The sequence below is a fragment of the Lutra lutra genome, chromosome 5 (genome assembly GCF_902655055.1).
Source record: "Lutra lutra chromosome 5, mLutLut1.2, whole genome shotgun sequence".
Lineage (NCBI taxonomy): Eukaryota > Metazoa > Chordata > Mammalia > Carnivora > Mustelidae > Lutra > Lutra lutra.
The window spans coordinates 29,246,158-29,390,336 of NC_062282.1; the positions used below are offsets into that span (position 1 = coordinate 29,246,158).

A 144,179-nucleotide genomic window follows, 5' to 3' on the forward strand; every position below is an offset into this window, starting at 1 on the left:
CACATGGATCTTTCTCTTCATTCACTTGTTCAACAAATTTTCACGGACCACACCAAACACTACTTTTTCCTAAGCATTGATAATAGAGTGGTTTAAAAACCGGCAGGGTCCGGGCCCTGTCCTCACAGACTGTGGGAGCTTAAAACGTATCCCCAAATTGTTCACATTTCTCCCATCCAGCCCTAGAATATGAGTGGCCTTAGTAAGTCACTTCTAATGAATGGAATGCTGTCCAAATGCCCCCCGAAGAAAGCAGTGATAAACAGCCATACAGCTCCTCCATGGCAGCTCTGGGACTCAGTTCTCAGAGCCCAGTCCCCGTGCTGTGAGGAAACCCAGGCCACAGTCTCATATAGATGTTCTGGTCGACAGCCCCAGCTGAGGTCTCAGCTGATAGCCGCTATCAACCCCCCAGACACCGGGGTTTTTAAGATGATTCCAACTCCCGTCCTTGTCTGCCTACAACAGAATGAGAGACTCAGTGATAATCACCCAGCTGAGTCTAGTCAACCCCCAGAACCATGAAAGATAATAAAAACAAAAGACCTTTCTTGTTTGTCTCATGCCACAGAGGTTGAGATGGTTTGTTTTCCAGCTATAGATGAGTTTACAGACTAGTGAAGGAATGAGCAGATATTAAACAACTATCAAAAATAAATAAAATTTAATTATAAGGTTACCTTGAAACTCTTTCACTTGCTCACGAAAACCTTATCTTACCCTAGCTCTTTTCTCCACTCTTCCTGGCTTCCCTGCCCTTCTGAATGGCATCACTGTCCCGACGAATACCAAGGCTGAAAATCTGGGGGGCAGTCCTGACCCATTTTCTTCACACCCGTACTCAGTCAGGTCTCCTATCCTGTTGATTCTATTTCCAAAAATGCCTCCTAGCTGGCTCTGTCTTTGCAATCTCACCACCACCAGGGCCCAGGGCAGGCCCTCGAAATCTTATCCCTGGTTTACTAACATGACTTCTCCAGTTCCTCATTTGCCTCCTACCTAGTCACTGCTGTCCCATCGGTTCTTAAAGTGCATCCCCTGTTTTTCTCCATAGAGAAATCTCTACTATCTCTTCACTGCTGGAAAAATACAGTACAAATGTCTCAGGCCCTTTGTGAGCTGCTGCGATCTATCCTATGCTCTGGCGTGGCTCCCCACACAGTTCTGTTACTGCACACTACACTCCAGATAATCTAGACTTCTCAATATACTCCCACCAAATCCCCTCTTTGATGTCACTGAGCTCTCTATCCCTCCACTGGATTTGGTTTTTTTGTTTGTTTTTTGTTTTTTTTTCCTAACCCGTATGTCCAGAGTCTACCTCCTATGATCTTCCCAGGCTCCTACAGCAAGGATTGTCACTAGTCCTATGGCCATCTAACCATGACAGCGGTGTCTAGGATGGTTTTCAGCCCACCGTCTCACACAACCACAGTGAGGAGTTGTAACTGAACACAAGGCTAGCTAAACACTACGGTTCCCAGCCTTCTAATGCAGCTTGACCCAATCCCATGACTAAGTGCTGGCAAATGGAATGTAACAAGAAACAGCATGTGCCAAATCTGGGTCCTACCTTCAAAAGGAATATGCATGCACTCCACAGGCCCCCTCTTCCTCTTGCTGGCAGGGATGTGGTGAGAGCAAGATCCATGTCTTGGCCTTAGAGATGAAGCCACATGTTGAAAATGACAGAGATACCCCTGCAGCCCCAGACCTCCAGGCTCTATACAGAGAAATAAACCTTTATTTTGCTATGCTGTTGAATATTTGCGTTGGGTTGTGTTTGTTGTTGTTGTTGTTGTTGTTCTAACATCAGCTTAATCTACACCCTATCTATAGGATAGCTAATCTTTAGATTGAAGGTTTATTGTGGGGTAGGCACAGTGCATTACATCATTTCATCCTCACAATGATTATATGTGGGAAATAATATTAGAGATAAGGAAATTAAAGCTCAGAAAGGGTTTACCAGTTGCCCAAGGCCACGTGGTAAGTAGGTGATGGAGTTAGAACTCAAGCCTCAGTCAGTTGACTTCAGAAATGACACTTTTAATCACTACTTATCCCTTGGCTCTGATCCACAGGCTTAAGGGCACAGACAGACCCCACTGAGGTTTGCCAAGTGTCCCCATAAGCACTTAGCAACATGCTTTGCTTGTAATAGATACTCAACAAATGTTTGCTGGATGGATGATGGATTGGTTTTAGGAAAACGGGCTTTTTGAAAAGTTCCTAACTACAATAATAGGATTCAGTTAACTGTTTCTGGTTACCCGGCAGCCCAGCATATCCCTTTTTTATACAGAACACTCTCCCAGATGCTTAACTCCAGAGAATTTCCTCCCTGAAGAATACCGTATATCGAGGCATTTTGGGTCCATGTCTTTACCCATCCTACACAGTCAGGGGAGAGCCTGTAAGAGTATAACAGGCAGCTGGGGCAGCGTTCAGCTTGTGGCAGTCCTCTGTATTTATTTTATTTACACAGCTGTTCTCCCCCTCGTTCGAGCTGAAGACTCTGGCCCAGAAATCAGAGATGGAAATAAAATTAGGGGGCTTTTTGAAGACTGCTGTGCAGTATCCTGCATCCTAGGCTCTCAGCAGGGATCTGGGGTCCAGGGACTTTCAAAGTCTTCCTTTGTGCTGGGTTAAGGGTACTAGTACAAAGTGAATAGTGCTGGGAGCTTCAGGCTGTGGGAGAGGTTATTAGAAAGTACTGACATCCTGCTGTGAGGCCTGAATGTGTCCCCTTCCTCGGGGCTGTTATCTGGAGCTCTTCGGTAGAAAAGGAATAGAACAGAATGCCCGAACTGTCCTGGAGTTGCCTCCAGCCCTCCCCTGGGAAGACTTTGAGCGATGAACACAAATCAAGAGGAAACTGAAGAATAATTTTTTAAAGGATCTTCAAACAGCCAGTCTTTATTTTTTCAAGTGGGGGCTACTAAAAGACGAAATTAGAGCCAACTTTCTTTCTAATTAAGTTCCATGGACCTCCCAAAAGACAACACAGATGCTCTGATGAACATTAACAAGCTCTTAAGTGGAGTGTGTTTGAACTTGGTAGCACAAAGATAGAGAATGATTTTTAAAACTAAAAAGAAGGAAAGAAAGACATGGACAGAAAATCACAAACACACACACACAAAGACCATAAAAGCCTGTTGTAATCATGACTTGCATTAGTTCTTTAGGAGGTTATGCAATAAAGCTGAATTCCTTTTCATCAACACATTCAAAAATAAATTCACTCTTCTCTTCTGATTCCAGTAATGACCTACACTTAACGATTATTCTTTCTCTTCCTGGGGGTACCTGCCATATTAAGATAGCAATACAAAAGTAAGTATTCTTTTGTTTCAGAGCATATGTTTGGGAATAAATCCCCTGACCTGGAATTCCAGAGAGTCATGTGTCCCAGATGGAGCGCACGAACCGGAGGGCTAAAGGGAATCTACCATAGAGGAACGTGTGGATTAGGAGGAGCTCCGTGTCCTTGAAGAGATAGGTTCCTCCAAAAGATGGGTCCATTTTAGCACAGCCAGATCTCATGGGGTAGTAGAACAGTTATAGGGTAAATAATTAGGCCTGAGTCATTCTTGCTTTAAGCTTAGCAAATCAGAAAAGTTGCTGGGTCTTCCTTTCCTGGTTTTAGGATCTATACCAATAATCCCATAGACACTGTCAAGGTCTGGAAAACACCCCATGTAAAGGGAACTAGGTGCACAGGTTGGCATCACTTTGGGGTTACTTAATTAGAGGTAAAAGAGTCAGACAGCCAAACTGGGTGCCAAGGAAGGTAGATGATGCTGTCCTAGAACAAGTCCCACTGGAGAAAATTGAGCTCGGTGTGAAATGGCAGCAGGAAGCCATTGAAGTTTGAATTGAGGATTATTTGTCTGTGAGATGATATTAAAGATCATTTCTAAATCATTTCAATGAAGGAAAAAAATAAATCAATGGAGAAATTTATCTTTATCATTTCTCTCATGTTTATGTAGGAGTGAGAGAATATTCCAAAATAAATAATGTAGGGGATCTGTCAAAGGCAAGAGAGGCTTTGCCTATGTCATCAGCCAAGCTAGAAGATGAAGGTGTCTATATCACTTCTTAACATCTCTGTTTATTATGTCTCTCATCTTAAAAAGGGGGATAATAATTTACTCCTACCAGCATCAAATTATTGGAAGGGAAAGCTTCAGTTTCCTTTCCTATGGGGGTGGGGGTAACTTTTAAGGCCTCTTTCCAACCCCTTAATCACTCCTTCTTGTCCTCTGACAAATTTGGGAGAATAAAATTAACCTTTTTGATTCATTCCTTCCTTTTTTTCCCTTTTTTTTTTTTTGGAAGTGAGCAGACTATAACGGGGCATTGGTTCCAAAAGCTTGCCTGGACGACTCCCACCTCAAAAGGTTACCTCTGACGCAAGCTATCTGCCTAGCTCTGAAGTTCAGCTCACAAGCGTATTTGGAAGTATACTTAGCTATCCCACTCAGCCTTGGTCTCTTTATTTCTCATCTGCCTAACTCTTTATCTCTTTTCTTAATTTGTTCAAAATGTGGACAGTGAAAAGTAATGCTATATAATGAGCTCCTGGGAAATCCCAACAAAATAATTAGATATTGGAATATTTAAGTTAATTTTAAAGTGTACGTGGAAAGAAGCAAAAATAACTGAGACAATTATGAAAAACAAGCATAGTAAAAATGAAAAGGGTTTTATATTATAAAGTTACCATAATTAAAACTGTGGTGTTGGCACATTGACTATGCAGACAGATCAATGGATCAGACCAGAAAGGCAAGAAATATGTGTGGAAATTTAGTAGTTATAAAGATGGCATTTTATTTTATTTTTTTTTAAGATTTTATTTATTTATTTGAAAGACAGAGATCACAAGCAGGCAGAGAGGCAGGCAGAGAGAGAGGAGGAAGCAGGCTCCTTGCTGAGCAGAGAGCCCGATGCGGGGCTCGATCCCAGGACCCTGAGATCATGACCTGAGCCCAAGGCAGCAGCTTAACCCACTGAGCCACCCAGGCGCCCCTAAAGATGGCATTTTAAATCAATGAAGAAAAAGATCATTTAATAAGTTGTGTTGGGGTAGCCATGTGGAAAAAAAAATTAAGCTGGATCCTTTATGGAAGATAATTTCAGGTAGATTAAATATTTAAATTCAAAGAATGAAATAATAAAAATACAAGAAGAAATCATTACAGTCTTTTATAATCCTGCAGTGGGGAAAAATTTTCTAAGTACCATAAAAACCTCCTGTAAGCCACAAAAAGAAAGACTGATCATTACAATTTTATAAAAATCAGAATTTATGTATAACGAAATCCATAATAACCATAATCAAGAGATAAGTGACAAACTAGTCAAAATATTAGAAATTTAAGTCACAGAAGAAAAGCCAAAATTTCCTAACACATGCCTTTTATAAATCAACAAGAAAAGACTAACAAATCTAATGATTCTTAAATATATGAAAAAATGCCCAGTATCATTAATTAAAAGAAAAATATAATAATTCTACAATGACTTATCATTGTTTTACCCATTAACTTGGCAAAATTAAAAATCTGCATAGAACAATGCATGGAGAACAAGCACTATCAATACAATATTTGTAGGAGTTAAAAACTGGCAATCCTCTACCAAGAATAATTTGATCATATCAGTTACAAATGTATATACACTTTTACCCAGAAATTCCTCTTCTAGAATTGTATTCTTTCAATATATTGTATATGTGTAAAATGACATATGCAAGGTATATTCACTGCAACACTGTTTATGGGAGCAAAAGATTGAAAACCATCTAATTATCCACTATTAGGGAACTGATTATATAAATTATGATAGATCTCATTAGAATATAACCTCTGTGAGGGAAAGAATTTGTTTTGTTCATTAATATATCAGAGTTTAGAAAAGTGCTTCACATATATTTTCAATAAATATTTGTTGAGTATATACATACAATAGAATTCTAAGAAGTAAAGGAGAATGAAGAATTTTTTTAAATGTAGGTATGGAATGATGCCCAAAATATATAGTAAGAGAAAAATAGGAAGGGGAGAAGCAATGTGTATTATATACTATTTTGTGTGTGTATAGTACATGCATTTGTTTGTATGTGCACAAATATTTCTATTTTGGGGTAGTCGATCTTTTCCTCATTTACCATGGTTTCAGCAACTTTACTGAGATATAATTGCTATATAATAATAAATATGTGGGGCTGTTGGGGTGGCTTCGTCAGCAGAACATGCCAGTCTTGATCTTAGGGTGGTGAGTTCAAGCCCCATGTTGTGGGTAGGGTTTACTCAAAAAATAAATTAAATTTAAAAAATAAATATGTGTACAAAGAAACATCTCTATAAGGATACAAAGGAAACTAATGACATTGAATGCCTCTAGAGAGGGAAATGAACAATCAAGATTGGGTATGAGTAATGAAACTTTTTAAAAATAAAAAGTTTTATGTCTTTACATTTTCAACCATATGAATGTGTTGACTATTCAAAAGATTAAGTAAAATTGAAGATATGAAGACATAAGGGGTAGTTCACTATCTTAGTTGTGGTAATGGTTTTATGGGTGAATACATATGTCAAAATGTATCCAACTGTACATTCTTAATATGTAGAGTTTATTTTGTATCAATTGCTAACTCAGAAAACCTTCTAAAAATGGTACATGAAGAAAAGATTGACTCTTCAGTAAATGGTTTTGGAATATTTGGCTACCATTTTAGGAAAACAGATTAAAAAGTTAGGTCCTTATACCTATTGACCTTAAAGGTAAAATAGCCAATTATTTTACCAGCAATATGGATTTATTTGGGAAGAGCAGAGGAATTACAATCCAAGACCTATAAGCAATGGCAAACCACAGGCAAGTCCAGAAGAAAGTTACTTTACAGAGAAAAGGCAAAGACAGGGAGGGGATGTGTTGAATGGAAGCCCATTAGAAAAAAGCCAAATCTAGGGTGGTGACAGTTTCTCATTGGCTGAACTCTGGTATTTTCTTATTGGCTGAGCTTGTTGCTGGGGAACTTTTTTTTTTTTTTTTTTTTTTTTTTTGTGACTCCTGCTGGAGTAGGAAGGAAAGTAAGCCTCTTCTTGTTGGGGTCTGCAACTGACAGCAAGTGATAGAGTATGAGAGCTCCCTTTCTGGGCCTCCCAACTTTAAATGAGATCTCCTTTATTCCATTTCACACATCATACCAGACATAAAAACAAATTCTAATTGATTAAAGTGCTAGATAAAAAAGCAAAACAAAAACTGTATAAAAATGTTAGAAGAAAACATTGGAGATTGAAGTACAGTACTTTTATAAAACTTTGGAGTGGGGGAGGTCTTTCCAAGAAATACTCAGGACCTGGAAGCCATGGCAAAAAAAAAAGTAACAATAGCAGACTGTACTATCTAAAATTTAAAACCTCAGAGGAGACAAGATGTTGTGAACAAAGATAATGTCATTGACAAAATCCCTAAGGTATCCAGTAGAAGATGATTACTCTTTCTCTTAAGTCATGTGGTGCTAAGAAGTGAGAAGTGTATGGAAAGAATGCTAAGACACAGATTCAGAGACATCAGAGGTCCTCCACCTTTCTGTGCCATTGTCCCCTTTGAAGTCTAATAATGTCCCTCCTCAAAATAAAGAGTATAAGTACCTAAATAAAATGCAAAAGATTACAAAGGGAACCAATTACATTGAAATACAATTATATGTATTTGTGCTTCTTTACCAACAATAAAAAAGACAGGTCTAATAACTATACAATTTTGAAATCGTGAGAAGCATAGATAACATTTTAAGATTTCTGAAATCATCGTAGGGCAATGTGATAATATCTGTGATTACTATTGGTATCAAATAGGGTACAGAGTACAATTGATAAGAATGTGATTTTTTTTGCCCACATTCATAATTAAAGAAACTGCTGAATTTCAATTCAAAGTTAATGAAAATAAAGATGTAATTTTTTTTCCCATCCAAGTCCTCAGATCCCTGGGTTCTATCCTCAGAAGACCCTTTAGAAGTCTCTTCAAACCCTAGGTTCAGAATTCCAGCGAAAGACCTTGACATAACTGCAAAAGATAAAGAAATGCAAAGTCTCTGTCAAGTGGTCTAGCTCCCCTGTGGTCACTGAAAGACTCCAGCTTGACTTGAATAGTAGATAAAGAAACTCAGCCTCTGGGAATTGAGTTATGTGACCACCCTACACTCTACCCTATAAATTCATGAGGGAGAGACTCTAAAGAGTACCTTGGAAGGGCAGTCAAGGGTTGAGAAGCCACGCTGTGATGTCTGCCGTTTCAATATCATACCTGGCCAAAATTTCTGGTCAACGTGCAACAGTGATTAGCTGGAAATGCATAGCGGCAAACATAATTCCAAAATATTCCTTTGGGAAAGCAACCTTGAAATTATTTGGAGGACAAATTATTTGGATTCTATACTTGTGTTAAGTTGGTTTGTTGTTGTTGTTGTTGTTGTTGTTGTTGTTGTTGTTTTGGGGGCAGAGGCAGGGGGGAGAAGAAGACAGAATCTCCAGCAGACTCCATGCCCAGCACAGAGGCTGGACACAGGGCTCTATCTCGCCACCCTGAGATCATGACCTGGACGCTGCAATCAAGAGACACACTTACAGACTGAGCCATTTAAGTGCCCTGATACACCCGTGTTAAGTTTTTTGTTTTGTTTTGTTTTTGTTTTTTTAAGATTTTATCTATTTGTCAGAGAGAGAGCACAACCCAGGGGGGAGCGGCAGGCAGAGCAGGCAGAGAGAGAAGCAGGCTCCCTGCTGAGCGGGGAGCCCCAGTCGGGACTCAATTCCAGGATGCTGGGATCATGACCTGAACCAAAGGCTGATGCTAACGACTGAGCCACCTAGACATCCCTACTTGTGTTAAGTTTTAAAAGAATTTGTGATTATGTGATACTGTAAGTATATGTAATGTTTAGTATATTTAGTATATATATGTAATATTTAGTATATTTGACAACACTTCTGTTTTTTCCTCTCTTACCTTGCTGTCTCTCTTCCAATTCCTCCATATATTTTCTATCTCTAGACATTGGAGAGCCCTCAGGGCCAGTCCTTGATTATTTTTTCTCTAGTTAGAGTCATACCCTTGGAGCTGACATCCATTCCGTTACTGTTGAAACGTACAATAGCTTTATACTATAGCTAGAGGTTGATAATACCAAAGTTAATCTCAAACCAGATCTTTTCCCTGAATTCCTTCTTTTATATCTAACAGCCTATTCAACATCTCCATTTGATTATCTCAAGTTTTGATTACTTGCCCTGACCACACCCCTCACAAATCTATTCCGGATCTTCCCCAAATCAGTAAATTACAACTACAGTCTTCCAGCTTCTCAGGACAAAAACCTTGGTGTCATCCTTTTTGAAGCAATAAATGCTTATAAAATTTTGGCTAACAATATGAGGCAGAATAATAGAGATTCCATTAGATATAATTCTAGCCTTTGCGATAGTGTTTGGTGTACTAGCACATAAAATGCTAAACAAAATAACCTCAACTATTCAATTTTCAGTTATTCCATTCCATTTCAGTTATGAAACTTCTCTGTCTTCATATGCTCTCACGCACTCCCTTGGCATGTTTATACAGAGCTGAAGCTAAAACTCTTAATTCCAGAGCTGAAGCTCTTATGTGTGACAAGTTCAAAATGTGGAGTTCCAACTTTCTCTCTCTCTTAGATGCCACTGCCAACCTGGACAGCTCCTCTTGGAGATCTGAGAGGATCCAAAACAGGACTCTTCATTCATTTACACCTGCCCTGATCTTGGGCTCTCCACCCCATTTTAGTTAAACTCTAATTACTTGCTTCCTCAAGCCTAAAACCTTAGTTCCATCCTTCACTACTCTCTTTCTTTCATACCCTTTGTCCAATTTGTCATTAAATCCCGACAGTTTTTCTGTCAAAAATACAGCTTTGAACGTGAATGGCCTGGGGTGGAATCCCAGTCCAACCACTTAACTAGCTTGTGACCTTGGCTGGTTGCTAATTCTCTCTGAACCTCAATTCCTTCATTGGTAAAGTGGGAATAATAAAACTTAGCAACACTAGGGTTGTTGTGACAAGTAAATAAGGCAAATGTAAAGCATTTGGCACAGTGCCTGGCACATAGAAAAGACTCAACTAATGGTAGCTATTTTTATTAGTAGTAGTATTACCACTAGCAGAGACCAAATATTCTCACCTTACACTATCTATTTAAATAAACTGGGAGAGAATGGGCTAGTGAAGAGATTCTGCCAGCTCTGCCAATTCCAAGGACTCCTCTACAAAGAACAAGAACTCCTCTATAAAGAATAACCATTTTAGGGGCACCTGGGCGACTCAGTGGGTTAAAGCCTCTGCCTTCGGCTCAGGTTATGATCCCAGGGTCCTGGGATCAAGCCCCGCATCGGGCTCTCTGCTCGGCAGGGATCCTGCTTCCCTCTCTCTCACTCTGCCTGCCTCTCTGCCTACCTGTGATCTATGTCTGTCAAATAAATAAATAAAATCTTAAAAAAAAAGAATAACCATATTACAACAATGCTGCCTAATAGACATAGAATGTGAGTCACATATGTAACTTAAAATTTTGTATTAGTCACATTAAGAGAAACAAAAAAAAAACAGATAAATTGATTTTAATGCTTAATATAATTTACTTAGCTGAATACCTAAAGTATTATCATTACAGTGTGTAATCAATATAATTATTAATGAGATACTTTACTATTTTTTGGATCAAGTTTTCAAAACTCAGTGTATCGTTTATCCTTATAGCACATCTCAATTTGCTCTAGCTGCATTCAAGTCCTCAATAGCTATATGTCACTGGTGGCTACCATATTGGAAAACACAGACTTATAATATTAGATTTTAAAACATTGGCCTCATGAATGAATCAAATCACACAAAGCTTTCACTGAATGTAATTGGGATTATAGGACAACATGTTTGTCTGAAAATAATTAGAACTTAAAGTGAACACTGGGTTCTGGTCTTGGCTCTGATATTCACTTGGTTGGTATGAGGCAAACCATTAGTTTTGCTGTGCTTCATTTCTCACATCTGTCCCAGGGCTTAGCCAGGTCACAAGGCCATAAAAAATATGACCAGTCCCTCAGTCCAGTCTGTCTCATCACCACCCAACTCCCTAGACCTAAGCCTGAGACCTGAAACACGTATGCCCACACATCTTACCTATCATGGAATTTACTAGAATGAGTTGGCCTCTGTAAGATTTATTAATTGAGGCATCACTAAAACTTGGGTTCTTAGAGTTTACTTTCTGCATTTTATCTTTTCCTCAGAGGTTATGCCAGCTTATGAGAGTGTTATTCTTAGAATTGGAGTACTTTGAGTTACCTGATTCGGTCATTTTCCTATCTCACCCTGAGAACCCACTCGGGGTCCAGATGCTGGCCGTGGAGACAATGAAAGGGAAAGGCAAAGGGGAAGCCAGAGGAAGGGCAAACCTAGTGGCTTATCCTTGATGTGCCCCACTGCTGTTGGTTTCGTCACTGAGATTTTATTCAAACAAAGGGTTAAAAAAATTTTGAAACCCAGCCCTTATCTGACCTTTCATTTGGAGGGGAGGGCCACAATATTTGCCAAGGTTCACACACTCCCACCCCAGTTTTAGTGTACTTTTCTCCAATGCCATATTATCTCCCTTCATTTCACCTATTGATATTAAGGGTTTTTTGTTTTTTGGGTTTTTTTTTTTTTTAAGAATTGACTGGACTTAATGCAGTTCTAATAGAAACACCTTTCCACAACTGAGACCTGATGACAAGAACAAACTGGTCACCCTCAGTTCATTTCACTTCAGCATGTGTGATCTTGTGAGGGGAAGCAGCTGGGGGGAAAAGGAGACTTGCCTTTGCCTCTTCTGCGACCCATAGGTGAACGCCTCACCAGGCGACAGCAGTTCCCCTGCCCAGCCGAGGAAGATGGGATCCATGAGCATTCTGGTGGCTTTCTTCCCTGGTCTTTCTACTCAGAATCAATTCATTGACACGGCCTTAGCAGAAGATAGACTTTGACCCAGGCAACACAGCACTAATCTTGAATGTATGTTTTAAAGCATAAAACAACTTTACTCTGACCTTACCCCAGATTGCTATAACAGCATCCAATGACCAAAAATGATTTCAGCAGCTAAGGTTGATTTGTGTTCAAGGCCCAGACAGTTTCCACCATTCACCCTGTTTTCTCAACTCAAAGCTGCATTTTCTCTTGCTTAAAAAATTTGCATATTTTCTCAGTGCCTGTTTCTGACTCACAATAAACAATGCCCAGACCTCCTGCCAAAAAAATGTCCAAATGCGAAATAGTTGCTATAATAGTCGTTTTTGTGATGGCAACTTTAAGCTGTGTGCTTTTAAATTATAATTACTTTTTTTTCCTTACAAAAGATGTGTATCTCTCTTGATTGCTGTAATTATGATTCTATACCAGCAAACAGTTATAAAAGATTCATGTCATCGCTGCGCTTCATAAAACCCATGCCCTTCAATGAGTTTCCTTGGGGGACTGTTTATGTGTTTGTGTTTAATTTGTGGCAGAGAAATCTAATGAGAAGCCATTAATCATTGAGAGCATATAAAAATTTGTGTCTTTAACTGAATAGGCAGAAGTGGATAAGCCAAGCCCATTATTGGCATGACACGATCTAGAATCATAGAATGTTAATAGGGGAAGCAACTTGAGATAAATAATGTAGGCCAACCTCATCCTGCAGATGACATTCAAAATTGGGAAGGGAAAAACATGTGGTTTAGTGACTGAAAACACATGGGAGCAAGACGGGGGACCCAAGTTCTAAACCTGGACCTAGCCCTAAGGAGCAACAGCAGAGGCCAACCCGACTTCATCATTCATCCTTGTTTTCAAGGACGATGGATGGAATCCTTGGATCGATGAGGTGCCTCAGGGCCTACCTGAGAAAGAGAAAGGGAAACACTGAAATAGACCATGACATGCACCTCCCACCCATCTAGTCAGAGCAGCCCCACTTGGATCTATTTCATATTGTCAGAACTGAAAAAGAAATTGATTGGCTCCCCCCCGCCCATTTTTAAAGTTTGATGTTTATTAATGTCCTTTCTCCAAGTCTTAGGATTAGAGAAGGATCAATGTAATCTCTTAAATGTGTGGCCATGTTGTCCATTTCTTCATGCAGCAACTCTTCACTGAAGACCTTCTGTGCTGGTTACTGAGTATGCGGTATACATAGGCTCTGCTCTCAAAGAGCCCACAGTCTAGAAAGGGAAAGTTGCAGAACAGAATGGTAATCACTCTAGAGAGGTAAGCACAGAGAGCCCTGAGAGCAGATCGGAGGTGCAATCAATCCCTGTCAGGGATTGGAGGATGAGAAGGAAAGTGAAGAGGATGTTGAGGAGGAGGAGGAGGTTTTTAGGATTAACTTTCCAGAAGAAATAACAGGTGGTAGGCCTTCCTTTTAATGTTCTTTACTTTCTTTTCTATCTATCTCTCATACAAGCTACAAGGAACTTCTTTTGGGGAAAAAAAAATGAGAAACTAAAGTTCTTTTTCTTTTTTTCTTTTTAAAAATATTTTATTTATTTTTTTAAAGTAGGCTTCACACCCAACATGGGCTCAAACTCACAACCGCAAGGTCAAGAGTTGCATGCTCTACCAACTAAGCCAGCTGGGCACCCCAAGAGACTGAAGTTCTCGGAATTGTTGTGAACTCTTGTCACTCACTGACTGTAATCCTGGGCATACTGCTTAATCCCTAGGAAACTCCATATCAACATCTGGATATATAGGACTAGTAATAATAGAATGTACCTTAAAGCATTGTCACAAAGATTAAATTAGATAACACACATAAAAGTCCTTATATACAACTAAGAAGCACTATATAAACGTTCGCTATTATTGCTAGCACTCAGCCGAAGGCTTTAATTCCAATTAACTTACATGATTTTTCTCAACTAAACCAAGATTCTGGTCCTTCAGAGGTTTGGCAACTGGGAGCAACTGGGAAAAAAGCCATTTCACAATATGTCACCATTAATAGCAGCAGCAATTGTGAAATCATCATTAAAAAGTGGATCATCTTTAGTTTTAGTATGAAGAAGATGTGTTCAATTTCTTTAAACCACCATTATATCCAATTCTTAGCTAACCTATGATCAAATGGTTGGTATGATTTCTCATGATGAGTGAGTCTCTTAGAGGACTCCCCTTTTTCTTCTTCCCCCTTACGTTGGGATTCTCTAGCCTTCTGCCATTGCTCAAACCACTTCCAAAGGTCAAAACATGAGAGTATATAAAAGGAAACTAAAACTAAAGTGGGCAGGCCAGGAGCGTGGGGAGTACACACCTCATCTGATGCAGGAGGTCTCACTCAATGCCAGTCTATCCCTTGAAGAGCCTCAATATTGTGAGATGGTCTGTATTTTTAAAGTGGGTGTGAACTCTCCCAACTTGGTAAATGCTTCTCTTCCCCTCTACTTCCTAATTCAAGTCTTCTTCACTTGAAGGATTTGCATCAAGCCCAAATTTAAAATCAATCCTGCGCTTAAATCCTGTGCCTCTGTCTTACCTGGGAGTAGAGTTCAAGTTCTTTAATTTGGTGTTTCGGATCCTCCGTCAATGTGAAGCCAGGCACAGCTCCATCAGGGAGCTCCCCTTCTCGTAGAGAATCCTGGTAAACAGGCCCTAACACAGAGTTCCCATAACTCCCTTGGGGTTCTCCCCTTGCCCACTGCATAATAATTACAGTTGTGTGTTTGTGGGCTCCTTGAGGAAAGGGACTGGCATTTGCAGCACAACGATTTCTCAAGGTTTGTTGAATGAATGAATGCATGAATGAATGATTATGGAAAAGGTTAATTATAATCCAGTCCTAGAGCTGGGTTTTTCAGGCTTCATCTAGGTTTAAAATAAGTCCAATCAGGTTAAAAATTCCCACTAACCAGAATTCACCACAGATTTTTCTTTTTGTTTTGCTTTTTACCTTCAAGTCTTAGAAAAAATTCAAGACAAAATGAAAGACCAACTACCACAAGTTCTACTTCTACTCTAACTACAACTCTAGCATTTCTGCCCAGGTTAAATCAGTTCCGGCTCATGTCTTCACATTCTATAATTCCCAATTATAGGAGATCCTAAAACGTAAGCTATTTGAATCAAGAATGACAAACTCTCTCATGAAACATGAAATTAAAAATAAAAGTAGAAAACATTTGGTAAAGGTTAAAATATTTTCTAATCCATTTTCTTCTTCTCATTCCAGAATGCCCTTATCTTAGTGCTAAAATTTGATTGTTCTGTACTATGTTAACTTACTTACTCGTTAATCATGAACCTTCATACTTCAAACCAATGAATGGAAACAGTTCATTTAAAAATACGTTAGACTTGGTGGTTGTTACAGTGACATTTTTTTCCCTCAAAAAATAAAAAAGAATGTACGTATGGCATAGAATGTTCACAGAAGATTCTTGGAAGACTTTTCAAAAGAAGCAGTGTTTGTCCCATGAGATTTTTTTTTTTTTTTCCACTCTGGAATACCAAAATTAATAGGATTCCCTGGCTCGGTGTCTCCTACCCAGAGTAGCTTTAAAAGAAATCTGGCCTATAGAGGCTTGTTCATAATTTCTTGATCTTTCACTTATTTCATATTTCTATGAAGGAAAAAATGTTTTGACACTTAAGGGTCTTATTTATGAAGTAAGGGAAAAGGTAAGTAGAAATGTGTGTTGAGTAAACCTAGGCTGCCCCAAGGGCATTACGGTTAACAGCTTTCCTAAAGAGAAAATGGTGCTTAAAAGAAGTAATTCCCAATATTTCCCCCCACACTAAAACCTTATAATTCAGACGAACTCTTTGCATCTCATTTTGTCAGTAGGTTTTTATTACAGCCAACAAAACTTTCAGTGGTGAATTACTTCCCTTCTCAAGGGGACACCAGACTCCAATAATGTCTGCGCAAACTAAAATAATGAAATGGTTTTTAACCAAGCCTTAGGGATTAGAAAAAAGGAAAAAAGAAAGAGCAGTAGGGCCTTCCATCTCTATGCGAACCAAAGTGTGTTTTTTCTAGTCCTTTTTCTTGTCTATGAAAAAAAAAAAACAGAATTTAAAAACGGAAATGGCACTTGGCTTGGAGCTCCATTTAAAATCATTTAAAGATTTCTCTCTTAAGCTCTCTTAAAATACGTGTCACTTCCACAAGAAATATGGACAAATTAGTCTTAAACCCATGGCTCAGATAGGACTTAGGGCAGTAAATAAGTGCTTTCGAATGTATTCATGGTGTTAAGAAACGACATCTGCTCCATGCACCTAGGCCAGAAGCACACCATAAAAACCAATAATTTTGTTTTAACACAGAAGGTTGAAAAGCATTTTGTTTCATACTGCTACATTATGCCATCCATTTATAAGAGCTATTTAATGTTTCCTACATATCAGGCATAGGACTGGTTCTTGCCCTCAAAGAACTTATAATTCAGTTGAGAAGCCAAAGCTTAACATGGTTTTAAAAAGACAGGATTAGCAGAAGACAGGGTGTAATTAAGTGTTAAACAATGTGGCCCAGATGCTAAGTGACCTAGGAGATCACAGGAAGCGGAAGATCCCTGAGGGCTGGGACTGTCCAGACTATATATTTTCAATAAACTCTTAAAATTATGCCAAGTTTAAAAGTCGTTATTATTTGTTAAACAAATGATGCTCATTTGTAATTTTAAATCATTTACGCGATTGGCCAGTACTTTCCAGTTCAGAAGGGCATACACGAAATGGTTGAAGCTGACAGGAGACATTATCATTAGACTCTCCCTGGGATTGCTAATGAGGGGAAAAACACACCTTCCTGTCGGATGACAGACAAAAGAACTAAGCAGATTTTGCATGGAGAATACGAGATTTAACGATGAGGAATACAGAACTCTGGCTGTAATTTTTGGTATGGGTTTTTGTTTCAAACTTTGTTCTTCATGCTAAACAAGTTCTAAGTTTTAGAGCTGAGTCAGGGTTTAAAAAAACTTTTTTTTTTTTTCATTTTTAAAAATCTATTTCCACTACCTATTTTCCTTTCTAAGAAAAGTGGGCTAAAAGTCCAATAAGAATTTTCTAATTCCTAGAACCAATGGGGAGGGGTGCTTTGTGGGGAGGAGACACTGAGCATCCTTTAATACTGAAGCATCTATCTGTACAGCAACTTATCTCTTGAAATCACAAACCTTCCAGTGTGCATTTACGCTCCTGGTCTTAAAATGCTTTTTACTTTATAGCTCAGCAAAGATCCTGGTCTCTGTGCTTTTCTTACCTTTCTAGACTTTGTAATGCAGGCAGCTGGAGCTAAATTAGATTTGTTATAAGAAGAGTTTAAATTGCTAACATAGGGACATGCCTCATCTTGTGTTTTGAGTAACTTTAGGCAAGTTTGCAGAGTTGTAGTAAGCATTTCTCTCCATGCTTGTCAAGCTCTGGGTCTTCCCAAGAAACGTCATTTATTTCTCCCAATTCTAAAAAGAAGGGCTCTTTATAATAGCTGTACAACCAGGCAAAAGAGCACACACTCTCGTGCTTCCTTCAGGGGAGGAAACCTGCACTAATGTGAGATAATTACATTTGGTCTTAGCAAAGTCTCCTTTGGAACGTTCTAATCAAGACTTCCAGCTTTCTGAGCGTGTGTGAGCTTTATTTTGCAATTCTTCCCGGTTTTGCATTCCTAATGAAAGTGAACTGACAAAGCGTGAAGTGGTCTAAGAAGCAAAACAAAGCCAGCAAGCATGCCTCTGGTGAGCCAAAATTAATCAATATTCCAGAAACCTCGGGTTTGCTCCCCTCCTTCGCGGCGGTGTTTTCATTTTCCCCCACTCCCCCTCTCCCGGGCGCAGACTCCTCCCCTTTTCTTAAGTTGCGCTGGTAGTAACTCACAGTCCCAGAGCGCGTGTCTGCCCTGCTCCCGGCGCTCGCTGCTCCGCGGGACCCGCTGCGGAATCCACCGTGTCACTGCCGCCCGCGGTCCCTTCCGCGTTACAAAACCAGGAAAGGTAAGTCTGACGTCCCGTGTTCCTGCAGGGCTTCACTCCTCGCTGCCCTTCCCCGCCAGTGCATTTCCTTTCGCAGGCGGAGTAGCGAGAGTCAGCAACTAGCCATTTTGGTAGATAAAGTCCACGTTGGTCCTTTAATGTAAGGAGCGCGTGGTGTCTGTGCCGTGTCCGCTCCGAATTTGAGGTTGAGTCATTCGGGCCGGATTGGGGGTAGATTGTGGTTCCAAAGCTAGGGGGGGGAAAAAAAAATCAAGGCTGAGCTGGTCTGCTTCAAAAATGACTGGAAAGGGAACCAGAGATGAGTGAAAAGAGAAAAAAAAAAAAATCTGGCCACCCCTCCTTCCCTTCTCCCTAAACTTCTAATCTGCTGTGAAATCTCAAGCAAGCTGCGGGTCGTATGATCACTGACCCCAACCTGCAATTTTATTAAAATGTCAGAACTGTTCAGGCGAGTCTTTTTTTCCACACTTGGATTTGCCAAAGGCTGCGGAGGAGTCTGCTAGAGCTTCCCAGTGACCTCCCCCACAGCCCCACACGCTGGCTGCTGGCGTTGCCTTAGACACACGTCCACAGGCACCACTGATTTTTACTCGGATTGATCATGGGAAATATTATGGATCACAAATCTTAGGAAACAGGAGGAATCCTTTGATTTCTTCAAAACAACTGATTTCCACCCAAGAGAGATGGACTTAGATATATTTGAATAACCGAGGAGCACTTTAAAGAAACTGGAAACCACATGCTGTAATGTTTGGAATGAAAATTGGATTCATCTCCTCTGTTGTAGAAATCCTAAATTTTGAAATACCCAGAAGTCGCTGATGGTTTCCTCAAGAGACTCCAGATATGATTGCCACAAAGACAGATACTACTTTCTGTTTGTAATAAAAATGAAAATGAATGACGATTTCAGATCATGCATAGACGGGCTCCGTGATCTTTGCTCATTTCAGGGAAAAAAATTTTAAAATGACTTGTAAAATTGTCAAATATATTTCTGAAGACCTGTGCATATATTCTGTTTTTTCCTTAATGAGGAAAATTGTTACTTTATTATATATAGCAGAAAGCTCTGACGGTGAAATATCAATATCTTAATTCATTTTATTGACCTGGTTGTGCCTTCACCATGTACAGGACACAAACCATTAAGTAATTATTGAGTGCTTCCTGTGCGTTCAATTCAATTAAACATTTATTGAGGGTGAACATTGTGCAAAAAGCACTTGACTAGTTTGGGGGGAGATGAGGGGATGGGGACCGCTCAGTCACACTCAGGGCTCTGATGAACCCTTTTATAGCTTCCTTGGAATGGGAAGAGGCAGATTTTTTTTTTTTAATAGAACACACAATTCTCCTATCTTCTTTTTTTTGTTGTTTAATTGCTTGTATATTCTGAACTTACACACATTTCTCACACGTGGTCCAGTAAAATATGCATATCCCAGGCCTGCAACCTGGCATTGTGGCTCTCTCTAGCCTTTGATTCCTCTTAGATGATGCAGTGTACCAACAGCTTGCCCTGTGTGGGGCCGCACTGATTTCTCACCCGGCAGGCTGTAACTCTTGTCTCTTCTCTCCCGGTTCTAGTTGTGTTCTTAACACCAAAGAGGTCTGGCTTTCCGGGTGTGATTCCGAGACACTGAAGTGCAAAGAAGATACTCTCCTAGAGAAGTAAAATATGACTAAAAGCAATGGAGAAGAACCCAGGCTGGGAGGCAGAATGGAGAGCTTCCAGCGAGGGGTTCGTAAGCGCACACTCTTGGCCAAAAGGAAAGTGCAGAACATCACAAAGGAAGATGTTAAAAGTTACCTATTTCGGAATGCTTTTGTGCTGCTCACTGTCACTGCAGTCATTGTGGGTAAGTTATTTGATAACAACCAAGAAAAAAAAAGAAAAGGATCTCGTTTCTCTGGGGCATCAGGCTACCTGAGCATATTATCAGATGGACTGATTGTAGCTATTCAAAATAATAGTCCAGGCTTGCGTCTGAACTGGAAGACTTTTTTTTCTCCCATTAAATGACAGTCTGTTGGCATGTTTGGAGCAATGTATGGTAAACACATGGGAATCTGAAAGAAGCATCATTAGGCATTATGCAAATCAATTGATTGTGTGGAGAAGAGAAACAAATGTTTTCCCATCTCGTGTAAGGATAAAAGAGTGATAATTTAATCATTAGGCCTGAGCAGTTAAATAACAAAACAAGCAGGCATGCGAGATTTGGCCACAATATAATCATTCTACAACGTCACTTTCACATTAGTTTAGTTTAATTTCACATTAGTTTCATTAGTTTAAAATTAGTTTTAAACTAATTTATACAATTAGTACACCCAAAATGAGGTACGGGTTCCTAACAGTAATTCTCTTCTAACTGGTGCTGACTTGAAGCTGAGTATTGTGCCTAGAGGTAGAGGCTGAGTCTATTCCGTATTTGCACTCCCCCATCCAGTGACTGGAAAAAGTAAATTGAGAAAAATGTTGACACAGATCGTTTTCATTCATATCTTGCCATAAATAGCCATCCCTTTTCTGAAACTTTTCAGCCTCTTACAAATGTAGCATTGTTGACAGCAGTCTGTACTAATAAAACATTGTTCTGTTTGACTTACTGATATCTGAAATTAATGCTTATTGCTTATGGGTAGCATTGATCCTAAGATAGAGCTGAAGAAACAACTTACTTGGACTCTTTGACTGAACCAATATAGAAATCCCTAGGCTGGTAAATACATAAGCCAATGCCATTGTTGTAAAACCTATCTAACATAAATTTCTACTATGTGGCCCAAAAGGGGAAAGGGGTATTGTGTACAGTTTTAATCTCTACCTTGGAGTTTGCCAAGATCTCCATCAAATATAAAGAGGTAATGACAATAAAAACTAAGAAAGTTTCGTAGCATGTAAAAATAAGTAGAACTTTATCCCAAAAATTAGGATTCCTAAATTGTAGACAAACAGGAAGAGAACAGAAGAATAGTTTGTCACAAGACTTTAGATATATTCCATTTCAGCTTCTTCGGCTCCTTTTAGTAATTGTTGGTGATTAATGACCATTGAACTAATTTTGGAGATGTTCAAAGAGAAAAGGTCCTGATTGACTCAGGGAAGCAATGGCTTGCTTTAAGTAGGTTCCCAGGTTTGTTGTGGGTTTTGTTTTGTATTATTTTATTTTAAGATTTTGTGTATTTATTTAAGAGAGAGAGAGAGAGCACAAGCGGGGAGAGGAGCAGAGGGAGAAGCAGGCTCCCCACTGAGCAGAAAGCCCAGACTCAAGGCCCTATCCCAGGACCCTGGGATCATGACCTAAGCCAAAGGCAGATGCTTAACCGACTGAGCCATCCAGGCGCCCCAGATTCCCAGATTTAAGCACATTCCTGGGGAAAGTATTTCAGCCCGTGTCATTGTCTTGGAAGTTAAATGGTTAATGGTTGAAGGATAAATGTTAAATGGTTGAATGATAGTCATCAAGCCAAACAGTAGCTGCCACATAATAATAGCAAATGTTTATACAGTATTATTCCAACCACTTTCTAGGTGTTTTACCTGTATTAGCTTACTCAATCCTCAAACAAGTCTGTGAGTGAGCAGGGGGGTATGATTAGTATGGTCTTTATTTTATAGATGAGAATAGTGAGCCTGGAGAGATCAAGCAACTTGCCCATAGTCATGCAGATAGTAAATGCTAGAGCTGAAAGTCAGGCTCAGGCTATCCAGGCCAGAGCCCATTCTCTGAACCACTTTGCCATCCTGCCTTCCTGCTCTGTGAACTAGTTGGTGTTTTGTGAGAGATGCCGGAAGAGAAACGTTGCGAAGTCTTCGTAGAGGCCAGTTAGCAAACAATGCTAGATGCATTCCCATACCATTGTCATTTACTATATGATTTACCCAGTTAAATCCGCAGAAAACTTAAAATTCTCCTCTACATGATTAAGCCACATCCCTCTCGTTCATTGAACAAATACTCATTTATCCTGCAATCCTACACCCTTAATAACAGAGCTCAGCCATATTGAAGTATGTTCGGAAAAGATGCAGAAACACTTGTTCAAAACGGTGTTCTAAACACAAGAGTTCGATTTCTAGAACAGCAATGTTTCAGGTAAAGAATAGAGGAAGGGAAAGTAATAAAACCTGCAAATGGGAGGCAGATGGGTGGAGAAGCAATTTCCTAAGTGATTACAAAGACAAATCTCTAATAGCAGGAAGATAATGCCAGGATTTAATAGTCCATTTTCTCTACGACTTCTGGGATCCTTTCCTAGCCCAGTGAGGACTTTCCTAACATTTGTGAGAACCGCAATGAGTTGGCTGGGCCGGGGTAGATAACTTGGCAGGATGTCCTCATGGTTGGCTTTACTAATGGAAACTGAAGAGGTAGAAGTAACAAGAAGGCACAAACAAAGAAACACATAAAAAGAGCTCATTGACAGTCAGAGAGACCACTGAATCTACACCAAAGACTTGGAAAGGCAAATAGACAACTTAGTAGCAAACAGACTAAGGAAAGAAGGAAGACTCCTTCAGTTATCTCTTGGTGTGTCTTCCATTGAGGGCCCAGTGGAAACAAAGGCACCATTTAGCTTGTCACTGGGTACCATGTCTACATCAGCCCTAAAAGAATAAAAAGAATATGTCTGGACTTCAACTCTGTAATCCGTTTGCTGCAGCAATAGGAAAAAACTGGGTAGATGCTAGCAAGGAAGAAGAAAAGTTATTTTCCCCAAAGAGGAGATGAGAAGAACCAAATTCTTAGGTTTCAATCACTTTTAATTAAAAAAAAAAAAAGACCTAATGTCTAAGATCATTTCTAAGTGATGTCAAAGTCTGAATGTGCCATGCTCTTACAAAGCAACGTAACAGGGCGCAAATTAGCAACCTAAGAGAAGGCATTGCCAAGTGTTAAGTCCCTTTAAGAGGGTTCATTATTAAAGCATTAGATAAAGTGTCTCCCAGGGCTGTTGCAGACATCTGTCTGACAAAAACCACACTGAGGAGAGTGGTTACTATCTTTCTCCCTCCAGGAAGCACTTTCTCATTTCATACTGTGGTAAGTGGGATGAGAGTGGCTTCAGACACCTCGCTAAAAGAAAGGGAAAGTCCTTTGTTGTGCTCAAGTCACACAGAATGCCCATCTTTCCATGTCCAGGGAACGAATAGCACAGTAAAAAATGAAATCTCAGGCTAAAAATTTTTTCAGAAATGGGTCATAAGACCAGCTGCAAGGGGAAGGAAATTAAACAGCATCGCATAGACTCGGAGGGTGGTTTTACTTGAGGGAATTCCCGAACACAGAAACTAGCACCTTTCTCTGTGGTTTGTCTCTCACACACACACACCTTTTTCATTTGGGTTGTCCTTTATATGGGTTGGAGAAAAATTGGTGATTTTTTCAGAAAAGAAAACATACTGACTAAATGTGTATAAAGCATTCCCACCATCCCCTAATACTCTTCAGCAATGAATGTCAGTTGCACTATAATTCAGTGATGTCAGTGATATCTCTGAAGGATATACAAGAAACCGGCCATGTGGCTGCCTCTGGGATGTGGGAGCTGGGTGTTTGGTAATGGAATAGAAGGAATATTACTTTCCTCTAAATAAGTGCTTGTATGATTTGAATGCTTTTACCACACTCGCGTATTGTATACTCTTATCTTTTGTCTGCTAAATAAATGTGTGGTTTTGCTTAAAGATTCAAGGCTATTCAGCAGTTTAACAAATACTGAATATTGGGTATCTGGCCTATGCTATGCCTTGGGGAGTCTCTGCCCTTAGGTCTTTTAGTAGGAAAGATGGATAAAATGAAATGACAAAGGAATGGCAAGGTTCAGAGGTAGTAACAGGGAGTTTTTAAATTTAAATTTAAAATTTTAATTTAAAAATTTAAATTTAAAATTTTAATTTAAAAATTTAAATTTAAAATTTTAATTTAAAAATTTAAATTTTTAAATCCCTAAACATTTTTTAAGTGAGATCATATTATCCATATTGTTCCATATAATATATGGTTTTTGTGTTGATGCTTTAGAGGTTGTGCTTTCTTATTAACACCCATGTCGGGGGTGGGCACCTGGGTGGCTCAACCAGTTAGGCGTATGCCTTCGGCTCGGGTCCTGGTCCCAAGGTCCTGAGATCGAGCCCCACGTCATCAGGCTCCTTGCTCAGCAGGGAGCCTGCTTCTTTTCTCTCCTCTCCGTCTGCCCCCCAACTCATGCACTCTCTCTCCCTATTTCAAATAAATGAATAAAATCTTAAAAAAAAAAACAAAAACAAAGAAACACGTGGGTCCTAGATGTATCCTGTGGTGGGAAAGAGTGTAGGTGTGGCTTTTGATGAAAGGTATGCCAGCTGTACGATTTAATAGCTGTATGATCCTAGAGCAGGCGTTGAGCTGCTCTGAGCCTCGGTCTCCTCATCTACCATTACACCTATTATTTGCATCGCAGACCCTTACACCGTGTGCCAAGCACTGTTGTAAGTATTGTTCACACAGGAGCTCGGTTTAATTCTCAGAACAAGCCAGGGAGGGAGGTATTCTTATTCTCCTGTCCCAGATAAGGAAGCCGCTCAGAAACTTCTCCTGCAGCTGATGCCTATTGACTGGGACTCAAATCGACCAATCGTGGTCCTCCTTTTAGACTCTTATCCACTCTTCCGAGAGCTGGTCCCTGCCCTTGGGACATGTCCCTTCCTATTTTATGACATCAGTTAGCTAAGGGTGTGTTCTGACCCAAGGACAAGAGTGAGGGGACGGAGGGGTGACATTGGGACCGCAGTGCCCGGGGCAGCCCTGCGTTCGGTCAGCGGCTTGCTCCCGAGCATTAGCGGAAGAGCGGGACGGCAGGCCGCTGCTCCGATTTCTGACTTGGTGACTGCGGGTGCCAGTGCTACCAGTGCGGGTAGAATACAGGAAGAAGACTGTGGCAAGAATGGGAAGGGTGAAGTGTTGATTTTAAGATGCGAATGCCACAACAGACATAGAGTTCAATAGGCTCGCTCTGCAGGGAAATTTTGAAGGTATTTTGATGTGGAGACTGAACCAGGGTCTGTCTTCTAGTAGGTTCTGTCTTTGAGTTTTAAACGAATGATGATCGTGAAGCAGGTTGTCCTCCTGCTTAAGCTACTCTGTAAGTGAGACTCTTCTCAGAACACTGTTAACTCCAGGGCCCTTCTCTGTGAATCTCCCAGAAATGCCATAATGGTACTGTGTGCCTTGCACACATACATACTATCTAGCCAAGTCAGTTAGTTCAGTCAGACAGCTTTAGTGATGTGGTTAGCCATCAGCTGCCGCCCTGAAATGATGCGAAATGGGACCAAAGGGGCCCATGGCCCGAGTTAGGGGTGCGGGCCCCATGTGGCCCCCGTGTGGGCAGCCTCTCTGCTTACCAAGAGACAGGCATCTCCACACAGTTGAACAACAGGAATCCAAAGAAAGGTGAAAGATTTCCAGGCTGGGATTTATGGTTTCTTCAACACTCCCCAGAAATGAGAAGAGAGAGAGAGGGAGCTTCTGGGGTAGGCCGTCCCCTGGTGCTGTAGAGCTCAGCTCCTGGGGCCAGAGGGCTGGGAGGGAAGGGGTTAGGCTTCATGAACTCAGAAGCCATGGATCCACCCTGCCCTGCTCTGGAGAAGGGACACCAAGGTAGAGTGTAGGGACTAGTGATTTTCTTCTGTGTTGTTTTCTCCTCTGGGGAGCAGAAATACAGAAAAAAAATGGTCAGGGACAGCAATAATAACTCCCTGACATGTGCTCATGGCCCACTTGGATCCTGGCCCTCAATTTCATTCTCGAATAGCATTTCAGGGAGCTGCCTCCTGTCGTGGGGGTGTCGTCCAGGACAGTGTTGGAGAGTGGATCAGAGCTATGGGATCTGGAGTCTGAAAGGTTAGGTTTATGTCCTCAGTTGTGGAACTGAGCCTCGTTCCATGTAAAATAGAATAATTGTAACACCTCTCTGCCAAGATTTATATTCCAGTCCCGCCACTTACAACCATGTAACCTTTAATAATTTCCTTGAGGGCTTGGCAGGTAGAATATCCATAGAAACTATAGACCCCTCAACTTTTGCTTGTGTCTTTGCTGGGACACCAGGTGAAAATATACACTGATTTGATGATGCAGTCTGCTAGAGACCTGAGAGCCAGCAGGGTGGGGAAGACAGGCCAGCAAGGGGAGAAGATGGCCCCCTGGTTGAGGTCTAGGAGAAGTGGCTTCTATTTCCTTGGCTAGAGAAGAGGGCCAAGAAGACTTGTAGGAAGAGATTTAGTGGTTGTAAAGGGCTTTGAAAGGCTGAGATGAAAGGCTGTAGTAAGTGATACTGTCATTATCTGTCCCTCACCCACCTGGCCTCCTGAGCCCAGCAGAAAGTAATCCCCCAGGGACAGTACTTATCACAATACTGGCTGCTCAATGGAGGGCGTGTGGGACAGTAAACCCTTCCCTCTGGCTAGGAGAGCTGCTGAGAAAATGTTTTCAATATTTTTTTTTAAAGTACACAATTTTGGTCCCTACCACTTGAGACCAATCTGATAGTTCCCCACCTCCCTGGTTTCTCCCTTTTCTCCAGTGTGTTGGGGTCTACTGCCCATTACCTGCCACCCCTATCAGAGTCGGGACGGGCTAGTCGAGAGGTTCTGGAAATCTGGGAGGAGTGGTGCTCGTTCCTAAGAGAATTGGTGCAGGGGTAGAGGACTTGATGTCACTCAAAGATCATCTCTGGATTTTACTTTGCTGTTTTCTTCCTGTTCGTTCAGATAATGAGCAAACCAAATAGGGAACTTCAAGATTGTTTCTCTTTTAAGTAGATTATCCAATAAGCAGGTGTGTTTGGAACACTTACCTGCAGTAATAAAACCTTGCATCGTTGAGGTGCTCCAGTTTACAAAGAGTTTGCCCCGTGCACTGTCTAGCAGAGCAAGTCCAGGGCCAGTCAGTCCTCCCGAGCAGTGGTCGCTGTTGTCCGGAATGCCTGTGAGAAAGCACCGAGAGTCTGAAGGTTCTGATTATCGACCCATCTCTGCCATCAACTCACTCGCTTTATGATTCCGGACACACCTCCGGGCCACAGACTTCCTCGTCAGCAACTCACGTTTGGACTAAGGTCTGCTTCCAACCCCAAAATTCTATCATTTAAAGTCTGATTTGCCTTCCTCTAAAGCAGAACGTTTGGAGTCAAACACACCCGTGTTTTCTTTCTACTCCTTGACGCTGTATGATTGCAGGGAACTTTATCCCAAACCTTGATCTCCCGACTCGTCTAGTCAGTCTGTCCCATGCACAAGCAGCCACCTTCTCTCCCGTTAAATTCTTGAGGACTGTCACGTTCCTGCACTCTGGGTGGGGTAACCCGTGTGGGAGCCCACGGATGAGGCATGCCTCTGCCGAAGGCACTTCTCCCGGGCAGTCTTCTGCCCATCCCTCATAAATCAGAGGAGAAAAGCTGCGAGCCTCTGTTTTTGCTATAGAGCCAACAAGGCAGGAAAGAGCCTACGCTTCCTGGAAAAGGCAACTGGAATTGAAGCACCATCCTCTCCTAGCCGTGCATTCCAGGTGTTGGAACACTTGCTATTTATGGAACACTGGGTGCTACCATTCTTCAGCTGTTTGGTCTGGCAGGTGAGAGATGGCTCATTGCTGTGAGATGAGGAAATACAACTCCAAGAGCACAAAAGTTTAGCCATTGTGTTCGCCCCATATAAAAATGAAGAATTTTGGGTCAAGCTTCCGTGCTAACAAAGTTGCCCAGTGCTTGCTTACTCCCTAACCCAAAAATATGCCCATCAATCACTATGCCCAGTCGAGAGAGGTCCTCAAGTGGTTTTGAAGCCAAAAAGAGGAGAATAAAATCCCCAAAACCAGATAAAGAAAGATATTCCCTGGATGAATTAGGACAAGAGGGGGCAAAGTACTCCTTTTTCACTCCGTGTATCCTATCAAAGATTCAAAAGTAAGTGGAGGAGCAGCAAGTTAAAAGGCACCCTTAAGTTTTGAATTTCAAGACTGAATCCCCGTCTCCAGAAAGGGCACCTCCATTCTTCTTGTACCCCAAAGAGACTTCTCCAGTTCTCCAACAATGATTGCCGGCCACAGCCCGCTTCTGCTTCCCAGAGAGAAAACAATGGGCTATTAGTGAGAGACTTTCCATTCAGAATCTTGTAAGATGAAGCTCATTTGTCCCTAATGAGAGACGGACAATTGCTGTCCTTCTCGTCCTTTTAGACAAATGCATCCCTGGAAATTTCATCTTTAAAGCAAGTAAGGCCAAACCCCAGGGTCCATGTGCTTGCCGCTGCCTTCAGCTTGTTGTTGAATGTGAATGGTGAAAGATGGATCAAGAAGGAACTTGTGAGTCTTTTAACAGACTGCCTATAACCACAGCTGTCTTCTTTCTTCCTTTCTTTCTTTTTGTTCTCTTGGATTTGCTTTTTTAAGGACAATGAAATAGCCATATAAAAAAGCTGAGATTCCAGGGACACCTGGGTGGCTCAGTCAGTTAAGGATCTGCCTTCAACTCGGGTCATGATCCCAGGGTCCTGGGATCGAGTCCCACATCCGGCTTCCTGCTCTGCGGGGGTCTGCTTCTGCCTCTGCCTGCCACTCCCCCTGCTTGTACAGTCTCTCTCTTTAACTTTCTCTCTTTCTGACAAATAAGTAAATAAAATCTTAAAAAAAAAAAAAAAAAGCTGAGATTCCATAGACTTCCCAGGGCTTCTGTTAGTTTTGCCATTGCAATGCTTTGCACAGTAGGATGGAGGATGAAAGAGCATGTTACCTTTGCCTAGTGGTTTACAAGGTGAATTTGCAGCTTTGGTGCACTCGTTACTGCAAGGGCTAATGCATGGAAGCCGAAGTAATCCTATGATGACTGAGTGCAAAGTTTTTTCAGATTCGCTTCCTTGTCTCCAGAAAAAAGAGAACTGTTTGGTCAGAAAGTGAAAATGAGCACAGCTAGTGACTTTCCTCTCCATGGCCCAAATTAAGTAAACTTATTGTTAAAGCAAATCAAAGCAAGGTTGAGGAGAAACTAACCCAGACCCAAAGGGACTTTTTTAGAAAGATCCAACCATCTAACAGAAATAATGTAGATTGGAATTCAGTCAGATTTTTTTTGGTCAAGTTTCATTTTCATTTATTTAACTAATCTCTACACCCAACGTGGGGCTCAAACTCATGACCCGGAGATCAAGAGTCACATGGTCCTCAGATGGAGCCAGGCAAATAGCCTGAATTCAGTCAGATTTTTTTTCTTAAGCGAGCCAATTTTTTTGCTTATTTATTTTGTCATTTTATTTATGAAATACATTTACATTGCCCAAAATAAAAAGTTCAAAAGGATATAAATTCCTTGTTATCAGTTTCTTGTGTGCCTTTAGAATTATTTTATGAGTATAAAAATAAGTACGTATCTGTCCCTTTTTTGCCTTTTGTATACAAATGCTGGCATAATGTATATAGCCTGCTTTACACCTTGCTTTTTTAAAGATCTTTTTTTTTTTTTTTTTGGACAGAGTTCACAAGCAGGCAGAGAGCCAAGCAGAGAGAGAGGGGGAAGCAGGCTCCCTGCCGAGCAGAGAGCCCAGATGCAGGGTTCAGTCTCAGGACCCTGAGATCATGACCTGAGCCGAAGGCAGAGGCTTAACCCACTGAGCCACCCAGGTGCCCCTACACCTTCCTTTTTTAACTATACAATATACCTTGGACATGGTGCCTTATTTGCACATAAAGAGCCTCATCTCTCTCTCCTGGGGGTGTGTTAGATGGGTGTACCATCATCCCTTTAAGCAATTCCCAATCGACGGGACTTTAGATTGTTTCCAACCTTAGATATATTTGTTAAATGGTACAATGAGTAATCCTGTACAAAAGTTATTTTCCCCAGGTAAAGTATATCTGTGGGATACGTCCCCAGAATTGTAACCGCATTTACAGTTTCTACTCACTCATAACACTATTTTATTTTTTACCAGAAAGGAATGCAACAGATGCTAATGATCTTAATAGAATAATTTTTATTTTATTTTTTATATGATAACTTGTTTATTTTTTTTTAATTTTTTATTTTTTCAGCGTAACAGTATTCATTATTTTTGCAACACACTCAGTGCTCCATGCAATCCATGCCCTCTACAATAGCCACCAACCTCCTACCCCTGCCCCTTCAAAACCCTCAGATTGTTTTTCAGAGTCCATAGTGTCTCATGGTTCACCTCCCCTTCCAATTTCCCTCACTCCCTTCTCCTCTCCATCTCCCCTTGTCCTCCATGCTATTTGTTATGCTCCACAAATAAGTGAAACCATATGATAATTGACTTTCTCTGCTTGACTTATTTCGCTCAGCATAATCTCTTCTAGTCCCGTCCATGTTGATACAAAAGTTGGGTATTCATCCTTTCTGATGGAGGCATAATACTCCATAGTGTATATGGACCACATCTTCCTTATCCATTCGTCTGTTGAAGGGTATCTTGGTTCTTTCCACAGTTTGGCGACCGTGGCCATTGCTGCTATAAACATTGGGGTACAGATGGCCCTTCTTTTCACTACATAGAATAATTTTTAAATGACAATGGATTGGACATTTGAAAGACCTGCAAGATTATCTGCAAATTTAAGTGCCATTTCACATAGCTGTGCTAGTGCCATTTTAGGGAGAAAACCACAGGCTTTCAGAACTCCTGGGGTTCTTCTGACAGAGTTGTCTTCTCCGAGTTGCTTGCCATGTGGACATGTCTGCATCAGTGACCCAGGGCTGGTTCCTCTGGGCACCACTGGTAGAACAAGGCTGGAGCAGGTATTTCCCACCTCCAGCAACAGGAAATACCAAAGCACAAAAGAATGAGCCAAGCCCGGGCCCAAATCGCTGAAGGATGTGGGAACAGAGGAGTGGGGGAGGGTTGAAAGGTTGCCTCCCACAGAGTAGCTTCTCTCCAGGAAATGCCTGGAAGTTTGGGGTGAAACCAAAGACCAGGAGCAGCAGACCCCTTGGGCAGGTAAATTCATCATTACACCCTTGCCATTCTTGTAAAAATAAAGTAAAGGAACTTTATGCCACCGGCTTCAAGAGGCTTGCATGAGACGGATTCATGACTGCTCCAGCTTGGGCTAAAAAGCTAGCCAAGATCTAAAATAGAAACTTCTATTTGATCCCTCAAATAATTATTGCCTACCTGCCATGCTAACGGTGACGGCCAAGTTGACAAAGCACTTTTTGATGTATTAAACAATGCCTTTCTATGCCTTATCAAGGACCTTAGAATTCATGAGAAGAAACAAGATTCATAATAAAACGGCTAAGATTTATTTTATATATGTATATATATAGAGATAGATGTATATATATGGTTCTTTTAAACTCAAAATCTTTCACCAAGAATATTAAAGTTCAAGAGGATTTTAGATACTGCCTATTCTGATCTATGCTTCCCATTTTGTGGACCAAAAAAAAAAAGAGCTCCAAGGAGATGACGTGATTTGAAGAGGTGGGCTGTGGAAATGGACAGACCTCGGTTTGCAACCCCGTTCTGCCAACATCAGGCACTGGCCGTGTCGTCTAGACCAAGCGGCTTCCTCTTTCAAGAGTTCAGTCTCCTCCTCTGTGAGAGGGTGGTATTAAATCCTGCAGGTTTGATAAGACGATTCAGTCCTTTAAGGCAGGTACGTACCAGCATCATTTGCTGGCAGCGTCAGACCCAGAGCCTCATCTCTGAAATCTCAGTCCATGATCTTTCTGTAGCCTCACACCTGCTCTCCTTCATATTAAAAAAAAAAGAAAAGAAAAGAAAAAGAAACAAGACTTGTGGGAGAAGCAGGAATCAGGAGCTTTCAGTCCTCCTTTGTGAATCTACAAACCTATGCAATATGAGAAACCGCGGTTCGGTTGAGACCCAGTTTCACAAATCATGAGAGAGAAATCATGGATTGGAGGAAGCGGGGTTCCTGGGCTCACAGAACACGGTGGGGGACGGGATTTACTGTGAAGCACGAGCTACAGGATTCCTCCAAACTCCTCCATTCGGTAAATGCGTGCAGCTATGAGGCAGGGGCGGGGTGGGGGGGCTGGTGTTGGGGGCGCTGTGTTGGATGGGGCCAGCACTGTGGGCTCCGTCATCTGAAAGAGAACTGAGCCACGCTGTCTGTTCATCCGCAGTATACTGAGCACCTACTATGTGTCAGGCACTTTTTCAGGGGCTTAAAATATGTCGGTGAACAAAAACAAATACCTCAGGAAAGAAACACCTGGATTTCTTGGAGCTTACATTTGAGGAGGCTGAGACAAGAGAAAGCAAGCACACAAAATTAGAAAATTATATCGTGTTTTGGAAGGTGATAAGACCTCCTCAAACAAAGTCACCAGAGGGAGAAGAAAGTTCAGGGTGAGTGGCATTAAGAGGACACTGGAACGACGTCTGGAAGTAAACCTGGGAACTTCTGCAAAGAGTGTCCCCGGCAGGAAGCAGAGCCAGTACCAGGCTCATAAAGCAGGATCATGTCTGATGGGGGAGCAACCATGAGGAGGCAAAGGTTGAAACAGGGCGGGGAGGGAGTGAGTTCTGAATATGGTAAAGCTGGGGAAGCAGGCCAGGTGCAGCCATCACATGGCTTTGGGCTTTTACCCAAGTGATGTGGGGAGCCATGAGCGGACAGAGAGAAACAATGCTCTGACTTGGGTTTTGAAATACCTCTGGGTTGTATGGGGGTGGGGGTGGGGGTATTTGCTCTAGGACGGCAGTGGAAGCAGGGAGACGAGCTGAGAGGCTATGTAATAGGCCGGGACAAGAAGGAGTGTGATGTTTGAATCTTGGAGCATTCTTCCTTTATAAATTGCGGGGGGAGGAAGGTCAGAAATGAAGCCTAGGAAAGATCACATGAAAAGTTAAAGGCAGCGTTAGGACTACAATCCCAGCATCATTCTTCGCCAGACAACCATAGAGCATCTTCTCTATGCATGTGTCTACACCACACTAGAAGCAGCTTGACAAAGAGGCTGAAAGACCTCTGCATGTTGGACAGCCCACCTGTGGCACGTGGGTGGGACCCGTGACTTGCTTCTAACCAATAGAACCTGGCGAAGGTGGTGGATTCAGTCCTGTGCTTTTGTTGCCTCCTACGTTGATCATTGTAGCCTTGAGACAAAGTAGTGCTGGTCTTTTGTTGTTGTTATTGTTGCTACATAAATGAAAAGATCCTACCCGGGAAATAGTAGTATTTGGTCGCATGAAACCAGTGTGCACTATCAACAGAAACGTTGAAATCATTGTTTTCCTCGAGCCATCTTGCATACAAGTGGACAGCATGGTACCCTTTGTGGCTAAAGATAGGCAGGCCGAGCTTATTCTGGGTAGGAGCTTGAATGTCCGCTGACTGGTTTGCAGTGTCAATGTTAGAAGCGCGAGTTGGCTCACCCTGGGTGGACATTTGGTAGTTTTCATAGGGTGGCCCCAAAATGCGAAGTCTTCCTCTCAAGATCAGTGCCACTGTTACTTTTAGATTCCCTTTGGATCTGAGTTGTTTGGGGGCAACTTGTCTTTTTCTGGAGAATTTTGTACGGTGAGCAGTAATTCTAGAAGGAATTGTTTCGATTTCTTGCCAATCTGTTCGTGATAGTTTGGAAATATGGTAGGGGAACTTGAGTAAAATTTTACTATTTCAAACTCCAACATTTATCAAAAGTTAAAAGTTGAATTGGTCCAAATTTTATTTCAAATTGTGCCTCATTTTTCTGCTCTTACGTATTTTCTGGCTTCTTCATATTTCCATTCATTTTATCAGATTAAATATGGGCCAAATTCTTTAAAGACGTCTTTAGCTTTTAACTTGCTGTTGTGTGTCTGGCTTTCAAAAGGAAGCCTGTGGTGGTGTGTTCTTTCTGAGGCTCTAGTGTGTACTTGGTGTCTTAGTTTAGAAAAGCGAAGTGATATTTAATCTTCCAAAGAAGTGTTTGTTGTGTAGACTCTCTAGGGAAAACATCGGATCCCTGAAGGACTCCCTTCTTGAGCTTTTTTTGTATTAGGAGAACATCTTTAAACAAAAATGCATCTTTGTTTATCGCAGTCAACCAGCACGGTTCATTTTGATCACCTTCAATGTTCCAGTTATGATATTTCCTAGATTCCAAAAATCTGATAAAATACCAAAACAGGAATGATAGAAGACTATTGACTGAGAATGAGCAGTCCGTGTGGAATCGTGACATCTGTGTGTTATATAATGCCACAAGATGCAAACTGAGAAGTTGACTTCAGCTCTAACTAAGCCCATGGGGAGGCTATTCTGATTTTTCTGGTCACTTTTGCAGAGTAATCAATACTAAAGGATCTGTTCTTTTGCATTAAAGATCGGACCATCAAGGTTTTTATTAGCTCTGGGAACCTCAATCAATGCACTTCAAGGACGTGCGGAGTCCTCTGCTCAGCAGAGGCTGTGAGAGCAGCTTCACCACAATGAGGAAGGCCACCCCCGCCCTGGGACCTCTAGTTGGTGGGAAGGGCAGAAAGTAGAGGGCTTTGAGAAGTCTGAAGACCAGGATGTGAGGATGTTTCCGGAAGACTTGTTTCATCGCTGGGCTGTGTCATCAGGAGCCTGAACTGCTTACCCCCAAAAACCAGTCTTCGCCTTCAAAGCGGTTGCTCCTCGGCCGGCTGACCTTACCACCAGGGCTTCACCTCTCATGCCTGGTAGAGCAAAAGCCAGAAAACAAAAATGTCTTTTGTTTATTCGTTCAACAAATGAAGTGAAAAAAGCTGGATGTTGACTTCATTAAGTAACACCAACAAAACCTTTGCTCACCTCAGGCCCTGTTATTAGTTAAACTAATTCGAAATGGAACGAAAAGGGAGGCAAGATAGTGTGTCCTAAACTTGGGCGCTTTAAGTTAGTACCATGGCTGTTGAGAGGCGAGGAGTACAGCATCGCGGGTGAGAGTCTGGGCTCTGGAGCTGGACAGCCTGGGCGCAAAGCCCACCTCAGCCGTTCACCTGGCATTGGGGAGGCAGCTGGACCGCTCTCCGCATTGATTGTGGCCCCATCCTGTACCAGCAGTGAGGTTTGGCAGTTGACCCTCTCAGTGATTCCAGTTCTTCGTCTGTGAGGCGTGGGTAATACTCGTCCTGGCCTCAATGGTTCTGTGAGGCAGTGTTCTCGTGAGGGCTGGGTATCCTGCGTGTAGTCGATGACGGCTAGTGATTGTCCTTAAACATGGGAACCTGAAGCATGTTTTCACCTAATGTCCTTTCTGGCTTTGTTACTGATGGTTTCCAAGGATTACAATGTGCGAAGTGGGCTGAAGCAGCAAGCTATTTTAATTAATAAACTTTATGCAAATTGAGTTCAATCATTCCATCAAAAGGGATTCTGTGGAACCATTTTCAACAGTGACTTAGTGCTATGATAACCTTATTGTGAGATCCTCAACAAGTAAAGGGACCTGTGATGGGTTTCAGCATGTGCTGGGTGTCTCTGGGACATCTCTAGCAGATCCAAAATCATTACTCAAGGGCTTCCAGAGTTCAGGGGTTAGAAATGCTAAAGACCCAGGAGCAGACTGTCCTCAGGCCCAGGCTCCAAGGATATGTCTGTGTTCAAGAGGCATTAGAGTATAGTAGAAAGTGCTCTGGCTTTTCTTTAAAATTCCCAAGTCAAGCCCTTACTAATTCTGTTAGCCTTGAGCAGGTTAGCAAGCTTCTGAGCATCAATCGGTATATTCATTTTTTTAAAAATAGACGTCATAATAGCTACCTCATAAAGTCGTGATGAGAATCAGGCCACCATGGATCCCATTAAGGGCTCAATAAGTATTCCCCTTCCCAATATAATCTCCTCTTTTTTAGGAGTAGAAATGGCTCACTTGGTAAACCCAGAGATAGTAAACAGAGCAAAGCTTAGTCAGGGGCAAAACTGATTCAAGGAGTGTTTGCAATGTGTTGTCACTCTAAATAACTCTTCTCTTCAAAGCTTTTGACCTGAAACTATCCCTTATGAAGAAATAAATGGGGACTCCTATCTGCTGTCCCTACTATAAAGAAGAGCTTTAAGAAAACGGGGGTTCCATATTGGAGAATGTAAAGAAACTGAGACATTCTAGAGTAGCTGATGCCAGGACTACGCTTCCAAACAAGAATATTGTTGACTGGAGAAACAGAAGAAAAATATCATCACCTCTTGAGACTTTGCCCCTCTCCCTGGCTGTTTTCCTGCTGCTCGGTTAGACATCTACCTGGTGGACTGGAGTTGAAAGACATCATTCACCACTGCCCAGGACTCATTCACTGAGTGGGCCTACTTTCCCTCCTAGCACCTAGATGAAAATTGGCGGCACTGGATGAATGTGGGATTGGACAGGGGGAGAGGAGAGAACGTACACAGAGCTCCCAGGGAAAGAGAGTCTGGATGGGTGTAGAGAGAAGAATACAAGGTTAGACTTTGGGAAATGGGATCTAATGCACCTAGTATTTAGAAATTTAATCCCCTTCCTTCATCAACATTGGCTTGTCTCTTGCTCCTAAATCCTGTATCATTGGGTGAGCAGCTATTCTACCATTTTCTTTTTCTAAATGATAACTTAAATAATTTAATTAATAAATAACTTCTGGACTAGTCAGGATCCTACCCATCCTTGGAAACAGTGTTGTATTTGAGTAAGTACATTTCTAATAACAAATAGCCAACTTAGAAATGAACTTGTAAAACCAAACCTGGTCTTAAATTGTTATTTGGAAGATATCTAAAATTCCTAGTATCTTGATATGGTCAAATTCCAGATGACCAAAATGAGTTTCTTGTATTTATTGTGCACATTTTACATCATTATAATTGAATGACAAGTGTTTAAGTGCATTTAAATAAAGATCAGAAAACAGTCAATTCCAGGGGCGCCTGGGTGGCTCAGTGGGTTAAGCCGCTGCCTTCGGCTCAGGTCATGATCCCAGGTCCTGGGTTCGAGCCCCGCATCGGGCTTTCTGCTCAGCAGGAAGCCTGCTTCCTCCTCTCTCTCTGCCTGCCTCTCTGCCTACTTGTGATTTCTCTCTGTCAAATAAATAAATAAAAATCTTTAAAAAGAAAAGAAAACAGTCAATTCCAGTGAAATTACATTTAATTGGAAGTAAAGTAAGGTTCATAAATATTTGTTTAACTACTTATTATAAGATGAAGCAGCTTTTTCAGTGTGACTTGGTCTTTGTTTGAACATGCGGGAAAGAACTAGATACTACCAGCACCTTTTGTAATGCCTATGTGCTGTTGATGATACTGTGTGGAATAATGCACACTGAAAATTAGAATTAAATGTCTTACCCCAAACCAAGTTCAAAGAAGATTAAAGTTTCAATATTTTAAAACAAAGCTAGCAAACAATCAAAGAAGGAAAAATGAATTAAAAGATTCATCTAAATTGGGAGGAGGAGGGAAATTAAAGTTTATAACTCTTGAAGAAATCACCTAATATAAAAGGTGTGCAAACCTTATTTAATAAAAATGCAAAACACCTGTATATTTTAGAGTAATATATGGCCAGCAAATTAGAAAAGTAGAGCAAATATCTTACATATAGACAAAGAGTAATTATCTTTATTATGCAAAGAATTTATAACCAAATACGCACGCGCGCACACGCACACACACACACACACAACACACACACACGTAAAGTCTTCAACTATTAAGATTTAGTAAATGCTGGGCGCCTGGGTGGCTTAGTGGGTTAAGCCGCTGCCTTTGGCTCAGGTCATGATCTCGGAGTCCTGGGATCGAGTCCCGCATCGGGCTCTCTGCTCAACAGGGAGCCTGCTTCCTCCTGTCTCTCTGCCTGCCTCTCTGCCTGCTTGTGATCTCTCTCTGTCAAATAAATAAATAAAATCTTTAAAAAAAAAAAAAGATTTAGTAAATGCTTGGAGAATATATAATTATGAGAAATTGTTAACCTCATTAGATGTTAAGTAAATTGAAAAGAAATAAAAAATACATACTATTTACTCATCAAATTCTCAAATTTTATCTAACAGTTTTTTTTTTCAGAGCCAGACAAATGATTTATTGTCTAACAGTTTTTTATCATAAATCTCTAAGCTCCTAGAGGTAGATAATACTAAAGCCTTTTTATTCACTAACAAAGCATTAAACTGAGGGGCCAACCCACTGGGAAAACAATTTGATAACATTGATCAAGGTCATCATAGTCTTTTTTTTTTTTAAGATTTTATTTATTTGTCAGAGAGAGAGGGAGAGAGAGCGAGCACAGGCAGACAGAAAGGCAGGCAGAGGGAGAAGCAGGCTCCCCGCCGAGCAAGGAGCCCGATGTGGGACTCGATCCCAGGACGCTAGGATCATAACCTGAGCCGAAGGCAGCTGCTTAACCAACTGAGCCACCGAGGCGTCCCGGTCATCATAGTCTTTAATGCGCTGGTTTCCTTTCTCTAAACTGCACTAAAGAAATATTCCTAGTTATAAAACAACCTTCATTCATTCATCATGGTGTTCTTCATGAAAGTGAAAAAATGCTAACCAACCTAACTATTCAACAACAAAGGAAGTATTGAGTAAATTTGGTACAATCATTGGATCTGATACCAGTCGGCTAAAAGCAATGCTTATGGTGACTGTATATGGAAAAGTATATTCTGTGTGATTTCCATACATTTAGCTCTGTATGAGAACATTCTAGGAAGAAACTCACAGAAGCACTAACAGCGGTTGTTTGGCTCTACTGGAGAGGTTGGAAGTCTGTGAGGTGGTCAAGAATGTGAGCTTTGAGTCCAAATGCCTGGGTTTAAATCCAAGCTCTGTCACTTGAGTCACTTTTTGACTTTGGTATCGAATAGCTATTGGAATCTGGCAAGTTCGAAGTTCACAGTGATTCAGTTTCTCCATCAGTGCAACGGTGGTAAGATAGTTCCAACCCCTGGGGAGTTTTGTGATGGTTAATTATACCAACACAAGTAGCGCATTGACAATACTTGGCGTATGGCAAGAGCTCAGTGAGCATTAACTATTTGCCGTTTAAGTGGTAGAACCAATAGGGGCAGGCTTTTGCCTCTCTTTTCTGTGTATTCCAGATCACCTTTTCTCTCTTGAACATATTATTGTTGCATTGGGAAAACACGATAAATATTTTCCTAAAGACCCTGAAAACCGGATCAGCCAGATTTCCTAGTCACATAGATTCAGACTCTTACTTGGAATATCATCACAGCACATAATCAAAGAATGGATAGATACTTCATGGTTGCTGACACCCAAGAAATGAAATTGGAATTGCTGTAACAACTGAAATGAACTTTGTGCATTTCCTTAAAGAAGAAGCCCATTTCATAAGTCAGGGTGATTCAGTTTCCTTTAAAGAACTGCTTGCTTCCCTTGGAAAAAATGTCTGCTCAGTATTCTCTCCCCCTTCCCCAGCCTCTAACTTCTAGATAACTCAGTGTTTCTCTATAACTCACATGTTTTAGTAATGGCAAGACAGAAGTTTTGAAAATATTTACAATATTGGGATAAGTACATTTTCTTGGGCAAGGAAAGTAAATTAGGGAAAGGTGGGGAAGAGAGTAAATTTCCTCAGTGTATTTGTTGGTTTCCGAACAGTTCAAAAGCTATGGTGCATCATTTAATTTACAGATAAAGTTATTTTTTAAATATATTTTTAAAGTTCCAGGAGCAGAAGGAAAATTAAGGGGAAAGTTGCATTCTCCTTCTCTTACTCCCCCTAAAGTTTTCAGGGAAGATTTTTGGAAAAAAATGCCTCTGCTCATTTTGGAGTCTTCTTTTACCAGCAACTAACGAGTCTATACAATACAGTTGCCAAGGTAATACCGAGACCATGTAGACAGAAAGCATGGTGTGCAGACAGGGAGATGATGAAAATGGATTAACAATGTGAACAAGAGGAATTTCTTTACTTGGGAAAAAAATTAAATTACACCACCCTTTATAAGTGATTATGCTAGCAGTCCTAACATCTGTTGTTACAAAGGAAATGCATTATGAGGGGGTTTTTTTCTATATTGCTTAGTTCATGGATACATGATTTGTCTCCTAGTTATGCCCCTATCTTTGTAACTCTGTACTGAGCCATGTCAAAATGGATTTCGCTGCATTCAAGTTAGACAAAGAAATTTTTCATTTGCTGAAGCCAGTAACATTTTTTCTCCAAGGCCTGCTGACAGCCCTGGTTTCAGCCAGACCCTTCTAGACTACAACCCAAGAGATAGGCATACCCCTTGCTCTTAAAGCAGCACAAATATTTGCTGCTTAAATACATGTACTCCCATCGGACAGGAGTGACCACCAGCCAAATCATCCCTCATTTCCCCAGATCGTTCCTCATTTCCCTAGGACTATGACTAAACTTCAGTTTTTAAAAATCTCAATTTTCTCCGTTTTCCCCCTACTTCAGGTACCATCCTTGGATTTACCCTCCGACCCTACAAAATGAGCTACCGGGAAGTCAAGTACTTCTCTTTTCCTGGGGAACTTCTGATGCGAATGTTACAGATGCTGGTGTTACCACTTATCATCTCCAGTCTCGTCACAGGTACCATGTGCAGTGTGGTTCTTTTTTAAGTCTGCTTATTGCAAAAGATCGCTTAGAAAAGCAAACGCTTTAGGTTTCTGCTGGATGCATGCTCTGTTCTAGAAAAAAAAAAAGTCCCTTCAGAATGATGGAAAGGAGGCTTTAGTAATGCATGAATGATTATAACTCTCGTATTTTACCAATCACAAGAGGAAACAGATTTAAACAACCACGTAATCTGGTCTGCCTCACTACAAAAGAGGCACCCTGCAAAACACGACACAGCCAGCCTTCTCTGACCACAGCGATCTAGTTGACAACAGCGTACAACAGGTCTGTTTTCTCACCCTCTTATCCCACCCAGATAACATCTGGTTGGACAGCCTATTAGCTATTGATGCAAGAATGCTTGTTCTCAGAGCCACCAGGACTTGAGCGGGAGCCTTCTTGGAAGCCTCATCAAGAGGTAATGCCCACACCACACTCACCAACTCTGCTGCCACCAACACTTTTATCTTTTCCTGGTGAACCCGCATGATGTCATTTCCTTCTCTGGTTGTCCCCCACCCCCGTTACCTTTTACGCTGGTGGGAGAACAGGGAGGGGGTGGGAGAGTTCCCCATCTAGATATTTTGTCCATTGACACTTGGATTTTCAACGAGTGGAAGATCTGCGGGGTAGGAGCTATTTTCTGTGGCAGTAAGCTAGCAATTGACTCCTGCATGGGAAGTGCTTCAAGAGTCATTTGTGTCTTGTGACTGGTGAATGCCAACGGAGTCAAGAAGTTGCAAAAAAAAGTTACTAGACATTCCTTCCTGCCCACTCTTCTCTTTCCCCACAGCACATCTCTGACATGAAGAAAGAATGTCTATAGACACTGTCCCAGCAGGATGGTTTCTGGGTTTGTAGCTAAAGCCCAAAACTCAGGTACTACTGACCCTGGTCTATTTTCCACCCTTGGCTTACTGTCCCTCCTTGGCCATGTCACTCCCCCTCTATGTGAGCTGGCTCTGAGCATCTTTTCCCTTCCCCTCCCAGGGAGTTCTCAAGGATATTTATAATCTCTTTTTAAGATCTCTGTGTAGTAAGAACTTCATAGCACAACTAAAAAGTCATGGGGCAAGATTCTGACTACTACATGCCTGGGAGGGCTAGCCTTCCTTGGACAGGAGCTATGTCAACTTTTCCCCCATTGCCTCGTGGATCTCTACTGGCTTCCACTTGTTCAGGTCTTTAAACAAGTGATTGCCTGTCCACGAGTCTCCCAGTGGAGGAGGAAGTGCCCATAAAACAATCATGGAGGCAAGATGATGGGGGGTGCTGTTACCAAAGTGCCCTGGCCCATTGCTGACCAGGGATAACCATAGCAGCCCCAGCTTTTATCATAGAAGCTAGATTGATGTTGATGTGAGCTCACATTCTCATTTTATTATCCACATAGTGATATTTTTCTGGGAAGCAAGTTCTTGCAACAGCACTGAGAGGACAGAATGTACTCACATGCACCATTTTATTTAGTGGATCAGGCTGTCCCTCTTCCCCATCCCTCCTGGCTGGCATCTGACTTGAGTCACTGTGATCTTCCTGGACACAAACTTGAGGGGTTCTGAATTCCTTTCTACTGTCTCTTCGAGGGTGGGACCAGGTTCAGAGGTTTCTGCTTTCTGGTAATTGTGCTAAAAACCCACTGTGTCACTCTAAGAGGAAAGCCCTCATTTGGTACAGTTAGAGAAAATACTACTTCCCCTTAGTAGCAATCTTACTTGACAGTTACCTCAAAGTGGATTTTCCTGATGTTTCCTAATACTTAGTATACCAACTTTATTGAAGAAATACAAGCTTTCATTGAATAATTTTGCAGGAAAAAAACCCACTATGATGCAATCCCTTTGCATGGTGAAAAAGAAATTTCTGGGTAAACCGTGGAAAAACTAACAACATTTATAATACTGAAAGGAATTATAAACTGCAAGCAACCAATATTAAGTGAACTTTTAAAATGTGACCTAATTGCAAGTTGGGGAAGCTGCCACTTGGGACCATGAAAAGAGTCTCAGCCCTTTTCTGGGACTGTGTTAAGACAAGGGACATAATTTAGTTTGCCAAAGATCTTTTTAACATGTTAACCTCAAAGCAGTAATTTCCAAGCTACATAGTATTTTGGATACTTATGATCAATTACAATGAACAATTGATTCAATAAGAATCATTTAACTTCAGGGTTTTAAATACAGTGATTCCAAACCAAAAAGAGGTTGAGGGATATGACCCAATGGGAACGAGGCAGGGGGAACTTCTGAAAATTGCATGCACCCCTGGAGGACCCCCATGTATGCTGGGAAATGCTAGAGAAAGTGTCGGAGAATGTGTTGCCTAGGGAGGGAACCAAGTCAGAACTGTTATTTTATTTTATTTAAAGATTTTATTTATTTATTTGACAGACAGAGATCACAAGTAGGCAGAGAGGCAGGCAGAGAGAGAGAGGAGGAAGCAGGGTCCCTGCTGAGCAGAGAGCCCAATGCGGGGCTCGATCCCAGGACCCTGAGATCATGACCTGAGCTGAAGGCAGAGGCTTTAACCCACTGAGCCACCCAGGCGCCCCAGAACTGTTATTTTAGAATGGAAAAGGACACTCAAATGCTGCCCATGGCCAAGCAGGGGATGAATAACTATGAAGCTGCCCTTTAAGGCTACTTTTTGTGTTCTTACTGTGATAGAGGCATGGACACAGAGAAATAGTTTGCTTTGACAGGAGAAGTAACAGGCACAAGCGTGATGATAAGTGGAAGGGGATCCAGCCACAGAATAGTGTAGACGAGAGACCACATTTTTGCCATGTGTCAATGCGGCCCAAATCTGCTGACTTTTCAAGAGAGTGCAGAAGCCTAAAAATTGTTAAGAACCTCCAGATTTTCCAACCTTGATACAATTAACAGAACAAAACACTGCAAGCCAAACAAAGCTCATCAACAAAGAGTTGGCCCAAACCAACTCTTGGGCTACCAATATAGGCACTCGGGTTTGAACGTTGGTGCTATTCATTGTAAGGGGTGCCTGCTAACTGGATGCACCCATAGATCACTGGGTTTCCCTTATGGCCCTCTTCAACTGTTGGCGGTTCCATGCCAAACCTCCACTTGACATATTACTAAACACCACATTTATTGCCACCTAAGCAAATAGTGATTGGAAAATGTCTCCTCTCCATCTTCTGGGTATAACCATATTGTGTCAGAGTTGTGCTGATCTTTCCCACACTTGGCAGGAACACCAGAATCAGAACTCAGGGCTCATGCTCCCCTAGAAATATTTCCCAGGAGGAAAATATTTTACAGACTCAATGCTTTCAAGTCAAAAGTCCCAGAGTTTCTGCAGACGGAAGTGAAATGCACAAAGCCCTTAATGCATTTGTTGGATTAGGTATTTTGTTTTGAAAGATTCTGCACATTTAATAGTATTAAAGTCCTATTTAAACTCAGAAATCTAAGTTAGATTTTCGTACTTGAAACATCCACATTTGTGAATTGGAGCTCTAAAGCTCTAATAAGCCATGTTCTCCTCTTCCCAAATTTGAAATTCCAGTCTTTCCAAATATCCTCAGTGTGTATTAACATTCCAGAGCTGCCAGAGAAGCTGGGAGCAAGCCGATGGCTGGATTTGTACTCAAGTACCTGTGTTTTTAAACAAGAAGAGTAAGTTGGTGCCAACACACCACTCAATAAAATAGAGGTTTGGCGCCGATCTCTATTGATTTGGTCAGCCCAGGCAGCCAAACTAGGTATTTCATGCCAGAAATATGAGTTGGTTTGGCTGGCTTAGCCTGATTGAATTTACTAGATAATAATTAAACTCCATTTCAAGTTGTGCCGTGTAGACATAACTATCACCTCCTCCTTCATCTTTTTAGAAAACCTAGTACTGTCTTCTTTCCTCATCTAAATGTGCATTCCTCCTCAATTACTTACCTCAGCCTGTGTCTCTGGCCTTCAGGAAGTGGGGAGCATCACCTGGCCAGCGATCTCTGTGGAGTTGGGTATAATGAAAGTAAAAGGGGACAGGTGGGGGAAGGCCAACAGCAGTAGAGTGGGACCAGTGTCTGTGGCCCATGGCAGGGCACTCTGGACTTGAGGTTATAAGATGGACAGAGGTTATCTTTCAACATTCATTCATTCATTCATTCGTTAACAGCTATTTTCTGAGCTCTTACTATGTCAGACACTAAGCTAGGCACAAGAGAGACATGAACACAAAGATACAATCCCCAAGAGGAAGTGTGTTGGTTAGACAGGGAGAGCTGCCCAGAAATCACACGATATTTTAAGCAAATCCCAATTCCAGCCATGAGGGAGTAAGGCTGGCCTTCTGTTAGGTGACCTCTGTTAGGTGACTCACAAGTGAGTTAGGTGACTCACACTCTGTTAGGTGAACTCCTCTGAGCTACTGGTTTGTTGCAGTTGATACAGCAGTTGGCTCAAACCCAGCCAGTGTGAGTGGAGTGTTGGGTCCAGGTCGGTGTCCCAACCCCATCATGTGACATCTGGAGTACCTGGTTCAATTCTGGAAGTGGGGTACAAGGGAGGGCAACCAGGGCAACAAGAAAGACATTTGATTTTAGGAACATGATCCCAGATCTGACCTTCTGTGTCACGGCATCTCCATCCCAAAGTTATATGGCTAATGCCCCTATTCTCATTTCCTTAAAATGTTCTTGAAATCAACATACTTTTCTTCCAGTGCTTTAAATCATTACAGAAATTTCCTGTTACTTGTCTTGTGAGGGAGATAATAAATTACAATGTAATAAAATTCTGGATTGCTACTATTGCCTGCCAAAGGTTTTGAGAACCTGACACCTGTGCTCTCATTGTTTAAAAAGGTGCCTGATGGGGAGAGGGGGTGGTGTTGATGAAGTGTTAAATGCATTTAGTACCACAATAAGACTAGTCACTCCTGTAACACAGGAACTGAAAGAGAATTGAAAAGAATGACTTTCTTACTATGTGATTTACTGTTCGCTAAAGAGGGATTTCTGTCCCACCAGAATAAATGAATACCACTGTATTTACTCCACTTTGGAAACACTATGCGATCCAACCAGCCTTGCAGTATCTCCTCCAAGTCATTGTCCAGCTTCTGCCTAAACATTCCCAAGGGCAAAAGAACTTTGGAGCCCTTTTGTCCTTGGAAAACTAATAACTCTATTTATATCCAAAATCAAACAAGTATTTTTAAGTCCAGAAAAACAGAACATTACCTGCCAGCCTGTACTTCCTCCTCTGTGTGACAGGCTCTGTGGCGTGTTACATACTCCTTAGGCAGCGTCCTCCCCAACCTATTGACCAATGTAGTTGGTGGAACATAGAACTTAACCATCATTAAGGCCAACAAGCTGCCATCACCGACAAGGGCCCTTTTGCCTTTAAAATAAAAGAACAGGGCGCCTGGGTGGCTCAGTGGGTTAAGCCGCTGCCTTCGGCTCAGGTCATGATCTCAGAGTCCTGGGATCGAGCCCCGCATCGGGCTCTCTGCTCGGCAGGGAGCCTGCTTCCTCTTCTCTCTCTGCCTGCCTCTCTGCCTACTTGTGATCTCTCTGTCAAATAAATTAAAAAAAAAAAATCTTTAAAATAAAAGAACAGTAAGTGTTGTACCTCAAAGTATATCCCTCTGGCTTCGGAAAAATAGCGGTTACAATAAGAATAATCTAAAGATTTGTCATTTCTTTGAACATGAGAGGGCAAAAAATGAGCTAGACAATTCCTAATCGATTACTTGGACATGTAAAGAGCTTATGAAGGGCTTCGAAAATGAAAGCCAAAATCACATAAGAAAAACGTAATATTTTAAACTATTGATTGTCATGGCCCTGGGGTATAGCTAAGGCCTATTTGAAATACTCCAGGCGTTTACGTATGAGAAAAGAGACTGTAGATTTCTCCCCTTCTCCCCATGCATACATTTTATAGAAGGAAAGAAAGTGTCTGTCTTAGGTGGGGAGGAGATGCTTTGGGCCTCCCTTTCATTCTCTGTAAAATGGAGGGGATAACAGCACCTTTGTCATGGGTACATCCTACGGTGTGAGGATTTATGACTGGCACATATCATGTGCTGGGGAGCTTTTGTCCATCACAGTAACATCAGTAAGAGCCATCCTGGTGGTCCACTTTGTATAAATACAAGTTCTAGAGCAAGAGGACACAGTTTTCATTCAGAAGCACAGCACAAAGCCTCCAGACTGTACATGTCTCCTGTGTGTGATCCTTGCCACGATCACTTTCCCATTAAAGGTAAATTTAAGAAACCGTGAAGTTAATCAAGTAATAACACGGGAGCCAGAGAGAATTCCTTCTTCACCACTGGAGGGGATTGGTTTCTGCCCTCCAGCGTGAGATGTATTTGCCTTATCCCAGCTGCAAAATTCTAAATATTTTCATTGGTTATACAACTCTGCAGTCTTTCCTGAGAAACTCGGGCCCAGTGTGTGTCACCCCGGAATCCGTAGGACCCCGGGTTCCACACACTGTGAGGAGAGCCTTCCCCGCAAACCAAAACTCGAGACAAACTGAGTCTCTGTTTCAACACGCATCCGATCTTCATGGTGGCCTGGAAACAGGCCCTGCTTTATTTTCTCTCTAGAGCTGCTCAAAAACCTGGGAAGAGAGGCAAGGAATGTCCATCTGGAGAAGGAGGGGGTGGGATAAAATGGGAAGGCTATCTGTGGGGTAGAGATCGCCTGGCTTTTTTTTTTTTCTTTTTTTGCATCACGTTGAAAGGAATCTGGGTAATTATTTTTTAAGTTTTATTTTAAAAAATTTTAGTGGATTTGGGGTTTTGTTGAGATGTAGACAGAATCATATAAGTCTAGCTATTGCAGAAAAAGTCTACCTTTCTATCACAGACAACTTCATTCGGTAAACATTTGTAGAGACTTTTCACGTACCAGCCACTTTTCTAGGACCTGAGGATACCACAGTGAGGAAGACAAGGCCCCACCTCAAGGAGTTCCAAGTCTGGTTGGGAGATAGGCCTAGGACTGCACTATGACAGGGTAGTGGTGACCCAGGTAGGGTGAGCCCAGTGGGAAACAAAGGACACAAGGAGCAATGTGACCATCCTCTTCTGGATTCTCCAACGTTCAGGAAACTCCTGCTCCCTAGCAGGAAACAGCTCTGTTAGTGGGAGATGGAGCATGTGCCGTGGTGTTCCTCCTCGTTTTCCTCACACCTGACTCTCCCCATTCAATGCAGTAAGAGCCAGGGGTGGGCCCTGAGAGTTTCCCAGCAAAAATCACCTCCCCTCCCCCACCCTGGAAATGTGGCCTCTTGGATGTGAATTCTGAGAGAAGAGCCTCCTGACAGGGTTTCAACCACAGAAACTGTCGCTTTCAGAAGGAGGAGCCAGGAGGAGACTTGAGGCTCTCCTAGCTGGAAGTCACACAGAGGTGATAGGGTGCAGCCTGGCACCCACAGCGGGAACCACCACACACACACCCCTGGAAGGTGGCTGTCAGCTGCCCCCTAAACATTCCACTCTCAGACGGTCGGAACTGTTGAGAAGTCTGTCTCCTATAAGTTCCTCCCAGTGTTCCTATTTGTGCCATATGGAGCAGTGGAGAATGACAGTTTTTCCAATGATCCAAAGGACACCTAAACATAAGCTAAGTGTCCCCGGTCTTCTGGGCTCTTCACGACCCTGATTGCCATCCCTTGTACCCCATTCCCAAAACTGAACCCAGGGCTCCAGATGTCACATGATGGGGTAGGACACCTTCCTGGACCCAATCCTCTGATCACACTGGCTGGGTTTGGACAAGCTGTTGTAGCAGCAGCAATAAACCACTGGCCCAAAGGAGTTCAGCCTGTGGTCACCTGACCTCTCAGAACTGAATGTTTCTGGAAACATGTTTGTGGTGAAAATGGAACAGTTCTTGAGTTGAAAGATCAGAGGCCATACGTTCAAGACTCTCTGTCAGATGCAACTTTCCAGAAGGCTTGGGCATGAGTCGGGAACTCTTATCTGTAAATTGCAGAAGCTTCAAATTAGCCTGTGCTTTCCATCAGTTCTGCTTTGTAGGAAATTTTTTGAAAGCTTCCTCAAAAAAATTAAAAAGAAATTTTAAAAGCTTCCTGTAAAATTAAATCACTCTTTAAGAAAAATAAATGGTTCCCCCTTATATTACCAATTTGGTAATTTCCTTCAAAGCACTGTGGCACTGTAGGTCTGTGGAGGGTGCTGGGAATAGATGGTTTTGTTCTGTTGGTGCCATCATGGCTTCTGGGAGAGTAAGTTACCTGATGAATTCTGACTGGAAATTATGTTCAAGGACTGGAAGTGGTGGGTGGGGCCTGGGGGCAGGGCTGCTTCTACAGTGAGCTTCTACAACCTTATGCACCACTCACTTCTGGAGTCCATGTTCTGAGAGTCTGTACTGTCCCATTCAGGATAATTACACTATATGGTGCCCAGACATCACCTCCCCTCCCCCAACCCCCAACCCTCCAAATTCTTCAGTTAATTGATCTGAAATAGGGCATGGGGGTTGATGTGTCTCTATAGCTCTCCAGGTGATTTTATGGTGTACCAGGGTTAAGAACCACCACTTCACAGTTTTTCTAGAATCATTCTTTGGGGCTATGATCACTTAGGTCAGGTTCTTATGAGTTCAGATACTCCCTCTTCCAGGAAGCATTCTCTGGCTTTTCCCTTGCCCCTACTAGTGCATGCTTCCAAAGACAGCATTATTTTCCCCATATGATTTTAGTTAAAAATCATTTACGTAAAATGAATGTTTATCATTTGCATGAGCAAAACAATATAGAAATACATAGAGCAAAACATGAAAGTACTCCCAAACACACAGAGACACCCAGTCTATTGATTCTGATTTGAATGAACTTCTCCTAGGAGAACCAGTTATCCTGAAAATGTTTGGGAACCTGTGTCTGTTAAAAAAACACTTGTCTGGAGGTGCCTGAGTGACTCCGCTGGTTAAGTGTCAGACTCTTGATTTGGGCTCAGGTCATGATTTCAGGGTTGGGAAATCAAGCCCTGTGTGGGGCTCTGCACTGGGCATGGAGTCTGCTTATCCCTCTCCCTCTGCTCCCCCCCGCCAATAAAGAAATAAAATTTTAAAACAAACAAACAAACAAACAAATAAAAGTCTTGTCTGTGTCCCAGAAAGCCAAGAAAAATGATGCCAGAGTGTCTACCAACAGAAAGACATATACGTGCATATACACACACATATACACAAAGATAGGAAGAGAGAGTTTCTATAGCCAGACAAGGCTTTCTGTGACAGTGTCATGGATTGTATGACTGCAGGCATGCTAAGTACCCCCATCATCCCTCTGTTCCGTGTTTAGAGAGCATCTCATGATAAGCAGAAAGAAAGTTTTGGGGTGGTGTTACATTCTGCTAGAGGATTGATCTGCTGGAATAATCCAGCCAGTTTTGAATCTGGGTAGAATCTAGGTTTTTAGGCTTTAAACTTCTTTTTAGTGTCCTCATGAAGACAATGTTTGCCTCATAATGTCAGATCCCCAGGCTGCAAGCCAGTGCATGACCCATGATCACTTGATTTAGGAACCCATCAATTTCTACAATTTCAAATGTCTGCTTCCTGAACTTCCTCATGTGGGGAAAGATGTTTTGCCATTTGTGTATTTATTTATTTTCAACAATTGCTTGGGTTTCTACCCGAGTTTTCTTCAGAGGAAAGAAAATTCCCCTGAATTACTAAGGGGGTTTCCTTTCACAGGGTGTTGGAGGAAAGGTGGCCGGTGTCTGAGTTCTTTGATTCTGGAGACAAGCAACAAGTCAGAAGGAGCTGTTGGCTAATGTTTTAGAAAGTATTCCATAAGATCAAGATGACTATAAGTCTCCTAGATCCAGCTTGCTAAAACAACATCCACATTACCAGAACTTATCAGTACTTTCCAGCAAAAATATCTGTACGTATACACACACAGTCTTGTTTCATCTGTAGTATCCCTGGGCCGCCTCCCTGACCTATACTCGGTCCCACTACTGGATTATTTTGAAGCAAATCCCAGGTATTTCATTACACTTCTAAAAACAGAGGACACATAAGATGGTTATAACATTTTAAGGTGATTTTAACATATTTTATGTTTCTTTAATGGCCTATGCCACCTGCCAACACATACACGCATACCCTAAGAGCTGTCAATGAAGAAGGTTTTGCCAAGCAAGCATTGCCAAGTTGCGTGCTTTACTGACTGACATTACTTTCTTTCCATTTGGGTACAATCTTTCTACCAGTGCTTTACATTAACTACCAAAACTCTTCTGCAAACAGAGCATGAATGTCTTTAGTAGGGGATGATCTCGTAGATGTTTACGATATGAAACATCGTGGGGGCACAGTTTTCATTACAGCATAATATGAGTGTGTGTATGTGCACACAGAGCTTTGTATGTTTGTTCTGTATTCCCAAGGTCCTTCTAACTCAAAGTCTGTCAGTACCTCATCTCTTGATAACTCTTTTAATGTACAACTTTTTCAGAATTTGTTTCTGTACTAGATTATTTCTAGTTAAGCTGTAATAGCAATGCAATGTTCTCAAGGGTGTTTGTGCTAAGAAGTGAAGTTTCATTATTTTAAAGCTATCTACCAAAAAGTATGTCACAAAAGTTTCCCAAATTATAATATAGGGATACATAGAAGAAGAAAAAAAAATCCTTAATATCAGGACACCTAACCTACACACTAAGTATTTAAGAAAAAATGGAAACATTAGTGCTTCTCTACTGGAATCTTGTCATGTCCTTTTTAATTTTAGAATTGAGTTTGGGAGTCTTATCTTGGGACGTAGGCTTAATGACATGTCTGCAAGCATCCCTTTTTGACAAGGATCCCAAACACAGTTTTAGAGCCAGGCAGTGTAGTAGTTTTTAATCATATTTAGAAATAACAAAATGATAATTCATAATACTTTTATGGGTCCATTAAAAAATGTTTATATATTAAATTCTATATGATATAGGAGCACATTTGCTATAAGACAATATGGCTCTCATGCAGTATAAGGGCAAAACTATAAACATATTTCCATGTATAAGCTGTTAATCTAAGCATAATTGGCAATTTTAAGTTCTCTAATACCATTTAGGAATAGTATTACATAGTTTTCAAACCCTTTTATCTACTACCATTGAGATCAGTAGAAGTCAAGAAAGCCTTAAGAAAAATTTATGGTGGGTGCACCTGGGTTCCTTAGTTGAGCGTCCAACTCTTGATTTTGGCTCAGGTCATGATCTCAGGGTCATGAGATAGAACCCATGGGGCTCCATGCTGGGCATGGAGCCTGCTTAAGATTCTCTCTCCCTCTCCCTCTGACCCTACGCCACCCTGGATGACTCTCTTTCTAAAAAAAAAAAAAAAAGAAAGAAAAGGAAGGAAGGGAGGGAGAGAGGAAGAAAGGAAGGAAAAGAAAAGTTTGTGGTGGAAAATTTTTAAATTGAGAGAATTCAATCCATTGACTTTATTCATTGCTTTTCCCTCTGAACTGAGCACCCAGTGTCACTTCCTTTTAGTAGAAAACATTCGGGTTTAGCTTAACAGAACACAGATGTTCAATGGGAACATAGCTTGCAAGCCTCTATATAACTTCCTATTAAATAAACATCTGAACAGTAACTTAACAACTACCAAGTGAGGTCAAGTGCTTGAAAAGTGCTGCATACATCACAGAAGCATGCTTCCCTTATGTGAAAGAGTGTTACATAACAGCATGTATCAGACTTTAAATTGCTAGAAACTCTTGCTGCAGCACTTTGCCATCCTCTGCTAATCTCCCCTTATTCCTGAGAATAATAGAAGCCAGGGCGCCTGGCTGGCTCAGTTGGAGGAGTGTAAGACTCTTGATCTTGGGGTCATGAGTTTGAGCCCCACATTGGGCGGAGCAATTCATGGATGGATGGATGGATGGATGGATGGATACATAGATAAAATGATAGAAGCCCTTTTACCATAGAGGGGGAGGTTCTTTTATTTCTGTGAAGCCTCTAAAATTATTCATTGGTATTGATAGATTTAGGTTTATCTTAGTTTTTTTTTTTTTTTAAGATCTTAGTTGTTTTTTTTTTAAAGATTTTACTTTTAAGTAATTTGTACACCCAGCATGGGGCTCAAACTCATAGTCCCAAGATGAACAGTTGCGTGCTTTACTGACTGAGCCAGCCCGGTGCCCCATAAATATGGTTTGTTTGGATCTACTGGTTTGTTTTTGTTTTTGTTTTTAAGTAAATTCTATACCCAACGTGGGGCTTGAACTCATGACTCCAAGATCAAGAGTTGCAGGCTCTACTAACTGAGCCACCCTTTAAGAAGGCACTTAATTGAGATATAATTCACATGCATGCAGTCTACCCAAATTATGTGCATAATTCAATGGCTTTTAGCGCATTCAGAGTTGGGCATCCATCACCACAATCCACACACTCCCTAATTACCCCATTTCCCCAGCCCCAGGAAACACCAATATATTTTCTTTCTCTATAGATCTGTCTATTCAAGACATTTCATATGCCTGGAATTTTACAGGATATGGTTCTTTGTGATGGGCTTCTCTCACTTGGCATGTTTTCAAGGTTCATCCATGCTGTCACACGTCTTAGTATTTCCTTCCATTTTATGGCCACATGATATTTCATTGTGCGGACGTACCACGTGGTATGTGTCCACTTATCAGTTGGTGGACATTTGGGTTGTTCACTTTTTTTTTTTTGCTATAATGAATAATTTTGCATGAACAGTTATGGGCATGTGTTTTTATTTCTTTTGGGTATATGCCTAGGAGCAGAATTGCTGAATCATATGGTAACTCGGCTTAATCTTTTGAAGAGCTACCAGACTATTTCCCAAAGTAGTTGCGCTATTTTACATCCCCCCCAGCAGTATATGTAGATGTAACGTACAGACTAATTATAAGTCATTCCTTTGTGTTCATTAAAGGAAACCTCCAAAGACTCTTTGGCTTAAGCTGAATTGAAGCCACTGAACATGTCTTTAAAAAAAAAATCTTTATTATTAAGGGAAAACTAAAGCTTGTTAGGTCTTTCGAAGTTGCTATCAAGTAAGGAAGCCTTAGGGATGCTGCCAGACACAGGATGGATTTTGTTCTGACCAAGGAACTCGGGAATTATGAAGAACACAGAGTATTACATGAACTATCCTTGATAATAAGGAACGGACTTTTTTCACTAGCAGTTGGTTTCCTCTGTTTATTTTGCTGTTTCAGATTATCCTTTCTGTGTTGAAATCCACAAAAGGGGCATAAGATTAAAATCCTCAATAAATAAACAAACAAACGTTAGACATTGTTCAGTAATGTCTGCCCCCTGTGGTCGGACAGAACCACACTCTGGTATTTGTCGACTTTATTCTTCAGCCCTGTGATTTGCTGTTGCTGGCTCAGGGTCAGAGTGTCCTCTCCAAACGCAAGCTGCCTGAAGGCAGACAGCGTGTCTCCTCTCTGATTAAGCTTGGCACCCAGGCTTCTCAGGAGGTGCCCCCCTAGTCAGGCTGTGTAGCAGTTTGCCCACATTGACAAAGACCATTTAACCTCCCTACTGGGACAGGGGAGTTGGATGTTAGAAGGAAAACAATTTGTGGCATCATATTTGTGGCATCATATCTGTTTAAGGAGAAAATACCGCTGCATGGTTCCTAAGTCTTTGAAAACTTCGTATTTCCGTATTTCTTATTATGAGAAATCAAAATTATATTACTCACAAATAATGCTCTAAAAGGAATTTTTGAGGAAGAAAAGAAAGACTCCTTGAAACTTTGCAGGTACAAGTAATTCCTTCCTCAGTGCAGTACAAATAGTGTCTATGGGGGAAGCAGAGACCCCATGTTTATTGTGCTATTGGGATATAAGTGTTAGGAATAGAATTGATCCCATGGGATGTTTCTCATTGAAATCATCTCTGTCCAAAGCCCGAAGTGTATCTATTCTAATGAAATATACATCCCACATGACACCACGTTATAGAATACATATTTGTGATAGTTGTCATAGTTAGACTGTGCCTACATCAGACTCACAAAGGAGATGCAAAGAAAGCTTCATGATTCTGCATGGCTAAGCTTTAATTTGCATTCGTCTTCTTCAGTTACCCTGTTGGAATTGGATAGTTCTTCCTTGGTCGTTTCAAGTAAGAATCTAATTTGATCATTTTCCTCTTAAAATATTTTAGGAGTCCTGTGAGTACTCAACAAACACTCATTGTTAACCAATTTCTATTTTCAGCCACATGCCAGTCATAATACAACTTATTAAGAGGACTTGAATGAAATAATGTAATTATTTTTAATGTACAAAAGGCAAAATTAGCTGCTATGAATTTCTCTGGAGCAAAGCATACTCGATCCTTCCAAATACATGTTTTCATTTTCGACATTCAATCACAACACACTCAAATTCAAATGTATCTTTGTTAAGTAAACATTTTCTTTGGCATTCACAACCCCCAACTTCGCACAGGAAAAAGTGAGAGAGAGGAACAGAGATCAAATATATTAGAGCAAATTTAATCAATTTTACCTTGGTACATTAGTCCTGCCAATCTACCCATTGGTCTACTTAGCACAGAAGAGTACATATAAAAGTTAAGATTAAATCAATGATTCTTTCATGGAAGGAGACTTTTGTCAGCACCAGAAAAAGGCAGATGGTGGTCAAATTTTGACTGAAAGGCTATTTTCTTAACAAACATCCAGACTCCAATCATCCATTTCATTTTATTTTTACAAATGAAATCAGTTTTTGAGAAAAGGCAGCAGTGACAACCACTACTGTGTTTTAAAAGAGAGGAATTTCTTTTCTATCACAATTTATCACAGTAATTTCATGGCTTTTTTTCTTTCTTGTTTTTAATTTATCCCAACCCGTACGTGGAGGAGGCTAAACTGGGCTCTGAGAACTATGGGTTTGTAGTGAGTGTTTAGAGTCCTGTTATCTGAATCACTATTATTTCCTCTAACATTATAGAATTAGGATAATGTAAACTAATCTGCATTTCTGTGTGATCTCTTGGAATTTTCTTTTTATTTATTTCTTTTAAGATTTTATTTATCCATTTGACAGACAGAAATCACAAGCAGGCAGAGAGGCGGGCAGAGAGAGAGGAAGGGAAGCCGGCTCCCTGCCAAGCAGAGAGCCTGATGCGGGGCTGCTCCATCCCAGGACCCTGGGATCGTGACCTGAGCCGAAGGCAGAGGCTTTAACCCACTGAGCCACCCAGGCACCCCTAGAATTTTCTTTTAATTAGGCATTAATCAACTTCTGACTTACCATTTGGTTTGTATTTATCCTTTTTATTTCAAGGACTAAACATATAGATGTACGAGAAATAGTACTTTATTCTTCTAAATACCTTCCCATTATTAAGCTCCTAAAAATTTTTGCACTGTCTCCAAATTTAAGAGATTTGCATGTTTAATTTTTTATCTACATGTAAGACTATGACACTCTGAGCAACAAATTTAAGTTTCAAAAATTTAACTTAGAAACTTTTCAAGGAATTTGAGGTTTGTGTCAATAAGATGTTTTCTAATATAATTTAGAACACAGTTCTTAAATTAATTTGAGCCTACAGAATCTACCATTTGTGTCCCCATAATTAATCAGATCTTTGAACACTCTCCAAATGTACTCAGTACCATATTTCATACTGTCTCTCCCTCCCCTCCCCCCACCCAGGGCAGTCTGAGAGATTGGCTTTTACAACCTTTGGTTACCCTTGTAAGGTATTCATGGTTTGTATGGGCTTTGTTCACAATCACGGTGTTCTTGTAGGCTAAACCCTTTGTCCTTCTTGTGACACGGAGCTACGGATACCAGCTTCCTACACGTACAGATAGTTGAAATCCACATGCGAGAATGGCAGCCTCATCAGGAGAGGGGCTTGAAGAGAACTTCTTGAAGCATGAGCAGGCCCAGCATGTTACTGGTCTTTACAGATGGTGATTCTCTCTCTTATTCCTTTCAACCCCATACATCTTTGAAAGACTCAATGTCAGAAGTGCAGGATTTGATCTCTCATGACTCCCAACTGCATAAATGACCTGTGGTTCAAAGGTTACTAAGATTTCAGTAGAAGAAAAAATATGAAAACAAAAAGCCTTTCAAAAGAAACATCACAAGTATACACTTTTATGCCATGTATAATGAACAGCCCTAATTGTACAGTTCAGTTATTATAGTCTTTATGTATGTTTAATTATAAAAGTCACCAAGTCAATCCTGACTGAATGAGTTTATCTGATTCACTCGTGGGTAAAAGATACTCTGTATTTTATCTCTACAATGGAAAAATGGACAATTGGCTTAAATTCCTATTTGAGGGATTATCAAAGAAAAAAAATCCTATCTCTTCTGTTGGTTCATAAGATCAAGATTGAAAAGTGGCATAAAGAGCAGGACTCTGGCCTTAATGTAGCTTGTTATTTGTTAAAAAGAAAGATACTCCTATCTCTTTCAGGAACTTCATTCCAACAGATCTGTTCTAAAACATTTTCTGACTGTTGAAAGATGAACAGTATAGTTGAAGGTATAGTTCACCTTGAGAAAATAACCTAAAGGAATGTCCCAGATCAAAAGTTCTCAAAACTTTTCCAGTCCCAACATACTTGAGGGATTAAAAAAAAACACTCTTTTTAGTAATTAATAGTAGCTAATATAATCTCTGTGTTTGGTTTTTTGAGGGAGGGGTTGTTTTTTGGTTTTTGGCCTTTTTTGGTATGGGGAGAGTAGAAGGAGCCATGTAAACTTGTGTAGTTTAAAAGGACCATAAAGATTTTTCTGATACCCTGATACTCCTATCCCCCAATCCCAATCCTTGAGAAAGATGTGCCTTCCCAACTGAGAATAACTGGGCATTTTCCAGAACTAATGAATTGGGAAATGCTTCACCGTGGATTGCTTTAGTGCATTTAAAATTTAACTCAAATATTTAGAATCATTGATTTCGCTTTCAGTTTCTTTTCAGGAATACACTGCTGGGCAAACATGAATTCGAGTCTGGGATTATCAGTGTACCTTTCTGTTTTTGTCTGGGGCAACACAACTCTTAGGGTAGAGGCAGGTGGGGAAATATGATTAAATGTGAGGTGAACTTGTTCGCTCTTTCTACCTTGACCTCGAGCTCTGGGCTGAGAGTGAAAGCCTTCTCTCCTTGATGCAGGATCAGGACTTTCTGTGGTGTAAGGGCAAGTCTGGTTTCCGTTGAAGTCATTTATGTCTAAAAACAGAATTCTTTTCCCTAAACATAGCCATAATGCCCATTATTGTTTGTTTAAAAATTAACAGTAATCTCTTAATAATATCATCCAGTTGGTTTTCAAATATCCCCACTTCTTTTTTCTCCCTCTCTTTTTGTAGTTTGTTCATTTGAACCAAGCTACATCTTAGGTTTGGTTTGTTTTGTATTTTTTAATCTCTTAATCTATAGGTTCTCTCTCTCTCTCTCCCCGCCCCCCAGCCTTTTCTTTGTCTCTCTCTCTCTCCACCCTCCAACCTTTGCAGTTTGTTTGTTGAAGAGACTAGATTGCTTATCATGTAAAATTACCTTTCCACGATTGTGAATTTTGCTGATATCTCTCTAGTGTTGTGTGACATCTTTCGCCTTTCCTCTGACCATGGTTTCAGGTCCAGAGATTCACAGACGCCAGCACTCAAAGTCTGTAGCAGAAAAAGGCCTTGAAGGGCCTTAGTAACTACAGCTTTTAGGAGCTGATAAAACTCCATTGGCTGGAAAGTATCAAGTTAGCCAGGACTAGCCTTTGGGGATGCGATTCTTCATTCCTCTCAAAATGGACAAGAGCTACAGAATGAGTCACCAGATATAAGCATAACTAGAACTGTATGCAAAATAAGCTTAAAGGCCCAGGAAAGACTTCATAATTCTAAGCTCTCCTTCTGGCTATAAAAGAGCCCACTGGTCCCTTCCAAGTTACTAGATTTTTTGGTTTTTTGTTTTTTTGTGAGAGAGAAAGAGAGAGTGAGCATGGGGGTGGGGGGCGAAGGGAGGGGGAGAGAGAGACTCCCAAGCAGGTTCCATGCCCCACATGAAGCCCAACTCAGGGCTTGATCCCACAACCCCAAAGTCATGACCTAAGCGGAAATCAAGAGTCAGATGTTCAACTGACTGAGCCACCCAAGCATCCCAAGTTACTAAGATTTTGAAGAGCTGGTTCATTATTACGAAGATAGTGAGCTCATATAGAATAAATGTATCCCTGGTGAAAGAATATAAATGCGGAGGGGGACTTAAGCAATTTTCAATTTAGAAAGAGCAGCAAAACTCTTAAAAAGGGGTGTTGTTTTATCAACACGAAATGTAGAAACCAGAAGCTAAGCCAGAAGCTGAGTCTCCTCCTCTGGCTCCTCCCCAACCCCATCCTGTTGATTCTACTTCCTTAACTCTGACTTCTGACCAATATCTCTGGCCCCACCCTGGTCAAACAGAGTCTCGATCCTAATTTCTAACAATTTCCCTGCTTAGTCTCCCTGTCTCCTTTTTTACATGAAGACTATAGAGTCTAACTAAAACTCAACTCTGCGCTTACGCCTTACATTGCTTTTGGGATAAAGGTCAGACTTGTGAGCATGTCTTGTATGGTTCCTGCTTACCATTTCCGTCCCATTTTGCACGGCCTGCACCTGCCTTGACTCTTCTCCAGCCTCTTCACATTTCCCCCACCCCTTACCCTCAGGTCCTTCCTGGAATGTCACTTCCTCCAGGAACCCTTTCCTACTGCAGCATCACCAGGTGGCCCCATTGTCATTCCCGACTTCCTCTGCCCAACTGTCAGTTTGATGAAAGCAAGGCACCATTTTGTTTGGTACTCCAACCCCACCGGGCAGCAACAATCATTTTGTGAGATCCCAGAGTGTTTTCAGTTATTTTAGAAGGTCTCAGGGAACCCTCTATTTTCAGGTAAAACAGGGTTATACACTACATAACATTTTTTGGAGATGTGCGCACAGGAGGGACGAAAGGTCAGAATTCCAAGGTGACATCGCTGTTCCTGAAACTTACTACACGGCTTCCTTGAGCAGTGTCGGAACAGAAGAGCCAACATTTGGGCTCTTGACAGAGAAATATTGCACCCTACTGCCAATTTATGTGGTTGGCTTTTTTCTTGCTTGTTTGCTTTTGAAACAGGCACAGTGCTTCGCCACGCTATTCCTGGAAAGATTCACTGATTCAATCTTTCAGTTCTCATTCAGCGGAATCCTGCTAAAGGCATGACATGCAAGCATTTCTGCCCTAGGACATGAGCGTGTGTCCGGGTTAAAACAGTGAGCATAACATGAGAGCTTTCTGGTTGCCAGCTCGTTTGCTTCCCTGATAGACATTTCCGGAGGTGAGGAAAGATGTATTCTGGCACCACCAGCTCCTACTGGTATGCACCCACATGCTTACACACACACACACACACACACATTCTCTCCCTCGGTACTTAAGATCATCTGTCTTCAAAGTTGGGAAATTAAGTTTCACTACAACAGAATACTGGCTCTTGGTAACTTTCAAGGGGAGAAAGGGCACCTTTCCCACCCCTGGAACTGAGTACAACGGCTTAAAAATAGAACAATGTGTGTTTGGTGTTTTTTCGTCCTCGGCCTCAATAACAGGTGTACAGTTACAAACACAAAGAGCTAGATTCACGGCTGCTGCACGCCTCTGGAGAATTCCCAGAGTTACCCAGGGAGCAGAACTGCGCCCAAAATGATCAGTAAAAGGAGAGTAACCCAATATAGCTGCGTGTTACTAACACTGCTGTGTCACATGGCTTGGTTATTCACCTCCCAAAGTGGCTCCATGAGGAAACGCACGACAGAAGAGAATGTCACCAAAAACAATTCTTAGAACCTGCCAACAAAATACTTAAACCTGCTAAAAGCTGAATTCGAGAAACTGACGCAGCTACTGTAAATTGCTTCAAAATGTACGGGGTGAGGGTCCTGAAAATTGCAACGGGTCTGCTGCAGAGCATAGGGTCAACTTCCTAAGCCAAATGTGATGAGTCAGATTGGTGTGCTAGTTTGCTTTTTAGTGCATTTTCTAAGAGGTACTTCTTAAATTGTTTTATGACCTCTTGGAAGCATTGACCTCACATGTGCTTTGGGGCAAATGCGTTGTCCGTTTTGCGCCGTGTCCGTGGTCAGTGGTATTAATGAATAAGGTCACACAATAAATTTACGGCATGAAGGTGGCAACCCCAGCAGGCAACACGTCTTGGCAGCTGCTCACAATTCTTTCACGTTCCCTCCCTGAGGAAATGGTTCCTAATAGATTTGAACAGATGCTAGGTGTTTGGCAGCGTTGTGAGGGGTACTAGTTTTCCAAAATTCGGGTTATTTCATGTCTCTTAATTAGAATTTCAACAGCCTGGGGGCCTTCGATGTGTTCCAGGGTTCCCATAAATACCTCACCTCTGACTCCACGTTTACCCCTCACCAGTTCTCCTAACACGTTTATTGGTTCTGACAACATCACGACTAAATCCTTGGCTCCCAGAGTCCAATCTGGTAAACATGCACAAGCAGATCCGATTTGGCACTAAGTTGCCCCTTTTCTCTTAAATGTGCTTTTCAAGTTCTCCCTGACGGCAAAGTTAAGTGTTGCCAGAAGTCTGGCGGATGAGCTCTTACCACTCCTCAAATCCCCTTCTCCAGGGCCCCTCTCTTCTTCTGCCACACACCCATCCCTTCTTTCAGCACCCTCCTCCCCTGTTGAAGGCTCCACCTTCTCCCCCCACCCATGCCCTCTCCCCCCAACCCCCTCCCCCCGCTGCCCCGTGAGCCCTGAGAACAAGCACGAGGTTGTATTTCCATTTGTAGTTCCGGGCCTGGCATACAATAAGGGTTCAATAAATTTATCTCAAGCAAGCCAAAGGAAAGGAAAGTGTTCTTATTTTCTTACCAGCCTGCTTCCAGGTCAGTCTCCACTTCTGAGGGGGTTCGGATGTCCCTGCAGGGACCGCCAGGGAGCATGCAGAAAACTGTGCATACAGAAAATCCACAGTGGGTTGGAGGAGCCAGCGGAAATGTCCTCAGGCTTCAAAACCCCGGAGGTGGAAGAAGGCGCGTGTCTGTGTACCTTGGGGACTGATTCCCCCGGGGGTGGTTTATCCTGTGTGCCTCGCGTCTTTGCAGAGTTTATCTTCCTTCTTGAAATACTTTACCTTTCTACTCATTGGAGTATCCAGGAGGCATGCACCTGTGCGGCGGGCTCGGATATACCTTGGGCGGGGTGGGTGGGAATAGGCACAGACTGCCCCTGCCCGGTGTCCTTCATTCCCGCGGTCAAGGTCAAGCCAGCCTCGTAGAGCGCAAACACGAAGTAGTCCTGACGGCATCTGCCGTCTGTTCTCACGCTTCATTCCCTCGCGGGTCCTGATGGCATCTGGGCTCTGCATCGTGCACGGCGGCTCTTGTCCGGTTGAGGCTGATCATTCGTTCAGGACCGAGCTCCCTCCGTGGGCTGTGGTAGGTGCCGAGGAAGGAAGACAGCGGGCCGTCCCACGCGGCCACCAGAGCCTGGATCCCCTCCGCGAGGTTGCAGTGTTTACCCTGAAAAGTTGAAGAGGAGCCTGCTAAGGAGTGCAGAGCCTCTGAAGAAGAGGAGGCTCCGTGGGGCTCTATTTGTGCCGATCCCCGTTTGGTTCTTAGCGGCACAAGCTGCGGGGCGACCGGACTAGTTTCTACACTCGGTGCTGGGACGGACGAGCTGCTGCGGGGGGAGCCGCTCTGGCATTCGGGGCTCATTTATGGAGCCAAAATAGTAGTGGTGATAGTAATCGAAGTACTGGCTGTCCGTGCCCCTCGGGGGACCCCGAGGAGAGCTCAGCCGAGGCGGCGGCTGTGAGCGTGCTTCGCGGGGACGGTAGGCGCTCGGCCGCCCTTAGCGAATACCGCCGCTCGGATTCTGCTTCCGCGCCATGAACGTCCGCTCGGGAGGCCCTTCCCGCTTCCTTGCCGGTGAGGGTCGGGGTCAAGGCCCTTCCTTGCTTGTGCATGTAGCGGCTGTCCAGAAAGGATCGTTTCCTCGGTGTTGGCCCGGGCCATCCGAGGCATCCTCATCGACCCTGCCTCGCCTTTGTCACCGAGTGGTAGCCAGTTAGCTCTCCTGTCGCATGTAACCTCACCTCCTTTCAGCGGGCTTGCTGCTTCCTACATCATGCCCACTGAGGCTTTTGCGCGTTTCTGAACGAGGAGACTGCTTGTGCGTGAGCCTGAGTAAGCAACTGAAGTCAGTGCATTTTTTACGTTAGAATGAAAAACCCACTTGGCCAGAAGTTTCCAACCTTCTAAGATTGGGAAAATGTGAGTTGTTAGAAACTTAGTTTCATGTTGGTGTGCTATAGCGAAGCTTTTAAGCTGTTGTTGCATTAAGAGAAGGTCTGGTGAAGCTTTCGTTCTGCTTTAGCCTCACCACTAGACCGTGGTGTCATTTTGTACATCACATGGACAAATCTTGGTTTCTTGGCCTCACTCTCCAAACCTGGAGGTTCTCAGCCATGACTTGGCACCGGTTTCAGCCATTTAATTTTGGCTTTTTGATAATAGACTTGGTTTCCAAGGTGGTTCGCAGACTCCCTGTGGTGTTGTGTTCTCTACAATCAAGTTTCCAGAGCACTAATATGTGTGCAAATTAGAGGCAATGTTTCATGGTTTACTTAGCCTGGGACAGAGCCTGGCACGTGGTAACTAGTCAGTAATTAGCTAAATAATTTGTGGTTTACATATGAAGCAGCAAATCTATGAGGCCATTGGCATCGTCATTCAAATCATGTTTACTCTCACCTTGAAGTGATAAAATGATCATCTGGATTGCAGATTTATTCTTTGATTGGTCAGTGACATTTTTTTAAATTTTGTCTGCCATAATAATGGCTAGCAGTTATTGAGTATAAAAGACATGCCAGGCATTGAACACACAATGCTTATTATCCCTTCTGCAAAATCGTGGTATTACCATCTCCATTATACAGATAAGGAAACATCCCCAAGGTTACCCTGCTGGCAAGGAGCTGAAACTGTGTTCAAAATCATATCCATTTGTTATCCAGGCTCCCTCCCTGTAGTGCCATGCAGCACCGGATGTAGTGTGGCTTCTAGATCGTACTGGGTCAATTTATAATGCTGAAGTGCATCTGTTGTTGCCTTAATGTTACTGCTTGTGGTAACATCTTCTCTCCACATGAACCAAATATTTTCCACAATTTTCCCATTCCTGTGCACTTAACTTCTTCCATCATGTGTGATTGAACATTTATTTGGTGAGGCTATGACTTGTCTGCTCCACAAGAGATCTCCGTGGGAGTAGGAACCACTGTTTGTCCATCTGCATCCCATCACTGGTTGCAGCGATGAGCTTGTGTTGGAATAGATGTTATGTAAATAACTCATTGATCTGTGGGCTGACAACATTTGCTTAGTCTGACCTGCTGAATTTGCAGGCTATGTCAGTCATCATTCATTCAACCAATATCTGTTCAATCTGTACTCTGATAGCCACTGGGCATATAATCATCTATATGGGTCTTTATGTATATTTATAATTGAAGGACTATAACCTGGAAAATCACAAGCTGATGTGTTATCATGGAAGGAGTAAAAACAAAGAGGAATTAAAGGCATACATCCAGTAAGGAACTTTTTGATGACCAGTAGAGCACATTCAGAATTTTTTTTCCAGTGAACTATCCAATAAACTTTCCTGAAGCTTAAAATAATTGTTATTTCTTTCTCATATGAATGACTTATGTTTATATTAATTCTTGATGTGTTTATATCTTTACTCAAATGATACTACATTCCCACTTAGTAGAAAAAGATACTTATCGGTGTATACCTTTCTAGATTGATAACACTGATTCTTTTAGGTAAAGAGAGTTGTTTCCTAAAGTTACAAAGCAAGGCTTACTGTATTCCCACAAAACAGCTTGTCTCAGGTACTACAAGGAATCTTCATATTGTGAAAATACTCCCTTCCTATAATAACATTTAGCTGTCGAATTCCTGTTACTATTGGTTTTGGTCATTCTCAGAAGTTTTGAGTCTTCTGTGATAGGTTTGACAATAAAATAAGACCTAATAAAATAGCAAGGTTGATTTTAAATTAGCTGAATGTTTATACCTAGAGTGTTTAAGGCCCCATATCAAGCCGGAAAGACACCTAGTGAGGCACTTGTGTTATACTTTTTTTAAAAGCTCTGTCCTGTTCATATTTTTATCAAAAACTTGAAGACCTAGGAGGCACCTACATTGGGTTTTCAGATGACATAAGCCCCAAAAGAATGGCTTCTACCACATATGCCTAAGATTGCGATTCAAAATCACTTCAATTGGCTGCAGTGCTGGATGGAAACCAACCAAATGAAGTTGAGAGGGGGATAAATGTATATTTCTGCTTTTAGAATCAAAAGGCATTTGCGCAATTACAGGATGGGGAAAGACTGAGCTTGGCACCAGTTCATGAGACTGAAAGCTTAATATGAACCAGCAGTGGGATGTGGTGGCTAAAAAAGAATGAATCTAGTCAGTTATAATTATTAATAGTTCACCGTACTCTGCACTGGTCACACTACATCGGGAGTGATTTGTTAATTCTGAGCACATTCAAGAGTGACTTTGACAAAGCGAAGTAGCTGTTAAGAGGGTGTTGAAACCAATCCAAGACACATTTATTGGGCTCCTGTTTTGGGCAGGCAATATGCTAACTGACGTGGGGAATAAAGATACGAAGAGTCGTTGCCAATCTATAGCCTCAAGGAGTTGAAAGAGTAAAGGAGAGCAAGACAGGTACACACATGACTATAAAACAAAGCAGAGTAAGAAGTCAGGAAGCACAAAAAAAGGGCTGTGGGAATTCAGGGGCTGGACCAAGGGTAGGATTTCCACAGGAAAGAAGGATGAGGGCAGAGGAAGCCTTAAAAGCAAAGATGTAGAGACAGGAAAACTCAAGGCTTGGCTAGGGAATCCTGAGCATACTAAGTTGCCTAGAAGAATGGGATAAGTCTTAGCAGGCAAGAAAGCTGGGCAAGCAAGGTTTGTACCGGAGCATAAGGGCACTGACTGGTAGGCAGTGGGAGGGATTACAGGTTGGTGAACATCTGGAGGTCATGATACATGAGGATCCATTGGAAAAATGTTGAGTCTTTAGTCTAGAGAAAAGAAGTCCAAGGTCCCTCTGGTCAATGTAAACCAGACTCACTTTGTGTTCTTCCAGAAGGAAAATTTTATCTCAGGAGAAAAAGGTTATAAGGAACCAGATTTTGCTTCTTTCTGAGCTTCTTTCTGTTTTAAAATTCAAAGCTACCCAACAATGAAGTGCTGGCCAAGTGGATGGTGAGCGCCACTGTGGTTAGGCTCAGAGAAAGTTTAATAACAGATACTCTAAAGGAAGTGGGGGTGGGGGGTGGGGAGAAATGCTGCAGCTTCACCAAGAGACATGGGAGTTCTAGGAATTACCCCAGGCTTTTGAAGTGTGTAATTATCCATGGTTGAGTGTTCTTTCTTTCTTTCTTTGGTTTAAGATCTCCAGTAGTATATCAACTTCTGAATGAAGCCTGAATGTTAGAACCCCTCCCCCCAGTTCAGTAAGATGTCGGACTAATTCTAGCACAGGCTGCCAGTGCTTTGACAGTAGCCACTCATCATCAATGCTTCCTGTGATCCTGTGCAAGTGATTTAACCTCCCCGTTTCCTAATCTGTCAATGGGGATTGACCATTGTTATCCCAACCTCGCAGGTTGTCTGGGAGGATTTAATGAGAAAAAGCCCTTGGCCTGTGCCTAGCAGGGTGGAGTCTGAGTTTAGGAACTGAGTTCTCACATTTTATAATTGTGTTCCAAGGACCCCTTCAGAGTTAAAAATATTTTCATAAAAGAAAAACAAACATATCATCATCATAGGGGCTAACTTATCTGTACCAAATATTATACTAAGGCCTCACACGTTAAACTCATTTAATCCTCAGAACAACCCCATGAAGTAAACCGTTATTATCCTTCATTTAGTGAGACACTGAGCGCGTACATATCTTGACTTGTCACAAGCTAGTCAGTGAGAGAGCCAGGACTCAAACCAAGCAAACCCTAGAGTATTACAACTATTTCCTTCCAGTACGGACCAGCAGATTTCCCTGTTTTCCTCCAATTCCATTCCAAATCACTCTGCTGGATAATTTCATGCATTGTATTTGTTCAGGGCTGTTTCAAAAAGCATATTTTGAAATCTTACTTATTATACTAAATACATGAGGGAGGCCCCATCAATCATGTCTTTGGTGGGATCGTTGAGAAGTTCCTTCATAAAAGCTGAGTGAATGCATGAATCAGTGAAACAGTTTTAATTGTAGAAGCTGGACTATAGCCACTTTTAAAAGAAGCTAGTTACCCTTAATATACCTTCGCTACCTTACTCCCTCTTTCCGTGATTTGCAATGGGGCTGTGGTGGCTGTTCGAATCATTTGAAATCATTCATTTGAGGGGTGCCTGGGTGGCTCAGTCGGTTGAACATCTACCTTTGGCTCAGGTCATGATCCCAATTTCCTGGAATCAAGCCCTGCATTGTGCTCCCTGCTCAATGGGGAGCTTGCTTCTCCCTTTCTCGGTCCCCCTGCTTGTGCTCTCTCTCTATCAAACAAATCTTTTTTTTTTTTTTAAGATCATTCATTTGAATTCAATTTTGCACCCCACTTTCATTTCCTTGTTTATAAATTTTTTATCTCATATCTTTTTAACAACAATGTCCATAGTTCACTCCCCCTCTCTCTCTTTTTCTCTCTCTTTTGTCTTTTGGGGATTTTTTTGTTTTGTGTTTTTGCCATCTAATGTTACCAGACTTTACTCAAGACCCATCCAGTAGTGTTTTTTCCATGTCCCAGTGATTGCATTGTTATCCACCCTATCCCCATTTTTCAAGTTAGAGAATTTTTAATAAGAATTTTTTTTTTTTACAATTCAATCCAAGCAACATCAGTCTCGATTCAGCCGAACACCATTTCCACTTCCTGTCTCTGCCACCTTCCTGGATCCCTGAAGTCTATTCAGGAGAAGTGGAGTTGGATAGAAGGGGCTTCCCATTGTTTTCTTTGGAGAATTTACAGGAATTTCTAAATACCCTTTGAAAAAAGCATCAAAATATGAAACTGAGAAGTGCATAGAAACTCCGTACATAGGTATTAACAAAACTGAGGTAGAATAGGCAGAAGCAGGTCCCTAGGCTGGGCGGGGGGAGGGGAAAACTGCAACAGTCTTGCACCACTCCTGATGGTCTGTGTTGGGAATAACTCAGTTCCATTGTTGCCCTTGGCTCAGGGGGCAAAAATGCAGCTTTTCCTGTTTCAAGGAGAGAATGTTCTCTTACTACACTTCAGGCAGGGGTAAGGAAAGCCAACCTAGTCTAGAGTTTGCCACAGTCTTTTTCACTCGGCGGAGTGATACTGCTTTATTGTTTGGGTCAGGTGGCTGGGACCATAATCTCCCACTCCCTGGGTGCGACTATTCCTTTATAGATTAGATAAGAACAACTGATGAAGTTTTAAATGCTGAGAAAATTAATCAGAACTGAAAAGGGGTGTGTTGGCCACAGCCCAAGAAATATGCTGACTGAGATAAAAGCACCCACCGAACTTGTTCTCCATTCCATGCTTCTGTGCTGGGTAGTCTCCCTTCCTCGTCTTTCCCTCTTCTCCCTCCTTCTGTCATTCTCTTAACCCCAGCTCTGTCCCCAGAGACTTCATTGGCACGTTCTCTTAACTGGCCAGAACGTGGAGTAAAATTTTTTAAAAATTCTTCTTGTGTATTGTATCTGAGATCCTATGTCCTGGATTTAATTTAGAGAATAACCAAAGGGAATGCATTTTTTCTCAATCATTTCTCCTTTTTTTTTATGAAATATATCTTTTTTAAATATGTAAATTTCAGTTTCAAGCCACAGACTTAACCTCAGTCCCTTTCCAGGTTCTCAGATTGGCTTATGGTTCCAGAATCTTTTGATCGCAAAGAATGGGGTGGATGTTGGGTTGGAATGGCGGGCATGGCTCCTTTGGCCCCAGGAATCTCTGCTGCTTCCCAGCCTCATTTCTGGACATGCAGACACACTCCTGTCTCAACCATTCTTCTGGGAATCAGGGCCAGGTCGAATTGGTTTTTAATGTCCATGTGTTGCTTTCAATTTCTCTGAGGCTTTCAGTTCCTTTTCTCCTGTGAGGGACAGGCCTTCCTTGGGAAGAAAGGGAACCCCTTGAGTCTGACATGTTCTGCAGTCAGCTTGAGATGCCTTTTGATTAACTTTGGACAAGTCTGGCCCTGTTGTGGAATTCAGTCCCGCTCAGCATTCTGCCAGCCAGGAAACGTGCTGTCTTGACCATCATCTTCCTAAGAAAGTCGCGTGGGACCCAGAACTTACAGGTCTTTTCCACAGCAAGTAATTCAACCCAAAGTAAAGAGGGCTGCTTTGGAAACCGCAAACCACTCAAACAGTGGTTGGTTGTAAATTATGATTCTTCAGGGAAAGAGGGAGAGGGGGGCTGGAGCTCTGGCCCTCAAAGAACTTCCTCTCATTAAATGAAAGCAATTTGCTGCTCTCCACACACTCTTTCTGCTGTAAGTGAAGTCATCTACTTTCCCTAGTCACATTGGTGGTCCTGGTGGGGGCCAGTTGATGGCCGGTTGATGGCCGGTTGTTGCCACATCTTTGCACATGACAGAGGTCTCTTCTCAAAGCCAGGCTTCACAGGTGTAACCAAGAGTTGGTCTGATCAGCCCCTTGTCTCCATGGCCCAACCCATGCTTTTTCTTTTAGCCGCTATTTTCTGCAGTCCTGGGTTTCTAAATCTTGGCGAGAGGACAGTCATTCCTTTGTGCTAGGCTGTTACAATGAGGTAACCAAAGAAAGGGTCTTGGTCTGAGGCTGTCAGCTGTTACTAATCACTACTCCCCAGCTCATCATGGGTCCCGCTCGCCTCTCCCTCTTGCTCTGCTTAGCACACATAAAGAAGATGAATTACTCCCTGGTTCCTCTTCAGAAAAGCATATTGTACAGCACATTCCAATACCGTGAGCGAAGGGTGGGCTAATGTGAAGGGTGAATGGGTATCTAAATCACCTCTCAGTGGGTCTTGTACCGGCAGCTGTGTGCCTGTGAGAAGTGGATCTCAGAGCTGGCTCTTCCAAGGTTTTCTTGAGACCTTGCTGAGAGAGAGAGGGAGTCCCCATGGTGGGTTCCCTGGCAGGGCTCTGCTAGGCTGTAATGAGAGTCTGTTCGATGGTTAAGACTAGTGTAGAGAAAAGCAAACTTGACCACTCAGAGGACCTCATCAAGCTGGTCACCCAGGAGAATCATTCTCCACGCCAAATGTCAAGGAAGCCACTGGTACTCTTTAATATTGGAGGTAGCAGCAGTTAAAGTTGGACCTCAGTTTCCCCTCACTGCTTCCCGGTATGAAAGTTCATTTTTCAGAGGACAATAATAGCCAGAGAAAAGGGATTGTCTGCTGAGAACAAAGGGTGATTTATGTGAATTTTTATGCCACTAATAATATTGTCTGCTCCCCTGGGATTTTTTCTATTCAACAATCTTTCAAAACAGAGTGTTTCCCTTTTGCCTTTCCACACTTCATTTTACTAGTGAACAGTGGAACTCGAAGAAAGACTTTTGTTGACAGCTTTAAGGGTCAAATTAAAAAATCAATTTGCTTGACAAATTATATGCTATCACAAGCAATAAATTTGCAGAGAAGTGTCCTTGTCATTCTCATGCAGTATAACCTCATAAAACTAAATGATATTATAGGCGAATGAAATATCAAGTTTTGTGACATTATACACAGTTATATGGGAAGGAAATTTTGGCCAGGGGGAAAACCCCTGTGAAGATACTTGTGATTTAATTGACTGTGAATTCCACAAAATTGTTCTCAGCTGCTTATGGAAATGGTTTAACTCTTCTTCACTAAGAATTACCGATTAAAGTAAATGCCTCTTTGCTCAAAATTGCATAGTGAATCTATTCTCAAACTTTTCCCCTTGTTACAATGTCTACAGAATTTCTGTTCAGCTCAACTGACCAGATATTAGACATCAACATGCTTATTTCCTTGGTCTCCACTAGCCAGGTGAAATAAATTCTTGGGTGCTGTGGGCAGCCCAAGTTGTAGAAAGCAAGAATAACAGGAAGGAGAGACCACAGCTCATGGTTCCTTTTTAAAGCCTCTACTGTTAACTGAATGTGAGTATCTACTGGTGCTTGCAAACTACTTTCTTTTTTTACTAGAACCTACAAATAAAATATAAATGTATTCATATTGGGTGCCCCCTCCAAAAAAAAGCAAAAAAGAAAAAAAAAAAAGGCGGGGGACACAAATACGTTTTACACTGTGACCCAGCCACACACAATACATACACACAGCTGAAAAAAGTTTCACAAACTAATACTTACCACCTTTACCATAGGAGATAGATACCCTTTGGTATTTTCTATTCTGCACTCTTCCATTAATGGAAAACAACACTAGTTGTAACTCACTGAACAGATTTCATGACTTGCATCGTAAGCACGTGTTAGACCCCATCCGTCTCTTCCATTGCCTTCTGTGTGTTTATTTTTTCACTTCTGCACTCAGTGTTCTGTTAACGTAGGGACAGAGAGGACTTCAGCAGTTACTTCTATGGGCTCATCTTCGAGAGTGCATCATGGTAGTAAACGAGGGAAAATAATATAGAAGTGGGAGAGAGAGAAGGAAGGGAAAGACGGAGGGTGCTCCTGGTGGTGAGGGGTAAAGGTGTGCCAGCCTTTACCTTCCTGACTATCCCGGGCACACCTTGCTGTGAGTGACACCTTCTCCCTCCACCCCCCTCCCCACTGTCTACTCCTCTCCCCTCCCCCCACCCCCAGCTCTGGAAATGAAGCTCCAGGTGATGCCGAGTCACTCTGACCCACCAGAGCTGTCTCTCATTCTCCAAGATAGAATGAACCTATTTTGGATAAACTGGGGGAAGAGCAACTAAAACTGACGAATCCGAGTTTCAGAGTATTTTAAAGAACAAAAGCAACTTGAGTACTTGTAATTCACAGTAACCTAACCTAAATGTTTAAAAAAAAAAAAAAAGTGTGTGTGTGTGCCCTCTCCCCAGCATAACAATGGTGATAAGAATGACTATTCAACACACGTTGATGGGGGGCCTTCCTGCGCAGGCGCAGTTCTAGCCACTGAGGCTGCGTCAGTGAGTAGAACTAATGGTTCGGCACTTTGGGCACTAAAATTCTCATAGAGACAGAATGATCGTAACTAGCATTTATCAAGAATCTGCTTTGTCTAGAGGCTTTATGTAAGTTTTCCCTAAGCTTGCAGTATAAATATTATTAGCTTCTTGTCTAGACGAAAAGGAGGCTTAGAGAAGGCAAATAATACTTAGTAAATAGCTTGTTTGTTATTTTTCTGCTTACTTAATAATAACAGCTAACATTTGTTGAATCCTTACTATGTGCCAAGCACTATGCTAAGTGCTTTCTCACTGGAAGTAGTCCCTTTAATGCCAGTGAAAAGCCAGTGAGAGAGCGGTCAGTGTTCCCATACTGCAGATGAGGAGACAGAGGCTGACAGAGGTCAGAAGGTCCCAGAGCCAGAAGCGGAATACAGGTATTCTTATCTCAGAGCCTGAGCTCTTCATTACTGAGCTCTAATTAAAAAAAAAAAGAAAAGAAAAAAGAAAAAAAAAGACTGAAAGAAAGAAAAAATGCCTGAGGTTGGCCTTAGCTTGAAATATTGTCTTTTAGATTAAGTTCTGAGGCTATATCCTGTGTATTAATTGTGACTCAAATTGTGATACAATCCATAGCAACGATTTCTGACCTCTTAAAGATTCTTCTGTTTCAGAACCCAGAGAATCTTAGAATTTGACTTTTTACCATGGAGTCCATAAAGGGGCCAGAAGAAACTGTTTTAGTGAAGAAGAACATAATATAGTTGAGACAGATTTAAAATGATGTTTTATGCTCTCTCCCTCTGCCTCTCCTTCCCTCTCCTCTGAGCTTTTTGACCCTCTTGCTCACTCTCCTCTCTGAGGGGTCCCGTGTGCCCGTGCTCTGGCAGTGGGCAGTTGTTTTAGGATACAAGAGTTCATTTCTCAATCTGTAAATAGGAAGTATGTTGTATTTTTAGAAGTTAACTTTCCTTAAAAAAAAAATCACCTTATAGTCAAATGAATATGGCGCATGCTGCAGCCCATCCTTGACTTCCTTGTTGTCAGTTTGGCCATCTTGAAATTCTAGGATGGAGAACAGGCGGTTTCATTACATGAGTATCTGAGTAGCCTGTTGTGGAGTAGGAGTGCCTCTAAAATAAAACAAAACCTGAAACAGACAATATTCTTGAATCCGCAGTTGCCCTCCCCCCTTTCTCTTCTTTCTGGGCCTGATCCAGTCCCTGGAAGAACAATGAAACACCACAAGAATGAGTAGAAAGACAATTCATCACAGAAGACTTCTTCCTTAAATTTCGATTTTCAAAATCAGAGACAGGAATTACTGGGGGAAGTAGAGTAAGACACATGAATGGATAAGACATAGATTTTTAGCAGATGGAAGAGTAAAATCCATGCAAATAATAGAACCTTGAGAACTTGACATTATTTATATGTTATCTTTTAATGCTTGGCTGAATGCATATTTCATTTATCCAAGAATTTACCAAATTCTTATGTCAAACATTATACCAAAAGAAATCTAATTGACAATACAGACTTACAGAGTTCCACATATATATTTACGAGACCCTCCCTCCCTACTCCATCCCTGCAATAAACATGAATGTGGTCCATATTTGTTAATGCCAAACTGATGACCAAAGACTGTTTCTATAAATAAAGAAGTAAATGTGTATTTACCTATTTGCATTAAGAAACTCTCTTGTCATCCTTCCTCTCTCTTCAAAGTGACTGCTGCCTAAAATACCCAGGTTTCTGAAGCTTAATCTTAATCTTTTACATTCGAAAAATGTCTGTTTAATCCCTCTTAGATGCTTAACTCAAAGGTTTGCAGAAATGACGGATGGATTGCTTTCCTGATGACTGGTTCTTCTTGAAGGGTTGGTTTTTAGAAAGGAGAACATGATTCATGTACTCACAGCCAGCAAGTATCAATGATCCTCCATGCTCCATTAGAACTGCTCTTGGCTGTTTTTCTAGAAATGATGAGAAATTTGTACTAATCGATGAGTTCTCTAGCTAGTCCTTCTGGTGAGCAGCGTAATACACTTCCTCTGAAAGTAGGGAATGTTGAATAATGTGCTAGAGTTTTTCCAGTTACCTACCGCCATGGAATTTTCCTCCAGCTTGTCCATTAAAAGTGAGGTATCGGGGAAAGAGTGATTCCTTGAGAGTGCAGTTTCAAATTCTGCCACTGCCATTTGCTAGCTGTGCAACACTGGACAAATTACTTAACTTCTGTGATCTTTTGTATGTTCACCTTTAAAATTATATCAGTGACATCTACAACCTACAGTTGTGATGAAATTAGATGAATATATGACATTGATTGGGGGTGGGATTTTGTGAGTGAATTAGGGAACTGGCACAAAAGTTAACTCAAAATATGTAAAATATGTAAGCACAACAAACACATCATTATAATTGGAAAACCAGTCATGGTACTTGTGGCAACTGTGCAATATAGTATTCCTTGGGTTTCAAGAGAGTCTTAATTCTGATGGCAGATTGTTTTCATAATAAAGATGTCAAGATGTCTTGAATGAATCTGGTTTAGCTAAACCCATTTCAAATGATGAAAAAGAGACCAGCCGAGATTATTATCTTTACTACTTGCTCTGGAATGTGTTTCTCAAATGTATGTTTAGACAAACACATAGTTGTTGTAACACACTCCCATTAGTACCTACACACCCAAGTGACCTCCTGTCTCCCTTGCCCTGGTGTTCTTTTCTTCCACGTATTTTGAAGTGACAAGGCTCAATTAAAATTTTCCCTTCCCAAACATTTAGGGCACTTCCTGCCCTAAGTTCCCTTTTCCACAAAGTGATTTAGTACTTTACCCTTGCCCCCAGACATTCTGATGTTTGTGTGTACTCTCTGGTATAGAGCTTTGTCTCAAATTTCATGAGACTAAGGAACAGAGATGATCACCGAGTTTGAGTAAGGGAGAGGAAGAAAGACATGGCTCACATGACGTTTAGTCTTCTAGAGCTCATCCTAATGAGCTAGTCTTTTAATGCTCATCCTAATCTTTTCCTGGTATTACCACTATCAGGACTATTCTCTTTCAGGCCCTGTGTCTGGCAGACTGTCCTCATCCATCCTGTTCTTGCCCTCAGAACAGTGTGTGACCTTGTTCATGGTGGTCCCTTCAGTTTTAGGAGCCTGTGTCAGAGAAAAGGGGAGTGGTCAGAGTTGGCAGGTGGTGGGAGGGGATGGAGGACCAGGAGAAGAGGTAGGCAAGCAACCCATGTGGGACACCGGGCCACCTCTCAGAAAAGGACCTACATGGGGAACTGGTTCATGAAGATCCTCTGCTCTACCCCCACACACTCCTCCTTCCTTGGCTGAAATAGTAGCAGCTGTTGCTTTATTCTCTTGCAAAGGAAAAGGGTCAACATATAGAGGTTGGTGAGCCTCTCCTTTGACTATCAGTTCTCCTTCTAGACTCACTGCTAAAAACATGCCTTGGTGGTTGTCTTCAGCTATTTCAGAATCTTAAAAGTATGGAGAAAATACTTTCATATTGGTTTTCATTTTTTAAATTTAAAAAATCCTATAAATAAGAATCTTTTTCTCTTCAAGTTTATAGCCTTGTAGCTATGGACCCTGGGAGAGCTCCCCCCATCCCTAGCCCCGTGGTGGGAGGGAGGGAGATTTAAGCCTCCTCCTTTGTTTGCCACTTTGGTTTCCAGTACTCTGCCTTGACCACTTAGCGCTCTCTCTGAATAGCTATAGGTTGGGAGTAGTGGGCAGGAACGTCAGAGAAGAGTTGGCGTGAGAACGGAACAGCACCACAGAATAGAAGGCAAGAGGGAAAGAAAACATCTTGGAGGAAGAAAATACTGCTGCCTGGTACCCCCTAGCAGAGATATCCGGCCTATTGTGCCCACACCACTTGCTGCCGAAGAATTTCAGGCTTCAGTGGTGACAAGCTCAGGCAATAATGGGAAAGAGAGTGGGCCCCTTCTGAGAGAAATTATTGCAAGCACAGAAAGCCAAGATATTTGAGATATGATTCAGACTTGAGGATGAAAATGGGGGGATGGGACATTTGACTGAAAACAGCCCATTTTTAAGGTTGGCAAATAAATGGCACCATCCCAGTATTGAATAGTTAGCCCTGGGTTTCAAGAAACTCAGGGCAAGGGTAGGAGAAGCTAAGTTCATGCATTAAAGCCAAAGTTGGCCGCCTTGTTTGTGAGAGCTCCAGTTGGTCTCCTCAGTGGCAGAAAGTATATGAAAATTAGCGTCATAAGAACAAAGTTCAAGTTTCCACTCCATTTTACTTGGTGTTGACTAAGACCTTAGTCATTTATGTGTTTTTTAATCTGCATTATGGGTTGTTGTTAAAAATAACGTATCAGGTACTAAGTAAGTGCTTATTTTAAAAATTATAATTGATATTATTCAAATACAAATGAAGTTATACATTGAAAGCCCTGGTGTCAATTCTCATGGGAATTACCATTATATCACATTTTGGGGGCAAACCTAGCCCAATCATGGATACTGTTTTTTTCAATACTTTACCTTACTCTAAATATGTTAGTATGAGCAAAGTCACTACCTAAAAATTAAATCACTGGTAGAATCTAATACTGGTCATTGGAGTACAGTATAACCTTTTAATACATTTATAAAAAGGCAATTTTTAAGTAGTAAAGAAAATAAAAATTTAATTAGTAATGAAAACCATGTTATGATTGGATTATGCTATAATTGGATTTTAGTGTTTTCATGAGATTAGGGAGTGGAAAGAAAGAAGAAAAGTGAAGAAATAGCTAATGAAACAGAACAGCCCATATTATTATCATCTGATCTTTTGAGGCGTTTGTGTCATGTCCAGTTTTTTACTATCCCAAGAGACATTAAGATATGTTCCGTTTGCTAGAGCAGGAAGGGAAATCTTGAAAGTCACACCTCCTTTTTTACCTAGGATAACACCTCGCCTGAGGTAGACTTTGAAGATGTCCAGAAAACGAGGGGGCGAAGATGTTTAACATGAGATAAGGTACTCCATGCCCAGGGGAGAAGGTAGAAACATGAGAAGAACCCCACCAAACAGAGAATTTTTTTTTTTTTTAAACTTTGATGAGATGAGATGAAATGAAACCCCAGAGAAACTATTTGAGAACTTTGGCTTTATAACCCAATGTCTAATTTAAATGCAAATTGATGATAAGTTGTTAGGTGATCAGAATAATGGCTTCTATTTTGCATAAAAACATGAAAAAAAGACTCCCAAGTACATATATAAAATAATAAGTCTTTTCAAAAGTGTTAATGCTAGTTTACCAGTGTGAGTCACAACAGTGACTTGAGATAGGCTTAGGTTATCCTGCCAGAAATTTTTTTTGAGTAGCTCTTCATACATGCACTACTCACTATTTACACTCATAGCTTCCCCAACCAGTAATAACCTAGGAAAGAATTTGATTGCCCTTTTAAATCATTAGAGAGCCACATGAAATCAACTCTTGAGTCAGGAAATGGGTGATCAGGTGTTTGCTGCCACAGCTGATGACTGGCCATTCTTTGGCTTTTTTCTTTCACCTTTTATGATGCCCTGATGGAATTTGATGCCAAGTTCTCATAACTTGTATAAAATCCCATTGCCGGGTTGGAATGAGGGTAAGGGGGTGTTGAAGGAATGACTGTCCCCATTACCTTCCTCTGGAAAATTCTTTGGACTGACTTCCTGAAAATCTCCTTCTGTTTGCCTTCACCAGGAATGGCGGCCCTAGATAGTAAGGCGTCAGGGAAGATGGGAATGCGAGCAGTAGTCTATTACATGACTACAACCATCATTGCCGTGGTTATTGGCATAGTCATTGTCATCATCATCCATCCTGGGAAGGGCACAAAGGAAAACATGCACAGAGAAGGCAAAATTGTTCAAGTGACAGCTGCAGACGCCTTTCTGGACTTGATCAGGTACGTCCTTGCAAGCCCACCCCTTTGGGTATATTCTGACTGCCCAAACCCTCTTTTGGGGGAGCTAGTCAAACTGCAGATCAGGTATCTAACTGAACCAGCCTTGCTGGCTTGAAGTGAAGGTCACATCTTCATTTCTTTCTAACAGAAGTTACATCTTTTGTTTTCTGACCTAATGGGAAAGAGGTGAGAAGAGCAAAGAGGGGATATAGATTTTGAGTCCCTTGCTTTTAGGATTCAGGATCTGATCACTCACTTCTCCTCTCAGCTGTGCAGCTTACCTTGGAATATTAATAAGTCTTACCTTATTGTCTTGCTGTTTAAGGCTAGTTTTTATTCAACTGTAGCCTGTTGATTGGACTCTTCTAATATAGAACTTGTCATCGGTATTATCATCCATTAGGCACAACAATTTCTGTCCAGAAAGGCCTTTCAAGATCAACTGGTCATACCTGTTCTAACATCTTCCTTTTACACTATTGCCGAAGAAAGGATTTGGCAGACCAGCAACGAAAGATTAAAGGATGGCTTCTTTAGCATTGTTTTATGTACAAACTACACACTGATTGCAATGAGTCTTATCTAGTACTTGAAACAGATTTGATGGTAGAGTCATCTCACACAGAACTATGAAGTAAACCCGAGTTTGATCCTGGCACCTTCTTCATTGCTCTCTCTACACACCAGCCTTTGTGTCAGTCAGATCCTGGCAGGAAGCTTATTGCATATTCAAAAGGATCAGTGAAAGGGCTTTGGAAAAGTACAGGCAGGGTTAAGGGAACCTACAAGGCATGGTGAGGCACCACCAGCAATAGGAAGCTTTAAGGCTTTTCATCATTTTTTCCATGACCTTTACCATCAGGTAGGTTAGGTTAGGAGTATTGTATTATATTCTCTTTCTATAGAATTTCTACTCCTTGTTTGAAGAATTGGGAGCTTGTCGTTCCAAGTCTGGTTGATCCGTCAGAGTACTGTGTGTTTCTGCCTCTCCTTGCCCCAGTGGTAGGTGTATGAGTAGCCCATCCCCACCAGTCACTTGGCTCGAGCATTTTCCCTGAAATCCCCTGAACTCACATTTCTATCAAGATTTATATAGATAGACCCACAGAGCATAGATAGGAAGGAAAAGGAAACAGGATGGTCTAGGCGGTAAGAAGAAAGGGACAAGAGTTGATGACCTTAAAACATGACTTTGATAACCTACAACTGCTGGAATGTTAGGCTCTGCAATTTCCTGGGCCATGTTTCCTACTCCCATAGTCTCTCTCTTTTTTTTTTTAAACGAACTCTATCAATTTTAATTACTGAAAATGTTTCAATGTAAATCATATTTTCTCTATCGCACAATACATCTTCTACTACTAGGAGTACCAGATCATTAAAGATTCCTGTTTATATTTCCATGCTACATAGAATTTCATTGACTTTAAAAATAAGCATTTTTTCATTTTTTTCCATGGAATAGCTGTTTAAAAATGTCACAAGTAACTGGTGCAAATGAAGCTTTCGAGTGGAGTACACAATCAATAAACACTTGCAGATTTCCACAAGAAACCCAGCACTATGTTCATTTCTGTATTCCTCTTTTCCAGTCTACATTTTGTTGGCCCAGTAAAGGCTTCACCGGGCCCAGACCCTCCCCCACACACCCACCATTGTACTCCTTACATACAGGGGAAATAATGAATGGCTCTCATGACCAAATGCAGGCAGAAAAAGAGGCAGAAAGGGACTCGAACAATTTTTGGGTGCGAATATCACCTAGGGGTAATGCAGAACGGTCTTCCTCTTTTAAGAGTCCCAAGTTCTCCAACTAAAATTCTTTAAATAAAAGTACCAGCCTACCCCACTCCCCCTCCTCTGGAAACTACAGGAAGAAATGGTTTCTGTTTAGATACCGACTTTTCCCACTCTGACTTCTCCGGCCTCCGAGGTTGCAGACACCCCTATCCCCACACCAGATACCTCCGCCTCTACGTCCTTGTCCCACAGTCTTAAACCTTGGAGCCCTAATGATAGTTTATTCCAATATCCTCTTCAACAGATGAATCAGCAGAGAACTACATGGGTGTAGTGCCTTGGCCAAGTTCACCCAGCTGGTTAGGGACTCCCCAGCTAGATGGTGGCCCCTTGAATTCCACCATGAACCCAGACACTGCTCTGAGAAAGTGCCAAACCTTGCCACATGGACCACAAGTTTAAATTTTGTGAGCCATCTCCCCATTGGTCACCAAAGAGCCTCAAAAGCTCCAGCAATTCAGAATCAAGAGCCCATCCCCCAGCTGGCCTTTGGGAGGACTTTGTGGAAGATAAAATTCCAGTCTGACCATGACATTTGATTCAGAACAGTTGGTCCATGGACACATGGCATAGTATCAAAATGGGTATTATTAAATAAGAACTCGTTAACCAGAGTGTTTGTAACCAAAGGTGTTTCCATGCTCACTTTGGTTCTTCCCGGGAGCAATATTTGATGATATAATAACCAAATTTTTAAAATCCCATTGTCTGAAAAAGGACAGATGAGTCGAATTTGAGACTTCCCTGAAAAATATGAACTACGTGGGCCCCACACAGGGATGACCATATGTCCCACGTCAAGTCATAAAATCCACCAAAACCTTTCTTCTTATCCATTTGCTGCTTAGTTTAATACAGTCTTTAACTTAGACACAATGAAAAAAAAATATTTAAGAAGCAAACTTATTATTTGAGAAATTTTTCAAATGACCATTATTTTCTTTGCAGGAATATGTTCCCTCCAAATCTGGTGGAAGCCTGCTTTAAACAGGTAAACACTCTGTAGCCACTAATTCGCTTTTGAAATTCCTCTTGGCATACCACACAGAGCGGGACCCTCTTGTTTATTTTATTTTACTTTTCCCACTTCTCTGCAATAAGAAATACTTTTTTGCCAACCAGCTGGAAAGCACTAGGGTTTTCTGAGGAATTTGCAGGGGATGGGGAGGTCTTACTTTGTTTTGAAGGCTTAGTAGTTGCCAGATACTCTAAGTCTTGCATACAGGTAACTCTGAGTCTCCGTTAATTATTAAGAAGGCCAATCAGGACACTCCCTTCTTCTCTCCACCCCCCCCCCAACATTCCACACACAAAAGCCCACCAAGCAAACAAACAGTATAAGACATATTTACAACTCAGCTTTAAAGATTAGGGAGATTATTCAAGTTTCTGGGTTTAATTAAAAAAATCAGTGGGTTGGCTTTTGAAAGTCTACTAAGGGCCTTATGGATTCTGAAGGAGGAACCATATCAGAAATGGCATCATCATTTCTTAAATGCCTGCTATGTTGTATTTGGTCCTCACATGAATGGGATGGCTATCATTGTCTTCATTTCATTGATGAGGCAACTCATCTATGATAATTCAGAAGAATTATTTAATAATCACAAGATCTCACAAGTTATAAATGGTAGATCCAGAATTCAGATCCATTGCATTGACTCCAAATTCTATCCTCTTTCTGCTCCTACATTCTGTGAGGTCCAGCTCCTTTTAGCCCAGATACACACAAAGCTTGGCTCTCTGTGTTATGGATACAAACACATTTTACTGTTTGGGGGTGAAGTTCATCCTAACTTCACCTGAATAAAAAAGGTTTGTTACCCAAAATATTAAAAGGAATACAATTAGACATTCTGGGTTCAATAATAGTTCCCAAACATTTCTCCAGATGGTGTCACTTCACCCTAGTTGTAATTCCCTAACCCTTCTGCTTAGGATCTCTAAAGCAAACAAAATAAAACCCCAGCCCCATGGAGGACTAACTTGTACACATTCAAGTCATTCTTTGGTTCCCCTCCCTTTTTTAAAAATTCTTATTGACTATTTTTAATAGGTAATGCATGCACACACTGCAAAATTCAAACAGAATCCTTTCTTTTAAAAAAAAAAGTCTAAGAAGTCAAAATCAAACTTTATTCAAAACCTGCAATAATCATAAATAATAACCCCCTTTCAATCTAACCAGCCCACGCCAGCACCATGGGGCTAACTATTCTAGTTAGTCAGCTGGCACTGGGCAACATCAAAAATGCTGATTTCTAGCAGCACTGGGAAAAGTGCTGACTCGAGCAGATTTATTATATTTGGTTTTGGATTGCATTTCCAGGATTTTGAAAGGGAAGCAAATGTATCTTCCCAGATCTGTTTGTCTTAGACCAGAATGCAAATGAGGTTGCAATTTCTGTAGGCTACAAACTGTGTCTAAGGGGAAAGAGTTGGAGCCATAGGAAAGGCTAATCAGGATTGGAAATCTCCCCTAGACAATCCATAAAATGCATAAGCATCCCAGTGAAGTAGAGATTTGAACATTGATTGGAACAAGAGACTTAAACAGGCCAGTTTCATTGTTACTTAGGATTACCAGCAGTATCAATGATTGGTCAGAGATGTGTCCATAGTATTGACAGCTGGTTATGCCCTTGTTTGAGAGTAGTGGTTTCACTGGACACAAAAGTCTCCCCTTCACTCTTGGTAGCAAAATGGCCCAACACTTCATGTACAGCTAAGCGTTCTTCCCCTAGACTATAGATCCAGGCAACATCCATACGTAATCACTCTCTGATCCTTTACTACCATTAACATAAAGGCCAGGCATTCTACTCTCATTAAAATCATAGATGGGTGGGCTTAATTTTTTCATGTGGTCGTAGTCAAATACTCCTTGAGTCTTCTGTCTGGGACATCTATGTAGAAGCTGTTGGGGAAAGACTAATTTTAATAAGAAGAGAAATTCCTTTATAAACTTGAGAACTGGGCTGTCATCCTAAACTATTAATCAAGTATCTATTCTTAAGAATTGATATTATCAGAAATGCCTTGAAGATCATTGTTTGGGAATTTTTTAATTTTTTTTTTTTAATTTCACTAAGGCTTTTTTTATTCTAGTATAGTTAACATACAGTATTATATTAGTTTTGGGTATGCCATATATTGACTCGACAGTTCTATACATTATTCAGCACTCATCATGATAAGTGTACTCTTTAATTCCCATCACCTATTGTCCCCATCTCCTATCCCCCCCAACCCCCTCCTCTGATAACCATCTATTTGTTATCTATAGCTAAGAATCTGTTTCTTGGTTTGTCTCTCTGTCTCTTTTTTTTTTCTTTGTTTTGTTTCTTAAATTCCACATATGAGTGAAATCACAGGGTATCTGTCTACCTCTGACCAACTCATTTTGCTTAGCATTATAATCTCTAGATCCTTCTATGTCATTGCAAATGGCAAGATTTCATTCTTTTTATGGCTGAATAATATTCCATTGTGTATATATTTATCTTCTTTGTTGATATGTGTATATATATATATATATGTATATATGTATCTTCATATATATGTGTGTGTGTATGTATGTGTATATATATATATATATATACATATATATCACATCTTCTTTAACCATTCATCTATTGATGGACACTTGGGTTGCTTCCATAATTTGGCTCTTGTAGATAATGCTGCTATAAACATAGGGGTGCATAGATTTTTAGATTTTTAATATTAGCTGAAATCTTCAGCTAAGTCTAATCCCCAAAGGGCTTTGTTACTGAGCACCATTAGCCAACATTAGTTGGCTTTAAAATTTACAATGTATTCTCATATATTCTGCTTAATTTGATCACAACAACCCCGTGAGGTAGAACCACTGTGGTTATTTCTGTTTCACAGACGTCAATAAGACCAAAATGATGTCTGGTTGATTTGTCTATGATCCCATAGCATGACAGATAGTAAAGGGACCATATGAATATTTAGATTTACAGTTTTTTAAAAGCCCATTTTTAGCCATTATACTAGGGTTTCAGAAGAAAGCAAAAACACATGTATATTTCAGACTCTTCAGCCAGATACGTCTTTCCTGCTATGATTTGTCTTGTGTTTGAGTGTGTGTGTATCTGTGCTGGGGAAGTAGTAGAGGTTTGTCACAGATTAGACAGATGCTAGCTAGATACCTTCTATAACAGTATTCTCTGAATACGAGGTTAATGTATGTCATTAGAGAAATCTGGGACAACAGGCAAGGAAAAAGAAGAAAACAAAAACCACCTCTAATCCCTGTTGTGCCTTTTCTTTTTTAAGTTTAAAACCAACTATGAGAAGAGAAGCTTTAAAGTGCCTGTTCAGTCCAATGAAACGCTTGTGGGCGCCGTGATAAACAATGTGTCAGAGGCCATGGAGACTCTCACAAGGATCACAGAGGAGTTGGTCCCAGTCCCAGGGTCTGTGAATGGGGTCAATGCCCTGGGACTAGTTGTCTTCTCCATGTGCTTTGGATTTGTGATTGGCAACATGAAAGAGCAGGGTCAAGCCCTGAAAGAGTTCTTTGATTCTCTTAATGAAGCCATCATGAGATTGGTAGCGGTGATAATGTGGTACGTATTTCCATTTGCTGTATATGCCATATACAGATGTTTATTGCCATTAGCATGGGTTCCGTACCAAGGAAGGTGCCACCAGGCGGGATGGCCAATAGCAACAATCTCACTTGGGTAAGCACATGAAAATCAACAATTTTCGGGGCCTGTAGTGGCCTTGGAGTTCATCTGCAAACCTCTCTTAATAAGTTTGCTTCCTTGTTTTTGAAAGGTGTCTACTGCTTTTCTCCAGGGCTGGTGGGATCCCATTCCTCATTCCTTCATTTTTTTATCTATTTGGTATTCAGTTATATATTTCAATATATACTTATTGAGTGTCTACTATGTACCAAGCATACAATGCCACACACTCTGGACATAGAAATGAAGAAAACAGACAAGGATGTCCCGGAACTTCTATTCTTTTAAGGGATATAGAAAAATAAACAAATCAACCAAATGCTTTAGTAACAAATGCTGTGAAAAAAAATAAATAAAACACCAGATTTTATTTTATGCGATGTGAAAAAAAGTGACTGGGGAGGAATCACAAAATTTATCTTGGATTTTGGCCTCTGAGGAGGTGACTTTTTTCACTGATATCTGAATAACTAGGAGAAAGTAGCCACACAAAGTGCTAAGAGAAGAGCATTCACAGTAGAGGGCAAAGCAAACATAGAACACCCTTGACCATCAGAAAAAGTGAGATCTCCTCTCCTCCGTTTTTATCCCTAAGAAAGAAATGTAAAATCATGGCAGTCCAACTGCCTGCCCAAGGGACTCATGGGGAGGGTTATAGAATGCCAGTCCACTGTTCATAACAAAACTTTAAGAAAAGTTGAGAGTAGAACACAAAGGAAACGATTAAATCCGCGGAGGAACATTGACCTTGGAAAGTAAATTCTTGCCAGCTGGGAGAGAGCACTTTGATTGGTTTAGGCCTCATGTGGGGGTTGCTTTCCCTTTATCCTTTACTTCTAATCCAGACTCCTTCTTGGCACTGGAAGGAGGAAGGCATCCATTTCTAAGAAAAACACTTACCAACGTGATTAAAAATACCCTTTGTCTTTATTGCCATGAAAGCCCAGAGAAATCCATTTCTCAGGAGCTTGTACGAGGTGGATATGAACTTGGGCACGAAGGCTGATCAGAATGTGATCTCCACAGGAGCCCTTGTTTGAAATCCTGGAGCCCCTCCTTTGAAATCCTGGCAGAGCTGAAAGTGGACATTTATCTTCATATTATTAAAATGCCTCCACCTTTCACCTCTTTTATGAAAGAAACCCATTCAAGGCTGCTGAATGAACCTCACATGTAGCTTTTCAAGCTGTACATTCGCCTGCACATTCAACATTGAGTTATTACTTTTCTGAAAACAGGTACTCTTATAATTTCCTGGCCTGGGTTTTGAAAGGAGTTTTAAAAAGAAGCATTGTATTTTCAACTTGAAATAAGACCTCCACAGTTCTCAGCAGACTCTTCTCCTTAGGGGTGATTGGCCCCTCTGTGTTTGGTAACGTGAGTTTGGTTGCATCTTACCACGCACATCAGACAAAGGAGTTGAAAGAGGGGCAGAGGGACCTTTATGCGACAAAAGTTTTTAGACGTACGAGTTATTTTATGTTTCACTTGTTCCTTCTTGAAATGTGTGTGGGGAAGATCACAAATGCCAGTAGCAGCCTATGGGTAATAATTACTTAATCAGAATACCTATAACCTGATCATGGTAGTACGTACATGCGCATTATTAATTTTAGTAGCTTTGAATTTATTATACAATTGCCTTTGATCTATGGCAAATGGTATTAGTCTTACATTTGCACTAAAACATAAAATGTATTCTTTTTTTTTTTTTTTAATTTCTTAAGTGAGTGAGGGAGAGTGACGGAGAAGGAGCAGCGGGAGAGGCAGACTCCCCGCTGAGATGCAGGCTCCATCTGATCCCAGGACTCAGGGATCGTGACCTGAGCCAAAGGCAGATGCTTAACCAACTGAGCCACCCAGCACCATAAAATTTATTCTTAGAATAAATTTATTTAAGAGTTGATTTGAAGGGACGCCTGAGTGGCTCAGTTGGTTAAGCGGCTGCCTTTGGCTCAGGTCATGATCCCAGAGTCCTGGGATGGGGTCCCGCATCGGGCTCCTTGCTCAGTGAGGAGCCTGCTTCTCCCTCTGCCTTTGCCTGGCACTCTGCCTGCTTGTGCACGCTCGCTCTCTCTCTCGCTCTCTCTCTCTCTGATAAATAAATCATTTTTTTAAAAATCTTTTTAAAAAAGTTAATTTGAAGACCAATACTAAGTAATATTGTAAGTGGTGTGTAATGTGGGAGGAAAATAATAAAAACAGACTATGATGAAGAGAGATGACTGCAAATCTAAAACACTGAAATGGCATTGTTCGCATCTTGCTTTAACTTGGAAATCAGGCTCTGCTGTGGGAAATGCTCCCAAAAGTCTGGATATTGGTTCAGTGGATTCTGGCTCTTCAGAGTACTTAGAACAAAAGGCAGGGGCAGTTGGGTGGCATCTGAGGACCACAGAAGTGACCCAGGTGGGGTGAAAGGAGAGTGATCTAGAAAAAGAGGTGAGTTTAAAAACCTCCGTACTGGCCCTTTTTCATAGCCTCAGGAAAAAAAAAAAAAATGTGACCTGGAGAAATTCTGAGTGAGAGGAAAGCCTTTTTATGTACCATTTGTATATATATATATTTTTTTTTAAAGATTTTTTTTTAAGATTTTATTTATTCATTTGACAGATAGAGATCACAAGTAGGCAGGGAGGCAGGCAGAGAGAGGGGGAAGCAGGCTCCCTACAGAGCAGAGAGCCTGATGTGGGACTTGATCCCAGGACTCTGAGATCATGACCTGAGTCGAAGGCAGAGGCTTTAACCCACTGAGCCACCCAGGTGCCCCACCATTTATATATTTTTTTAAAGATTTTATTTATTTATTTGACAGAGAGATCACAAGCAGGCAGAGAGGCAGGCAGAGAGAGAGGAGGAAGCAGGCTCCCCGCTGAGCAGAGAGCCCGACGCGGGGCTCGATCCTAGGACTCCGAGACCATGACCTGAGCCGAAGGCAGCGGCTTAACCCACTGAGCCACCCAGGCGCCCCCCATTTATATTTTTTAAAGAAAAAAAAAAAGAACTTCACAGTTTCTGCAAGTTCTAATAGTATCCTGGGCACAAGAGTTTTGGCAATCAACTGTCATATTTTCTTGCCACTTGGTAGTTTCTGTGGAATAGCTCGTTGGAAATCAGACTTCCAACCGTGCGTGTGTTGCTTCTACATAGGTACGCCCCTCTGGGCATCCTCTTCCTGATTGCAGGGAAAATTGTTGAGATGGAAGACATGGGAGTGATTGGGGGGCAGCTTGCCATGTACACGGTGACTGTCATCGTCGGCCTGCTCATTCACGCGGTCATCGTCTTGCCCCTCCTCTACTTCTTGGTAACGCGGAAAAACCCTTGGGTTTTTATCGGAGGGTTGCTGCAAGCCCTCATCACAGCCCTCGGAACCTCTTCCAGGTATGGATGTCCATTGTGTGGCTCACTTCCGTCAGAAAAAGCATCTCAGACTTAACTTTGATCCAGAATCCTGGTAGTGGTAGTGAGGGGCTGGTGGGGTCGTGGGGGGGGAGAGGGTAGCTGAGCGGCGGTTCTGGGTTTTAAACTTCCAGACATTCGATTTGGCATTTTCATGCAGGTGCGAATCAGACCTAGTTGGGTTGCAGGGAATGATTGTCGGTATACCCTTTGGGGAGACAGATGGAAATCAGCTATTCCTTTCCTGCCCACTGTCATCTCTCTCTTCCAGTTGACCTGTGCCCGAGGAAAAGATGGCGGAGTCACTCAGCACAGGTGTGGGGAGTGGGGAATAATCACACTTCTTCACAGAAGAACCCAGGAGCAAGAGAGCTGCCAAATAACCCAGGGAGGCAACCCATGCTCTTCTAGCCCTGTTCCCCTATTTATACAAGTGCTGACTTAAGTTCCCTTTAAATTAGGACTTAGGAGAGGAAGGAACTATGTCCAAAATATCAAACACATAGTCATGGTCTAACAGATCTGGACGGTCAGCTGACATGCCCTTTTTTTTTTTTTTTTTTTAACCATGCTCAGTTCTGCTACCCTACCCATCACCTTTAAGTGCTTAGAAGAGAACAATGGCGTGGACAAACGTGTCACCAGATTTGTGCTCCCAGTGGGGGCCACCATTAACATGGATGGGACTGCACTCTATGAGGCTTTGGCTGCCATTTTCATTGCTCAAGTTAACAACTTTGAGCTGAACTTTGGACAGATCATTACAATCAGGTATGAGGAAGGTTCTATACAACATTTTCTTAAGAATGACTTTAAATGCTGAGACGGTGATCAAGGATTGGATGAAGAACCTGGTTGGAAAGAGGATCAAACATAAACAGACGTTTGGGGTTTTGTGGCCATAGATTTATTTTTTATATTTAGATATTTTATTCATTTTTTCAAAAATTACAGATGTACACATTTATTAATAATGAAATTCTAATAATATAGAAATGTAGAAGTTAAAAAAATGTAACTTCCCTGCCACCATCACCCCCCCCAATCTTTCTACAGGTCACTTCTGTTAATGTTTGGGGTATAAAGACCTTTTCTTACACCTAGATACACAAACACTTTTTAGTAATTAATGGAACCATGCCATACATACTGCATGTCGCTGGATTAATTTGTTTATCAATATATCAATATCAATATCAATTTATCAATAAAACATCTAGCACTTTCCTTTAAAATCTACAGAATACATAGTATGGGTAATTCCTTCTAAAAAATGTCAGATTATACTTCAGTTTTAAAAGGCATTAAAATATGTTAGCTGTTATTGCCAGTACTAAAAAATTACACTTGAAAAACTGGTTTAACATTTTCTCTTGGGTTAATTTTTAGACAGTATAAAATAGATGAGAGACCCCATTGACAACAGGTTGAGAATTTTGTTTCTATAGACTATTTTTTTAACTACTATATTTGAGGTGTCTAGTGAAAGGTAATTTTCCTTCCCATACCCTCCCCAATTTTTTAGTTTCCTTCTCATGAGGCAGCCACTGCTGCTTGCTAATTTCTTTTATAGTCTTCTGAGGATAGCCCGTGAATAGGCATGTGTATATGTGATTATAATCCCATTTTTTGCTTACTGAAAGTCAGTTATACACAACAGACCAATAAGTAAGTGTAAGGGAGACTTTAAGCCTCACAAGCCAGATCAGACTCTTTTCTTCTGTGTGTGTGTGCGTGTGTATGTGTGTGTGTTAATTATTAGCAATTTATTTTGGATATCAAAATAAGTCAGATTTTTTTCATATATATATATGTCTGTGTGTGTGTTTGTGTATACTCTACTATAAAAATTATCTTACAAACAGGAAAGTTGAAATAATATTACAACAAACATCTACCTAGATCCAACAATTGTTAGCATTTTACCATTTTGCTTCTTTCTTTCTCTGCTTTCATTACATTTTACATATACATAGTCCAGCATGCATCTCCTGAGAATAAGAATCATTTTTTACAAAACCACAATAGTAAGATTCTTTAAAATACTTCCAGAATATCCAACCTATATCCAGATTTCCCTAGTTGCCCCAAAAATGTCTTTTATAACTTATTCCCTTAGACCAAGGTAAAATCCAGATTTATGGCTTGCATTTGGTGTTCATGTCACTTTAGTCTAGTTTTAATCTGTCAATTCCCCCACTTTGTGTGTGTGCATAATATGTCTATCTAGAAGTTAATTATGTTAGACTCTGTATATATATTTGAGCTATTGAAAAATAATAGCTGTAGGATGTGTTAGGATATTTAAAAAAAAAAAAAAAAAAAGAGGCTGGTCACAGCCAGGTGTGATTGGCCCAAGGGTTCTGGGACCCCTGAGCACAGTCTAGCTACACTGGGGCTGGGAGAGCAATATCTCAGCTCTCCATAACCCATTCTTGGGCATACCTTGGCATACTGGTTGGAAAAGCCCTGAGTTCCAAAAAAGGCTCAGTTGCATGTGACAGAGTAAAATATTATAATAACAATAAGAGTGACTTTCTTTCTCTTGTGGAGGAGCTGTGCTCCACAAAACCCTCAACACTTGTAGGTGTCTTATACAGTGTAAGGGACACAGGCTTTGATTCCATCATCCCTGTGGTATTACCCTCATCCAAAAGGTCCAGATGGCTCATCACCACCTTCAAATCTTAGCCAGTGGGCAGATTTGGAGGAGGGCACAGCCCGCAAGACACTTGATCACTTTCATCCATATCGCAGTGGCTAGAAACTTAGTCTGAGCTCCAAGGGAGGCTGGGAAATGTAGTCTTTATTCTGGGCAGCCATAGACCAACCAAACATTCTAGTACCATAGAAGAGGAACTATATAAGATATAAGAGAACCATAACAGTCTCTTCTACAGACTCACTTTTATTAATTCCACTTTATATCTTAGTAATATTTTACTCTTTATAAAACATTCTCACATCAGCCATCTCAAATAGTTATTTAATGGAGTTCTAGACAAGGTTGTATGCCTTAAAATCAGGTCTATACTACCTCCATAAAAAATATTTATAGTGGTACAGAACTTTATTCATAAATCAATTTGCTTTGGAATTAATAAATTTGATTTTTTATGATTTTTTTATTTATCTATTTGACAGAGAGAGAAAGAGACAGTGAGAGAGGGAACACAAGCAGGGGGAGTGAGAGAGGGAGAAGCAGGCTTCCCCAAGCTCAAGGAGTCCAATGCGAGGCTCGATCCCAAGACTCTAAGACCATGACCTGAGCCAAAGATAGCCACTTAACAACTGAGCTACCCAGGCACCCCATGGATTTTTTTTCTGACCACATTAGTCATACATGTTCAGTATCTTTACAGTCCTCTAGTTGCATAGAGGAATTATAGGAAACAAATTGTTATTATAACTATACAGTATTTTAGACCTTATAAAATATTTTCAGGTATGTGAAAAGGTCTCTCAGCACCAATGTCTTCCTTTAAAAATGGGTATAATACTAAGACCAACTTCCTAAGGGTTGTGGGGAGGATCAGATGAGATAAGCCATGCTTAGCATATCAGATGGCACTAATAAGCCCTTGATAAATATTAGTTAATATTATTGTTAGCTCAGTGGGTCTTTTTTTTACCGTCTCCTTTAAAGTTTCCTAAAGTATATTTTCTGTTAACCCAGCAGCTCAGACGCTGCCACCGCCACCGCACGTGGTTTGCGGGGCATTCTCTCTGTTTGGGGGGACTTGTACAAATGTCTTATGTTTGGGAACTTCTTTTAACAGCATCACAGCCACAGCTGCCAGCATCGGGGCAGCTGGGATTCCTCAGGCGGGCCTGGTCACCATGGTCATCGTGCTGACGTCTGTGGGTCTGCCCACCGATGACATCACGCTCATCATCGCCGTGGACTGGTTCCTGTGAGTATGCTCGGCCTGCCTTCTGGCTGGCTGTCACGGGGCCCCCCTCCATTATTCTGGGGTACCAGGCAGCTTGGCCCACCTGCCAAGAGGGCTCCACCAAGAGGGGCAGCATGGCCTGTGAGTAAATTGTCCTCACCCCCTGGGCCCTGCCCTTATCTAGAGACCAAGCCCCAGACGCCAAGCGCACTCACACCCTTATCAGCTCCCGGGCCCCATTGGAAACTACACTTCTCACTCCATAAAGCCAGTCAGCGATTGGGAAACTGGCTGTCTGCAAAGGCATTTTCTGAATTGCACAACACCTCCCCGCGGTGGCCAGAGCAGAAGGACAGGCCTCACACGCAGGCTCGGTCCCTCCTCCTTGTGCTTCCCATTGCAATGGCGTGATGCAGTGCAGATGTTCCCCCTCGGAACCCAGCAGGCAGGGGGCGGTCATGCAGTGGGAAGAGCACTAGAGTCATTTAGTAGAATAGACCTTTGGCTCTGCGGAAAGTTCCAAGAAAGGTACCCTCCATCCCCTCAGACCCTAATCTCAGGGGGCCCATTAATCTTCCATGTTCCCCATGCCCTTCTAGCTGACATCTTTTCTCTCATAAATTCCCTTTCACTTGCAAAAAAATTTTATCACAGTCTGCCCGAAATGAATGCCTAGAAGGATACAGTAGGTGCTGGGGTCAACTGTAAGTTGCCTTCACTGGAAGGATTATGAAGAGCTGATGGGTGTGTTCAAGGCATGATAAGCAGGAGGAGGATAATCAGTTAAGAGCATGAGTGCCACAGTCACTTGGATTTGTGTTTGCATCCCACCCCTGTGTGACACTGGGCAGGTTCCCCAGCCGTCCTAGTTTCCTCTTCTGTAACATGGAGAGGATAATGCCATCCACCTCCCTGTGATGCTTGAGGATTACGTGTCGCGATGCCTGGCTTTCAGCCCACGGTTAAGCCCACAATTGGCACTCAACTGCCATGAGGACTGTTAGAGGATAAAGCTGTGGTTCTCAAAGCTTTTATCCTCAGGACCCCTTTACACTTAAAAATTACCGAGGACCCAAAAAGCTTTTATCTATGTGGGTTATAGCTATCGATATTTATCATATTAGGAAAACAGAAATGTTTTAAATGTTAAATTCATTTAAAGTTTACAATAACAAATTCATTACATCTTGACATGAATAACATTTTTGTGGGGGGAAAAAACAGCATTACAAACCAGAAATTGAGGGAAAAGAGTGATACCATTTTACATTTTTGGAAATCTTCTTAGTGTCTGGCTTAATACAAGACAGCTGGAGACTACTTCTACATTGAATTTGTTGGGGTATCTCTTGTGCTGTGTTGTAGTCTTTGCAAAACCCCACCTAGGCATTCATCAGAATGAAAAGAGCCAAACCCATCTTGGCGTTATTATGAAAATAGTTTTGACCTCCAGGGCCCTGGGAATCTCTGGTTCACACTCTGAGAATGACTGGTAAAAAGGAAGGTGAATTGTAGGAAAGAGAGGCAAAGAGAAATTTTAAATAGAAGGAGAAAGGGAGGGTTCTTGCCCTAGAGTACTTTTGGTACTCTAACATTACATTCATTCATAGTAACTGAACATTGGTCATCCGAATGGATAAGGAAGATGTGGTCCATATATACAATGGAGTATTATGCCTCCATCAGAAAGGATGAATACCCAACTTTTGTATCAACATGGACGGGACTGGAAGAGATTATGCTGAGTGAAATAAGTCAAGCAGAGAGAGTCAATTATCATATGGTTTCACTTACTGGTGGAGCATAAGGAATAACATGGAGGACATCAGGAGAAGGAAAGGAAAAATGAATTGGGGTAAAGTGGAGGGGGAGACAAAGCATGAGAGACTGTGGACTCTGAGAAACAAACTGAGGGTTTTGGAGGGGAAGGGGGTGGGGGGTTGGGAGGACATGGTGGTGGGTATTATGGAGGGCACGTATTGCATGGAGCACTGGGTGTGGTGCATAAACAGTGAATCTTGGAATACTGAAAAAAATTAATTAAAAAAAAGTAAAATGAACATTGGTCACCTATGTGCCCTTATAACTCAGTAACTACTGTTTAAACATTCTATGTCTGTTATGTAAGCTCGTGGTTAGTGGATACACCAAGCAGAATTTTAAAAGATGCCTCTAAAGATTTAGCAGCCGGTTCAAAATATGAGCTGAAATCATGTGATGTTCACAGGAGCCCCGTTTTTTCTACCTCAGGGACCGCCTCCGCACCACCACCAACGTGCTGGGAGACTCCCTTGGAGCCGGCATTGTGGAGCACTTGTCGCGACACGAACTGAAGAACCGAGACATGGAAATGGGTAATTCGGTGATCGAGGAGAATGAAATGAAGAAACCATATCAGCTAATTGCCCAGGAAAGCGAGACTGAGAAACCCACTGACAGTGAAACCAAGATGTAGACTAACACACACAAAAAAAATGTTTTCTTGAGCAGCAGGTGTTTGCAAACCATTGTAAAATGTTTCCATCTGTTAAAACTCATTCTCTCCAGGAAGCCCCTTACCTCCCTTTTCCTGCATACTCTGATAGGATTGGGAAGTATTCATCTAAAAACAAGGGAAGATTTTGCGAGTCAGATCAGGTCTTACAGGTTTATGTGGCACACAAAACTGTAAATGTGATTTTTTTATAAGCTAAAGAGTCAAACAAATAGTGGACTAAAACATGCTTTTAAATCAACTTTCAAAAGTTAAAAAACCTTTCAGAATACAATTCAGTTTTAGTATCAAAACAACTTGATAAACTACAATCGGTTATCAATAGGAGAATAGAAGGGGTTTTTTTTTCCCTTTCTCTTCTGATTTGTGTCCTGATTTTATTAATATCAGGGCAGTATGAATACACAGCTAGCACAGCTGTAAGGAGTCACATAAAGTGAAATTTCCATGTGACCATGGGCAAGTTACATCTCTTCTCCAGGCCTCAGTGTTCTCACCTGTAAAATGAGTGAGTTCCCTGGATGCCTTTATGGTCTCTTTTAGCCCAGATATCCTGTGACATCATGAAAGAGCCTGCCCTCTATTCCCCCTTGGAACATCCTGTAGCAAGTATCATTCCATGGAACATGGGACTTTCAGGAAGGACACTTACTGGAAACGAACCTTTCTAAGTAGGGGAGGGTTGGCTGTATGGTTTACCAGGTCCTGTGTCCAAAATATCAGCTATGCAAGTCACCAGGCTGGAGGCCATTCCAGGAGTGGACTAATCCGTGAAACCCTGCTCAGTTCTTCCCAACAGGGGAAGTAGTCCCTTCTTTTCTACTCTTCCCAAACGGAAGGGACTGCTCTGGGAGGGACGTCTCCCACCACTCCTCAACTGACTGTAGACTTTTAGAAAGTAAAATGTAAGACTAGCCACTAGCAAGGCTGCCCATGGTCTTACTATAGAACACTAAAGAGCCAGGTAGGAGAGAACGGAGCATGGTTGACATTATAGAGAGGATTTTAAAGCACCAAGATTATAGATCATCTTTAAGGAAGAATTTAAAACAGGTTCATTTTTTTTTAACCTGAAATACTTTTTCTCTTCAGTTCAAAATCATCCCCAAAGGAAGTTTGCCTATCAACAGAGAAGGTCACTTCTCATATATTTTTTAAAGAAGTCAAATGAATGAGCTCTCTCTCTAATAGAGGGTCCGTGAGCTGGGTGGGTGGTCTCTGATTTGAAAAGGTTTTTGACTATAATCAAAAGTTCTTAGAACGAGAGAAACAAGATATCTCTTTGTGTTAGAATTCCACTTATCAGATCATTCAAAACCTTCAGCTGGAGTGAGGTTTGGTTTTATTTTGTTTGTGTCCCTGAGAGAAATGGTAGAAGATGAATCAGTATAAAGACACTGCCGATGCGGTTCTAAGAAAAAACCAGAAGGGGCATCAGCTGCAGGCAAGGCAGCTCCCAGGTTTAGAGGAGATTGATTTTTTAGCCCCTAAGGAGTTCAAAGACATGGAGTAGGAGCTATCAGACAATACCAGCTGTGTTTGAGTTTCCGTCCGAAAATGGTAGAGAGTGGACTTAATCATGCTAACAGACTGAAAACCTAGACGTACACCCTCCGACATACAATTAGAGAGATTTTTTTGTATAGCTCGTGAGCATTCTCTGTGTACAAAAGTTAACATTAGGCGGTGGTCGAGTAAACGTTTAATGCCGAGGCTCTTTTTGGGAACTACACTACAAAAGTTAATATCCGTGGTTGTCATCTCATGACACCGGTAGAGGAAAACATTAATCATGTCAAATTAATTCTGTTACACAGTGTGATCTTTTTTTATACTAACCATTTCTTACGGAAAGCAAGTCCTCTAGGATGTTCCTCTCGCCGGCCCATCACAGGCTCCACATCTGGGTGTACCCAGTGGGGACTGAGAAGCATTACTTTGTAGATGTATTTTCAATAAAGAAAAAAAAATTAGTTTTACATTATAATTTTGTATGTTGTTGTTATTCTTCTGCCTGAAGAAAAATCCATGTTCCTTCCACAGAAGTATTGTAGTGAGCTCAGGGCAGTGCTGGGAAAGGCTACCATGCAGATTTTTCTAGATGATACTAGGTAACATCATGGAAGGACCAGCTGAGGGAGCCAGTCGTAAGAAAATAAGAGAGGACAAGGGCCCTCCCTGCCCAACTCCTAGAACCAGAGCCAGAAAGGAGAGTTGGTAAAGGAAGCACTTTGCTGTATAGGGCTGCACTTACTTGTCCACATAAATTTCTCAGATAAATTGAATCATTTCCATATGGGGATTGGAAAAGTGTAATGCCACCATTGGCTCTTCCAAAAAAGTAATTTCCTGTCTGGCCTTCAAATTAGGTAGATGTATCTATGTGATTAGTGCTGTCATTTGTGAAAAGAGCAGAGTAAGATCTCAAGGGATGTTTTAGAAGCAGTCCCTGTCCTAGTGAAACCCTTCTGTTCATAAAGAACAACTTTTAGACTACCGCTTTTTCCCCTCAAGCTTTTTAATAAAGAATTGGCAGACGATAATATGGAATGCCCACATTGAAGTTGTGTCTGGGGACTCTTTAATGTGACCCTCTCTTCCTGTAGGTAACAGAGGAGAGGCTCTTACGTAGGGTCTGTAAACCCTTAGGTCATCCATGCGAAGACTTTAGTGAGTTTGCATAGCCCTTGAAATTGTAGGGAAGGTTTTGTGTATTTGCTTTTTTCTGGGGTAGACATTTTGATTTCCATCTATTCCTCTGAATGATTTTATTTTTAACTGAAAATAATATAAAAATTTATTGCCAAGACTGTGAGAGACCTCAGTGAATGGAGAGATATGCAATAGTCTTGGATAGAAAGATTTAATATCATAATGAAGTTAATGCTCGCCAAAATGATCTTTAGACTCATTTACTTTTCAGACTCCGAAAATATTGTCCAGAGAAACACGCAAAGGGAAAACAACCAGGAAGAGGCAAGTTAACACAAATGTCAGGGTAGTCTGAAGGATCTTTCGACCAAAAAATTTACAAATCACTGTTTGACCAGTACATCCTAACTTTTTTCAAGGCATCTGTAAGCTTCAAATAGTTGATTGCAGAAGTGGAAGGAGACTGCTCACAGCCTGAGGGAAGGGAACCAGTCTGGCCACCTTGAGGGGACCCATATCTGTAACCTGTAGGACATTCTGGACACAAAAGCATTCAGGAAAGTGCCACAGAAGATCAGCCCGCTGCCGGAAAGTGCTTCAACAGCCTTTTTCTCACTTCTGTGGCGGAAGCTGGATTTTGCCCCCTACCCCTAACCCTCCACAGGGCAAGCCTGGGAAGCCGGTCATCTGCCTCTGGGAGGTCTGTGGAGATGCCCTTACCGTTCAGGGAGAGAGCAGCTCTGTCAAGGTGTGACTGTACGACCTGTTTGGGGTGGGGGTAGGTGGGGTGCAGAAGATGATGGGGAAGGAACAACCGAACATTTTTCAGGCTAACTTTTTAAAAATGTTTCTGATGAGTAAATATATTTCTAACGAACTTTTTAAATCCTACACTTGGAGAAGTTGGGAATCTGTGTGTTTTTCCCTTTCTCGTATTTATCCCTTCAGCACCACTGTCTCACCCCCAGCAGGATTCCCTTTCCCAAGTTAAATAGTTTCACTCTCCAAATAAAACCCTTTTTTGTTGTCTTTATTCATACACACCATGTTGAAAACAGAGATTTTAGTGCTGTTAATTGCGCGGGTCTGAAGGGAGCTTAGAGGAAGGGCTCCATTCCCTCTGCATGCGAGCCCAGGGAAGAGCATCCGGCGGAGGAGGGGCGGGGGGGAGGGGGGCGCGGGGGGCCCTCTTTCCCGGCTGCCGCTGGGCACTTGACCGAGGCTGCTGTCAATCATCCGGCCTCCGCGGCGGCGCGAAGCCTCTGCTCCCACCCGGGTGGTCCCCGAACTGGGGCAACAATGACCTGCTCTGTGTGGCCTGTTCCCGGGGACCAGAACAGTTGGGAGGTGTCACGCCGAAAGCAGGCTCCGAATGAATAAGCTGATGGAAAAAGAGCAAGGCAGCAAGAGCGAAGGAAGCTGATGGGCAGCTTCTAAGAGGGAAAGTGGGAAATGAATCCCTGGGAGAAATGAAGCTGGGGCTGGTTGGGGCGATACCCATGACAGCCAGCAGGGGGAGCCCGGAGCTCTTTGCGGGGAGGCGGGGGTTGGGGGGCAAGGGCTAAACGTCCTCTTGAAAAGAATTCTCTTGATAAGCACATAAGGAATTCCAAGGTTTGCAGAGCAGAAGGAGGATAAATATGAGAAAGCCATCAAGCTGTTAAAATTTTTTTCAGTGCACCCATTTCCCTTTTCTCTCTATTCATCCTGCTTCTCCAGTAGTCTCTCCCAGGAACCCCTTCCTTTCTGGGTGTTACTCACCCTTTTGTCTCCTTGTGACCTGCCGCTCTCCCCTCCCAGAGCTTTTTTTGCTATCCTGTTCTAAATTCTCATCTTCAACACTTATTTTTCCCAGGCACATACAAGAGCCTCGAAAGCGGGATGGTAACATTTTCCACCGCATTTCCCTCATCACAGCCGCAAAACTCTTGTCTCAACCTTCAATCTGGAAAGTCACATTTTACTGAATCTGCACATACAAGTAGGGTGGTCAGATAAAATTCAAGACATCCAGTTAGATTTGAATTTCGGATAAGTAACAGTGTTTCAGTATCAGTATTAAATAATGATGTTTTAGTGTAAGTTCATCCTGAAATATTGCATGGGGCAACCTATATTTTTGTTAATCTAACAACCCTACATATAAGCGAAATGAAGAATTCAAGACAATTTATGTTTGCCTCCATAAAGTGATGCTGTAGAGAAAGTTTGTGTGATTTTAGTAAAAATGATCGTCCTAACTTTAAAGTTCTCTCTACAAACAAAAATACTGCTTTAAAAGGCAGTCCGGATCTGGGACATTCATTTCCCATTGTTTATTTGCTCTGGGGACATTGTCACTTATTATGTGTTTGTAAATCTTGTGGCTCCCTTTCAAAAGCCTGATCAATCACCTTTAAGAATTCACAGACCAGTCTTGGGATGCCTGGGTGGCTCAGTCAGTTGAATGTCCTACTCTTGATTTCAGCTCAGGTCATGAACTCAGGGTCATAGATGGAGCCCCTTATTGGGCTCCCCGATCAACAGGGAATCTGCCTGGGATTCTCTTCCTCTGCCCCTGCATCTCCCACTCCACAATCTCTCTTTAAAAAAAGAAAAAAAAAAAAAAAGACTTCACAGAGCCACCTTTTTTTTTTTTTTAGATTTTATTTATTTATTTGACAGACAGAGATCACAAGTAGGCAGAGAGGCAGGCAGAGAGAGAGAGAGGAAGAAGCAGGCTCCCTGCTGAGCAGAGAGCGCAATGCGGGACTCGATCCCAGGACCCTGAGATCATGACCTGAGCTAAAGGCAGAGGCCTTAACCCACTGAGCCACCCAGGTACCCTCACAGAACCATCTTAAATATATTAAATACCATTTCAGATATCTATGCTTAAAATATTTTAAGATTCACATCTGTTTTTCTTTTCTTCTCATTCCTTTTTTTTTTTCCTTTTTCTTACTCCTTCCTCTTGACCACCACGCCCTGCCCCAACATAGAATATTTTCTGTAATCCATTACAGGGCTGAAAATTTTTTTCCAATGGTGGACACATTTTTTTCATTTGGGGTGCTCCTTTTAGGAAAGTGCCCATATTTTTTTCATACTGAGCTATTCAAAGACCATCACTTTCTAGTCATTGTACATTTGGGAATGAGGCATTTTTCAAAGTTTCTTCAGGGCACTCCAGCTTCCAAGGATAGGCATCATTCCCACAAAAGCCCCTTCTTTAAACCACAGGCTGAGGCTTATGAAAAGCAGGGCCCCACGGATACTGCAGAAGGACAAAACATGCCCCTAAAAACCATAAACTCTTTCCCAATCATCGCATAGGCTCATGTTAAAGATAATACTGAGTCTCCAGGAAGATGGTGTCAGATGACAATTTGTGAATTTCTTTTTCCAACTCTGTAGGTTCAGAGGATCATAAAAGGCCTGAAGGCAGCCAGCCAGGAGCCTGCAGACATGGCAGGAGAAAATAAAGACCATCCAGGGATCAGCTTAGCCATGAAAGGAACTGATGATGGGTCTGCCCTGGGGAGAACTTAGCACTCACAGACTCTGTCAACAACACCAGTCTGAAAAGTGTCACCAAATTCCACTGCCTTGGCACTGTCGGACCTCTGTGAAGCATTGTGTCATTTAAGTTGATGGTGAGCTATTAGCCAAAGAAGTAGAAAACAAACCCGAGAAAGTCCACATGCGAGTTAGAAAACTAACACAACTAGACTAAAAATAGCTTCATGCGCCCTAAAACCTGAAGGCCTTCTGATTCAGAGCGGTGGTTCCCTGCAGACTTGTACACAGTGCTGGGCTGAATCCACACTTGCTACAGCTGAACCCTCCAGCATTTTCAACAGGGGCCCTGGGTCATCTCCATTAACCCGGGAACATCATCTATTAACTTCGTGGTAATGATGGTTCTAGAACAGATTCACCGGGCAGGTGGAGAGAAGAGCAGACTTAGACAAGAGAAAGGAATTTTATTCTCTCACTTGCTTTCAACCAACTGTGGGACCTTGACCTTGACTTTTGCCCTTGGCTGTACATGTGGGGAGTTGGATGAAACCCACAATCTTCAAAGTAATGTCCCTTTCAAGTTTCTGTATATTGGCATAATATAAGTGTCATAATGGGGTTCTGTGGTCAGTTAAGCTTGACAAATTATAGATTAAACTTAAGCTTCCTCGTTGTCAATGAATATAATGATACCTTTTTCATGACGATGTAATGAGAATTAAACAGATAATAATAGAACACCACCAGCGTGGTTTCGGGCACTTAGATTCTTAAGATGTTTAGGACAAAACTGGCTCAGTGAAGGAGGAAGAGGGTGGGGGGGCAGGAGAAAGGGAGAGTGTTTCCCAGCTCCATCTGGGCCCACTGTGAGCAGGATGGAACTCCCCCGGGAGGCCAAGAGGCCAGGAGGCCCTAGACCTACATCGTCTGGGAGGGGAGCTGTGGGGAGGCCCGTCACCCCTGGAAACTGGCACCAGGAGAAACCCGCAGACCTCCGCACAGAGGGGTCTGGGCCTCTGCGCCGGGGCGGACCCGCAGGCCTGCCAGTCTCCTCCGTGGGCTTTTGTTCGGCCCCGCTCTCCCAGCAGCACCACACTGCATGGTGGTTTTGTGAAGGGCACAATTCAACACTCTGAGGAGACCACCCAGCTTCCTCCTGAGTCTCCCAGAGAACAAAAGTGCCCCTCTGTGTGCCAGGGACCTCCCCTTCTGCCAGGCCTCCTTCCATCCTCCGCCTCCCTGCCAAGGGGAAATGGAGAGGCAGTCAGGCCCTCACTCTGTGGGAACCCAGGGGATGGCTTGCTAATGAGCAGTCCCGGCCGGCCGGGACAAACATGGTACCTGGGATGCTGCTGCCACCCTGTGGCAAAGGTCTTTCTCCGAGCTCCTCGTGGCTACTCCTGACCAGACTGCCTGGAAACAGCATGGACCTGAAACTCATCCCTGATTGATTCAAGCAAAGGCCATAGAAAGAGAAAATAGTTCAGAAGTCTGAAGCAAAAACTTGAAGCATTCTGTGTCTCCAGAGTGATCCTCCAAGTGTGGTCCCCAGACCAGAAGTTACTAGAGCTTACTAGAAATGCAAATTCTCAGATTCCCACCCTAGACCTACATAATCAGAAACTCGGAGGCTGGTATCATTTATTTACAAATAAATTCCAATAAACACGCTGCCTGTCTTAACAAGCCATCGGGGTGGTTCTGAGGTACACCAGAGGTTGAGAACCACTCGTCTAGAGTCCAAAAAGAAACGGACTTTGGCATCGACAGACTGTCTTAATCCTGGCTTTGCTTACGAGCTATGTGACCTTGGCCAAGTCGTTTAACCTCTCCATGCTTCGTTTTGTTCAATAATCATTCCTATTTTCAAGGATTATTGAAGATTAGGTAAGAAACAAAGGTTAAGTCACTGACATTGGGGCGCCTGGGTTGCTCAGCCAGTTAAGGGACTGTCTTAGGCTCAGGTCATGATCCCAGAGTCCTGGGATTGAGCCATGCCTGGGGCTCTCTGCTCAGAGGGGAACCTGCTTCTCTCTCTCCCCCTACCTGCCCCTCCCCCTGCTTGTGCTCTCTCTCTCTCTCTCAAATAAATAAATAAAATCTTTAATAAATAAAGTCACTGACATATATACATGCTCAATAAATGGTTTGGGATGTTATTATAATGGGGTCATAAATTTGTTTGCACTACACTAGATTATCCAGAGAAAATGAAGTTCTCTCCTTTATTTAACATTTATTTATAGGAAGCCAACATAGTAAGGGGTAATACAGACCCAAGAATGTACAAATAAATTCCAATAAACACGCACCGTAACGGATTAGACAGTATACTCTCCAAAAGTTATATGTGGAAACCCTAACTTCTTTTTTTTTTTTTAAGATTTTATTTATTTGATAGAGATCACAAGTAGATGGAGAGGCAGACAGAGAGAGAGAGGGGAAGCAGGCTCCCCGCTGAGCAGAAAGCCTGATGTGGGGCTCGATCCTAGGACCCTGGGATCATGACCCGAGCCGAAGGCAGAGGCTTTAACCCACTGAGCCACCCAGGTGCCCCGAAACCCTAACTTCTAATGTGACTGTATTTGAAGAGAGGGCTTTTAGGAGGTAATTAAAGTTAAATGAGGTGATAAGAGTAGGTCCTTAATTTGACAGGATCAGTGGTCCTCTCTCCGTGCACACACACCGAGGAAAGGCCCCATGGAGCCCCAGGGTGAAGGCTGCCATCTGCAAGCCAGGAAGAGAGCCCTCACCAGGACCCGAGCATGTGGGCACCCTGAGCTCGCACGTCTGATCTCCAGAACTGTGATAAAAAAGATGTCTGTCGTTTAAGTCACTCAGTCCGTGGTATTTTGTTATGGCAGCCCAGGCTGACTAAGACAATGGGTGAAGTTGCAATCGCTGTTATAAAGAACAAAAAAGCTGGAAAGAGCCCAGAGAGCTCTCAGAGCACTATTTAAATGGGGTGCTCAGGGAAGGATTCCCGAGGAGGCTTTCTTTTAGGAAAGACCTGAAAGGAGTGAGAGATCAAGCCCAGGGTCCTCCGATGACCTCAGTGTGTAGAGCAAACTGTGTGGAAGGAAAACCTGGAGGCCAGAAGGAAAGGACAAAAAGGAGGGTCAGAGAGGGGTTGACAGAGAGTCCCCTGGCAGCGTCTTGCAGCCCTCTGTGAGGACTGTGGGTTTTATTCTAGGTGTGATGGGATGCCACTGGGGGTTTGAGAGGCCAGAGATCCTTTATTTTATCTCTAACATATCTCTTTGCCCTTCAGGATTAACAATCCTAGCGCTTGCCCATCTAAATAGTCTCCTTTAGGTAACTCGGCTACCTTCTATTTAAATGCTTGGCATCTTTCAGGACAGTCCTCTGGATTTCCCATTCCCTTCCCTCCTCTCCACACTCTTCACCCAACTCCAGAACTCATTCCCATGAAGGCAGGGTCCCTGTCAGACCTGCTGGCTCTCAACCTGATATCCACACCACACAGAAAATGAGAGGGTTCTCAGCCATGCAAATTCTACCCTCTTTTGTGCAGAGCCGCCCAAAACAGGGAAGGAGAGGGGTCAGAGCTTTCTCCCACATGTGCTCCTCAGCTTATAGAACACCTGCTCTTGGGTGTCCCTTGTTTTCCAGCCCCCTATGGATGGAAGAGAGGTTTTTGCCACCCACTTCTCTTCCTGCATGAGCCTCACAAAGGAAAACCCTATGGTCTTTTTCACTGGCCTGGATCTCAATAAGCTAAGGAAGGAGATGAGGGAACTTAGAAAAGCTCTCTTCACAATGCCTGTTGTCAACTCTATTGCTTTGAAATAAGACTCTATTTTTTTTTTTATTTATTTGACAGACAGAGATAACAAGTAGGCAGAGAGGCAGGCAGAGAGAGAGCGAGAGGAGGAAGCAGGCTCCCTGCAGAGCAGAGAGCCCTATGTGGGGCTCGATCCCAGGACCCTGGGATCATGACCTGAGCCGAAGGCAGAGGCTTTAATCCACTGAGCCACCCAGGTGCCCCAAAATAAGACTCTGTTTTGAAAATCACAACCCAAATACTATCTATTTCTTACTGTAGTAATTTCCCTAATTTCTTGAGACAGATGAGGACCCTTGGCTGGGTCCTCATCTATATAGAAATCTATTTAGAAAAGCAAGAGAGAAAAATCACATCAATTTTTCCCATCAAAATATTAGATAGTAATTATTATTATTATTACAAAAATTAAGCCCAGGGGCAGGGAAATCCTCACTGGGGTTCTTTATCATTTGATGGATTTTTCCTGTGTCTCTTGAAAGACTAATTTTTTTTTTTTTTACTTGTACTTAAGAAATCCTTATTTCTCTCTCTCAGATGTATTCATTCATGAAGTTACAACTACTTTGGGCCTTTATGTCTGGCCTAGGTTTTTCTCCCATTTTCCCCTCTCTTTCCCCCATTTGTCTCTCTCATGAGGTTGTGACTTGCCCCAGGTCACACTTCAGGGTCATCCTGGACCTCTTCACTGCATTTTAGAGGCCCCATGAAGCCCCATGGGGAAAGACTAAGGTTCGGTGCTTGGAAAAAAAGCTGAGGAGTTCGAGAGCTCAGACACCGTCCAGGAACCCACCTCATGGCTTCTAGCCCCTGTGGAGTCAGATATTTCCCCCAGGCAAGAGCCCTCTTGAAGTGGAAAGAAGACGTGAAGTAAAAAGGAGGGAAATGTTTTTCAAATTAACTCCTCCCACCCACCCACCCCCCAAAATCAAGGAAAACCCTGACATAGGAACAAGGTCACCATTTATTAGGTGTTTCCTGCCTAAGGGAAATCCGAGACTGGGATGACCATACAACCCCTCAGAGGCCCTTGCTGGATGACATCAAGGAGTCACTCCTAGCAGAACAGAAAAGACTCCCCTACCCACCTGTCTCAAACTCTCAGACTCCAAGCAGACATCACCTTGCTCCCACCTTGTCGCCTTGTCACAGCTACGCACTTAGGAGACAGTGAGCCACCCGAGAATGCCTCCAGCAACCACCAGTTCAAACCACGCTCCTCCACTTATGTACTGTGTATCCTTGGGACAGTAATTTCACTTCTCTAAACCTAAGGTCTCCTCCTCTGGTGAAGTACCCGCCGCATTGGGGAGTTTTATGGGGATTTAATTAGGTAATACTTAGCTGACACCCAGCACATACACGTGGTCAATATGCTGTAGCAATATCTGGGGCTGAAAATCAGCACAGCAGGACAAACTGACCGGCTCTTTGCTGCTGTGTCCCTTCTGATTAGTCGGCATCCGTGCTTTAGCAATGGTAAAGGAGCTTCACCATCACCTTTGGCTACTGTTATACTGATGTTACTACTACGTTTGTTTCACACAGTGTGTGTAGGCTGGCTTTATCTGGAGAGAGAGAGAGAGAGAAGGATCCTGCCACAGGATGGCAGCAAATAACCTCCGAAGTCGTTTCCAGCTCCAAAATTTGACAAGTCTGAGAAAACACTCTCTAGCTGAAATCCAGCTGGGCAGAAGAGGATTGGGTTGTCACAGAAGCCCATTATCGGAGCCAGAAGCATCGTTCTCTGCTCATTCCCATCCAGGCAGGAATCCGCAGGAGTCTGGGGCTCTGTTCCCGAGGCTCAGACGATTTGTCCACATCCCTGCTTTCCTTCTCTTTAATCTTCTGCTCCCCCTTGATTGCATGCAATCGCTGTCTTTCTCCGTGCCCGGAAGCAATGCCCCCCACAGGCCAGGCTCGGGATCCTGGAACGTTCTCTTCCAACCTGGACTTGGCAATTCAGGCTCCCGCTTATCTGCAGAGGATCAGACCACAAAGTCCTGGGTCTGTCGACTAACCGACCGCACATACGTATGTATTGAACACAAGCATATCCAGGTGGTGAAGAAGGGAGGTGCCATGAGTGCTGTGGAGATGGACCACACCTCCCTCGTACAGAGTTGGAATCCTGGTTCTTTATTTCCTCACTGTGTGACCTTGGGAAAGTTTGGCCCCCTCTCTGGGGGTCATTCCTGTCATCTGTAAAATGGAGATATACCAGCATCTACCTTGCCGTGCAGGCTGCAAGCTAGGGGATCATGCAGACATAGAGCAGCTACTCACCAAACAATAGGCATTATCATAAAACAGAGTCCAGGAATTTATGATCTCATGGGGGAGGAGAGCTAGAAATACATCACGAGAAAACAATGCCAGTGGTAGTATGGATTCTTGGGCCAGGGGTTCTGGGTCCCTTCCTCATGTAACGTAGCTGTGAAGCTCTCACAGACTTTAAAAAAAAAAAATCTATCTAAGCAACTCCATTAAAAAACAAATCACAATACCCCAGTAATTAGTATCTGTTCCTCTGAATATCAAAAATTCCGTCTTTCCAGCTCCTTCCTCAGTATGTCCAGGGGATCATGGCTAGAGTTCTCTTGATGGGATGCCTGACCCTTAGTCCGATGCTCTTCCGTAATTGTGCAGTAATTCAAGAATATTTGGGGCAACTACTGTTTACCAGTCAAGCACAGTTCCTAGTGAAGAGAATCATTAAACGAGTAATAATATCCATGTAATCTGTACGAGGAGAGACTCAGAGGAATTCCAGGGAACGTATCCTTGTAAAGTGGACACGTCTTCCTCTCCTGGAACCTCCAAGAGGTTTCCCTCACTCTGCCTCTGAATGCAATGACGCCTGCACTCAGGGTTACTCTATCTGTAAATCACTGTTCTTAGCATGAATCCCCCTTCCGCAGCAGAATGCCCTCATTTAGTTTAACCATAAAGTTCTCTACCCACGTGGAATATAAAACCCTTCAAGCATAGAAGGGGAAGGCATATCTTGAAAATCTCTTATGTACCAGGCACCTCACAAACAGTCCTGTGAGACAGCATTATTACAACCATTTTATGTAGGAGAAAGTTGAGCTTTCAGAGAATAAACAACTTTTTTTTTTAAAAGAGATGGATGGGGGCGCCTGGGTGGCTCAGTGGGTTAAAGCCTCTGCCTTCGGCTCAGGTCATGATCCCAGGGTCCTGGGATCGAGCCCCGCATCGGGCTCTCTGCTCAGCGGGGAGCCTGCTTCCTCCTCTCTCTCTGCCTGCCTCTCTGCCTACTTGTGATTTCTGTCTGTCAAATAAATAAATCTTTAAAAAAAAAAGAGAGATGGATGATGGGGAGGGGCAGAGGGAGAGGGAGAGAAAGAATCTTAAGCAGGCTCCACGCCCAGTGCAGAGCCCATCACGGGACTTCAGCTCACAACCCTGAGATCATGACCTGAGCTAAAAATCAAGAGACAGGTGCTTAACCGACTGAGCCACCCAGGTGCCCCAGCAAATATGTAACTTAAAGCAAAGTTGCAGCTGGAGTCCAGGTCCATATCCAAAGCAATGGCTTTCTCCCTTAGAGTACTCTAACCCTAGAAATTAACTCTGATCAAGCGATGCAAACCCGGGGCTTCATCTGAAACATACTGGGGGATAATCTCCTAGGTCACTGTTTTTCAAACTGTGGGTCATCAGTTTGGTGGATACCAGCTAGCTTTTTTATTTTTTTATTATTTTTTTATTTTTCTCAGTGTTCCAAGCATTTTTTAATGGAAGGATAGAAGAGAAAATATCAGTGCCTTACACGTTGTGTTGTTTCAGGAAAGTTTTATTTGAATCATGTGCAGATACAGGCTTGCATCCTGCATAAATTACAGTTCATGATTTAAAAGTTTAAAGGTACATTTCTAAGACTTTGCTGATCAATAATCAATCAATACCTTTTTACTTCATGAACTCAAGGTTTTAAGTGCTTTTTGGTTTCCACAACTGACCACCCTTGAGGAACTTTTATTTTCCATATGGAAATGTTTCCTTAGGAAGTGACGATGTGGACTTTCATGTTAAAGATCCAAGTGCTCTACCACTACCCAGTTTCCAAATTCAGTTCTGGGCTCTGTTAATACACGTTCCTCTGACCTAGCCCTCTACAGTCTCTCAACATGTGGATGTATTGGAGGATGGATTCCATAATCAGGTTAAATTTCTCTTGGAGAGTCATATCTGATGGTGCTTCTTGCCCAAATGATAAATTAAGTCCAGTCTGGCACTTAGCTCTGGACACACAATGAAGGGATGAAAGTCCTTGTTAGCACTGACATCTGGTGGTCATCCAGGGGTCAGCACCGCAGTATCTTGAACTCAAAAGTGTTAACATGGGAACCAGGTAACAATCCTAACTGTAGCAGAATTAATTCCTCATATTCCACATCCCCCCACCCCCACACACACACCCGCATCACTTCCCTTCTTGTAGCTGGACACAGCAGGGAGGAGGAAACAACAGGAACTTAGAGGCAAACATAACCAACGGTCCCTCGCCCATCACAAGATCCTGGGTAAAACTCTCAACCTCATCTGCAAAATGGGGATAAGAAAACAACCCCCCACAGTGGGCATGGGGGTGTCTTATTTTATTCAATGCTCAAAACAACTCCTTTGGTGGTAAATTCCAGTACTTATTAAACATCCAAAAAAAATGGGTTCTGCCCCTTTCATCATTTATATAAGGCACTCACCAATTGTCCTATAAAATCTAGATTCCTATTTCCTTTCTATCATTGCTTGCTGCTTCCTCCATACTCCATTAAAAGAATAGCAAAGCTTTATGAAGAGCTTGCCTTGTGCCAGGCATTGTTCTAAGATTTACGTGGTTAAATCAAGTCCTGTCAGCCCTCTGAAATGGAAACTATTATCCCCCCATTTTACTGATGAGGAAAATGAGGTGTGGTGAATTTAAGTAGGTTTCCCAAGGCCAGAAGCTGTGACTAACAAGTTTGTTTGTTTGTTTGTTTGTTTGCTCGCTTGCTTGTTTGAAAGCGGGGAGGAGCAGAGAGAGAGGAAGAAAGAAGCCCTAAGCAGACTCCCTATCTCAGGACCCTGAGGTCATGATCTGAGCAGAAACCAAAAGTCAGACACTTACCCAGCAGCCACCCAGGCACCCACTGGAACTAAAATTTTTAATTCAACAGTGTGGGTCCAGCAACATACTCTTAACCTTTCAGCCAAATTTGGCTCTTTGCTGCCCTTATAATAATAGCTAATTAGTGAGCGATTACTACGCACTGAGCTCTTCATATAGATGGTCTCGTCTAATCCTTATTAAAACTCCGTAAGATAATTATTATCATTACCCCCCATTCTACAGATGAGAAAACTAGGTCAAATAACTCGCGTGAGGTTGCAAAACTAACCAAAGGTGAAGTTGGAATTCCAATAAGATGATGCGATTCTAGAGCCTTCCGTCTCAACCACACTTCTCCTTTAGGGCTTCATGTTTTCCAGCCTCCCAAACTGCTTGTGAGCTCCTCCCGGGCAGAGCACTCTCTGCCTGCGGAAGATACTCCCTCACCAGGTGGTCATGATGGGGTTAGTGATCATGGCCAGTGGGTAACGGGAGTCTGGTCCAGCCTTCATGACTGCAGAGTAACGCAGCCACAGGAGAGAGAAATACAGAAAGCCCAGGTGACTGTCAGGGTGTGTCTAGTCCAGTGTCTGAAGGCAGAGTGACAGCAGAACTGAGACTAAACAAGTCCGCAATTCACCAGCATCATCTTCCCCTTGATGGATTCCAAATGGCCCGTGTTAGCCCCTGTCTGAGTACTACCCTCTTGCTCTTTCAGTGCATCTCCATCGATGGGTTACAGTCATTCTCGGTGAGATAATTCCACAGAGACTGCCCTGAGACCTATGGATTCCTGACACTAACTATTGGTTTTCCCCCCACCCCTCGACCTTCTCCACCACCCCTCCCCATCTACCCCCCTCCCATCCCCGTTGCTGTGGCAATCAAAAATGCCCTCCCACATTTCTAAATGTCCCTTGAGAAGAACCTTTCCTTGGTCAAGAACCAGTATAGCTGAAAGGTGGTTTTACTCTAGATGGAATATAATTGCCCTAAATCAGGCATTCCCAATGTTTATGGAATTTTGATATTCCATCTCTAATACCCTTGCTTGTCAGTTACCTATCATCGTAATCTCCTCCCAGCCTGGTGCTGTGTTCCGTCTTGTAAGATACATGATCTTGTAGAAGATCCTATTTTCCTTCATGAAATCACAGAAACCAGACCATTAATTTTGTACTGCCTTCTGGGTCTTTCAGCAGTGCAGTTGATTGGGTGTGTCTATATTTGTATGCAAATTATATATATATATATATATATATATATATATATATATATAATAAACAAACATGTACAACACAAAAACAATTCAATGACTTTTTTAAAAATTGAGAACTTCATGATACTTTTGATATAAGAGGTCCCCCTCACCGGGGTGTTACGTAGAAAAAAAGGACGGGTTGGGAGGAATCATTGGCCCCAGTGCATGGGGACAGCCATCGGACAACCCAGTCCTTGGGTAGTTGTTTTCTCTTTGTTAATAAGCTGTATTATTTTCTTTTTGCTGCTGCAACAACTTACCATAAACTTAATGGCTTAAAACAAATTTATTCTCTTACAGTTCTAGAGATGAGAAGTCTAAAATCAAGGTGTTAACTGGACTGCATTCCTTCTGCAATTTATGTTCTTGCCTTTTTCAGTTTCTAGATGCCATCTGCATTCCCTGGCTGGTGCTCCTTCCTGGCATCTCTCCAACCTCGTACTTCCATCAACATATCACCTGCTGCTCACTCTAATCTTGCCTTCCTCTTGGAAGGACACCTGTGATTGTACTGGGTCTACCCAGACAATCCAGCATGATTTCATCATCTCAAGATCATTAACAAAGTTCCTTTTACCACATCAGGTGACATGTTCATAGGGTCCTGGGATTGGACGTGGACTTCCTTGGGTGACCATGACTCAGCCTGCAGTAGACGCCAAGACCAGGTTTCCTCCCATGAGAGGTTTTCCAGCTTAAGGCTCTTCTTCTCTAACAGAATGGTACTTAGAAGCTCCATAAAGCCCAGGCTCCATATCCATGAAACAAACCTTTATTCTCTACAGTCAAGCAGGATGGCATAGTGTTTTAGGATCAAAGGACAGGAATTCTGAGCTGGCCTTTGTCACCTTTTATCCGCTGGATCACTAAGCTTCAGTTTCCTTGCGTGTGAAATGGAAACACCACCTGCTCTCAGGGTTAACATGAGGATTGGAGATCGGCTCTGAAAAGGGCCTGGAACATGGTAGGACCTCCAGGAGACCCTCTTGGGGGAAGTGCACCGGAGCTACCCAGCAATAGCACTGTCATGATGAGTCTGCCCATGGTAGGGATGAAGGGTGAGGCAAGGAGGAAGAACCCAGAGAAAAGAAAATGTTGGTCATAGGACAAGAATGAGGTCAACCTATCCTTCTTTTTCTACTTGACCCACCTTGTAATGACAATAAAAATATCTTTCTGCTTTTACATTACCCATTGTTAACATCAAATATATAAGCACTAGACATCAGGTCTGTGTTGGGAGCAAATTGCTAGCCTCAAGGGGAATGCCTTCCATACTTTGAAGACGGTGCTGGGATTTGGGAAACTTAGAAGTTAGGTTGAATATTCAACATTGCTCATACCCAATTGGACTGAAAAAGCAAAAATCCTTAACTGATTCGTGGTCTCAGTTGTCTTCTCTGTAATTGAGGATTTGGGGGGAAAATGCCTCTCTAACTGGATAGAACACAGAGGAACCTCAGAAAATTTCATTAATGAATATGCCTTTCATCTTTATATTTTGAAGGATAATCATGTCTTTAACTCGGAACTTGTGTCTAAGAAATTGGTGTCAGCACATGAAAGAGTTAACTATGGTATTCTGTTACGAAAAGACTTGTGCAACTCTACTATTGTTTCTTTTACATTCTTAGGCACCGATCATTTTAATCAGTGATAAGATACCTTGTTTAAAACCATTAGCTTTGGCAAAACATGGATATGCAGAACATTAAATTTGAAAAGTGGTAGTTTTCTTCTTCCCTGCCACACATCTGAGATAATAGAGATAAGAAAAGTAGGTGGAAGATGATGCTACGTAATTTCAGGGCATTATTACAGAGTGAGGCTGGTGAGGTTTTTGTCCTTTTGACACATTGAAAGAAGCCGGCAGAACAAATCTTGTTTCAGCAGTGCATTTTCACTTAGCTGTCCTCTAAGTGGAAATGCATTACCCTTAGAAAGAAAAATCAAAGTTCTTCAACTGACTAAGATAAAATGGCAAATTTGGCTCCCAGCAATACATGCTTGACAGCCACTTGAGTTCCAGGAAAAGAAAACAAAAAAATTAAATTTGACAGAAATGAAGAGGAGGAAAAAAGATTTTTTTTTTTCCATTTAGTGTCTCAATGCCTTTGAAGAGATTTTAGGGCAATTCAATAACAGGCCACTTAGATGTCTCCCCCATTTTCTCCTATAGACATGAGTGCTATTTCAATGAAGCTGCCCCCTCCATATACAACAGGTGGTGTCTACACGTGTAGCCCATGGATTGATTGCATGATGACTTGCTCAAGACAACCTAAGAACAACTGTGAGCAATGACCTGTCTGGAAATGAATTGTACAGCTTTCCATCAGCCCTCATTTCTGGACTCAAGAATGCACTTCTTCAGAATTCTTGCAAAAGTCTGTTCTCCAATCTGAGCTTCAGATTGAGGAGTTTATTCTATGTTTAGAGAACTGGGCTATCCAGTATAGTAGTGGTTACTTAATTTAAATTGATTTAAGTAAGTTATTTAAGTCAATTGTTTAGATTTATTAGCTCATTTTACTTAAAATTAAATGAAATCAAAAATTCAATTCTTCTGTTACATTAGCCACTTGAGTAGTCAGTAGTCCTATGTGGCTAGTGGCTACCATGTTGGACAGCACAGATACAGGACATGGCCATCAGGGCAGAAAGTCTTATTCATTAAGTTATCTCTGAGCTCAGGACACCATAGGTTGATAGTGAAGGCAGGGGGAGTGGGAGAGGTGGTGTGAAATGAAAAAAGTTGGAGAGGAAGGATTGTCATGGACTCCTAAAAGCAACCAGAGGGGAATTCAAGTCAAGAAATAATCGCTGAGTGCCTACTCCATGAGCACCAAACATGAGAGAAACAAAGATTAATAATGAGATGTATTTCCTATCCTCAGGAAATTAAAAGTCAGACCAAAGAAACAAATATGCATTACGAAACCACCTTAACACAAGTTATGGTGCCAAAAGGAACATATCATGAAAGAGCTATGGGGGCACTCAGAGTGTTATCAATGGAAATTAAAGATGAGAGTATTTAAGTGACTGAAGGGTGAAAGAAAAAGGAGACTACAGCATAGGAGAGGACCCTCAAAAGGAGATAACAGGGATTGGAGAGAAATGTCAAAGTGGAATCGCTGACGAATACAAGCCTGGTATGGAGCCAGGCTAGTAGAAGGTGTAGATTCCTAACATCACCAGACGTCATTTTGTATTACCCATTACTATGTTTCAAAAGATGTTTATCATTATTACCTGTTTTTTTCTTGAAGCAATTTCTACTTTATCCTTGTACTACGTTTTGGGTTGCTGAACTCCTTCTGGATCAAAGGTTTCATAATATTATCATTAAGAAGGGGCCATTAGACATAGTCATTCATCCAATAAATATTTACTGGGGATCTTTTCTGAACTAGGGGAATACAGTGGTGGATTAAACATATGGTGCTACCTTCTCTTGTTACTGACATAGAGATTCCAAGAACTCTCCTTTGAAAGGGCATTTGGGAGGGGATATTGGGATGGAGCTAGATGGAAGGAAGATGGGGAGAGGATGGGAAGAAGGACACAAAACCATACTGTTGTGGTATTGTGAAATTTGGCTATGAAAAGGCTTGTGATAAGATCATTCATGGAAGTAGCAGGAGCAAGAAAAGATTCATTTCAACATGAGAAGAGCCTGTAAATTCAGTTAAGAAATATTTCAAACACCTACCATGGCCAGGCACAGGGCTTACATTCCACAAGAGCGTGTGTCCCTTATGTTCACTCAACAAAGGTGCAATGAGTTCCTTTACACTTGGTTGGACACCGTGGAGGGTACAAGTGTCTACAAAATAACCATGGCCCATATATGAGCACAACTACTGTGTTCGAAGGCAAAAGCAAGGGGGAAATCAAGTGAGAAAAGTTGATCAAAAGGACCAGTTCCAGGGAGGTATTGGTACGATGGCTTATGTGCCCAGTTGGGAAGATTTGTTTTGGACCAGTGAGGGGAGACAGCTCTTCTTTTCATAGGAGGTTATGCCCAGTTGGTACAAATTTTCTATAAATTAATTGGGGAAAATATATCAAAAGCCTTAAAAATGTTCATAACCATTGACTCAATAATTCTACTTCTAGAAATCTTCTAGAGAAAATCATCAGGGTCAAAGATGAGAAGCCTATAGTGGTGATTCTAGAATATGGACTTTAAGTTCAAATGCTGGCCACTCCACTTTACCAATAAAATTACCTTGAGCAAATTCCTTAACTTCATGTTCCACATTTTAAAATAGGAAAAGAATAGAAATTTTTAAATAAAATAAAATAGGAAAAGGAGGGTATGTGCTATGGTGAGTGCTGTGAAGTGTATAAACCTGGCGATTCACAGACCTGTATCCCTGGGGCTAATAATACATTATATGTTAATTAAAAAATTAAAAATTTTTAAAAATTAAAAAAATAAAATAGGAAAATAATGTTTTAATGTTTGTCTATAAGATTATTGTGAGGCTTAAATGAACTAATATGTAAAACACTTGACACTTGGTAAGCACAAAAATGTTAAAGACTTATCATTAAAGCAAATGAAAATGGAAATATCAAAAGTCCCTAACAACAGCATGTGACTTCTAGAAGCAGTATGTAGCCATACAAAATGTGGCAGAAACTGCCTGCTGGCCCTCAATACCTGTCTTCTCCTTCTAAGGAAGGAGAAATGAAAGAAATGGAAACACTGATTTTAGCTGGACAGAGAGTCACCCGGAATAAACACATTTCCCTTCCTTCTTTCAAGGAAGGAGTCATATGAGAGCCACATGACTGGTCTGGCCAATGGGATGTGAGCAGAAAGTGAGAGGCATACTTTCTGGATTGCGTCATTAAAGCTTAGAGCTACGTCTTGCCTATATTCTTTCCTTTCTTTCTCATTTTCACATAATGGTGGTGATGAGACACATCTTGGATCCTACAGATGGGGCCACCTCTGGGGATGGCAAAACACTACAATAAAGGAACCTGATCTTCTGGGCACAGAGAAAGGAATTCCCATCTTATTTAAACCATTCTTATTTTGTGTCTCTTTCACAACAGTCAAACCTGTTTCCTATTTGCACACAGAAATATTATGCAACATTTTAAATGATGCTTTAAGAAGCAGTTTGAATGTCACAAAAGAATGTTTATGATAAAGTAGGTAGAAAAAAACTGGATACTAAATTGTATATATAATATGATCTCAGCCATTCTTTAAAAAAAAATCAGGGTTAAAAACACTGGAAGGAACTATGCCAAAAGAGAATTAAGCTTGGATATTTTCCTTCTACTTGTCTATACTTTTTCAAATTTTCTGTGGCATACATCCAAATGTTGGTAATCAAGAAAAGATAAAGATTCTAGCCCCCTGTATTTCTGACAAAGTTGCCCCAACTACCAGAAATACCCCTTTCCCGGGGCGCCTGGGTGGCTCAGTGGGTTAAGCCTCTGCCTTTGGCCCAGGTCATGATCTCGGCGTCCTGGGATCAAGTCCCGCATCGGGCTCTCTGCTCAGCAGAGACCTGCTTTCCCCTCTTTCTCTGCCTGCCTCTCTGCCTACTTGTGATTTCTCTCTCTGTGAGTCAAATAAATAAATTATTAAAAAAAAAAAAAAAAAAAAAAAAAAAGAAATAGCCCTTTCTCTTCCACGCTCGTGGGCCATTTCATTCCTGCCCCTGTGATATCGTCGGCAAGCGCCATGTCTTATGTAACTTTGTGTTGCGTAGAATTTCACCTCCAGCAGACAAGAATTTGATGGATAAATCACAATTAGAAAGGCTGAGATGTTTATAAATAAAACTAACTTAAAGCAATATCTTGGTTGGGACGCCTGGGTGGCTCGGTCAGTTAAGCACCTGACTCAATTTCCGCTCAGGTCATGATCTCAGGGTCGTGAGATGGAGCCCCTTGTGGGGCTCTGCACTGACCTTGGAGCCTCCTTAAGATTTTCTCTCTCCCTCTGCCCTTCCCCTCTGCTCTTGTGCTCGGTCTCTCACTCTATCTCCAAGAAAAAAAAGGCAATAATTTGGCTGCTTTATTTTTACATTATTTCTATGTTACAAGCAAATTAGTCACAGGTTGCCTGGGGATGCCTGGGAGGCTCAGTCTGTTAAGCCCTTGACTCTTGATTTCAGTTCAGGTCATGACCTCAGGGTTCTGGTATAGAGTATCTAGCCCCACATGAGGCTCTGTGCTCAGTAAGGAGTCTGCTTGAGGACTCTCTCTCACACTCCTCTTACTCTCCCTCTGCCCTTCCCCCAACTCACTTTCTTTCTCAAATAAATAAATCTTTTTAAAAAAACAAGCAAATTAGTCACAATCCTTTGTATTTAGTTTATCTTCTAATATTAAACTTAAGAACAACACAAAATTTATTGTAGCTGCATTTTAAGTTTTACACATTTTTCTTTTAAATATTTACAACCACCCTATAAAGCATGTGTTATTATCCCCATTTACAGATTTCAAAACTGAGGCTCAAAGAGGTTATTTGTCCCAGATCACACAACGAGCAAGTGATGGGGCTGAGACTGTAACATAGATCTTTCTGACTTTACCATATTGTCCTACATAACATCTTTATATCCAAGCATTTTATTTATATACATGCATGCTTTTAACCTTTTAACATCAGAATCGCAGTACTAGTAGTAGATAATACCCATGCAGTACATAGTAAGTTTTAAATAATGTCCTGAATAATATTCGTGTATTTATATACACACACATATATACTCTTTTAATCCTCACAATAACCTCCAGAAGTATTTTTATTATACTAATAATATATTCCCTTTTTTATTAGCTAATTTGTAACTGCAAAAGGAAAACATGCCCCACTCTAATCATGAGAAAAACATCAGACAAATCCCAATTAAGAGATATTATACTGACTAGTAGCCAGTCCTGACTAGTACTTATAAAACTGTCAAGGTCATCAGAAACACAGAAAGTCTGAGAAACTATCACAGCCAAGAGGAACCCAAGGGGACAGGACAACTAAATGTATTGTGAGATATTGGATGGAAAAAAATGAAAAAAATGGAACAGAAAAATGACATTAGGTAAAAATTAAGCAAATTCAAATAAAGTATGTAAACAGTGTATCAGTATTTGTTCATTGGGATAAATTGTGAAAAATGTACCATATTAATAATATAAGATGCTAAAAATAGGGGAAACTGGATGTAGATATATGGAAACTGTACTATATTTGTAATTTTTCTGTAAATCTAAACTCTCCTAAATTTAAAAGTTTTTCTATATACTTTCTGTATGTATGTATTTATTTATTTACTTATTTAGTTACAATTCCGGTATGGTTAACATGGTATTAGACTAGTTTCAGGTGTACCATATGGGGATTCAACAGTTCTAAACATTACTCAGTGCCCATCATGATAAGTGTAATCTTCATCCCCTCCACCTCTTTCACCCAGCCCCCCACCCCCCACCACCTCCCCTCTGGTAACCATCTGTTTGTTTTCTATATATAGTTAAGAGTCTGGTTTTTGTTTGTTTCTTTTCTCCCGTTTGGTTGTTTGTTTTGTTTCTTAAGTTCCACATATGAGTGAAATCGTATGGTAGTTGTCTTTCTGTGACTTATTTCACTTACCATAATACCCTCTAAGTCCATCCGGGTTGCTGCAAATGGCAAGATTTCTCATTTTTTATGGCTGAGTAATATTCCATTGTATATACATGTACCACATCTTCTTTATCCACTTGTCTATTGATGGACACTTGGGCTGCTGACTATTGTAAATAATGCTGCAATAAACATGGGGATGCATGTATCTTTATAAACTAGTGTTCTCATTTTCTCTGGGTAAATACCCAGTAGTGCCATTGCTAGATCACACGGTAATTCTATTTTTAACTTTTTGAGGACCCTGCATACTGTTTTCCACAGTGGCTGAACCAGTTTGCATTCTCACCAACAACACATGAGAGTGCTTTTTCTCCATGTCCTCCCCAACACTTGTTGTTTCTTGTGTTTTTTATTTTAGTCATTCTGACAGGTGTGAGGTGACACCTCACTGTGGTTTTGATTTGCATTTCCCTGATGATGGGTGATGTTGAGCATCTTTTCATGTGTCTGTTGGCCATCTGGATGGCTTCTTTGGAGAAATGTCTGTTCCTGCCTCTGCCCATTTTTAGTTGGACTATTTGTTTTTTGGGTGTTGAATTGTCTAAGTTCTCACAGAACTTGGATACTAACCCTTTATTGGATATGTCATTTGCAAATATCTTCTCCCGTTCAGCAGGTTCTCTTTAGTTTTGTTGATTGTTTCCTTTGCTGTGCAGAAGCTTTTTATTTCAATGTAGTCCCAACAGTTTAGCTTTGCTCTTGTTTCCCTTACCTCAGGAAACACATCTAGAAAAATGTTGCTACAGCCAATGTCAGAATAATTACTGCCTGTGCTCTCTTCTAGGATTTTCATGGTTTCAGGTCTCACTTTTAGGTCCTTAATCCATTTTGAGTTTGTTTTTGCATATGGTGTAAGAAAGTGGTCCATTTGTCCCAATACCATTTGTTGAAGAGACTGTCTTTTTTGCATTGCATATTCTTGCCTCCTTTGTCAAAGATTAATTGACCATATAATTGTGGGTTTATTTCTAGGCTTTCTATTCTGTTCCATTGATCTATGTGTCTATAAAAAGTTTATTTTTTTTTTAAAAAAGGAATATATGCATTTGAAAAAAATGTCAAACATAACCAGATTATATAAAATGCAACAGTAAATCTGCCTCTTATTTTAGACTCTATTCTCTTGGTTCATTCCCCTTCCCAGAAGCAGGCATGGCTGCCAACTTCTTGTGTCTCCCTCTCTATAAGCACATATTGGTTCTGACATATTTTTGATAGAAAGATCTATATTTATGACTTAAGAATCTAACTCACTAGATTCAAGTTAGGTAAGGTATTAGGTTTCTATGATTGCTGGAACAAATTACCACAAACTTGGTGGCTTAAAACAACAAAATGTATTCCCCCACAGTTCCAGAGACAAGAGATCTGAAATCAGTATCACTGGGTCAAAATCAATGTGTCATCAGGGCCATGCTCCTCATGCTGTTCCTTGCCTCTTCCAGCTTCTGGTAGCTGCCAGCATTATTTGGCTTGTGGCTACATCCCTCCAATCTCTGTCTTCATGGTTACATTGCTTTCTCTTCTTCCTTTGTGTACGTTACAACTCCCTCTGTTTCCTTCCGAAAAGGAGTGTGCTCTAATTATGTAGGACCCACTGGATAATCCGGGATTCTCTCTCCTTCTTCAAGATCCCTAACTCAACCACACCTGGGAAGGAAATCTTTCAAAATAAGAAACAGTCACAGGTCCCAGGAATTAGGACCAATTATCTTTGGGGGCTTTTATTCAGCCCATTTACAGTAAGTTATGGATTTTTTAATATTAAAGCCTTCATTCACAAATTAATGACAATAAGAATCCAACTATCTTCCAGCTCTTATTCAGGTGGACAAAACTAAGAAAGGCTAATCTTCTGATGAATCTCTAACATCCCTATCAGTTACCCTCTGAGGGATTTAACTATATTCCCCTGAAGCTCGTCTTAAAAGATGTGGGATGGTCTCTGGTAATATGCAGCAGGTAATTTAAATTCAGTGCCTCAAGACACTGTTTTCAACTTCCTTTCCCACCTCCCCTCTTGCAAGGGTAACTTAACTCCCAGGGCTACTGGCCCCTTCCGGCCTGTTGCATCAGTTTCCAGCTGTGGTTGTTGCAGCCTCATCGTTACAGCAACCTGATGAAAGATCTGCAGCGTCTGATGCAAGTCTCAGCTCCCTTGGTGTCCTCTCGCCGGACTAGCCGGCTCTGTCCCCCTGTGAGAACTCGGCTGCCTGACTGGGGAACATGTGCCAGTCCCCAGAGCTCCAGATTCTGGCTTTGAAAGCAAGCTTAGGTCTTTACATGGGAAGCAGAAAAACTCTGGAGAACTTTGCACACAGGTGGGTTCGCTAGGACTGTGAGGAAGGTAGGAAGGTGATGTACACACCAGGAACAGGAAAGAAACAAAACAAAAACCCCAGCCTCGGTAGACCTGCCTTGCTTTCCTGATTCACTGGCTCTGACCCAAAAGGTCAGATGTTCCAGAGACAGCGTGGAATGTCTCGCCTGTGAAATACCCAGTAGAGAGACTTGGTACTTTTGTTTTTCTCGTATGGCTAAGTATTGAAAATAATGGTTAATTTTGAGCCTACTAGGAAAGTTTAATTCAAAACTTAACATTTTCCTACATTATCGGCTCTAAGGCATCCCTACCAGTATTAAAACAAGCACAGGCAAGGAAGCAGTCACATTTCAATACGGAACAACAGCTCCCAAGACTTCCATTTACCCCAGTGACTACTGCTCAGGGAAAGGATTAAAAGTATATGTAAAGCATAATTCCAGTTCCTCGCAGCCCACCTGCTAACTCCTTTCTGTAACCAGCATCATATTCACCCATGTATTTTTTTTTTTCACCCATGTATTTTGAGCCAAGCATGAGAGAGTCAAGAATGCCAATAACTTTGTAATTTGGAGTGCTGACAAAGGAATTAACCATCACGTCTGACCGGGCTCACGACACAGCTATGCCCACCCTCCCAGAGGTCATGTATCCAGGGTACTTCGCAAAGTGCCTGGCAAGTGGTGAAGGCGAGATAAATAGCAGCTACCACTATTATTAGCACAACCGTGGGGCCCCGCAGGGAAACTCCACCCAGTATTAGGCAAAGGGAGGAGGAAACATAAGGAGAAAGGCACAGTCCGAGGTGGAGGGGCGGGGGAAACCAGGAGAGAAAAAGAGACCAAGAATGGGACAGACAAGTTTTACAAGTTTTTACAAGTTTTTTCCTCAGCATAACTTCTACCCTAGAGGCACCGTCCAAAATGACTTTTTTTTTTAAATCTGATTGTTAAATGCTGCCAATTGAGCTAAAATGGTATGTTTTAAATTTTTGCCAGAAAACATTTTTTCAAGATTGGAAATTCAGTTAGCTATATTTAGTTTCTTTTTTTTTTTTATTATTTCTTCCTTCTTTTTTTAAACAAAAACAAAAGACTCAGGTGATCATTCTTTCCACCTACTCAGTCCTGAGATTAACTCCTGGTGTGTGCTAGTTTCACGGACCATTTTGCCTATTTCTGGAATACCTGGAAAATTGCCTGGTTGGATAAAGCTCCCATCTGCTGACCCAGGCAACCGAGACCTCCCCTGATCAACATAGCGAAGTGAGTGATGTTGGCCTCATCCCCACACCGCTCCTTCGATGTGGAGGAGTAAAATCCGCAGCTGAAGGTCCTCACCAGTCTCTCAAGGGGGAGAGGGACACGAGTGTCACTGCTCCGTATACTTGCACACTTATTTGTGCCCTGTATTAGGGCTTGGAGGTTTTGAAGAGCTTGTCAGCAAGACAAGTACAATTATAAAGACAAGTACAATAATATTATGACATAATATAAATTAGACTAAGGAATCAGCAGCAAGGACAAAATAAACAAAAATAGAAAATTGAGACCGAGGAAAGCCCGAGACAGCTCACAGAAAGCCTAGGATTGTGCTTCCATTTTAACTAGAGAGAAGTTCTCAGGCAGCCAGAACAGCAACCTAGGAGGCACAGCCCATGAGGCCAACCACAGGCTGGAAAGAAGGGAATGGAAGGAGCCCCTGGAATCTCAAGGTGGACTAAGAGCATACAGAAAGGTGAGGCCAAAGATCCTGCAAGTCTGGACTGGGGATAGCCAGTGAGCCAGAAATATCCAACTTGATTTCCATTCCTGCAACCTAACCCCACCCTGTCACCTTTCAGTATGGCCGGATGACTAGTTTCCAAAGACCCTATGTGTAGAGACTGTCCAAGACGCTGGTTAAGGGTGCTTCCCTGCTTTTAAGATCAGATGAGTAAGTGGTAAAAATAAGCACCTTCTGGATAACTGTGGCAAAGCCAGAATTTACTCAGGAGACTGGGTCTACTCTAGCACGGCAACAAAGAAATGCTAAGGTTGTGACATTCTATGCGGAGGCTCATGGCTCTGACACTCTTGGCATGGACCCTGCCTAAAGCAGGAGTTACCAATCATTTAGCAAAGTCAAAAAGAAAAAAATATTATCAGAAATACTCTCATGAGCAAAAGCTTCGCGGTGAAGCTGGCCGGATAAAGTAGCTGCACAAGGTGCCCCTAGGGAAACTACATGAATTAGCCCGCAGCAGCAGTTACCAGATACAGAGCGATAAATTTTGGAGGACATCCGCCAAAAGAATAATTTTCATTTTAGAATGGTTAATGTCAAATGGCTCTTAGAAAGAGAAAAACAGGGGCGCCTGGGTGGCTCAATGGGTTGAGCCGCTGCCTTCGGCTCAGGTCATGATCTCGGAGTCCTAGGATCGAGCCCCGCATTGGGCTCTCTGCTCAGCGGGGAGCCTGCTTCCTCCTCTCTCTCTGCCTGCCTCTCTGCCTGCTTGTGATCTCTCTGTCAAACAAATAAATAAATAAATCTTTAAAAAAAAAAAAAGAAAGAAAGAAAGAAAGAGAAAAACAATGAGTTCGCAGGACCACCTGTATGTGGTAGGCCCCTCCTGGTTCCTAACAAGAGGCCACAGATCAGTAAACTGGAAGGTCTGCATGTTTGCATTCTCTTGTTATCTTCAGCCAGGCATCCAGGTGATTGCACAGAAGTTTCAAATCATTGAAATATGATTTTGCACCTGGGTGAAAAGTAACAAAACCAAACAATCCCTAATTACTATCTAATTTCTTAGCAATCCATTCTGGCTAACCCTGCCTCTCACAGAAGGATGAATGTACAGGGTACCAGGCTTCCCATCACATCTAAGTTAATAGTATGATAGTTTTTGAGTGACTTGGACCCTCCACTTGCCCCTTCTGATTCAGAAAGTGTAAGAAAGGAATCCCTAGGATGTCTCTTCTCCAGGGTTCTTGTCTCTTATTATGATAAGCAGAATAAGCAAAGATATCCACATCCTAACATGAGGAAACTGTGAATATGTTGGGTTAAGTAGAAAGGAGGAATTAAGTTGGAAGTGGAATTAGGAGGCTAATCGACCTTGAGAGGGTAAGACTAATGTGGATTATCTCATCAGGCCAGATGGAATCACGGGATCCGTAAAAGTGGAAGAGGAATATAGTCAAAACCAGGGAGAGTACAGCATGGGAAAGTCTCAGCCAGGCTTTGCTGGTTTTGAAGATGAAAGGGGGCCCAGAACCAACCAATGCAGACAATATCTAGAAGCTGGAAAAGGCAAGAAAACAGATTCTCCCTTGGCGCCTTCGGGAAGGAAACTGGCCCTACAGATGCCTTGATTTTAGCCCTATGAGACCTATTTTGGATTTCTGACAGTGAGATGGTAAATTTGCTACTTTGCTAGTATTTTATTTCTCCCCAGCTGCAACTCCTATATAACCTGAAAATTCACCTCTCTCTTGGAGCTTCCAAAATACTGAGTCCTGAGTCTCACACCCAGAAGTTCTGATTTCATTGATCTGGGTACTGCCCAGGAATCAGGAACTTTGAGAATTCCCCGGATGATTCTTCTGTGCAGGTGAGTTTGGGAACCGCTGTCTCAGAGGCTGGGACATACGTTTCCATTTCCCCTCTGTATCTCTGCAGTTTTTGGTCTCCTAGTTTATAGACTGTACTGTCTCTTATCAAAATCAAGAGCAGATGAAAGAGGAAGACATAAACTGACATGTAATTCTCTCCAGAATAGATAGGGTGCCTAACCAGCAGTAGTAAAGAAGCCACACCTGACCTTTGCTTGCTCCTCATGTAAAGCGTTGGCCCAGGACAGTGGCCTCCTAAACCCTTATGCATAGAGATCAGGTTTTACTTGAAAAGAACAGAATCCATTGTAGCTAGTTTAAGCAGGAAAAATACGTATTACAGGCTACTGTGAAGGCCTGTATCATTGGGAAAGTCAAATAAATAGCATCCAAGTCGAGCTTAAGGGAACAAAAAGCCACGAGGCAGGAGTGAGCCTCCAAAGGAGTTTCTGCCTCTGCCATGATCAGGAAGCAGCGACAATGAGGAGACTGCCCCATCAGAAAGTTGCAGCAGCCCTGCGCACACACTGTCAAGAAGGGGGCCCCAATGCTCTGCCTCTTAGTACTCAAACCAACTGAATTACTTGACACTGGTCCCTATGGCAAAGCTGCCACAGGAAAAGAGCAAATATCTATTCCCTACACCCATGACTGTGCTTTTTAGGAAAAAAAAACAAACGCCTCAGAGCATAGCCTCCACTCCACTTCTGTCTTCCAGATCTCGTACAAGTGTGTTTCATTGGCCCGGCCTACATGGCCCCCAAAATCTTAGTTCCAAGAAAGTCTGGGGGAAGTGGATGTTTTACTTTATAACTTGTACAGATCATGAAAGTTCACAGAAGAAAGCCTGAGTGCATGCTGAGCACCAGTCCAGCAGAAAGGCCACCAGCTCTTCCTCCAGCTCCTCCCCTTCCATACTGGTATTCTCTGCATTGTTAAACCTCCAAATGATAATAACGTAACTGTCTGTCCCTGTACTAAAAAAATGTACTCCCCTGCCCTCAAAAGAGGACACCCAAACTTCCATGAGTCTCTGCTTCTGTCTTTGAGTGATATTCCTTCCTTCTCCAGTTTTTCAATTCCATCTTTATTGTATATAAATTAACTTGGAAAATTAGCCACCATCGGTAGCCCATACATAAAATTGACAGGAGGGGGCGGAAGGGAAATGGCTAATTATGTAAAGTATATATATATGTCAGAGCAAGGAAGAGATCGTTGGTAGTGAGGACAGTCCCAGTTTCAGGGGCAAGCCTTATAACTTTCGTGTCCCCCAGAGCCTGTTGTAGGTTACTTTTGCCCTCAGTCAGCATCATAGTTGGGTCAAATTATTTAGCTAGTGGAATCACCCAGATCTTCCTTCCTGGTGAATCTGAACACTAGGGGATCCTGAATATACTTGATTTCTGTAGTCTTTCATTAAAGGTATATATTGAATATACACATTAAATATATAAATTTAACTTTTACCACTAGGCATGGCACTCCTATGAAATGTCCCAGAGAATCCCCTCAATTCCAAAAATACTTCTCTCTTCTCCCATCGTATAATGGCAATCCTATTTCCTCTTGATAGCCGGGCTCAATCACCCGTCTGACCTGATAATGACCCTTCTTTTGCCTGTCGGTTCAGTTGCCGATGGTGCCCAAATGGTGAGGGGCAGTCTCAAATTTCAGTTTAATGGAACAAATTTACATCTTGTGCCTCCTGGTGTTTTCACTGAAGTTCCAATGTTAGTTATGTGATATTCCTGCCAAAAATGCATCACCTGAATCTAATTATGAGGAAGCACTGTCAGGCTGTGGAAAGAGGGGCTTACAGACATCCACAAAACAGATCAGTGAGTCCAACTTCTTTTTTCACAACTAATCCTCAAAACATGCCCTATCGAAAACAAACGTGAAGATAGGTGTGACCGTCCTCATAGCTCAACTCACATATTTCTTTCACAGTCCTTGACACCAGTCCTCCTATCTTTTTCCTTCCAAATTTCTAACCATCCCAGCTATTCCAGTGCCCATTAACTGTAACCAATGTATCTGTATCAGCCTGGACCTCTGAACTTCTTTATTTTCAGGTCACATTGACAGGTCCTTCCCACTGAGAGATTTTTTTTCCCTACTGTCCTTCAAATTCACCACTGAGTGTGGCTATCATGGTATAGAAGTTGACTTTCAGTCAACACAAATATATCATGTGGAACACATCCATAAGCCAGGCTTGACCCCCCCCCCCCACTCAATTAATGTATTCATTGGGACCACCCCAAGAATCTATAGGTATTGATTAAGGGAGAGGACAATGCAACAATAGGTGATACACTGGGAATATGAGCTTTGTTCAGGCAATGTACTTGTGTCTTCAAGACCACTTAATAATGAAGTGTTGAAGAAGGAAGAATGAGAAGACCCATTCTTATAGCTTGATTAACACCAAGCCCATGGACAGCTCAGGTCACACGATCACTTGGTATTCCATGAACAGCCAGGCCTATTTCTCAAAGGAAGCATTTTTTTTATTACATGTATCAAGTGGGATCCTGATAGATCAGCCATCTATTCATTCCTGGAAGCCTCATGATCAGTTAACTACTCATGATCAATCAACTACCTAATTAGTTATCCCAGCTCTATTACCAGAAGCTGCTTTGATCTTGCATCTCCCATTTAAGTTTTGCAACATGTCCTTGACCACTCCAGGATCTCAACAGATCCACAGCAATCAAAATGCCCATTTCAATAGCAGCATCTCTCAACATCATCCTCTTTACCCCTGACTAGAGAGGATTCCACTGCAATACTTTTCAAGGATATATTTCTCACAATTTCGTTTATCAGTGTCTTGGTGAAGAGCATCCTCTGAGACTCCTGAGTGAGTTACTGGGTCGTATATGAAATACCTACTTTAATAGTCTTTTAAGTGTTTAGATTCCTCCCCCTACATTACACCATGGATTTCTGACACCTGAATTTCCTTCCACATAGGCCACCATTGAGTCCCACTTCCAGTCATTCAGCCAGGCCAAGAATTACAACCATTATCAGTTGTACCAACTAGAACAATGAACCCAGAATCTCTAGGGAATGCACCCACACCAAAAAATTAAACCAGATTTAAAGTTAAGTTTCTTCCTCTCCAGCCTAGATTCTCATAATCCATTCCCACACCTGCTCCCTAGGTTTTTGCTGGTATAAATGAACAAAGTCCTGCAGTTCCTTGGGTACGTAAACAATTGCCTCATAAGCTAGACATTGTACTTGTCCTTCTGGGGACATGGTGTTTGACTACTTACAGATCTAGAAAAATGAGTGGTGGGAAATAGGGGCAGGAAGGAAATGGACACCCCCTTGCAAGGAAACTATCTCAGTAAGGTCATTACAGAGTCTCTAAGCAAGGCTGGACCAGCCTCATCAGACCAGGAAGGACAAGATGCTTCTACTGGAAATGGAGGTTCAGTGGAATTCAGGGATCTCGTTAGGTTCAACTGAACCCACTAAACAGTCCCAATTCTCAGGGTCCCACTCTTTCCCAATCAATACCCAAAGTTTTACATAAAAGACCTAGTGGTTCTTTGAGTTTAGATTATCTTTTAATCATTGATCCACAGGATCAAATGGTATTTGTTGTTAGAATGCATCAGCCCTGCAACTACATGAAATAAATGGTTCTTCTAGAAAGTCAGGGAAGCTTCTCGGTCCTCTGATCATGCCTTATGCCAATAACTTTAAGATCCTGAGCATATCATTTTCTTTCTTGAAGTTCTCCAATGTAGGTAAAACAGCCACCAAAATCCACAGACCTCATATTCATTAATCTCACCATGATGGTCAGCAGGCATTCTACAAAAATCTTTGCCTTCACTGGGCATTTCATTCCAAGTGATCAATATTTTAAGTCACTATCTCACCACTCCATGTCTTATACTGCCAGTACTCCATATTCTGACAGTATCAAAAATCATGGCTACTTTCAAATCCCATCAAGTCAGAAAAAACAAATCCAAATTTCCATTTTTTTTAAGAGTTTGTTGCCTATAACCCTCCTGGTACCGATCACAGTCATGGACAGGGTTCAGTTCCATGAAACATAAGCCATTCTAGCAAGTTGAAGAATGAAAAAAAAAAAAATTATAGGGCATTAAAAAGCTCACTGAATCATTAGAAGAGTCAAGGATTTAAGTTTACTTTTCAGAAATGGCTCCCAAAACTATATAGTAGGACTGTAGCACCAAGAGAGCTCTTGGTTCTCCCAAGATTAGGAAACTCCCATCTCCTAAAGAAAATGCCTGCCAAAGTCCAGAAGTCACCACGGTTGGTTGACCCTCATGGACAGGAAGCTGGTGCCACAAAAAACCAGACATGCTTTAATCCTCACTTGCAAAATGAGCTTTTCTATAACTGTTTCTTGACACCCACAAACTTCTGCTAATGCTGCTGCAGAAAATTCAAATACCTCTATGACCAAACTTTTAAAAGAAAAAAATAAGAGCAGCGAAAGTATGGCCTTTGCCTAATTTCTACCTTCCAAACATTGCACTAGGGCAACAAAATAGCAGGACTTAAATCACAGCTGGAGCCCTGAGGGCAGGGTAGTCTGGGAAGTGTCGTGTTTGGCTTTCCAGCCACTACAGTGCAAGAAGGCCTATTAGAAGGCAGGTGGAGTAGAGAGTAGGAGCAGAGCTAGTAGCAAACCCATCACAAACCCCAAATACTAACCTCTAGACTTAAGTTCTGACAAAGAACTTTTGTAGATGTAACTGTTTACAACCGGTGAGTCTGCTGCTTCCATTTCTTTATGTTCTCCACATGCCTATATAATCCCTCAACAGTTATAGATAAACTAAAATTTCCAATTGATTGAATGATTGGTTTAGGATCTACTGTAACAGAGAAAGGTGCTTATTTTTATTTTTCTGACTCATTGCTAGAAGTCACTGGATAACCTCTCCTCCACACAGCTGCAGCACAAAATATTTGCTGTTTATCTTGACGAGATGTCAGAAGATTTTCTGAATCATCTGAATAATAATAAATTACATTTGGTAGCATTGTAGATGAAGTACATTGTACAATAAACTCATTTCTGGAAACTGATATGGGGAACCAATACACCCCTTTTTTTCCATTCACTTGAGAAAACAGGGAGTTTACTGTCTTAAGGAAAGTCACACTTTTGTGGCCTCTTGCCTTGAAGTCAATAATATGCCTTACAGAAGAATCCCAGTAGAGATGAACAGTGTATCTTCTCCAAGATATCCCCTTTCTTATCATGCATTCAGTTGTCTTGAAACTCCCAACGTCTCCGGAGTAATTGTTTTGCCTGAAACAGAGAACGTCTTTGTGTTTCTCAAAGGAACAACTGACCCAGAGAACTATAGCCCCCTCCTTCAAATTCTGCTCTCAGCACCAAGACCTATTGGTTTGTGGTATATAAATACCCAATTCACACAGTGTGCCAAGTGTTGGCCAGAACCCAAACCTTGCACAGCCCCTGCTCAGAATTTGGGAGGGCAAAAGTCATCCTGTCCATTCCCCCCGTCTTCAGTCAGGATTATGCAAAATTAATCCCAACCTACAAGAAACTGATCGTAATCTGGGAATGGAAGAAAAACTTGAAAGAAAAAAAGCGGCTTATGAAAAGTGAAAAGGTTTCATTTCAGAAGCACCAAGGAGACCTTGACAAGACCCATATAGTCCCCTAAATGATTTTTCAATGACTATTGTGTTTTAGTCACAAAGTTAGGGATCTAGGAGGCAGTCCGTTGCAAGCAAGAAGAACAACACGTTGCCATGAGCAGACCAGATCTCTCTGCAAACAAAAATGGAAAGAGAGGAAATGGAGCTCATTATTGTAATAATTCCTCCTGAAGTACTAGAATAATTGCCTCAACCTGTAGTGGAGACTTATTACAGTTTAGTAGCTGTTCTGGGCATGGACCTTTAGAGCATTTTCAGAGTAGAAGAGTCTTCCATTACACATCCCTACTACAAACTTCACGTTCCTTAGCAATGCAGGTGTAAGCCCCTATACTTTCTTTCGTTAAACACAGTCAGATCCAAACTTTCCTGTCTAACCCTAAAACTCTAAAAACTCTCAAGGCTTTTCTATCAAGGAATGCTAGACACCCTTCCCCTGTCCCCTGAAGGAACTGGAACAGGATGGAAGATAATGGTTCCAAAGGGAGGTGTTTAGTATGGCTTTATTTTTAAGAGCAACCATAGATAATGGTTTAGTTAATTAATTTGATGTCATTTATACTCCTTTTTAAGGAGTCAGGGAAGGAGTAAGAATAACCTCTCAGGATCTCTTGCTAGAACCTTATGTGGCCCTCAAGGAAAGCCCAACTATGTCTTGTCCCTTTGTGGCACCAGCCTGTCATCGCTAGTGACTCCCTCCCCAACATGTACCAATGGAGGCTTCTGCATATGCCTGCCTTTCTGACCTAATTTGTGCATTGCATTCTCCCTCTTTTAACTGTCCTACCCCCAACACACACACACACACACACGATCCTTTATCATGACCCCAACATAGTCTTAAAAAGTAATAGCAATGACTTCAGGGGCACCTAGCTGGCCCAGTTGGTTAAGCATCCAACTCTTGATTTCAGCTCAGGGTCAGGAGATTGAGCCCTGCATGGATGCTGCGCTGAGCACGGAGTCTGTTTAAGACTTTCTCTCCCTCTCCCTCTGTCCTCTCTCTCTCTCTCCAAGCCCCTAATACCACTCTCTTAAAAAAAAAAAAAAAAAAAAAAGCAATGGCTTCAGAGTTAAATTGTGTGGGCTCCAATTATGGCTCCACCATAAGCAAAGTGTTGGAAAAGTCCAATGCCTCAAATTCTTAGTCTGTAAAATGAAAATAATAGCATCTACCACAAAGAGTTGCTTTTGAAGGTTAAATTATGAATGCTATTCAAGTGCTCAGAAAAATATCTGCATAAGGTGGTACCCAAAATATATTACCTCTTATTATTATTATGGGACATAGATTGTATATTGAGTATTTACATTCCTTTCCTGTCCTAACAAATAGTTAAGTACTACATATTGGCTATGCCCACATCTCCCTTCAGAGGAGAGTGGTCATGGGTAGTTCTTTCTTTATTAAGATACTATAGTTGGCAGTCATGGATCCAAAAATGAGTGTCCAGGACTGATGCGACCACATGTATGTAAGATGAACGTAAGCAAGACTCATCACCAAGAAGACAACTTGATAGGTCATCATAGATACTACCTAATGGGAGTACTTCACTTCTATTGAGTGGTGACAACACAGCTCAATCAGAACTCCCCTTTTGGAGAGTTGGAATGCAAAAGCACACAGCAAAAGGAAGCAACAGAGCCCTCTTGGAAAGACATTGAAAAGATGACCAAAGCACTAGCAGGGCAACCATATTCTGAATGGCGATTATCTACTGAGTATTCATGAAGACAGCTGAACACTTAAAACTGGGAGGCAGAGGATCCAGTGATGGCATAGGTGCTGGGATAATTGCCCACATTACTTTCCTTCCAGTGCATCTGTCTGTTTTAAAACCTATTCCTAACCTGTGCTTTTCAAACTTCAGTGTTAATAGAAGCTTGTGAAATTTGTTAAAATGTAGATTCCTGAGCCACTTCCCTAGAGATTCTGATTCAGTGGAACTGGAGTGGAGCCTGAGACAGAGAGAGCCACTATTTGTGGCTACGCAGGTTATCCACTCCAGGTACACATTCAGCGTGACAATGATGTGAATGCCTCCTGAGAGTTGTGCAGTGCACAACCTGCTGGGCTAAATGTAGCAGCCATGACTAGTCCTCATGTAAGTGGCTCCAAGTTCACACTAAGAAATACTGAAGGTAACTTGGATCTGTTCCTTTTTTGCCATCTCAAAGAATCCTAACAAATACTAGTTTCCTGCTGATCTACTCAGGTCCTAGTTGCTATTCATACTTATAAGGTAGCTACAGCTGGGCAGGACTGAAGCAGAGAGGGAAAAGGATAGGCAGAGAAAGGACCACTGCATTTGTGTCTCATTATACACAGAAAGCTTCAACAAGAGGCTTGAAATCTAGTCTAAATATACATCCCTTCTGAGTTCTCCTGGCTGTGAAGCAATTGGAATGAAATCAAATACAAAGAGTGCGGAATGAATTGCTGATGAAAACCTTACAACACCCTGAAGCACTGGCATTGTGCTCCCAGCTCCTTACCCTTGTTGTAGACTTGTTTTCCAAGCCTCATTCACTGGTGAGGGTTTCAGTGTAGTTAGAGAGTAGGAAGATGCCATAAGCCCCTTAAAAAAAAAATGATTGTGCTTCTGGAAAAAGGATTTTTTTTAAGTTTTTATTTAAACTCCAGTTAGTTAATATATAGTGTAATATCAGTTTTGAGTGTACAATATAGTCATTCAGCACTTCCGTACATCACCCAGCGCTCATCACACAAAATGCACTCCTTAATCCCCCTCACCTATTTAACCCATCTCCCACCCACCACCCCTCTGGTAACCATCACTTTGTTCTCTATAATTAAGAGTCTCTTTCTTGGTTTGCCTCTCTTTTTCCCCCCTTTGCTTATTTGTTTTGTTTCTTAAATTCCACATATGAGTGAAATCATGTGGTATTTGTCTTTCTCTGACTTATTTCACCTAGCACAATACTCTTTAGCTCCATCCATGTCATTGTAAATGGTAAGATTTCATTCTTTTTCATGGCTGAGTAATATTCCATTATATATATATATATATATATATATATATATATATATATATATATATATATATATAGCTTGCCTCTTCTTTATCCATCCTGAGGTCTATGGACACTCAGGCTTTTCCCATAATTTGACTATTGTAAATAATGCTACAATAAACATCAGGGTGCATGCATCCCTTTGAATTAGTATTTTTTTATTCTTTGGGTAAATACCCAAAAGTATGATTACTGGACTGTAGGGTAGTTCTGTTTGTGACTTTTTTTTTTTAGATTTTATTTATTTATTTGACAGAGAGAGAGAGAGAGATCACAAGTAGGCAGAGAGGCAGGCAGAGAGAGAGGCGGAAGCAGGCTCTCTGCTGAGCAGAGAGCCCGATGCGGGGCTCGATCCCAGGACCCCGAGACCATGACCTGAGCCGAAGGCAGAGGCTTAAACCACTGAGCCACCCAGGCACCCCTGTTTGTGACTTTTTGAGGAACCGCCATATTCTTTCCACAGTGGCTGAACCAGTTTACATTTCCACCAATAGTGCGTGAGGGATCCTTTTTCTCCACATCCTCCCCAACACTTGTTGTTTCTTGTGTTGTTGATTTTAGCCATTCTGACAGGTGTGATGTAATATCTCATTGTGGTTTTGATTTGCATTTCCGTGATGATAAATGATGTTTCCTGTGTCTGTTGGCCATCTGGATGGTTTCTTTGGAGAAATGTCTGTTTATGTCTCTGCCCATTTTTTAATTGGATTATTTGTTTTTTGGGTGTTGAGTTTTATAAATTCTTTATATATTTTGGATATTAACCCTTTATCAGGTATGTCAATTGCCAATAACTTCTCCCATTCCATAGGTTGTCCTTCAGCTTTATTGTTTCCTTTGCTGTGTAGAAGTTTTTTATTTTAATATAAAGTTTATTTTTTTATTTTGTTTCCCTTGCCTCAGGAGAAATACCTAGAAAGAAGTTGCTATGGCTGATGTCAAAGAAGTTACTGCCTTGTTCACTAAAGAAAGGACTCATCATCTATCAAGTGAGCTCAAGTCAATAGGTTTCATTCCATCAGTATGTAACACAGTTACATACTGATGGAATGAGAAAAAAAATTAGAAGACTTCAACCCAAGATATTCAAACAGAGAAGTGTCTCTTGTGAAGAAGAGGGACATTATTAAAACACATAAAGAAACTGGAGGACAATCAAGAGAATATGTCATCAAGTACAAAGTACCAAGACTATACGTGAGTTAGAGCTCAGGAAACCAAGAGATCAATGAGGCTACATAATGTCACATGGAGGCAATTGAAGAATATTCTAGCAACTACTTTTGTAAATCATAGAGGTATCTGAGATTTGAAAGGAGAAACACATTTGCTCATTTTCCTATTGACCAGCATTTCCTTTGATCCCAGCACTGGACTTGGTCATGTCCATTTCCCATCCTCTGAACCTAATATTATTTTTTTTGGCAGTGAGTGATGTCACAAGTAGGCAGAGAGGCAGGCAGAGAGAGAGAGGGAAGCAGGCTCCTCACTGAGCAGAGAACCCGATGAGGACTCAATCCCAGGACCTTGAGATCATGACCTGGACTGAAGGCAGAGACTTAACCCACTGAGTGACCCAGGCGCCCCCTCTGAACATAATATTTTACTCTGATTTTCCAGAGCACACCTCATTTCTGCTGCATGTTTGCCTCAGCTTCTCAGGCACCTGGTGTGGGACAGCTATGGGAACCACCTAGGACTTGCAAGATTCTGGCAAGGTAAGGGAGATAACATGTGAGGGCAATCCTTGACCAGCTGGGGGTGGAAGCCTGCCCCACTTGTGTCCCTTGAGTGGAGGACTGATGAGGCATTTTTTAATGGCTCTCAGTCCCAGAAGGAGCAGGCCCCAGTTTTCCACAGCTATAACCAAACTTGATAACACATTTTGCATGAACTGTCTTCCCCTCTTGCCCTGTTTTCCCTTTTCCCCATTCCCCACTCCAGTTCTCTGAGCTCACTTCCCAAAGGACCTGCATATAATCTCTTGTCCTAGTTCCTCTTTCTGGAAGGAACCCTGGTTTAAACAATCTCCTAGAGAGATAATGGTTTCTGATTTCTGGTATTTTGTGTTCAATTTACAGAGAACTCTGACCCAGGCCTTCTCCCCCAAGCACACTAAAATCTGGAAGGTCTAAATCAAAATGTACTGTGTACTCGATTTGAGGTTTTGCCAAAGGTTCAGGATATGAGGACAAGTTGCAGAAGGGAGCATTTTATATTTCCCAGATCCCTGTTATGTGCCTCTACTGTGCTATATGTGTTTGTATATTATTGATACATACACCTAACAAGGTAGGTAGAATTTTTTTTTTTAAGAAGAAACTGCTTGGATAGAACAAGAAGTGACAGAATCAAGATACGAATTCAAGTCTAAAGACTCCAAAGTCCATTATTTGTCCATTTACCTCGTATTTTCTCCCACATACTATTTAACACCTCTTTCTCAAGTGTTTCAGTGGTCTTCATATTTTGTTGTTGTTGTTGTTTTAAGTTTGGGAACTAGAAATTAGTGATCTGCCTCAATGAGACAGCATTTTAATCTCTCCAGGTTGTGGGATGAAGTTGGTCCTTCAAGCAAGAGTGAAAGCTCAGGACGTAGAAAGCTGCTGCTTTCTGCATGCAGGAGCCAAGGACTTCAAGCCAGCTTCAGTCTGGCTCTGAGAAATACAAAGCAGCTGTCTGACTGGTAATGAACACAGAACATGAGTCAGGCAATCATGGCTCTGGGCTCAGTGCTAAGCACACAGTAGGTACCCATGAAATATTTGCCAAACTACTTGTAAGCTCAGAGCACCAAGGCTCCATTTCCCTCCAAGTGCTCACTAAAAGTAAACTGTGGGGGCCACGTACCGCATTTCTATGCTCTCTGCCCCGAGCCCCACTTGTACCTTTTACAGGTCAGACCCCAGAATAACAGGGATCTAAATATGTCTACGGAAGCCACACAGTAGCATTTTGAGACTAAGAACACCCCCCCTCCTTTGTGATCACATTGCTTCTGAAACACAATTCACAGCTCTTTGAGCTGTCACTCTTAATATCGCTCCTACAGGATGAACTAGAGCCCCACTGCTTTATGTCAGCCTCTGTGCTCTTCCCGCTTTTGTGTTTATTTACTAATTGGCCAACTCTGGTTGTTTCTTATTGATTCACAAGTCAGCTCAGAAAAAGTGATTCAAGTGTAGGGTATTGAAGACTTGGATCTATATTCTCACACTGCTACTTTGGTCACTGAGACCATGCTTCTCTGGGAATACCTACTCATCTTGCATCTCCCAACCTTGATAAGGAAGGGATCAGAATCATTAAACCTCCTAGAGTAAGCAATGCCACATTCATTCATTCACTTATTGAGATAGAATGACATCATTTCTACACAAAGAAAAGTCAGGGACACCTGGATGGCACAGTTGGTAAAGCATGAGACTCTTAATCTCATGGTCATGAGTTCAAGCCCCATACTGGGTGTGGAGTCTACTAAAAATAAACATTTTTTTTAATTTCTTTAAAGTTTGGAACAAAAGAAAAATAGTGACTTTAACAATTGTAATCAATTTTCTTGAGCACTAGGGTGCCATGGAGTTAGAACTCTGTGCAGTGTTTCTCAAACTCCAGTCCTTTCCACCAACTGCAACAGAATTCCCTGGAATGACTGTAGAGATTCCTGGACTCCATCCCAGACTTACTGTAACAGAATTTGGGTTTTGGTTTTTTACAAGGTTATTGTTAAACAGGAGATTCTCATCCCACTAAAGTTTAAGACCCCCAAGATCTATGGTCCTATGTTGCCAAGCAAAGATTTCATTAGTGGACATCACCTCTGCCTTGTCCAGTTCAGACCCCCAGGCCAGTTCTGGCACTGTGGCACCTTATCTTCCTTCAGTACATGAACTTGAGTCAATGTATGGGTAGGGGTGAAAAGAAACTGAGAAAAGAAGAAAAATCAAGGAATTATAATCCAAGAAATTCACTGATGAACTCAGGAAGAAAATGCCCCAAGAATAACCCATGACAGTTAAGTGACTGCAAACACCTATTTCCAGCTATTTCCCACATCTGTGTATAGCATTTAATAACCTCCTGCAGGTATCCCATTTTGGTTCCAAAACTATAGTTATCCAATTTATACTATGAAGTAGAGAAGAGTTAACCCCAACTGTCTATTTCCTATTAGGAATGTAAGAGACATTTAGCTTTATATCAAAGCTGTGTGTTATAATAACACCATCTTACATTTGCAGAGTGATTTACGGTTTCCAATATCCTTTAAGGATAAAACCCCATTTAAACTTTGCATTGTTGGAGATACCAAAATATAATGTATAGACTAATAAGGTTAAAAGCAAGCCAGGATTTAGTTATCTCCTCAAATAGTTTCTTTTAAACTCAATGGGGTCTTGAAAATAAGATCAGAAGACACTCTTCAGCAAGGATGGAGAAATGCAAACTCTGACTCACAGACGGAGTTTTCCCAGACGTCCTGATCTCCAGGCATGTACTCAATGGCAAAGAAAAAAAAAAAAATCATGATTTGCCAGAATGAAAATTAGCTTCTCTGATTCACTGGGTTTGAGTGTATGAATTTTGTTAATAAAAGTACCTGCTATAGATCACATTCCAGGAGACATACTATGCCTTAAATCACTTCCTGAATTTATTCAAATCCGCCTGTTCAAGAAAGGTTCACTCTCATACATAATGCCTTTGACCACAAATAAAGTCTTTGCCATCTGTTTTCACACTAGGAAAACACTATTTGGATTCAGTGATGACATTAAAAAAAAAAACCTTATTCACATAAATCCGAGTTTTGTTCTCTTACCCTGGGATCCCTCCTGCTGAAATTACAAGAAAAAGGACTTTGTTAATTAAAAAGATGAAGTGTGAACATGTGTTATTCAAGAATATTGATACCTCCACCTACATCTCCAAATTATTAACAATCACATAGCCCTTGGTTTTTATTTGCTTATTGGCAATGAAAGCCTTTTTAAATCAGGGCTTCAGATATATCATTTTATCATACTCCTGTAATACTTCAGAGGGTAGAGGGAGATGCCTTTATTTTTTTTAAGATTTTATTTATTTATTTGACAGAGAGATCACAAGTAGGCAGAGAGGCAGGCAGAGAGCGAGGGGGGAAGCAGGTTCCTTGCTGAGCAGAGAGCCCGATGCGGGGCTCAATCCCAGGACCCTGAGATCATGACCTGAGCCGAAGGCAGAGGCTTAACCCACTGAGCCACCCAGGTGCCCCAATTTTTGCAGCTCTTTTTTAGCTCTTTGAACCAAATATTTCAAGGATATTTATCACCACTGGTATTTTATTGATATGGGAAAACATAAGCAGGTTAGGTCACTAAAGAACTAGAGGGAATTTAAACTGGCTAGACAAAGGAAGTATGATTCTCATGGTTGATAAAGATGGATGCACATCCTTCAATCCCACCCCACTAATGGCTCTCCTCTGGATTATGGAGGACACTGATCAAGGACAAATACACAGACTTCAATGCAGCCTGGAGTTTCAGTATCAAACTCTTAGCCCTACCTTGGGGAGCTGAGTTTTGAGGACGTTCCCCACCCCCTTTAGGACCAGACCTAGACATAAGGCAGGCTGAATAGGCTATTATTCTTTTTGCCCTAGACCCCACCATGTTCCTGAGTCTCCCGTCTTACCATTTTCCCTCCAGAGAAGGAAGTATGGGAGTGTGTGAAAATGGGAGCACACCTCTCCTCTGAGCTACTCTCCAGGCATCTTTCCCTTGGCCTCACCCACCAGGGAGTTAGAGGATCTCAGGCCTGGAGATGCCTGGAACCTGATTTTCGTCATCTTGGGAAAGACAAGGGCTTCAGAGTGGTTCGGTCTATAATCTTTTCTCTCCTCCCAGCAAGAGCCCCACCTTCTAGCATGCTGGCCCCCTTGAGTCTAACTAATCCACATCAGCATCCCTCCTTTCAGTGACAGAATATGAGGAGGTGGGAAGATGCTTCATCCCTGTTGCTTGGACACCTTATTAATATCTCAGGGCCATACAAGTCAGAGACCCTTTCTGCCACCTCTATTTCTGACCATGACACCATCATTCTCTCCAGGCAGAACATTCTAGGCCATGCTCTTCCATTTGTGTCCCAAATTAGTTCAAATAAATCCTTCATACCATCTCTTACATCTATGGGTTTCCATATTCACTACTTTGAACCTAATTCAGACTTTAATATTTCCACACCAGGATATATTAGAAGGGGCTCTTATCAGATTCCTTGACTCATCTATCCATCACTGTTTCTCTTGTTCCAAAAGTCTCTTCCTGAGCATCACTGTTCTTATGCCATGTCTACTTACCAACCTTCTGTAGCTCCCTATTACCTACAGATTGGGGTATAGAAAAATATAGAGAGGCATGGATACTGATGACAGTCTTTTGGGCTCCAATCCTGAATCTGCCACTTACTAACTGTCACTTTGGGCAAGTTACTTAACCACTCTCTGCCACAATATCCTCCACCTAAAATAGGGATAATATGATACAGAGTTCATAGGATTAATCTGAAGAGTAAATGAATTAATATAGAAAAGGGTGTGGTATTTAATAAGCACCCAATAAGCAGCAGCTATTATTACTATTATTGTGGTAGTTAATACAGCTGATACTTCTCCAGCATCCACTGGCCTATACAATCTGTACTCTGGAACCGTACTCTTAAGACAGTGGATTCTCTCTTGCAGCTCCCTATAGCTTCCAAAAACCCATTAGAAACCCACTAAAGGTGATAGGCATGGTGGCCAATGAACAAATATTTAATTTGAGCTAAGAGCCTAGAAGTACAGAAAGCTGGGGAGGAGAAGTGGTTTTCTCCCCTCTGCTGCTACTGGGGACACATGCAACGCTCTGAGAAGCCAGAAGGAAGATTTGAGCGGATTATAATCTAATGAGGCTGCCAAATCAGTTTTACTTTCCAATACAGCATAATGACTGGTGAGTCCCGTGGGCCCTGAGCCAGGGTTATTTTAACTGGTAGCATTATCTGGGTCAGACCGGTCAGCCTCTATGGGGAACACTCTGGGAAATGTCATCTTCCAAGGCAGAGTGGGAGCAGCCCTTACCACAGACTAGATGTTGATAACCATGGAATTGGGAGGGTAATTTCTGAGCTCATGAGATATAACAAGGGAACACAGGATGGGGAAAAAAAAAAAAAAAGAAAGAAAGAAAGAAAGGGAAAGGAGAGGGAAGAAGGGCAATGATACAGCTAACAGGGAAAAAGAATAATACAAGTGCAATAGCAGTTAAGGGGTGGGGGGAGTGATTTTAAAAAAAAAAAGAAGAAGAAAATAAAAAACAAAAACAGAGATTAAAGGAACTGAGTGCTGGGAGAAAGGGGCATATCTGGAAAAAGAACTAAAACTCCCAGGGGGCTTGAGTGCCTGATGGATTCTGAAGACCTAAAATACACGAGACAAGGAATCCAAGCAAAAGCAAGACATGGACACACCTTTGCAGCCTAAGCAATGTCATCTGTAATATTTGTTAGTAAGCTTAGTGAAGTGCTGAACGGAAGAAGGATCTGGCAAATTCGAACCAGCTGGTTGGATTCTGAAAGCCTCAGACCCCTCTTCTTCAGCCCTAGCAGGTAGCGTGGGCTAGTTACTGGGGAGTTTCCCCACTGCTCTAGTTCCTTCTACTGCTTGGAAACAAGCCTGGTTCCCTATGCTTCGCACCCCCAGGCAACCCATGGCTGCTGCTGAGAGGAAGTGGGATCAGTGTGGGGTTTGCCCCAGGGTTAGCGGCATCAGGGCGGGGCCTCTGCCTCTCTCCCAGTTAACTGCAGAGAAAGGAGGCCTGGGCAGCATCAAATACGCTTTGGGGTAATGACTTAGCCGCCACAAATTACGGGGTCTCCACAGCATGGTCATTATCTTTTCACACCACATCGTGGAGAGATGGTGAAAGACCCAATACTTCTGAGCTATCTTTGTCTCGTATGTAAATAATTTCATGAAAAATACACGTAAAAACCACGGCTACCACTTACAGAATCAGATTCACAGACCAGGTTATGGAGATCAGTTTCACACACGAGTTTATCCTTCAGAATACCCCCCAAAGGAATAAAATAACGGAATATGGGGGAAATGCCAAGGTGTGACATTTATTTAGGCAATATTTTTCAGAAGCCGAGAAACCCTTCTCTATTACAAGTTTCAGACAGCAGATGGACGCATTGAAACGAAGGAAGGGGGGTGGGGACATTAAATATGATGAATCTTAAGACTAGAGGCACTACTTGGTTTTCTTTCGCTTCTCCTAGAGTTTCCTAATGTTAGCCAATGGCAATGCTGTTTTTGTTTTCCTTTGTTTTGCTCTGTTTTGCTTTTCCATTTGCTCCAGGGCTATGACGAGTTCTTGGGAGGGTGAAGTCCTGTTCCAAGGCAAGAGGTCCTTGGAAGGTTTCTGAGTTTTTTCCGCCTTTCTCCAACTCCAGGGTCACCCTCTAAGCAAGCCACGACCAGCTCTCACCGGCTCTCCTGCAGCGCCTTCAGCTTACCTGCTCTGCACAGGGCGGCCGACGAGCCGAGCACTTCGTCTACCATGCCCCCTTCCACTTACTGCACCCTGTGCTGTCCCATCGTGGCAATGCCCCAGTTTGTAAAGGTGTGGAGGTGAAATTATTTGACCAACGACTCTCTCCCGCTTGACTGTAAGCCCAGGAGGGTAGGGACAGGACCCACCATCGCCTCCTCAGGGCCAGCCACAATGCCCCACCAGCCAGAGCTGTGCTGGTGGGCGGGCTAGATCAGATCACATGGGCGTGGGGGAGAAAGGGAATGGAGGAGAAGCTGCCAATCAAAGGCCCTTGAGCATGTGACCTTCGCTGGCCAATAAGAGTTCTTTCCTGCGTTAGGGAAAAAACGGAAGCTGTGAGCGGGGTTCTGTGCTGCGTTGGGTTTTCCCAGAAGCTTGCCTGGGCTCAGTGATTCAGCTACTAGAGTATTTTTGAGGCAAGGCTCCCAAGAAGGCTTGGAGAAGAAACTAGTAAGGGAGAGGGGGAGGCAGGTTAGGAAAGAGGCCAAGCAATGGGGCAGGCGTCAGGAAAAAGAGTATGAGGCTACCCTAGAGCCCTCTTCTGGGCTGTTGAGGCGAGGTTAGTTCCGACAGGAAGGTTGGTCCAGGTAGCCCTAAGTTTTCCGCTCCCATCTCCTTGTCTCTACCTGGAGCCATGGGTTGATGAAAAGCTAGATGAAAAGCTGCCACAGCCACCTGCCTGGGCTTTGGTTCTGGCTCCCTTTTCATCCACTCTTTCCAACTCTTTGTGCCTTGCTTCCCTCAGCTGAGCCCACAGGTTTTGCATTTTGCTGTTTTCCATCTGCACTCGTAACCTGGCTCCAGATGTTGAAACCACGCAGATTCTCTGCTTGGTTCCACATGCTGCATCCCAGCCATGACTGAGGTGCGTCCTGTTTTCTGTGTACCTCCTGGGAGAGAAATCCGAGGCCCAAAGACATTACTCAACTCCAAGACCCTGTGCTTATTTGGACTTTAAAAAAAAAAAATAATAATAATTTACCTTATTGATGGAAAAACCTGGAACCTACTAAAAATCTCTTGATATTTTTAAATTAACTAGAAACGTGGTGGGTTTTCCCCAATATTTTCATCTAAGACAGCTTGAATGACTATGATGGGGGAAACTGCCTTTTTAAAATTCATTGCCACATTGCTTTTGTCCATCTCCATCACTGATAACATAAGCTACCACATTTAATGGCACGGTTAAGCCAAGGCTTTATGCATTCACACACAAATTTCATTCTCAGGCTTGGAGTCACACAGCTGGTATGTGGAAAGTCTTGGGTTCCAACTGGGGTCTCTTCGACTCCAAACCCATGCATTTAACTGTTTCAGTCAACTTTTGCCAGCAATCCTATCTCCTGGGCTGAATGCCAAGACCTAAATCCACAGGGATTTGAAAGTGGAAGGAGGAGAAAGAAAGTCGGTCTTTGGAAATGCTTCAGAAATGATTTCTACATATCTGGGCAGCATTCCACCACCAAAGGATCCCAAGTCCTTTACCACTTGTACTACAATGTATTCATTCATTCAACAAATACTTACAGAACACTCCTTGTGTTAGGCACTGTTCTAGGCACCAGATGTTTGTCAAAAAACAAAACAGACCAAGAAAAAAACACCACTAGCTCACAGAGTTTACCTTCTGGGATGTAAGAAGGAGGCTGAGAAGGATGGTAGACAATAAATATTAAAAACTAAGTAAATTTTGCAATGATCACTATGAGGGGAGGGAGCAAAGTAAAGGAAATTTGGAGTGCAATCTAAAATAGAATGGTCAGGTTAGGCCTCCCTGAGAAAGTGACTTTTGAGCAGCCTTGAAGGAGGTGCAGAAGTGAGGCATGTAGCTATCTTGGGGAAGAGTGGTCCAGGCATGGAGAAGCATCAGTGCAAAGGCTCTGAGGCATGTCCAAGGAACAATGACAAGGCCAGAGTGGCTGGAAGTGAGGGTGATTGGAGATGATGACAGAGAAGAACAGTCACCAGAAAGGCCAGAAGTTCTGGGCACTATTTCATGTGCTGGACTCTTGAAGTATCAGTTATGTGATGGTTTTTCCAACACTCACTAAGCCCTCAAGGTCTTTATATACTCACCATTTTCAGGATTCCAAATAAAAAGAAAAATGTGGTCCTGATGGTAATGTATGGTGTTTTCAGTCACTCATTAAGCCATTCCTGTCTTACCTACCCATCCAACACCCACACTCAGCTCAGTTTTTTCAAGAGAACTTTATCAAGAAGCTGGGGTAATTGGAAACCAGAAGAGGCAAAATTCCCCACCTCTCAGGCCATCTGCAGCTGCCACTCCTGCATGCCTTCTCTCCCTACAGAGCCTGAGCCCCTCCTTTCCCTCCATACTCAGGGCCAGCCCCAAACCAAGGTCTTACTGACATTGACCTTCTACAAGAAGACTCTTAGAGAACTTCCCCACCCTGTGGCCCATTTTGGGTAACTTCTTTCCTTGTACCTGATTTTCAGCTATTGACCTGATAGCCCACACCCTCCAGGACTCAGATCATGCCTTGGTATTGACAACCCCCACCCTGGCACATCTTCAAGATGTCCCTAATGTCTCCAACCAGCCTACTAGGAAGTCACATTGATCTGTCAACCTATGGGGACCAGGCTTTCTCTATGGACTGGGGCTCCCACATGAGGTCTGGGGAACCTTCAGAAGCTTCTTCCAGTTGGCCAAACTGGTCGTCCGCCATGCTTTCTTATTGATTACTGCGCTTATCCAGGCCACATCAGCTCCCTTCCTCACTGTGAATGCCTATTCGTGATGATAAACCTGACAGGCCTACAGCGAAGGAGGAGGGGTGCAAAGTACAGTTGAGAGTGGCTGCTTGCCAACCCTGCCCAC

General features: G+C 42.0%; 1 protein-coding gene across 2 annotated transcripts; it reads left to right on the top strand.

The window, feature by feature from the left end:
- The first annotated feature begins 17,923 nt into the window (after window positions 1-17,923).
- SLC1A3 (solute carrier family 1 member 3) lies at window positions 17,924-95,785 on the top strand. 2 transcript variants are annotated; one of them, XM_047730732.1, is made up of 10 exons: window positions 17,924-18,075; window positions 19,669-19,940; window positions 40,471-40,608; window positions 77,576-77,780; window positions 80,529-80,571; window positions 83,886-84,178; window positions 87,452-87,685; window positions 88,280-88,474; window positions 91,483-91,617; window positions 93,847-95,785. In XM_047730732.1, exons 2-10 carry the CDS (start codon window positions 19,760-19,762, stop codon window positions 94,049-94,051), a joined length of 1,629 nt encoding a protein of 542 aa, XP_047586688.1. In that variant the 5' UTR covers window positions 17,924-18,075; window positions 19,669-19,759; the 3' UTR covers window positions 94,052-95,785. The 2 variants fall into 2 exon arrangements, with proteins under 2 accessions (XP_047586688.1, XP_047586689.1); XM_047730733.1 differs by lacking the exons at window positions 17,924-18,075; window positions 19,669-19,940; window positions 40,471-40,608 and adding an exon at window positions 40,962-41,053.
- The last annotated feature ends 48,394 nt before the right edge of the window (window positions 95,786-144,179 follow it).

Coding starts and splice junctions, on each gene's coding strand:
- SLC1A3 (XM_047730732.1), top strand. CDS start 19,760: ATGACTAAAAGCAATGGAGAAGAACCCAGGCTGGGAGGCAGAATGGAG. Junction 77,781..80,528: donor GCCTTTCTGGACTTGATCAG/GTACGTCCTTGC, acceptor TTTTCTTTGCAG/GAATATGTTCCCTCCAAATC. Junction 91,618..93,846: donor ATCGCCGTGGACTGGTTCCT/GTGAGTATGCTC, acceptor TTTCTACCTCAG/GGACCGCCTCCGCACCACCA.